The 144,179-nt window shown below is 48.2% G+C and overlaps 1 long non-coding RNA gene across 1 annotated transcript; it reads right to left on the bottom strand.

Moving 5' to 3' along the window:
* Window positions 1-37,861: 37,861 nt before the first annotated feature.
* On the bottom strand, window positions 37,862-125,364 carry LOC138481735 (uncharacterized). Its single transcript, XR_011274368.1, has 3 exons — window positions 125,321-125,364; window positions 38,793-38,908; window positions 37,862-38,258 (listed from the first exon to the last, which is right to left on the bottom strand). It is a non-coding gene; the product is annotated as an uncharacterized lncRNA (long non-coding RNA).
* Between the last annotated feature and the right edge of the window lie 18,815 nt (window positions 125,365-144,179).

Here is a 144,179-nt window from a genome sequence, read left to right as displayed (position 1 = left end):
ACGCTCTGCTGCCTTCCAGTCTCCGCCCTTGCCCTGCCGGGCTCTCTACATTGCAGCGGATCTCGCTCTGCTGATTCCCAGCCTCAGCCCTTGTCCTCTGGGCTCCCTGCCCGGCAGCCTGCCTCATTCCGGCTGCCTTCAGCCCTTGTCCTCTGGACCTCCCTACTTCTCCCATTGCTGTTATAGCCTTTTCTGGGTCCCAGATTCATCAACAGGATTCGTGGGCTAGCTGACATTCAAGAGGTGTATCTCGTCCTCGTGAGTACAGTTCTTAAGTTCCCTTATGTAATACCATCAAGAGTGTTAGTACACAGATCCTGTCATTGCTGGCCCTCCACGTGGGTTTAGCGCTGTCAGTACCTGTAACAGCAATTGGGGGTAAGGTGCTTGCCGACTTTCCTCGCGGTCAGGTGCTTACCCCACATCCCTTTTCATATATTGGTTTTGATGTCACACTCTATTTGCACTCCTGGGTTCTAGCATACCTGAGTCGTTGTTCCTGGGTGCACATTTCCCTTGCCATATTTGCTGCCTTTGTACTCGCCTGACTAATCCTGACAGTATGACCAGCCCAAAATTCCCATTGAATATGGCAAGTTTAAGAAAGAAAGGCAGCAAGGCCTCTAACAAGTTTGTACAGAAAGCTTCCCCTACATTTACCTGTGACAATCAAATCACTAGTCCTGACTCCAATGAACTCCTTGTCACGAATGGGCATTTACGTGCAAAGTATTTTTCCCATAGGATGGCACATCCTACATGGCCTGCTCCTAGTTCTATCTTTGGTTTTGATCCCGATTCTATGTCAGCACAAGCCTTAGCCGCAGAAAACAACACACTGTTAGACTTATTATACGAGAGTACCTCTGTTGTTGAACCCCATGATTCCAGTTGTGCTTCACCTCAGATAGAACAGTTTCATGAGACCAACATAAAGAATGGAGGGATTTCTTGCATAACTTCTGTTTTCTACCCTCAGTCTAACGCATACTCTGTTGCACAGGTACAGACTGTAGTCCCTAATGCCAAGAGGTCTAAAGTCAATAGTTTGTTTAAGGGAAACACAGACCAAGTTGGAAAGACAAACTATAAATCACAGAACCTGCAAGCAGTAGAGGACAATGTACAATCGATGCATATTCAGATTGCTAGTGCAGGATCCAGTCCTGATGCCACTATGCTTCCCCCTGTGCCTACTGATAGTGATGTACAGTTAATGCAGGGCATGCTAAGAGCTAAACTTGAGGAGTTAAGACAAAAACTCATTTCTGCACAAGAGGAAAATAAAACCTTACACTCTTTACTGAATACACCTCAGACTTTATCTGTTGATGTGGAGGAAGTGAACACTGTTCAGCCCCTGAGTGTAGAGACTTTGGTAAACCATGATATTTGTCGATATGTTAGATCTATTGGGAGTGAAGGTCTTTCGTCTAGCACAGCGCTTAATCTAGGCACGGGTTCTAACAATTGTTCTGCTGTTTATCAGGGATTGCAGTTAGCCGAAGAGTTACAAGCCACTCCTTTACCAAAAATACCCTGTGTAGCAGTTTTTCATAATTCTGAGCTAGCACACATACAAGCCTCTGATTCCCAAACACAATCCACAATGGTGGCATACACAGATTCAGTCACTACCCTAGGCTTGGGCCCTGCTCTTGATACAGCTGCTGAGATGAAGTAGATGTTAAAGCTGATGTGGAAAACAACGTTACCTCTGGGTTCACTCTTCCTTCTGCCAATTCTGATCAATACGAACAGTCAGAGACAGTACAGATTTCATGTTCTGATGAACTCATTCCACAGGATACAGAACCAAAAGACCAGCAGGCGATTCCTGAACTGTTGATTGTTAATCTGCCTCTTTCAGAAGCTAAGACAGAGGAATGGACAATTGACGAAATCCTGATTAACAGAGACTTTACTATGGTGATTCCACTGGTTGATTTTGACTTCCACAAAGAAAGAGACTCTGTGTCACCCACTAAAGAAAAGGACTGCAAGGGTACGGTTCAGTCCTTGGTTACTGGAGCCAAGGAGTCTAATGCCCTAAAGGTGCCCTCCATTCCTGAGCCACTAATGTGTCTATCAACTTCTGAGACTTCTGTGTGTCCTCCTACAACCATTGACTCTTCTATAATTCAATCCACAGCCCTGCCGTCATCTTTGGCACACCTGTCTTCAACCAATGAACCGCAGCCATGTCTGCCATTTACTCAAGAGCCAGTCCCAAAGACCTGGACATGTTTGTATCCAGCAACCGAGATTGCTCCAGCTTGCATGCCTTCAGCCTCAAGGTTTCCCCTGACCTGCCTGTCTTCAGCTACAGTGACTCATCCTGCAGATCATCCTTCAGCTTTAGAGCCTCCGGTAGTCCATCAAAAGAGCATGTCTTCAGTCCCGGAGTATACTGAGTATTTGCCTTCAGTTCATGAGACACCTGTATCCTGCATAGCCTCGCTGCCAATATCAGAGGCATATCTGTCTACATCAAAAGATTCGGCTGTGTTTTCTTCTGCGCCAGCGATTCCTCCTGAATCCCTACCATTTACAGTCGATGAACGTCTAGCCTGCCTTTCTTTTGCTTCAGGAGGAGCACCAGAATGCCTGCCTTTTCCACAAGACGATTCTTCCAACTGCTTCATTTTAGCATCAGTGCCTCCTAAAGATGCAGCATCAGAGTTTGAGACTTTTGCCAGCTCCCGCTTCAGAGTCATCAAGCTGGACCAAGTGGTGAGTCAGAACCACTCACTTGGGTGTGCACAAGGGGTGGTGCAGACCGGCGTATTACCTACAGAACTTGTGCAACAGAATTCCGCCAAGAAGCACCAGTTGGGTGCTAGTAGCCAAAGGAAGGGAATGACTGCTGCAGTTCAAGATGTGTCTGTTATTGCTCCTTCTGCGAGTGTGCCTGAAATACCAAGTACTGTGTCTATCACTCCTATCAGTATGCCAAACGTCCCTGCTGTTGTATCCAACGTGCAACAAGGTGGCTACACGACTGTCACCAGGAGTACCAGCCTCGTACAACCCATGGGACTTCCAGGCATCCAAGGCGTAGAATATGTGCAGTCAAACCTTAATCATTTTCAACCACAAGCCTTTTCCCAGATGGATGACAGAAAAAGATCTGAACCTCTACCTCAGCCGCCACCTTCTCTAATGGCTGAACATGAACATTTCCTGAAGCCAGCAACTTCCTCACCTCCCGCATGTCCGCTCTCGGCGGAAAGGCTAACAGAACTTCTACCATCGTCTAAGGCAAGTTGCACCAGCCTGCCTCCCTCCTCAAAGACTTACAAGGGTCCAATCCCAGTGACTGAGCTTCCTGGACCTTCCAACTCTGCTCCAGGTCCTGCAAGTTCTTCATGCCTTTCTTCGAACCATGAGTCTCTTCCTCACCAGAAGTCACCGTTTCCATCAGTATCACCTCCAAAGACAACACACTCCTATCATGGAAGCCCATCTGCCTTTGCCCACATGCCACCATTTCCATCAGTGCCACCTCCAAAGAAAAAGCACTCCCATCATGGAAAGAAGAAGTCTCGTACGGGTGGCGGGCACCCGAAGAGGGCCGTAGGAGGGGGTATACTGTCACGACTCGCTCCCTTCGCTCCCGTTCCCGCCACTTGGGGGCATGTTTTGGGGCTTATTCCTTGCTGGACATTTCCTCCGAACCTAATGCCACAGTGCTGTAATGAATTGGGAGCGCTAAATCCCTATTTTCCAAACTACTTCCCTTCCGGATCCATTCCAGGTTTTTGGCAGCCAGCATGCTTCTTTAACCAAATGACTGTGCTTCCCAGAATGCCTGGCCCACTGCTCCACCTCCACCCTTGCAGGACAAGGTTGGGTGGAGGAGAGGCAACACCTGTGGCTGCAGGTGCAGCAGTCAGCACACCTGAGGCGTGTGCTCGTTAAACAGCTTTAAAAGCCTCAGTCTCACTTCAGTCCAGCGCTGGTCATCGTTTGCAGTGTTCCTGTTTTTGACTAGTCCCTGGTCCCTGGTTCCTTGCCTTTGTACCTACTTCCTTGTTCCTGTTTTCTTGTTTCCTCCGCCCTGAATTTCGGATTCATGCGCTAATTGATTTCTGCTCCCTTGATTTCCCTTTTTGTCTTCCCCTGTTTGCAGGCAGCAATTCTCAGTGCTTTCCCCTTTTAGATGCAGCCCAGTTTGTCTGTGTTCTATATTTCTTTGACTCTGTCCTTTGCTGCTGTTACCCATTTGCCTTAGCCTTTCTCTTAGTTTAGTTTCCTGTCTTTTCCTTGGAGGGGTAGGGAGAAGTTTGCATAGGTTATTTCGTTTTTTTCCCTGCTCCTGATCCTTACTTTCTAGAGGATCCATTCCATGTTTTCCATTTCACTTCTGCATCCATTTCCCATTTGATCATTAGGTGTGGTGTGCGGTGGTAGCTAGCTCCTGTGTGAATGCTTATGTTTTCCCCACTAATTTGTAATCCCTATTCCAACTTAGGTATTTAGTTTTCTGCAGCGGATCACGCTCTGCTGCCTTCCAGTCTCCGCCCTTGCCCTGCCGGGCTCTCCACATTGCAGCGGATCTCACTCTGCTGCCTTCCAGCCTCCGCCCTTGCCCTGCGGGCTCTCCACATAGCAGCGGATCACGCTCTGCTGCCTTCCAGTCTCCGCCCTTGCCCTGCCGGGCTCTCTACATTGCAGCGGATCTCGCTCTGCTGATTCCCAGCCTCAGCCCTTGTCCTCTGGGCTCCCTGCCCGGCAGCCTGCCTCATTCCGGCTGCCTTCAGCCCTTGTCCTCTGGACCTCCCTACTTCTCCCATTGCTGTTATAGCCTTTTCTGGGTCCCAGATTCATCAACAGGATTCGTGGGCTAGCTGACATTCAAGAGGTGTATCTCGTCCTCGTGAGTACAGTTCTTAAGTTCCCTTATGTAATACCATCAAGAGTGTTAGTACACAGATCCTGTCATTGCTGGCCCTCCACGTGGGTTTAGCGCTGTCAGTACCTGTAACAGCAATTGGGGGTAAGGTGCTTGCCGACTTTCCTCGCGGTCAGGTGCTTACCCCACATCCCTTTTCATATATTGGTTTTGATGTCACACTCTATTTGCACTCCTGGGTTCTAGCATACCTGAGTCGTTGTTCCTGGGTGCACATTTCCCTTGCCATATTTGCTGCCTTTGTACTCGCCTGACTAATCCTGACAGAACCTGACATCACGGATCAGTCTCAGGTCCAACTTGGGTACTTTCTCTCCACTTGTGGTGTCCCCCAGAGCTCTATCCTCGCACCATGGCTTTTCTCTATCTACTTGGCCCCTTAGGCCCACCTAATTTCCACCTTCTCTTCTAACTTCCAATGTTATGCGGATGACACACAGCTCTCTTTCAGGCTTCCCTCAGCTGCCTCTCCTTCCTTGCTCATTCCTGACTGTCTATCCATAATTCAGAAATGGTGTGCCTCCAATGATCTCTGCCGCAACGCCAGTAAGACTGTGATTCTGTTAATTGGGACCCCTGCTCCTGCTTTCCCTCTCACACTCTGGCTGCCCTCCCTTGGGCCCTCTTCCCTCGCCCTCCTCAGAGGCAAAAAACCTCGGGGTCACCTTCAACTCTCCTTCTCTCCTCACATCACAGACCTTGCCAAAAAGGCCCGCTTCCATCTGCACCTCCTCAGAGGTATTCTACCTTTTCTCAACTTCCCCCAGAAGATCTCTGTCTCCAGAGCTCTAGTTCTCTCCAGGCTGGAATACTGCAACAGCCTCTTGCTCCATCTGCCTAACTCTACTCTTTGCCCCCTTCAACTAATCCAGAACAGGACTGCAAGACTTATCCTTGGCCACAAGGCTCAAGTCCAGGTACTGCATCTCTCCAGCCCTGAAATCTCTGTAGTGGCTCCTGGTGGCTGCAAGGGTTAAGCTCAAGATCGTCCACAAGGCTTTCTGGGGAGGGGGCCTGAATGATACCCAACTCCCACTGCCTAAATACCTTCCTTCTAGGGCCCTTCGCTCAGCTACCTCGAACTCGCTGATGGTCAGACATTTCTCCAAGCTGAGAGTGGGGGTAGATATCTTTCCTCTGCAGGTGCCTCCCCCTGGAAGGGCCTCCATGCCTTTCTCAAACTTGAGCTGGACCACCTGAAGTTCCGGAACCTGCTCAAGACCTTCCTGTTCCTCTTTGCCTTCTCTCTCCCCCTTCCTTGCTATCCTTCCTGCTTGACTCCCCAGACTGGTTGCCGGGTACCCTCCGACTCTCTCAGGGTACCAGGCCTCTCCATAGCCAGTCCTTCTGCACTGCTTCCTGGCCTACTGCGCACTTAGGGGCTGTAACTGTAACTCCTACTGCCCCCTGCCTTCCTTACACTTACCCAGAGTTGTGCTGCCCAGGCTGCCCTTACTCAGAGCCATGGTGCCCTGACTACACTTTTACCTTCCCTCTCCCCTGCACCTCGCCTCTCCCTTTCCCCGTGCACTTTTGTAATTGCACTTGCACGATCCAAATGACACAAGGCCTAGTAGGTTTGTTGTCCTATCTTCCCTTTGTCCCCCCTTCCTTGTCTTGTGGCCTAGAAACACTTGTGTAGAGGTGCGTTATAAATGCCAAATTATATCATATCATGTCATATAGCTAGTTTCTGATAACACAAAAGAAGTCACAACATTTCTTCCTGAAAACTGCCCAAAACATGTTTTTTTCTACATATGCCCCTTTACGTAGTCAAATGGGTCAGAACATCTTGTTTAACACCCTCTTTAATTATAGTTTGCCAATCAAATATAATTATACACACTCCTTTATAGTTTAATTTCCCAAAATGTCCAAAATATTAAAAAAACAATACATCTATATTTTTTAAATATACAGGTTCCAGCAAAGGACCATTTGAGCAGTACGGCTCAGTAATGCCTTTAATAGGAGGGGTCTGAACCTGACTCATAGAACAGGAAATTGCTTTTCCTATCTCTTTTGAGAACCCAGTAAATGTTGAACACATAGTATAAGCCAAGGCTTAGAGATGTAGGTTTCTTCCTCTCCCTTGTGTAGCTGCTGCCATGTGCTGGTACAGCTGAAATCATTCCTGTCTCTATTATTATGAATCGGCCTCCCCATGACTACTGGATGTTGAGCAGGTCACAGCTTTCAATGGAAAGGTTGGTTTTGATTTGGAAACTGTAGCCAACATTGCCTCTACACGCTGGGTAAGTTTACGTTTAAGCTTTCGTTCCAACATGAATATAAAATAGTAAACCTAAATATTAATGTTTTGTCAGCAGTGTTCCTCAGATTAAAAGCATAACCTGACGTGACTCGCCTAGTCATCTACATGCCACTCAACATGCACATTCTTGCTGTGCAAAAGTGTATTTATTTGTTAGATTTCTTTCTCCCGCCTGAGTCTCAGGAGGATAGCTCAGGGGCAACGTTTTCGCATGGAAGCAAGACGACAAGGAACACCACAGGTTCAATCCCCGGGTCCTCGCTTAGAAACCTCTGGGTATTAAGCGCGTTATAAATAACATATCATATCATATCTGGACTGAACGCGGACGCAAGAGAGAGCGTCTGTGCACCTTACTGCATGCTCCCGCATGCTCCCTGTGGGGCAACCACTAGGAACATAAACAATTAAAAAAAGGTGCGTTCAGAATGCACCAAGCACAAGCAAAAATAATAACGAGTTTATAATTCTCCCCAAGATAATGAAACAAAGCTTTTAACTCAGGCAGCCATAGCAGCAGGGGTCTGGAGGGGGAGAAGGATTTTATAAGAATGGCAGGATGGCCACTCCTGGATGTAGTCAAGGGAATTATGGGACTTGTACTTGTTGTGACAGTAAATGGTGAGTTCAAATTTCTGATTAGCATCATCATCAAATAGGTTTATTTGGATAAAATCCATTATACAGATTAAAATAGAAGTAGAATTCCCACATAAAACAGTTCATGCGTTAAAACGATGACATCATATGGTTAAAATTATACACTAACTAAAACATTCCTATTCATACAATAGACTGGAGCAATCTCAAACAATGTTTCCTGGCACTCCATGCCCTCCTTAAATCATTTTAAAATGCCCAAGCAACAGGAACTGCCTCTGCCTGCAATAAGAAGGTTAGTGCCGACCCACATTGAGTGAATTTCTCTCTACCCCATTTTGGAAGAATCGCTTGCTTTCCCAGTTCCACATACTGCGGGCAAAGCAGTACAAAATGCACAAGACTTTCAACTGCCACGTTACAACAAGGGCATTCTGGGTCCTGCACACAGTCGTGCCAATTTGTTGAATTGGCTCTTAGCAGCAAGAGATCAGAGCAGGCTTTTGTGGCAACCCAACAATCTATTGGATTGTTACTATGGGGCTCATTACAAGTCCGGGGGTAACCCGTCGGAGTTACCGGCGGGGTTGCCGCCGAACTCTAACACTGTTTCTGTGCCTGAGATCCCAGTGCCACCGGGACATTAAAAGTCCTGGCAGCCCGGGATATCAGGCGGAGGAAAGTGTAAGTCCCCAATCCCATGGAGTCCCATAGAGCTCCATGGGAAAGGGGAACACGGAAGCACTGGCACCGTTAGTAATGGTGCTGGTGCTTCCATGACAACTGTGCCTACTGGGGGCGGAGTGCCCAGCAGGTCAGACTGGCCATGCGCAACGGGACCCGCAGGCACAGTTGTAGTCTGCCGGTCCGGAAAGGGTGCCAGTATATTGCTACCAGCACCCTTATTTCCGGACCGGCAGACTTATAAGGAGGCCCTATGAGTAAAATAGGGTTGCATAGAGTTTACCTTGCTCACTATAGCATGTTTACGGTTCGAAGCCAAAGAAAGCTCCATGGTTTCTCCTTGCTCCCTGCTTAAAGTACCAACATTCCTTGTCAGGGCGTTCCTTTACCTCTGGCTCAGCAAATTGCTTTGTTGGTAGAGGCTAGGGGCATCAAGCCGGGTCACACATAAATAAATTAATTTCAACCAGGGTATCTTTCTCCAAACATCACTACACGTCAGGGCTTGGATAATTTCTTGTTTAGTTTATTATTTGATAATGCGCTCAAAACCCTGGAGTAGCCGGGCGCAGCGGTAACAAGAATACTTAAGCTTGGTTACATACAGTGAATGCATTACATGTTATTACAGTCTTTACAGTACAAGTATACGAGCTGAGTACATCAGATCACACTAGTCTATAGTACAAGTTTCAAGGTAGTCCAGGTTTCAAATTATTTACATGCAGAAATCCAGTGTCTAGTGCCAGGGAACAATTTGGTAGGTGTCTTTAGACCGGAGCCAAGTTTTCACTTTACATCTGAATCTAGAGTAGGGCTGATCATCTCTTAGTGCAGAAGGGAGTGTGTTCCAGGCACAGGCAGCTCTAACCGGGAAACTAGCACCGCCCGATTTTGTGAGTCTGAATCTGGGGGTCTCTAGCAGAAGATGGTTAGAGGCTCTGGTGTGGTGGCTGGTAGATTTTCTGGTCAGTCTAGCCGAGATATATGGTAGCGCGGTATTGTTCAGTCCTTTGTAGGTGATAGAGAGCGTCTTGAGGAGTATTCTGTCACAAATTTTTAGCCAGTGGTGGTCTTTCCTGATGGCCCTCATTACAACTCAGGTGGTAAGGGGTTTACGGCGCCGTAAACAGCGCCGACCCTTACCGCCTGAGTACGAGGTCCCTTAGCGCCATGGCGGATTTAACACCTGCTTTTAGCAGGTGTTAAAATCCATGGCGCTAAGGGACCATGGAGTTAATTACGCCACCGTAATTTACGGTGGCGTAATTAACGCCTTCCCCACTCCCATTATGCCCTATGGGGCAAAAATGGGAATGGGGAAGGGTAAATGGGGATTGGGGACTTACCGCCCCGCCAAGGTCGGAATGGGGCGGTAAGTCCGCCAACCACCATGGCGTAAACGTAGTTTACGCCATGGTGGCAAAGTCACGGCCCAGGCGGTAACTTACCGCCTGGGTCGTAATGAGGCCCATTATATATATGCTCTCTTCGGGGTATGTCCAAGGCAGCTCTAAGAGCATTGTTCTGTAGTATTTGCATTTTGTTTATGATGGTTTTATTGGCGCCTGCATATAGGACGTTGCAATAATCTAATTTAGACATTATTAAGGCGTTGGCTAGCATGATACAGTTAGTTTTGGAGAGTTAGGGTCTACAGGCCCTGATTAATTTGCAGGTGTAGGCTATGGATGAGGCCAGAGAGTTGACTTGTTTTTTGAGAGAAAGTGTGGAATCAAGGTAGAAACCTAGTGTTTTTACCTCGGTTACCACCTGGATTATATTGCCATCTATATTAAAGGCTGTGTCGTTTTTTGAGGTTGGAGTCGGAGCCCAGGATCAGTATCTCTGTTTTGTCGTCATTCAGGCAGAGGCCGTGGGAGGCCATCCATGCCTGAATGAGAAGGTAAATCTTGTTCACTAGAGCTGAGCCTGCGACAAAGTTGCCAGATAGTGGTATGAGGATCTGCGTGTCATCTGCGTAATTTGTATTAGTTACCCCCAATCTGTCAAGTTTGTCGAAGAGTGGTTTAGTGAAGATATTGTACATTGTGGGAGAGACACATGAACCTTGTGGAACGCCACAGGTGATATGTATTGGGTCCGCTGAAGCTAAGGGGGGGAACACTCTCATTGTACCGTTGGCTAGGAAGGATTGTACCCAGGCTATAGCTTCCCTTGAGAAATGGGCGGCAGACACTAGATGCTTACATAACACTGCATGGTCAACCAGGTCGAAGGCCGCCGATAAATGGAGGAGGAGCATAGCTGTTTTACCTTTATCCTTTAACTCGTCAATTTGTGTCTTAAGGTCAATTAAGGCTGTTTCAGTACCATGTTGTGGTCTGAATCCAGATTGCCGTGATCCTAGTAGTTGGTTTGTCTCGAGGTAGTTTTGGATCTGGAGGTAGGCTACTCTGTCAATGATTTTAAGAAGGAACGGGACCGTAGTAATGGGCCTATAGTTAGTGGGGATAGCTGGGTCAAGGGTCTGCTTTTTGAGGAGAGGCAGTACCCATGATTCTTTGAGGTTGGAGGGCAGAGTGCTTGATCTAAAGGAGGCATTGATTAGCTTAGAGATGAAGGGTGCTAAATCTCTAGCTGCGTCTTTAATTACTTGTGCTGGGCAACTGTCGCCCTGGCAGTTCGATGGTTTCAGAGATAAAATAACCTTTTCAGTTTCCAGTATGGAAATATTGGTAAAACTAAAAGGGTTGCAGCTGCTTGGTACATCTGTACTTAGTGTGTCTGTCAGAGGGGTAGTCTGAGTTCCTGTGGAGCTCAGGGTAGCCTTTTTCTTTGCAATTTTGGACTGAAGAGTTAGTATTTTGTTTGCTAATGCATTCTGGATGCTAGCGCACCATTGTTTGTCCTTGGGGGACATTGTCCCTGGGAGCTATTGGGTTTTCCAATTCCCGGACGATGGAGAAGAGTTCTTTAGAATTAGAGCTGGCTTTGCTAATTCTCTAATTAAACATATTTTTTTTAGTTTGGATTATTTCTTTCTTGTATTTGTTAGCAAAGTTGGTGAGTAGGGTTTTATTCTCTACTGATGGTGAGTGCCTCCAGATAGCTTGGAGTTTACGTTTTTGGATTCGTAGTTCTTTGAGGTGGGGGGTGAACCAAAAATTAAGGTGTGCTTCTTGTTTACTTTTACATACTTTGATAGGGGCAATGATATCCAGGGCTTTAGACATGGAGATGTTAAATGTATCAACTAATGTATTAGGGTCAGAGTTGTTGGTGCTAGCAGTGAGAGCTAGTAGGAGGAGGGGGGAGTAGTTTTTCAGCAGTGATTTCTTTTTTTGCTTCTAGTTGGCAGAGGTGGTGCTATTTCACGAGTAACTACTTTAGGGGGTTCTATGATAGATGAGAAACAGATGAGATGGTGGTCGGTCCAGGTTTGAGGTGTAATATTAGAGATAGTGGTGGCGCAGTTCAGATTGGCTATCCAATCTAGTGTGCATCCTTTTGTATGTGTTGGAGCTAGTACTTTTTGGGTAAGGCCATGTTCGACTAAGATTAATTGGATAGATTGTGCTTGTTTGTCCTCAACATCGTTAAATCCCAGGATAAAGTCACCTAGTAATAGGAGTTGGGTGGAGTCTTTGATGTTATTGGTGAGGAGGCTGGAAAGGTCTTCCTCAAAATTCCCTAAAGGGCCAGGTGGTCTGTACACCAGGAAAATAGTTAGTGTGCTATTGTTACAAATGGGTAGTTTAGCTGAGAGAAGTTCACAAGATGTGATAGTTGGAGGTGGGGTGAGTCTTAGTGCTAACTTGGTTTTGGCGATAATGGCCAGACCGCCGCCTCTAGTGTTAGGTCGGTCGACTCTGATTATATTGTAATTGGCCGTCATAAGGGCGGGACCAGCAGTATCATGGAGCCAGGTCTCGGAGATAGCTAGAAAGTCTAGATTATCCATGGTAAGTATGTCAGCAATTTCCGTGTTGTGTGCTATGAGGGATCTCGCATTGATGAGAGCTCCTGATAGGGTGGGAGTTGTATTTCTTTCTTGAGTGGGTTTTGGTTTGGGGTGTTTGGACCTCTTTTGATCATGAGGAGGGTAATTCTGCGTTTTTGGGGGTTTAGCAGCAGCTGTATCAGATGGGTTAGTGGTAGTTAGGGTGGGCGTGAGGATTGATAGTCTTGTTCTGTTGTTTTTAAGATCATAGAGTCTTGGCAGCCTAGCTCTTAGTCGCATATTTCTCTCCTGCTGTTTGCAAGGTGTAGAGATAGTGTGGGCCATTGTTATGATAATTATTGGCGTAGCCCAGAGTAGGGAGTAGAGTGTGTATATAAAGTGGTTCTTAGTGATGTGCATGTTAAGTTGTTCTGTGGTCACTACTGTAATATATAGGGAGGGACTGTGTGAGTACTGATTATAGTAGCTAAGGGGCAATGAGGGGGCACCTAGATTTGAAAATCCCCACAATAGCTAAAAATGCATACATGCCACAAAGGGGCACCTAAATTGGACAATCCCCACAATAGCTAAAAATGCATACATGCCACAAAGGGGCACCTAGATTTGACAATCCCCACAATAGCTAAAAATACATACATGCCACAAAGGGGCACCTAGATTTGACAATCCCCACAATAGCTAAAAATGCATACATGCCACGAAGGGGCACCGAGATTTGACAATCCCAACAACAGCTAAAAATGCATACATGCCACAAAGGGACACCTAGATTTGACAATCCCCACAATAGCTAAAAATGCATACATGCCACAAAGGGGCACCTAGATTTGACAATCCCCACAATAGCTAAAAATGTATACATGCCACAAATGGGCACCTAGATTTGGCACACCCTATAATGCCTTTATCAGCCTCAGGCTGTGTGATGGTATTAGTACCGTTGGCCTGCGAGGACAGTAGCATAATAGGAGGCGCTGCAGCCGTACATTAGATAAAGGGACTTTGGTTGAGGGCCTGCGTGCGCTCAGTTTGGCTCACAGTATCTCAGTACAAGGCAGTTTGCATGTTACAAATGCTCTCGGGTTGGACCAAATACTCAACTCATGTAATAAAGGAGCCTGATGCCAGATGCTTTGCTCCCAGCTCGAGGCCGAGCACGGCAGACCCAATAGCTTCATAAAAAACATGTTTTCTAAAGTTTGTAATGAGGAAACATTTTCGTACCCCCAAAGCGAGGTCCCATAGTTGGTTGCTGCCCTTGTTTGTGCATTGTAAACCTTCATTATCAACTCAAGCGGTTTGCCTTGACACAATTGCATAAAACGATGTACCGCCCCAGACCCCCTAAGCCTGGCTCAGTCTGTTTCTTTGTTTGTTAATGTGAGCAGCTCCCCTCCAATCTAATGCAAACCAGGCTCCCAGATAGTCAAACACTTTTGCCCGTGGGATTACACTGGAACCCGCACAGAGACATTGCACAGGGCCACAGAGCTGCGTTGCTGAACAAACACTTTACCTGACTCTAAGATGGTGGCTTTAAAGCCCTGGTCACTGCCATGCCAACGATGCTTAAGGCTAACTACCTGGGCATGGGCTCATTAGGGGAATCAAGAACTCTACAACACTACACTACACTACAACAAACCAGTAATTGTGTTAGACTGGGTTACTAACCCAAAGGCAGGAAGAATACAGAAGGAGCCAGCAGAGGAGAGAACGAATGAATAAGAAAAAGCTGGAAGCCTGCTCAGGACTACATCTCAGATCAGATACTGCTGAGGGCTATATCTCAGACACTGGCTGAGACAAGATCCAGACGAAGTAAGAATGCCACAAGCTTGCAGAGGGCTGGACCTCAGAGCCTGTCAGGAGCCTGAGAAACAGCAACCTGAAGAATCCTTGACCCAAGGAGACAAGGATATGTATGCCTGTCTATTATGGGTACATTACTGGATGCCTATGGCATACTCTCTGAGGAGGTCCAGCGGAGGAGTCAGGCATATATTAAATAGAACCAGAGATAGGAATGTAGACTTTGGCATTCCATAGTTGATCAGGACCCTGAATGATTGTGGCTTCATTCGGGAAAAAGTGAAACCATACAGAAATGCTTGGACAACAGATGACAGATGAAAGAGGAGGGTCTCACCGTCGATGGCATTGAAGGCTGCTGACAAGTCGAACACGACCAAGAGAACTCCTCCTCCCTCATTCACCCTCTCCAACACATTCTGACAGAGACCTATCAAAGCAGTCGGTGTGCTGTGTCTAATATGAAATCCTGATGTCACGGGAAAAGGCAGTAATGGGAATCCAGAAAGGACTCTAGGTGAACCAGGTCTTTCTTTAGTACCTTCTACCTTTTCTTTTCAAATTGCTTGAAAGAGATGTTAACCCCCAGGGTTCCTTTGTTGGTCCCCTCATGTTCTATCACTACACTATCCGCCTCTATTTCTTGATCATGTCCTTGGGCACTTCTAAGCTGGGCACTCCCAGCTCTTTGGTGGCTTCTCCTGCTTTTCTGGCTGAGTCAGCTCTTTTTTCTAACTTCCTCTCTGCTGAGTGCTCTTGCACTCACTTCTCCTTAATCCGTCTAAATCCGACATAATTTCTTTCCCTACTCCCTCCCTGTATTCATGGCAGCCCCCTCCTTTATTTTTTCTTCCCCTTCTTCCTTCCCCTTTACTTCCTCTTCCCACAACATTGGGACATTTTCAGTCCTTCTGTTTCCTCCTCATCAAACATTTCTACTCTTACCCATCACTTGTCATGTTTCATTTTTTAACATCATCCAACGTTTTTTTCTTTAAAAGTCTCTTTGCCCCCTAAATGCTTATCCCCACTTTCTTCTTTTCCTATGTCCGATGTTGCGTATCCCTGCTTTTTTGCTCTTCTATTCATGCTCCTGCTTCCTTTCCATCCTCATTTAACTCTGCTGTCTCTATTTCATGTTCTAGCAACCACCTCACTCACACGTCTCCCCTGCTCTGGCCTCCCATTACTGGCTTACCGTTTCTGTTTGTCTCCAGTTCCACTATTAAGGGATCATTTTCAAATGGGTAGTCCCATGTTCCTGCTTATTGGTTTTCTTGCATCTCTCTTTACATCCCTAATTGGTCACTTAGTTACCCCTCTCAGTTTCTCCTTTCTGTTCCTTGCTCTTTTTGCTCACAATCCTGTTTGACTTCTCTTTCTTACCTCCCAAATTGTGGAATTCCCTTCCTGTGACTCTCTGTGCTTCATCTTCCTTCCCACTTCTCCCACATGTCCAAACAACTCTACCACCCTCCCTTTGCCGCCATCCTAGGGAAGCTTATCATATTGATTTGTACTGCCTTGTTATTGCTACTGCCCTGTTTCCATGTTCAGGGCTTTGGCGAAAGCACTCTATAATACAATTAAATGAAATATCACGGTGAATTATGCATGAAATGTCAGTGTTTCTTACTTCTCTGTGCATGATATAAGAAGTTGGAGGAGAGATTGTATGTTAACAAATAAAAATTGATTTGGGTTGAGTTTAGGGTGTTTAAGGGAAATGCCAAAGATCCCCAAGAAGCCACATGCATGGTAACCTAATCCTGATCCGCAGCCAGGTGTTGCCGCATCCACACAACAAGGGTTACACTTGGCTCCTTTTAACAAAGACCTAACCTTTTTAGTCGCACTCTCTACAACATCCATCGATCCACTTCCACCTCTTCCCATCGCATCCATGTTGGATGCCTGTACATAAACAATTCCCCGATCTTAAATCCCTCTTCCTTGTCTAGAAATCTGTCCTCGAATTGCGCTCCTCTGTGGCTGCCTCCATCTCCTACTACTCTCCTGCATGCACTCTATGCTCTCAGGCACTGCTTAACCTATCGGAACCTGTCCACAAAGCCCTGCCAATTGCTTTGCTCCTTTTTATTCTTGGTGTTCTTCCACTTGAAAACACTGTCCTCACAAATAAAACACAATTCCACAGGACAGCACTTTAAATTAACTATCAAAATCACCTCTTCTTCCCCTACTCTTATGTAACAGCAACCCTCCACCCACTGACCCCTTCTCTTTCACTGATATATCAGTACTGCATACATCGTTGTGACTGGCAGAAGGCGCTCCATGAAACACTGATGAAGAAGATATATCACTCTAAATATTGCACATAGCTGTAAATAATGCTTAACAAAATATCTATTGGCCTGTAATGCCCAAAGTCAGGGGCAGACTGGCAAGGGGAGCAAAGGGGCAATTGCCCCCCAGGCTGACTGGGCTGTTGCCCCATGGTGTGTATACTAGCACTATCCCTGAGAAGAACACCCTGCCCCTATAGGGATAGGGAGTGCTGGTTGCTGTCAGTGTAGTACCTGCTTGAGCAACGCCACAGCTGGAAGGAGTCCTACAAGTATGCGTCTCTGACTCCACTACCTGTATACAATTATCAGCAGGGAGACCGCATGAATATAAAGAATGAAGAAAAGTTCCCCCTAATTCAAAAGGAAGAACATGAATTTGGAGTTTGACGTCGGAAATGGACTGCTCCTCCTTACTTGAAGGAATATACGATTGACAACACGTAATTCAAATAAAGGTCATGAAGAAGATGACGATACCCCTGATGTCATCAAAACCGGTCGACCACACTAGAATTTGATATCCCAGAAGGGAATCGGGGATACCAGATAAGGAATTTAATATCGGCTTGTCGGAAATCCGACTTTGAAATTGTGGACACTCTCCAGATGTATCTGGTTCTTCTTAAATTGAATACAGAACCAATGCAGCACTGGGACACTACTTGTTACCAGACCACATAAAAACTGATCTCATAAGATAGATCTTATAACAATAAGTATACAATCCTTTTTTTTATTTTTACTTGTTTTTAGTTTGTTGAACCACACTATACCAACTGACCTATACAGACTGAACACACTTCTGTGGGGGTGAATTAAAAAAACGGTACTTGGCCGTAAAGAAATGCTTCCCCCTCGAAATGTTCATGAAGCAATAAGTCTGGCTCGACCATTGCTGTTGTGTTTCTTAACCTTGTTGGAAGATCTCACATTGTAGAGATAGGGATAGACCTTCTCTGCCTTTCCTTTCCGTTGGCAGCGCACTAGCTCTGACCTAGGGACAGCATGACCCTATAGGGATAGGCTGTACTTCTCAGGGATAGTGCTAGTATACGCACGAAAGGTACATTTTTTAATAACTTCCAACCATCTGCTCTATAACTGTTCTTGTGTGATAACGAGTACTGAATATTTAACAGTAGGGCTACACAGCTTTTATGTTCTGGCATCGGGCCCAAATAAGTTCCCTGTTTGTTTTTGGACTGTTGCCCCATGGGCTAGAGAAACAATATGTACATTTTTTTTTTTTTAAAAGACGAAATCTAGCCTGCACAAAGGTACAGAGTGCTGCAAAGCCTGCTCAGATTATATTTACATGGGGCAAGGCATTCGTCTTGATTTCAGAAATGTTCTAGAGGTGCCTATGCGGCCTCCACTCATGGGCATCCACAATGAGTGAGAGGGAGAGCAGTCTAGGATGCAGGGGCATGTTTATGCCACACAGTGGCAATGAATGCATTGAAATAACAGATTCTGTGACCCTGGAGGGTAATGTTGGCACCACTCCTCCCTATACACCATTGGTCTGTTACAATCCACAGCAGCTTAACATGACTCCTACTTGCCAAAGAAGTAGGGGTCCATATCTTATTAGATACTGTCCTCGCTTGGATTCTGTATGAATCCTTCCCCTATGTTCTGGTGAATTTCTTGATCACCAGTGTGTTCATACAAAAAGAGTTTTAATAGCACCCTGAATAGCACCCATGGATGTTACTTATAGTGGTTATAGAAATGGCTGTTGGACCGTGTGTCATACTTATTTTTGGAAACAGTTGAAAAACACACATAGAAAGGTGTAATATTAAATTATTAATTATTAGAAGACTACAAACTAGGTGGGGAGGGGGCCATTCAGAGTTGGGCAGATATTTTAATGCAGCTGACGAAAGTTACCAACTCCACAGATGGTATTTCGGAAAATCCACCTTACTCAAAGTTTACCACCTGCAGAGGCAGTATTTCTGGAAAACCTCCAGTGCTGTTGCAGAAACACCACCTCTGATGGTGGTAATTTATTTATTTATTGGTCATTTATTAGGCGCTTATAAAATTAGCAAAACTGTTTCAAAGCGCCCACAGGGCGACAGGGTGGGGACAGGGGAAGGTAAACAATGAATTACAAGAATAAATAATTGAGTTAATACTATAAAAACAAATAATGAGACTAACGGGCTGGGGAGACAAACCTTCTATGCCTTGTGAGTGTTTAGCAGCAGCAGACCCCTCTCCTATCACTTGCGGAGTCCCGCAGGGCTCATGCGTCTCCCCCACACTATATAACATCTTCACCAAACCCCTGTTCGACGATCTGGACCATCTGGGTGTCACCTACACTAACTATGCTGATGACACTCAGATTCTCCTCCCACTTTCAGGGGATCACAGTAAGGACACAGAGTTGGTGAATAGGGTATATCTCATCATTCAGGCATGGATGGCATCTCATGGTCTATGCCTGAATGATGACAAGACAGAGCTCATCATCTTAGGTACCCCTGCTAATATCAAGAAACTAGGCCTTGAATATGCCGAATTCAACATAGATGGCAATCTCATCAGAGTATCCAGGGAAGTAAAAACCCTTGGCTTTTATCTGGATGCCACTATGTCATTTACTAAACAGGTCAACTCACTAGCATCTACCACTGCGTACACGTGCAAATTAATAAGGGCAGGCAGACCATTCCTATCCAATGACAGCTGCCTGATCCTGGCAAGAGCACTCATACTATCTAGGCTTGATTATTGTAATGCCCTCTGTAGCGGTGCTAACAAAGCCATTATCCACAGGCTTCAAATCTTACAAAACAATGCCTTGAGAGCTGCCCTCGGCATTAATAAGAGAGATCATATCTCAACCACCAGACGCCAACAGAAATGGCTCTCCACAGACAACAAAATTAAACTAAAGTTGGCCTCCCTAACCCATAAAGCCCTCAACAATGCCGCCCCCAGTTATCTGATGGACAAGGTAAAGAGAAAGTCCTCCATCCGACAAACAAGAACTACCAATTCCAACCGTCTGATAATTCCCAGATTCAAACTCTCCACCATTGGTGGGAACAGTTTCCCGGTGAAAGCTGCCACGCTCTGGAATTCTCTGCCACACAACCTAAGAGCTGACCAACCATATTTGCACTTTAGAAGACACCTCATCAGTCACCTTAACTCCAATAACCCTTGTATTTAGCTGCACTTTCTACACCTATGTTTAGATAGTGATACTTTTGTTTGTGATTCTGCCCCCGCCTCTAACAGCCCTGCACACATCTGTACACTTACCTCCTGTATAGATATTGACTTTTTATGTTTGAAGATTTGTATACCTCTTATTCCTGTAATCCTGAATATTTTTTCAGGATTACCCGCCTCTAACAGCCCTGTACATATCTGTATATTTACCCCTGCATAGATATTGACTTTGTATGCATGAAGATTTGTATATTTCTTATTCCTGTAATTCTGATTATTTTTATTACTACTTCAAAGTGTATATTTCTGCAACATTGTAAGCTTCGAATTATCTTTTGCCTGCGCCCTGTTGCCCCTGGGTAAGGTGCGCCATACAAATAAATAAACAAACAAACAAACAAACAAACAAGTGCAGGGGCAAGGGGGGTAAGGGATAGGTGATGTTGTGCTAAGGAGAAGTGCTCGGGGTGAAGTGCTAGAAAGGAAGAACATAAGTGCAACCTCCCGTGGGGAGGGAGAGCCAAGTAAGTGCAGTGAATAGGCAGTGGCTGGGATGAGAGATGTGGAAGAGTCAGGGCCCCAAGGGTAAATAAGGGCCCTGCACATCATTCACACTACTGTGTGATTAGCAAGGGAGAGAGGAGGAGAAGGAAGAGGTAAATAGAAACGTCTTAAGGCTTTTCCGGAACTTAAGGAGCTCCTGCTCAAGCCGCAGAGGAAGAGGGAGGCTGTTCCAAAGGAGGGAGCCCACGGAGGAAAGTGATCACCCACCCACTCTCTGTTTAGCAAACTGCTTCACGCGAAGGGAGCTGGTACCAGAGGAATGCAGGAGTTTAGAAGGGGAGTATTTAGTCGGGAATTGTTGAAGATAGAGTGGACCCCAGCCCCAGAAAGCCTTGTAGATGATACAGAGGGATTTAAATTGAATCTGTGCTGAGACCGGGAGTCAGTGAAGCCTTTGTAGGGCAGGAGAGATGTGGTCCCTGAGCTTGAAGCCAAGGATAAGTCTTCCTGCCCTATTCTGGGTCAGCTGGAGGGGTCGCAGGGTGGACCCTGGAAGATTAAGGAGAAGGCTATTGCGATAGTCTTGCCTGGAGAGAACTAGAGCACAGATAACGTTGAGTCTCTGGGGGAAGGTGAGGAAGGGTAGAGCACCTTTGAGAAGGAAGAGTTGAAAGTATTGACAATGTCCTGAATACGGAGGATGAATGAGAGGGAGGAATTGAAGATGACTCTGAGATTTTTGGCTGCTGAGGAAGGGGGGGGGGCATAGAGGTAGGCCAGAGTGAGAGGAAGAAATAGGGCGCAGGGGACCCAATAGGGATAATCTCAGTTTTGCTGGCATTGAGGCAGAGGACATTAGCAGTGCACCAGGCCTGAATGGCAAAGAGGCAGTCAGGGGTGAAGGAAGGTGCAAGGGCATCAGTAGGAAGTTTGAAGAAGAGTTGTGTGTCGTCAGCGTAACACTGGAAGTTGGGGGAGAAGGAGGAAATGAGACGTGCCAGTAGAGAAAGTTAAATGTTAAAGAGCCAGGGCGACATCCCTGGGGGATGCTACAGGTGGAGGAGGAAGGAGTTGAGCCACTCCAGTGCCCGATCCGAGATATCTAGGGTATCATGGAGCTTTTTTTATGAGGATGGAATGGTTCACTGTGTCAAAGCCTAAGAGAGATCAGGCAGGATGAAGACAGCAGGTGAGTTGGAGTCAAGGGATGTGAACAGTTCTTCACGGGTTTTCAGAAGAGCAGTTTCCGTGCCTCTAGGTGCTCGGAATCCAGACTGGTGGTTGTAGAGACGCGAACAAGTTCGGTATGAGAGTTGAGTTGAGGGAGGGCCAGCTTCTCGAGCAATTCCGCCAGGAAGGGGGTGACGGAAATGGGGCAGTAGTTGGCTGGGCTGGAAGGGCTGCAGAGGGTTTTATAAGGAGGGGTGCACAAGGGAGTGTTTGAGGGAGGATGGAAAAGAACCAGTAGCAAAGGAATAGTTGCATACATCAGCAAGAGCAGGGGTGAGAGTGGAGATGTTGTCCTTGATGGTTCTGGAAGAACATGGGGCAACCTGTTTGGAAGAGACCTTCATGGAGTTGACAACTCTGGTGACTTCTTCAGGGGAGACAGAAGCGAAGGAGGAGAAGGAGGAAGGAGGAGGATGGGTGGTAAGGAGGGACACAGGGGAGAGGGTTGAGATAGAAGAGTGCGTGACAAGGCTGTTGAGTATGTCTTGGGTTTTGGAAATGAAGTGAGAGGTGAGTGAATTGCATAGGGCCTGTGAAGGAGTAGGGGCAGAAGATATTGCGTATGGGTTGGCAAGTTCCCTGCAGATTTTGAATAGTTCAGGCGTGTTGGTGGAAGCATTGGACACTTGTGCCTGAATGTGGACTCTTTTGTTGGCATGGATGGAGAGTCTGTAGTGTCTCTGGGACAGGCGGCAGGCCAGTTTGTCAGAGGGTGCACCTGAGGTATGCCACTTCCTTTCTGCAGCCCTGCACATACGTTTTTGGTCTGCAACTTCGGAGTCGTACCAGGTGTTACACTTGGAGGCAGGTTTCAAGCGGATGCTCATGACTGGGGCAAGAATGTCAAGAGTGTTGGTAATGGACAGATAGAGGTTGTTGAGGGCAGAATCAGTGGTAGAGTCTGTATTGGGTGAAAGTGGAAGAGAAAGCAGTGCTGATACTCGTTTTATCGGACGGATATTAGTGAACGAGGTTGGCAGAGCTTTATGAGGTGTTGTCACAGGGCCATAGGGACCCAGATGAGTAGACAGGAGAGAGTGCTCAGACCAGGAGAGAGGGGTGCCCAAGGGAGAAGAGAGAGCAAGGTTTGAATGGATGTTGTACGTTTTTTGAATACAGTGTTTGATTCACTGTTGTTATATGTTGTTACACGTTGGCCCTTTTTTTTATAAATGGACCATTGACGTCCTTGTTTTTTAGTATGCACCAAAAATAAAATTGATTATATTTTTTATAACACTGGTTCCTGCGCATATCTTGTGATATATGTTTCCACACAAGATCTTTACTTACAGTTGCCTCATATCAGTCTAAATCTCCAAACCTACATGTTGACATCAGTAGGTAGCTTGCTTTGGGGACTTCTTCTTTTGCCCTTAGTTGGGGAAAGACCAGCTTCTCCAAGAGTTTTCCCAAGGAATGGGGGATAGATGTGGGGTGGTAGTTGGCTGAACAAGACAAGTCTGCAGAAGGTTTTTTCAGGAGGGGCCGCACAAGGGAGTGCTTGAGGGAGGAGGGGAAAGATCCAGTACAAAAAGAGTGGTTGCAGATATCAGCAAGTGCAGGGGCAAGAGAGTCAATACTATACTTATTGGTTCTGGAGGAGCAGGGGGAACCCTGTTTGGAGGAGACCTTCATGGAGCGGACAACTCTAGTGACCTCATCAGGTGTGATCGGAGGGAAGGAGGAGAGAAAGGCAGAGGGTCTGAGGGGGGCTGTAGCTGGCAGTGGGGTAGGAGAAGGGGAGAGGGAAGCAAGGGTGCTCAGGATGTCCTTCATTTTTGTAGTGAAGTGAGTGGCCAGTGCGTTGCAGAGGGCCTGGGAGAGGTGAGAAGGGGGGAGGAGATGACTGTGAAAGGGTTTGCTAGCTCCCTGCAGAATTTAAAGACTTCAGCTGTATTGTTGGATGCACCAGAGATACAAGCCTGGATGTGGGCTCTTTTGTTGGTGCGGATGGAAAGTCTGTATTGCTTTGGAGCAGGCGGCAGGCCAGTTTGTCAGAGGGTGAACCTGCGTTATGCCACTTCCATTCCGCAGCTCTGCACTTGCGTTTCAAAGCTGCAAGTTCGGAGTCGTACAGGTATTACGCTTGGAGGCATGTTTCAGGCGGATCCTCATGACTGGGGCAAGAGTGTTGAGGGTATTGGTAATGGCAAGATGAAGGTTGCTGAGAGCTGTCAGAGTAAATAGTGGGGGGAGAATAGGGGATGAAGGTAGATGGGAAGGCAGCAGCTGACACTCATTTCAATGGACGGATGTTGACAGGGCTGGTGGAGGAGCGGTCAGGGGACCGAGAATACCCAGTTGAGAGGAGAGGAAAGAATGGTCTGACCAGGAGAGTGGGGTGGTCAGTGGGGAGGAGAGTGAAAGACCAGTGTGGATGAGGGCATCAAGAGTGTGTCCAGCCGAGGGGGTAGGACCAGAAGGGAGGATGGAGAGGGAGAGCGAGGTGCAAAGGTCACAGCAGAGGGTGGATGCCGTGATTGAGAAGTCAAGGTGGATGTTGAAATCGCCCATAAGAATGAGTTTAGAAGTGGTTGCGAGGAGAGAGGAGGAGCAATCCACCCATTCAGAGAGGAACAGGGTGGTAGAGCCGGGAGGACTGTAGATAGTGACTATTGTCAGAGAGGAGGAAAGAGAGATGACCAGCTTGCAAATCAAGCTTGCAAAGGAAGAGTTGGTGCTGGGTGGGTATGAGTGAAGAAGGGTACCACTTGGGGAAAATCAGAGCAACTCCACCACTAGCACAGTTAGGGCGAGGCTTGGAGATGATCTTATAGCCATCAGGGAGAAGGGAGTCAAAAGCAGTGACTGAGCTGGCTTTCAACCACGTCTCAGTAAGTGCAAGGATATCGAGGTCAATGTCTTCAAGAAGGAGGCAGATGTTGGCAGAGTGTTTGATGGCTGAACAGGCATTAACAATGGCTAGATGCAAGAGGTCTCCACCTTTGAAGGTTTTCCATCGAGGGGTACAGTGGTGTGGTACACCATTCAGAGGAGGGGGGACAGAGAGAGTGGAGGAAGGAGTAGCAGGTATGGGAAGGAAGTTGATGAGGAACACCAGGAACCGGTCAAAGAGAAGGAGGTTGAGTTGAGGACCCTGAACCAAGATAGTGGCCGTGTGATAGACATTAATGATGCACCTGGATGATGTGAAGCCTGCCAAGAGGACTTCCCATTTTGTGCCACCATGAATGTGTAAGGAGAGAGTGGGGAGATGAGATGAAGAGTCCATACATCTGTGGCGGGGACCGAGAAGAGGATAGCAATGAAGACCTGTCTGGAAGTTGCAAAGTTGCGTTGACCTAAGTGTCTGCATTCGGTAGGCCAGGGTTCGTGGTCAGGATGTCATTTTTATGCTTTTTGCATCCGGACTATGTGAGAGAGGGGGGATAGGGGCTAGTGTAGCAGTTAGAGAAGATAGGGGAGATGGTCAGTGCCATAGCGGCGGCAGTGGACAGTTGAAGGAAAGAGGAGTGTCGGCACAGCACAGTTCTAGGACAGAATCACCAGGTGGCCTAGTAGTTGTAAAAGGACACATAATGGAATGCAAAAAGGGGTGCAAAAGATGTTTAAAAACACAAACCATGATTCAATTTCTCAAAAGGGACACAAATTGAATGCAAAAGGGATGCAAAAGATGTTACAAACACACATCAGGATTTGAATTTCCAAAAGGGACACAAATGCAATGCAAAATGGGCACAATAGATGTTCAAAACACACACACGGATTCCAATTTCCAAAAGGGACACATATGCAATTCAAAAGGGGTGCAAATGATGTTAAAAAACACACACCAGGATTTGAATGTCCAAAATGGACATAAAAGGGGTGCAAAAGATGTTAGAAACACACGAAAGGATTCACATTTCCAAAAGGGGACACCAATGCAATGCAAAAGGGGAGCAAAAGATGTTAAAAACACACACCAGGATTCAAATGTCCAAAAGGGACACAAATGCAATGCAAAAGAGGTGCAAAAGATGTTAAAAACACACACCAGGATTCTCATTTCCAAAAGGGACCCACATGCAATAAAACAAGAAGTAAAGTAGGTAAGGCAAGGAATGCAGAGTGATATAGGCAGAGATTGGTTCAAAGTTGTTAGTGGAGGAGTTAGTGTCAATCTTCAGCCATCATTCACTGGAAGATCTGCAACGTGCGTGGAGGTGCAGGGACCCAAGTTCGTGGGGTAGCAGGCTGCACACCAGGAGGCTGCTCCATGCTGTGATGATAGGTTAAAGATGTGGACCCTGTGAACACTCCTAGGCCTGGACAGGTACAGACAGGGGGCCTTACTGTGGGCCTTGCTTTCGGCCGGCCCGCTGCCCTCCGGTTTCATAATAGGTGGATGAAATAAGTATGGCCCAATCAGGGGTAGGCTGCACAATAAGCAGTAGCACTCCGGTGCTCACAATGTGGCGGCCATGATGGCCTGGCTGTACTGTAAAGAACAAAGCCCAGCTGGGCCCAGCAATGGAGATATGAGCACATGAGGAGCGTTGCCACAGCCTGCTCAGTGCTTTCTGAATGATCAGGTAAAGTGGAATACAGACATGAAAGAAATGAAGAAACAAATATATAATCAAAGTATGAGCTGATCTAAATGAGCGCTGCTTCAGCAGTAGACAACTCCATCAGGGCTTACCGGCAGGGTAGTTGTTATGAGCCTCCAGAGTGTTCATGATGGTGCCAGGCTGTCACAGAGCTGCGGCTGCCTCTGCAGCGTGGGATGGCTTTGCATTCTTTGATGTTAGACTCTACCAAAAGAGAGGTACTCTTCTTCTCTGCCAAAAGCTCTTTCTCATCTCTTACTCTGCCTATCCAGTTCCCAGCTTAAACCATCCCCTACTCTTCTTCAAATAGAAACCTCTGTGTCACCTATGACCCTTTTCATACCTTCTCTACTTTCATCTCCAAAACTGGAACAGCAACTCGCCTCAACCTCCTAAATGTTAGGAAAATCAGGCACCTCCTTCCTTTCAACACTGCCAGGATCTTTTAATTACTATTGTCTTCTCTAAACTGGAATACTGTGTCAGCATCCTCTCTAGTCTCCCCAACTATGCTTTCTGTCCTCTAGACAAGATCGATAACTTTGTTACCAGGACTTTCTTTAAACTCCCTCACTTCACACCTACTTCCTCATACCGTCACCAGGCTGGATGGTTGATGTTGCAAAACAGGGCCAGATTTAAATATCTTCTCCTGGTTCACAAATCTAGCCACACTAAGGCACCACTGTATCTATCCTCCTCTATCCAACTCTATAAGCCTTCTTGTATTCTCTGTTCTGCCTCCTCCACTACCCTTGTGGCTCCTCACCATCCCTGTACTTCCTCTTGCTTCCGCTCTTTCTCTCTTCTTGCTCCACTTGCATCGAATTCTCTGTCCCCGGACCTCCTCGCCTCTTAGTTACCCTCTTAACCTACCTCTCATCTGCCTGCCAGCTAACATGTTTCCCTGGCCTCTAACATGCCTCCATCTCTCACTTCCTCTATTCTAGCACTTCACCCATCATGGTCACATCCCAAACTCAGCTGGCCATACCGCCTACCTGCACTTAAAAATGTTCAATGTTGGTTGTCCTTAATCTATGTATGTCCACTTATGTATTGTCCCAGGTGACTGTTCCATGTACTCCCCTCCACAACCTGGTCAGAATGTCCCTCAAACTCACCCCATTATAAGAAGCTCTCGGCTTCCCGTCAAATCTGATTTATTATCTATTGTACATTCTTGTGTGATCAAAAGAGCATTGTTCCTCCTGTATATATAAATAAATAAATGTCAAATAAATGTCAAATAAATGTAGCTGACCATACAAGATGGATTGCCATACAGATGGATTGCCCTATATGCCCTATATGCCGAATCTTCTTTACCTTGAAAAATGTACCTTGTTCATTGGTGTCACAATGCTAAGACTGCTGGACATTCAGGTCACCAGAAAACTCTTGACCTCCTAAAGAGATGGTGCTGGTGGCCATCTATGATGAGGGATGTCCTCGACTATCTCCGGAACTGTGCAGTGTGCATGCAGTGTAAAAGAGACCAACAGAAAACAGCAGGTCTGCTGCAAAGCATGCCAATCCCATATAAACCTGGTTTATGTTAACAATGGACTTTACAGTCAAGCTTCCTGACTGTTATGTGTACAACACCATATTGGTCATCGTAGATTCTTTTACTAAGATGGGCAGGTTTAGTCCCTGTCTGGACTATCTTCAGCACCAGTCCTGGCATTTATGTTTTTTCAGAACATCTTGTGCCAATACGGCCTTCCTGCGGTTGCAGTCACAATCGATGCTCTGAGTTTACGTCCCGTTTTTGGCATGTCCTTACCCAGCTAGTCGGTATTGATACCCGCTACTCATCTCCCTACCACACTGAAACGGATTGGGCAGACGGAACGCGCCAATCAGGCTCTTGAACAATTCCTCCGGTGCATGTGTTTGCAAAATCAGGAAACCTTTGTTTCTCTACTGGGATTTTCTGAGTTTGCACTACAATAATTCCATGCATACAGCAACGGGTTGTTTGCCTTTCTATGCCCTGTACTGCAAACTCCCTCAAACAGTTTCTCAACTGATCTGTCTACTTCAACTCCAGCAGCTAACAATTGCATACAACATCTACCACATGTTCAAGCAGCACTCAAAGACCATCTCCAAGTGCTCAGAAAATAACCCTACACTATGCCAATCAAAACTGGTGACCTGCTCCTTCATATATGATAGGAGACAAGGGCCCTCATTACATGTCAGGCGTTAAGGGTTTAACGGCGCCATTGGCGCAGTTAACCCTTAACGCCTGATTCACATTTTAACGCCTGCTTTTTGCAGGCGTTAAAGTCCAAGGCGCTAAGCGACCGTAATTTACGGTGCCGTAATTAGCGCCTTCCCCATCCCCATTATGCCCTATGGGGCAAAAATGGGAATGGGGAAGGGCAAATGGTGAATGGGGAATTACCGCCCCACTCACCTTGGAATGGGGCGGTAATTCCGCCATCCACCATGGCGGAATCCGGCATGGACCATGGTGCTAATAGCACCATGGTCCACCGCCTGACTTGTAATGAGGGCCAAGGTGTGGCTGGAAGCCAAGCACTTGACCTCTCCTGGGTAGCAAGAAGCTCATGCCTAAGTACGTAGGCCCTTATTGCATAACCTAAATAATAAATCGTGTTGCGGTTGGCTCCAGCTTCCTTCTGCCTAGCGTATTCACTTGACTTTCCACATTTCTCTTCTAAAGCCTTTATCTTCACTGACACGTCTTGCTTCCACCTTTGGTACATTTGCAACATGTGTATGAATATGAGGCCATATGACATCCTTGACTGGCTAGGGGTGTCTTGCAGTAACTCATCGATTGGAAGAGTTACAGTCTGGAAGACAGGACTTGGGAACCCGTTCACCACGTGCATGCAACCCATTTGGTGGCTCGTTTCCATCACCAACATCCCAACATGTGGAACTAGTGCCTTGCGTGGGGACATGTCACAGCACTGCAGTGAACGCAGAGACTGGCCTAGTGGTTCTGTGACCCCCTCCGCAGGGAAAACTACAATTCCCAGTGCACCAACGGTAGCGTTGCAATGCGGGAACACATCCTGTTAAGTGATGACGAGTACAGCCTGTAACATCACAGTACTTCTCAAACTCTCAACGGAGTGAATCTGCCTTTCTGTCTGTCTGTTCCTTCTGTTTTTGCTTGTCCCTGGACATGTGCTTTGGTCGTTTAGATTACCTCGTAGGTTACTTTGGTGCTGACCCTCTTCTGGAACTTGGACTTGACTCTGGTATGCTGTTTGGATTTTGATGCCTTTAGTGTTTTGGAACTTTGGATTTTCTCAGGTGACTTTTCGTTTCTCCATACCCAGCTTTTGTGGATAACTTTGGTTTGAACTTCCTTTTTTGGAGCCTTGGACATTTCCTTGGGGATTGCGTTTTGTCAGATTTATCCCTTTACTGCATTTAGTTCATACTCGTGCCGTCGTGTTAGGGCCCTTTCCCTTTTTGTTTTTTCCTTTTTTTCTTTCCCTAATGTTTGGCAGCGGGTTCTCTGGCCTATGGACTAGTACACAATCCCTGAATGCTGGTTGTTTGCATGTTCAGGAAAGGAATATTGTTTGGGATAGAGGTGGGGTGTTTCCTGTCCCTCGGAAATTCTGTATTCATTGGTGTGTTTTCATTTTCTTTGCAGCTCCAGTAAAATTGCCTTCAGGCTTTCTTGCCTTTCCATTTTACCACACTCCACAGGCGGTTCACCTTACCCTGTGTGGTGCAGTCAGGAGGGAGTTATGTTACTCTCCAAGAGCCCTTCGTATGACACATACCTGGAGGAGCAATGTCGTAAGCTGATGAACTAGCAGGAAGATGCTGAAAATAGATCCTGCCACAATAATATTCATGTAAGAGGGATTCCAATGGTTATTGAACATGAAGAACTGGAGTCATTCATGAAAGATCTATTTGTATAGATCTTACAAACACCAGGTGAGGGTTGTCCCTAAATAAAGGACACTGCCCTTATTATCGTGACAGAGGTTTGATACCTGTTGATTTCACCAGGGTTCCTTTTTTTAAGCTTACGGTAGAGATTCTGGAGAAACTCGTTAAGACAATACAAGTTAAGTTCAGAGGCACAGCACTCCACTTTCTACCAAGACCTCACAAGAAAGTGAGTAACGGCATCTTTTAAAGGCAAAGGGACACAGGGGATTCGTGGACTGTAAGCCTGTTTTAAGGAGTCCAATTAGAGGGGACAGGAAGGAGATAGGAGTACAGTTTGTACAGTTCTTCTTCATCTCAGTGGCTGAGGGCAGCAGAAAGATCAACCTCTGCCAAAAGAGGTAGGTATATTACCTCTTCATTATGTCATGGACTGCAAGCCTGATTTAAGTCCAATCCTCACCCCTGAGACAAGTGCCCTTTGCCTTCAGAAGTCATACCCAGAGTGCCTTGTTCTGCAGGAAGTGAAGGGAACAGGAATGAGATAAAAGCCCACAGAAATAACGAATAACGATAGAGTAGCCCTTCTCCCAACTGACCGGAGTCCCATGGTTGTTCTAGCTCCAACCAGTTCTCAGACTGTGACTTCAAATCATCTGTTGTGCAACCCTCTACTATGGGTCAACACGACATATACCTAGCTCTTTGATGCCAGGTTATACCTTGTCACTGGCTAGGAGATCTCAGGCCTGGCAGGAGGGGGGTTACCTTCCCGCCTAAAGAGGCAAAAGAGACATGCATCCTGCCCTTTTGTCTCACTCACTGAAGTGTAGACAGGCAACAGCCTGGAATCCACATGGTAGTACCCAAACTGAACGTTTCCAATTGATCATATGGTAAATCTGGCCGAATTTGGCCAGGACCATTCGATGGTTTGGAAACTATCAGATTGGGTAATCACTAGGTTACAGGGGTGTCCCCCGCTGCCCATGTTTGGTAGTGATCGCCTTTGAGGTTAGCAGGGATATCCTCCGCCTCCGGAGGTTTGGAGGCATGGAATTTAGAAAAAAAGCGAACCCTGCAGTGTCGGATGTGACCTGTGTAGGAGGGATGGATCCAAAGCCACAGGGTCAGAAGATGAGCCGACAGAAAAAAGGTAAGTAGAGGGTGGGTGGGGGTTAAGTTTGGCCGGATTTGGCCATGGAAAAATTGTCTTCGCAGCTGAATTGACCACGGTTAATTCGGCCGCAAACAATTGTGCCATGGCCAAATCATATACATCCATCCACACAGCCGCCCAGAGTTGTGTGAACTCCAAGGTTTCACACTTGCAAGCTATGAATCAGATGTGGCTTTAAGAATTATGTAAACCTTCAGCCACCGTAACCCTGATTCTGGTATGGTTTATGTTTAAAGATTAAACTGCCATCAGGATGAGGGTTCATCATCATTTTGTAATTTTTGAACAGAGGTGCATATCTTAAATGCAGCCCCTGCGCTGCAGTACCTGTCAGATTGGGCAACTGGGATCTTTCGACCTTCTATTTGCCACTGGAGAGCCAGAGCTGCAGATCAATAGACTGATGCATCAGGGCACGTGTCACAATGCTTTTGGCACATAGTTTGGTGAAGATAGGTCTGGTAAGCAGACCACCCTTTCTGAGATTTAGCCGCCTCATTTTATGTATTAATAAAATCAAAAAAGCTACGGCTTCTACATCCTTGCCAGATGACAATTCATCACCACCCCTACAGTCAAAAAGGTGGTCACCCTTCTCAGGGGCTGGCTCATCCATTCTAGTGAATATATCTACTGAGGCCATCTGCATTGGAGTGCTGCACCTCAGGCTTGTGTTGGATGTCCGTGTCCAATCCCTTAAGGGATATCGCCTGACGCAATAACTTGGGATTCTCTGATTGCATGGTCATAAGCCACCTAAGAGTCTGTGGTCTGTTTTGACAATGAATTGAGACCCAAATATGTAGCGTTTTAGCTAATGTACGGGCCAAACTACCACAAATGCCTTTTTTTGTGGCTCACTTGCGCTTTTACTTGGTCAGGCACCTACTCAGATATGCGCAAGGCTCCTCTCCCCCCTCAGAGTTCAGTTGTGCTAGCACTGCACCAATTTCAAATTAACAGGCATCTATCTGAATGATGCATTCCTGCCCATAATCCGGGATTCTTAGTACTGGGGCCTTGCACAGAACATCCTTTAAACTCGGGAAGGATGTCTAAAAGGCAGAGGTCGAGCAGGCTTTCTTTGGCTACTTTCTAGAAGGGACATCCTTAAGCGGTAGGGCAAGTGTCAAATACCCCTTGATGAAAGGCCTCTTGTAACCCATAAGGCCCCAAAAGGCTCTCATTTGAGTCTGGGTAGAGTGTTTATCCCTATCCATCACTGCCTGGACTTTGGCCTGGAATGATTGTTTCTTATTGCACCCCACATGGTGTCCTAGGCACCCCACTTGCTATCTGGCACTTGGAGGCCTTGATAGGCAAGCCAGACTTCTGCGTGACTTAAAGCACCCGTTTCAGATGGGATAGATGGTCCTCCTAGGTGTGACTGAACACAGCAATGTTATCTAAGTAGATGATGCTGTCATCCTCTAGGCCTGGCTGTACCTTGTTTACCATTCTGTGAAAAATGGCAGTGGCATCTTGTAATCAAAAGGAAATAACAGTGAACTGAGAGTGCCCTTCTGGAGTGGAGAATGCTGACCTCTTCTTTTCCTGGTTAGTTAGGCCAACCTGCCAGTACCTTGCTGTGTGGTCACAGGTACTCATGAACTTGGCAGTGCCTCATCTGTTAATTAATTCTTCAGCCCTAAGAATGAGGAGTGCATCTTGGTGAAAGAATTGAGCCCTCTGTAGTCTACACCGGAGCAGAAGTCTGTTTTACCGCTATTGAACTTTTTAGGGACCAGGACCACTAAGACAGCCTATGGGCTGTGGGATGGCTCAATTACCTCTAAGAGCAACATCTTGGAGACTTATGCCTGGATAGTGTCCTTGACCTTAGCAGACATCCAGTCAATCGTATTCATCACTGTCTCCTTCACAGTCTGATCATCAGCGACCAGAGCCATCACAAAGTCATCCTGGCTGTAATGGATCTTCAGCTGGTTGACATGGAAGACCCGATGCATCTGCCTCAGAGCCTTGGTATCAACTTCACTGATGATAGGCTTCACTGATTCCATGATCCAGACCATTTAGCCTGGCAAATACTCAGTAATGGTGGCCTTCTGGTCATGCCAGTTCTGCATTAGCTCCTAAATGACCTTCAGATTTTTGGTACCCTGCTCCCCGTACTTAGCCATTTTGGATCTCAGGCCAAGTACATTGTCCACTATGTCTTGGGAGGAGTTTATGGATTTCCCTCCCATCCTTGCTGCACCAGCCTTAGGGAACCCCTAACAGGGTGGCCAAACAGGGGGTAAAAGCAACTGAACCCTACACTGCTTGGTGGTATGTCCTCAGCGAACGGAAGGCATGTCAGGAGAATATTCCCACAAAAAGGATCAGGGATACGCTGGTCCAACCTGGGGTATCCCTGTGACTTAGTACATATTTATTTCATCTTTTTAGAATTCAGTATGTACTGTATACTGCATTCTAAAAATATGAAATAAATATGTACTGAGTTTTCTCATTATACTTTGTAGAGATTTGAGTTGTCATATCAAGGAATGTATTACTGCAGTAGGTACTGCATACTGCATTCTAAAAAGATGATATACATATGTATGAAGTTTGTTCATTAAACTTTGTAGAGAATTGATTTGTCATATCAAGGAATGTATTACTACACCTCAAATATTATGAGTGTTTAGGTACTTAATAACTGTGAGCAGCAGGTTGGACTAAGGATTTGTTTGCCTGTCTGCTCCAGACACTCTGATTTACCTTTTGTAAAGAATAGATTTACTTATTGAAAATGTTTACAATAAACTAAATGCACAAATAAAAATAAAAAATAAAAATGTGAATACAACAGATTTATGTTTTGGTAGTGCCCACCTTCATCCTTTCTTCTATCTCAGGAGAATATCCTACTTTCTCTTTAGGAGCTCATCCAAGACTCCTATCATACTCTTTAGAGTCATGTTGGACCACTCAACAAGCCCATTTGTCTGTGAATGAAAGGATGTGGAGAACTTGTAGGTTACCCACCTTCATCCTACATAGCCTTCATACATGCAGATATGAAGTGAAATCCCTTGTCAGAAATACCTTCTTCAGGGAATCCCATACAAGAGAATATTTCTATTCGAGCCTTGCCCACAACTGGGGGTTTGAATCTCCTAACGGGTACAGCCTCTGGGTACCAGGTGGTGTGGTTTACAAAATGTGGTCTGATGATCCAAAGGACCCACAATGTCCATGGCTATTCTCTGAGAAGGCCTCCCAACCGCTAGTAGTGGAATTAAGTGGGCACTTGTGGCTCTGCTAAATTGAGCAGATGCTTTACAAGTATGACAAGACCCAATAAACTCATATATTTGTAGTCCCATATGGGCCATAAAAATGGGCAGACACCCTTTCCACTGTCTTGGTTACTCCTAAGTGGCCCGCTAATGGAAGGTCTTGAGCCAATTCCAGTAGGAGCCTCCTGTGGCATTGGGGAACTGCCTACCTCAGGTTGGCGCCTTCGTCAAATTCTTGGGATCATTGTACAGGAGACAATTCTCCCCGTACAACCTGAACAGCCCAGTGACGTTCCCCTGTGCCAGTTCCTCATTCTGTTGATGCAGTTCAGCCAGGGTCGGGCAGTTATGCTGTGCTTGTCAAAAGTCAGCCTGACTGGGTCCTCCATCTACTGACAAGTCACTCAGTTGTGGTAGGCCCTTGAGGTCTGAACCCACTGTGTCCTCCATCCCAGGTTGTGGGTCTATGCATGTAGGCCACACTGAGATCACTAAGTCTGGTGTCAACACAATAGTCACCGGAGTGGCTAGTAGGCACCCTTCAGCAGGAGCAGATGCCTCTGTTGGCTCTGAATCTGGATGGGGCAGCACCAGTCTCTTATCATCTCAAGCGGGAATGCCAATGCGCCCATGGCCATGCGGGTTGTCCTTGTGCTGCTTGATCTAGTTACTGTAGCAATAATTTACTCTTCGGGAGGTCATTCTCTAACAGACAGTCCACCGAAATTGCATCCTTGACACCAAATCAGAAATTAGAAGGTTCACCTCTCCAACTGAACTTCTCAACAACCAGTGGACATTGGGTAAAGCCATCAAGCCACCTAACTCATTTGTCAGTAATGATCTGGTCCTCTTGCACCCACCTTTGTCAGGGAGCAGTGATACTCATAGCAGTATCACAAAGTGCTGGGGATTTGTTCTTATTTATAAATGCATGATCCAAGAATATCTTAGTATTAGCAGGAACCATGGCCTATGTAGTAGACCCAAAACCTTTGTCACTCAGTGATGGTAGGTTACATTCACCCAACCTTTGGCCAGTGAAAATGTGTCACCCATGATGCCCGCATGAGTGTAGCACTAACTATAGCCAGCTTAGGTCTTGCCAGGCAGGATCTATCTTCCTATGTTTCCATTCTCCACACACAAGGCAGCCTTGTGGGCTTGGGCATGTGGCTGTCCCACTGCTAGTGGCACCAACACTTCTCCTTTCTGTGAGAGTAGATGGTATATGTGTCTGGAATTCAACCTCAATTTTGTAGGGACCTTTCTTAGCATGTTAGCGGGTGGACCTTTATTCTTACCCTCCTATGGTTTGCTTTTATAGTGTGCCGTTTCATCTGGGTTAGATTTAAGTACATGAACCTTCTTTTGCACTTGAGTGTTCATAAACCTGTTGGTCTCCTTAGCAAGCTCTCTAGTATATGTGATACTTGTGTCCACTAAATGCTTGTGTTATTCCATTTCACAATTTTTAAAGATATTCTCACATGCAACCAAATTATACATGCTCTCAAAAGTCTCATTGGCATTGCCTGTGACCCATCCACTCAGTTGTTTCAAGGACTGATGGGCAAATGCCCCAAAGGTTTGACTCCCCTACTTGGTGAGCTTTCTAAAGCTCTGGGGGTATTGTTCTGGGATTTTGCATAACGTCCTGAGGATGTCGTCCTTCATTTTGGTATAAGTGAATTATTATATCAGTTCCAGCCGTTGTTAGATGGTTCATATGAGCTGCATCCCACAACTCCTCTTCCACCTCCTGGAGGCGGAAAGCTAGTTCCAGTGTTTCGAACCAGTCAAAAATATCATTCACCACCTCCCATGGTTGATCCTTTGGGATGTGGCGCCTAGGATTTGCTTGGGAGCCACCACTGGATACAGTTCCCTCCCCACTAGAAGCTTTCCTGGTCTCTCTCTGGGTCTCAGCACCACAAAATCCCTCTGCATCTGATTTGCTAGTACTTCGTCAGTATTCTGCTTCATTCTGCTAGAACGGCAGCTTCACTCTTCTTTTTCTCAGCCAGGGCCACCCCCTTTCCTCTTGGAGGTACTTTGTATCAGTTAGGACATCCCCAATGAGACTTGCCCAGGACCTAATGGAGGCTTGGCACCTGGCCGAAGCTTGGGACCTAACAGATGTGTGTAACTTGCTGGATACTTGGGACCTCTGTGATACCATACTACTCGCTTTCTGGGAGGAATGTTGGGAAGCACTATAGTCGCTCTCGTCTCTAATTCTTGCCCCCATCCCAGCTGCAGAGAAAGGGCAGCTGGGCTGGGGGCATCAGCTTGCTACTGACCCCCTGGGAACTCTTCACCCTGTAGCTTCTTCAAAAGGTTGGAGGCTCCTGAGAAATGTGGCCTTCTAAATCTTATTGCCATTAGGGAGTTCCCTCTCTTGATAGAGATCACACAAGAGGCTTGCTTTCAAGGTCTGCACAGCACGCATGTTGAGTTCCGTGATAGTCAAAATACCTGCTAGTGTTTCAAACGTCAACTGCACAAACTTTATTTTTTAAGACTTAGCTATATGCACCGTCTATCTCACATTTCAACTGCTGCCACAATTGTGACAAAATGACTTCTACCCTGCAGGAGTACAAGGATGAGTAGTGGCTAGACCGCCTACTCATCCCACACGCTTCTACAACCCATCAGTGATCCCACTCATAAAGGTAAAACCGACACAGCTAAGAGATATACCTCCCTCGCCTTTTGTGTTAAAGTGGGCGGAGGGAAGACAATACTCTGAGAAGTTGTATACATGTGATCCAGTAGGAACCCAAACAGCAAAGTAACCCAGTTCCAAAATAAAAGAACGTCCCATTAAAGTTCTGTAAAATTATAAATCCTTTACTAAATAAATCAATTGTACAAATAACTATTAAAAACACGATAAAACCCCAGCCCTGCCAAAGAAGACAGAGAAATGTATAACAAGAATGTAGATGCACTCTGGATACTTTGTTCAGGGGAGAAGGCAATACATGCAACAGAGTGAGTAGAGGGTGACTGCAGTTGGAGGCAGATCTACTGAAGGCTTTGTGTATCGTGTTCTTGGGAGGAACATGTTTACTAGTGTTGGCGTACTATGGAGTGCATATTGGATTGCAACACTGGTACCTTTAAACTCTACTGACCTGCGCGTTACGCCGCAGAGTGTGTCTGCAGTTGGAGGCAGATTCACTGAAGGCTTTGTGTATCGTGTTCTTGAGAGGAACATGTTTACTAGTGTTGGCGTACTATGGAGTGCATATTGGATTGCAACACTGGTACCTTTAAACTCTACTGACCTGCGCGTTACGCCGCAGAGTGTGTCTGCAGTTGGAGGCAGATTCACTGAAGGCTTTGTGTATCGTGTTCTTGAGAGGAACATGTTTACTAGTGTTGGCGTACTATGGAGTGCATATTGGATTGCAACACTGGTACCTTTAAACTCTACTGACCTGCGCGTTACGCCGCAGAGTGTGTCTGCAGTTGGAGGCAGATTCACTGAAGGCTTTGTGTGCCATATTCTTGGGAGGAATGTTTTTATTATTGTTGGCATACTACGGAGTGCATACAGTTAGAAGGATTTAATTGTGTAACAGCAGATGGTAAGAACAGCCTTCATTCAAAGCATCATTTATAAGTTCAAGATGTACAATTCACACAGCAAATCAGTGTCTGAAGACTAGCTATGTCTGCTCCATCCGGGAGCAGTAGCGTGCATATAGATTACCCGGAGGACTCTGTGTTTTTATTATATATTGGAACTGATTGAGACCCCTGTCCAGCTACATAGTGCTCAATCACAGCCTGAACAGTCATTAGTTTCTGCAGTCTTCCCATCGTAAGCAGTCCCACTGGAAGCTTCCTTGGGGATCCTGGACTGTGCCTTAACGCGACATTAAAGGGGAAATCAGCAAAACTAGAGGAGACAAAAAAAAAAGTCATTTGAATTAAAAGATGATCACAGATTTTGTCCAGAAAGCAGAGACAAGCACGGACGTCCAACATAGATCTGATGGAAAGTCAGTGGCGCAACAAGAAAGCAATTTCATTGACAATGTCAGTTTACATGATCTGGTTTGTCAAACTAACAACGACCAAGTTCACACAGGAAAGTCATCAGATCCTGAAGACTGAATGAACACAAAACACTGTCTTTTCTAAGAAAACACAGTGATTGTGAGGAAATGGCTTCCCTCTCCACTGTGAGAACTGTATCGTCAAGGAATTTACATCACACATCGAGGGAGCTAGATAATAATATCAAGCTGTCCCCTCCATCTAAATCAGCTTTGAACATGGCTTTAAATTAGTTTGTTTCACTTTACTATAACATAAAAATGTAACTGAATTCACATATGTTAATACTTAGTGACACAAAAATAAGGCTGAAAATTATGGATTCGGTCCTAAAGGCCGGTCTGCTGACTGACAACAATGGAACTATGGATACCTTGAAAGTGTTATTTGGGCCGCTGACCATTGGAGATCCTCCTGTGCAGGAACACGATGGAAAGGAAGTGTCAGCCCCCATGCCACTTCAGGAACAGAGCAAGGATCCCGCTCCTCCTACAAGAAAAGTAACAAAGAAGTCAAGGCATGGAAAAAAATAAGAACAAACAAAAAGAGTTCGACAACATTTGTAAGAAATATTCACATTACGGAAGAGGCAGCCTCGAAAGCTAAAGCCTTTGCCAACCCGATTGTAACACAAAGGACTAATGGTGACTTAACAGCGATAACGTATGGTATTTGTAAGAGTGTTGAGGGGCAACTGAACACACATTTATGGAGCAGGTAGATTCTCCCTCAAAGTCGCAAACAAAAGCACTAGTGGTAATATGGGGATGCTTACCCCTGATCCTGGACAAAGTTTCTCAAATTCAAGTGATTTGGGAGCAGAAGGGAGATATAGCGGCAAATAGTTCCACTACTATCCATTTTAGGAGCAGCATTAAAAGGAACATTATTGATTCCAAGATGGCCACTGCCCTGTAAAGTCGCAGAACCTGGGCACTTCGCTCAGGGCCAAATACTTAAAGGTGAAACAAGTGTCTTTTCGTGGCAGAGGAGCTCCATGCTGCCCTAGAAAAGCAGCGGGGTCAACACGAACACTACGACATCTTCGCCAGCACCCATAAAGTACCCGAACGCAGCGGGCAAAATGAAAGTGAAAGGAGCGGCCCGGGAAAGCCCAGAACAGCAGACCAGGCAGAAGCAGAGGACCGGGAGAGTGCTGCCTGCCGCTGAAACAGAGGCCAACGCAGCACCGACGAGCCCAACGGATAACACACTGCGAGCTGGTAACCCGGAGACGAAGAGGATGCCTTGGCACCCCCTGCCTATGGAGCCCAGACACCGAGAAGGAGATAGCGGGCGGACCGGTGCAGGCCAGACGGAGCAGCAACACTGCATAGGTAGGAAGAGCCACTCCCCCTGCCCCAGCAGAAGAACCCGCTGTCCCTGGAAATTGAAAGGGGGCACACTGAGAGCCCAGCCCGGCCCCCCCACCCGCTCCCAGAGCGAAGCACGAAGCCCCAGAGGGTCACCCCCTACACACTGGAAATGAAGTGGAGAGCCTGCTGAGCACTGGGGGAGGGCTCAGAAACCTTGGGCCTGGGCCAACACCCCAGTCCAGGCAATTATTTACAAAGCCAATGGAACGCCCGCCAAATATAAAGCCAGACTAAAAATAAACCGCACACTCCGACCCGGGGAACCTGGCCGCAGCTAACTGGGTACGTGCTGGGAGACAGCCACCCCAGCCACATACTAGGCTCACAAATACAACCACCGTGGTACCCTCACACACTCTGGCAGTGTGCTGACATAGCTCAGACATAGCGAAAGAAAAGAGTTCAGTTAGAGCCCCAAAATGTCCCTGGAGTGTGAGGGGCCGGGGAACACTGCAACAGTAAAGAGTCTGTGGCCCCATATCACCGGACCTGCCCAAAGAGCACAGCCTATGGGCCGAGTTCACAACCCTGACCTGTCCTATGCCAAAGCACCAGGAAAGCCAAGTTGTAGGCATACGCAAGATAGCCCCCATCTCAGCATTGGGCTCTCACGATCTTGGCTCATACCCTGCTGAGCAATAGAAGGCGGTAATCACAGGCAAAACCTCTCAGGGGCTACCTAGGTCAACCCACCACCCGCTGGGACCGTATCCATGTCACAGATGCCAGGGAACAAACTCAAAAACACGCAGCTGAGACCCAAGCCCACTACTAAAGCACAAGCAGGCCAATTAGAGCACTGCTGGAGGCAACTCCGGTCAGAAGCACAGCAAAAGGAAGAAACTACAGTGCTATGCAAACACAACCCCAGCCACTAATATGGCCCTCAACAAAGAAGAACTAGAGGAATGCCTGAAGAGCATGGAATGCAGGATGATGCACTCCCTTCTAACACAACTGAGCACTATAAGAGAAGACCTCAGGTCCTCCCTACAAGAGGTGAAGAAAGACATTACAGAATTGAGGAACAGAGTGTACACCACAGAGACGGGCCTCTCGGAGTTAGCAGAAGAGGCAAAACAAAACAGCACCCTCCTAGACCAAAGTGCAAGAGCGACACACAACTTGGAATTTCAGGCCGAGGACCTGGAAAATAGGTCCCGTAGATCGAACATCAGGGTCAAAGGACTGGGGGAAACTATTGAAGATAAGGACCTGAGAGACACAATGCAGCATTACTTCAGCAGCCTTCTCTCAGGCACACAACCGGAGGAAGTGCTCATCGACAGGGTGCACAGAATTGGACCGAAGAAAAGAGACCCCGCAGCAAAACCAAGAGACATACTGGCAATGACCTCCTACGTAATGAAAGAGGAGATCCTACGTGCAGCGAGGAAACAACAGATAGTCACTGTCAACGGAACACAGATCCAACTATTTCAGGATTTAGCTCTCTCCACTCTCCACAAGAGGAGACCGATGCAACCAGTTTCAAAGGTGCTCATAGAGAAACAAATAACCTACAGATGGGTGTACCCCTTCGGGCTGACATTTCTCTAGGACGACAAACAACAACGCATCTCCATATGCGAGCAAGGCATCGACCTGCTACAGATTGAGGAGGAAGAACAGACGCAGCCGGACAGGGGAGAGACCCTTTCCCAGAGAGCGGAAGGAACGAAGCAATGGGAATGGTCGACCGTACCCAAAAGAAGGCAAGGCCGAGAAAACTCCCTGAAGGGTCCCAGACCGAAGTAAAACCTACAAAAACACAGTCAGTAAGGCAAGAACTGAATGGGGCTAATATTGTAAGATCTTTAGGAAAGACCAAGACCTAACACGAGCGCCCTGAGCGGGGCGGGGTGAGACGGACATACTGGAATCGAACTACAGGACAAATACAAGTGCTGGTAGGGAAACACATGGGACCCAATGATCTGGTAGAAATCTGGAGGAGGCGTTACAACACCTCTGTCCAACGAGAATGGGAGGGAGAAGGGAAGGGGCGAGGGAGGGAGTTGGGGACATTGTGGTTCAAGCCAAAGGGAAAGTTTCATGGTATGCTTTGCGTAATGCAAAGAAATATAACATCCATGCCGAAAGGAGCCATACAGTACTCTCACAGGATAGGGGACATAAGCGGGAGAGATGGCTGATCTGAATGTTATAACCTTGTATGTACAAGGTCTCAATTCCCCAGTGAAGAGATGCTCCATCCTAACCTGGCTAACATACCTCCAAACATCAATAGCCTTCTTATAGGAAACTCATTTACTCCTGATAGACGAAAAAGGTTGGCCCACAAAGCCTTCCCCAAACAATACTTCGCCTCAGGGGGGAACCAGACCAAAGGAGTGGCCATCCTGATAGGCGCCAATGTACCATTTAAGAAACAGCTCATACACAGGGACGAGGGGGGCAGATATCTGCTCTTCAAAGGCACGCTAGCAAACCAAGCATACACCCTCATTGCGATTTATGCCCCAAACGAAAGACAGGACATATACCTGGAAGAAATCTTGCAGAAACTGGGGAAATGGTGCGAGGGCCAAATAGTGATCGGAGCTGACTTTAATTGTGTGATGGACCCGGCCCTCGACAAGACACTCCCACCAACAACTGCAGACGGTAGGAATAGACAGGCACTGGGAAAGCTATTTAGCGAGCTGGGGGTGATAGAAACCTGGAGATTCTTTCATGAGCAAGACAGAGAATTTACCCACTATTCGGCAGCCTACAGGGGATATTCGAGAATCGACATGATTTTAGTCTCGGCCACATGGATCCCTCAAATAGACAAAGTACAAATTGAGACCAAATATCTCTCCGATCACACGCCAGTCGTGGTGCGAATGGTTCTGTAGAAACACACAACCCCAACACGTAAATGCTGGATGCTGAATGAGATGATACTAAAAGACATCACACTCAGGGCAGCCATGGAGGAAACACTAAATAACTACTTCCAAGAGAATGACAAAGGGAAAACAGACTGGGGAGTAATCTGGGATGCGGGGAAAGCGGTCATCAGGGGGGAGTTCATATCACAAGCGTCAGCATACATGCGAGAAAGAGAGCTCATAAGAAAGAAACTTGAGGCAGAAGTGCAAGAAGCTGAAGCACGACATAAGGATAGGCAAATACGGAAAATGCTAAGAACCTTTCGCAAAATAAGAGCCCAACTCGAGGCCCATGTAGCAGACCAGACGGCAAACTCCTTACTACGCGCCAAACAGACCTATTACACCCAGGGGGGGGAAAGCCAACAGATTCTTTGCAGCTAAACTTCCGGAAACAAAGGGCTTGCAACCACATAGTCAGGCTCAGAAATACAAAAGGGGAACTACGCATCACAGAAAAAGACAAACTAGACATAATGGGAAAATTCCATCAAGACCTTCTGCAAAAGGAGGACCTCCCCTTACACACACACATGCACTATGATATGATATGATATTTACACTACCCCAGATCTCTGAGGAGGACAACCTCACCCTGCAAGCCCCTATAACAGCCCAATAAATAAATGATACCATAAGGCACCTACCCCCAAACAAGACCCCGGGACCGGATGCTATTATAAGACGTTCCGGAACCAACTGCTTGGACCATTGACCAAACTCTTTAATCACATCAGGGAGCAGTGGCGTTGCTAGGGGAGGGCCTGGGGGGGCCGCCCCCCCCTGTGAAACCATGTGCTCCCCCTTGTGCCCCCCTGCCTAAGACCAGCAGTGACCATGTTCTCCCCTTACATTTGTCTGTGCCCCCCCCTACTTTTGTCTTTGGTCCCCTCTCTGCCCCTCCTAAATTTGATTCCTGGCGGCGCCACTGTCAGAGAGCACGGGGCGGTCACACCAGATATGGGGAGATCGATCACGATCCTAATACTTAAGCCAGGCAAGGACACCACAGACTGCTCTAGCTACCGCCCAATCTCACTATTGAATAGCGATGCCAAACTATACACCAAAATTCTGGCAAACATGCTTATGAAAGTGTTGCCTAAAATAATCCATGAAGACCAAGCGGGTTTCATAATGGGGCGAGACACGCAGGACAATGTTAGGCGAACGATAGACGTTATTGAAATAGGAATCAGAACAGGGCAAAAATTCTCCATAGCGGCCTTAGATGCACGCTGCGCCTTCGATAGCCTGGACTGAGCATACCTGAAATTAGTTCTGGAAAAATTTGAATGCGACCCCATTTTCATCAAGATGATTCTTGCGAATTTCCAACTCCCTTCCACGACCTTTGCAATCAATAGGGAAACCACAGCGAAAATAGAGAGGCACATGACAGGGATGCCCCCTATCTCCTCTAATTTTTGAGATGGCGATGGAACCGATAGCAGAACTTATTAGGCAGGACCCAGAACTGATTGGGGTTTCTGGGGGGGGGGTTGACGACACATAATATAGCACTATATGCTGATGACATATTACTATTCCTTGGCGACAGCACTAGTTCTCTCCCCAAAGTGATGGGAACGCTGTAGGCCTTTGCAAGAGTATCCGGCTTCACGATAAACTTCACTAAATCCAAGGCCTGAACATCACAGAAGACGCAAGGGAGATTACACCACTGAAAGAAAGATACCCCCTAATCTGGGAAACCGAAACAATAGAATATCTGGGGATACACCTAACAAAAGATTACAAGACCCTCTACAATGCAAATATAACCCCCCTTTGGAAACAACTAAAGGAAGACTTGCGCAACTGGGATGCACAAGAACTGTCCTGGTTTGCGCGTATTCCCCCAATCAAGATGACATTACTACCCTGCCTTCTATACGTGGTGAGCTCCCTTCCAGTATAGATTCCCCCCAAAATGATCAAGTCACTACAAAAGGAGATAACATCCTTCGTGTGGCATGGGAAAATGCCCAGGATACAGAAGAACATATTGACAAGACCACCCATTATGGGAGGTATGTGGGTCCCCGATATTGGCAGATATATATTGGCTGTGCAAGTGGCACCCATGATGAAGTGGATGGGAAGAGAGGTACTGAAAGGGAGGGCGGGAATCAAGCAAGGAATAACTAGTATCCCCGTGGATACGCTACATGCACTCCGAACACGAGTGAGGGGTGCAGAGGGGCACTTAAGGGAAACCACCTGAGCATCGCTGAAGGGCTGGGAGAAAGCGCTCCACAAACGCCACATTACACCGGGCCTCGGTCCATTCACCCCAATGGCACATAATCAAGAATGTACCCCTGGGATGAGAAGCAGATTCTGGGACAGTTGGGGGCAAGCACAGACACTCCCTCTCAGGGATTTCTACCAAGCAGGAAACCCCCTCACATTCGAGGAATGCAAACAGACATTCGGAGTGGGAGCGAACGACCGTTATACGTATATACAAATCAGACACTGGATATCCCAGAAAGAGGTCAAGCAAGCGGCCTCCAGATCTCTGATCGGTCTGGAACTGACCCTGCAGGAGGGAGGAACGAGAGGAGCATTATCCAGAATATACAAATTATTAGACAATGCTCAAATGGGGGACCAACGCGCATATAAAGACAATTGGGAGAAAGATCTGGGCACCCCCATTACAGAAGAGGAATGGGGACAAATCTGGAGGAGGGCGCAAAAGACATCCAGAAGCACTGCAGTCAAAGAAACCGCTTACAAACTATGCGACAGGTGGTATCTGACTCCACACAGGCTGCACAAAAATGAACCCCTCCTACGCCCCCACCTGCTGCAGACAATGCGGGGAAAGAGTAGATCTATATCACATGTGGCGGGAATGCCCCAAAGCGAAGATATTCTGGGAAGAGGTCTTGGGACACATAAAAGATATCACAGGGAAACAACTCCCCCTTTCGCCGAAAGTGGTGCTGCTGGGGACCGTGGTAGAAGGAACCTATGCAGCAACAGGGAATACTGCCTCGCTCATCACCCAACTACTAATGGTTGCAAGGATGACTCTAGCTCAGGGGTGGAAAAACGCGTAAGACCCCATAACAGCATTCTGGTGGGTTAAGATCTGGAACGTACTGGCAATGGAAAAGGTGGGGACACTAAAAGAAGGCACATATCAGAAATTCTTGCCGATATGGGAACCATTCAAGGAGTTTGTTAAGGACAGGGAAGCTCAACACTTCAGACCAACCTTATTTAAATCAATCGTAACATGAGAGCACCAGAAGCGAAAAGGAAAACAAGAGCCCACTCAAGACAAATTTATACCGTGAGATGGAATATTTCATGACCACTGCAAACTTGAAGAACACAGACACTGAACCATGCCGTGGGGCATAGCGTGGGAAAGGGTGGGGGGAGGAGGGGAATACAGAGTTGGAGACGGTTAGACTCTAAAATGACATGGCTCTTCCGGAAGCATGGCTTCGGATTATAGAAGTAACTAACCAGGGAAAAGGATCTCAACACAAGATTGCATAATTTGTTGAAGTTACCATGAAAGTTGATGTGTAGTAGCTGTATCTGTAACTTGAAAATAAAACAAAGTTATGGAAAAAAAAGGAACATTATTTTAACAAAAAGAAAATAAGACGGGTCTGCGGGTTTGCACGATCGAAACCCAAGCATAGAGTAATGAGAAGCCATCTCTTGTAGGAGTGGTAACAAAAGGAACATGAACTCAACAAAAAGAAACTCAGGCGGGTCTTTTGGTCTGTACTACGGAAGCTCAAACATTGACCAATGAGAAGTCATTACATACTGACACAGTTAGCTTGCAGGGTCCTTCTATTCGGAATGGTTGCCCTCATAGTTCCCAGAGTCTATCAAATCATGCAAAACATAGGGCGGGTCTGGGAATATCTCTACCAGCACAAACACAGCCCAATGACCTGTTCTTGGGTGAATAACCCCTGGGAGAGACTCTACCAAGTCTTTAACTCACTGTCCCTTTCACAGAGAAGAAATGTCCCTGCATATCAGTCTTTGTCCTGCCCAGGGGCAGTCCAGCACCGAAATGCTAGGCAATTCTCCTCTGAACAAGAGTACCAACAGCAACCCCATACACGTGTTTCAGCCTTGTTGGGAATCATCAGTGAGGTGAAGCTGTGCCTCTCTAAGAACAGTGAGCAAGGACTCCACGCCTGGATCGCCTGGTAACTTAGGGTGAGACCCTAAGTTAATTTATGCAAAACAAAGGGGAGTCTGGGAATCTCTCTACCAGCACGAACACAGCCCAATGACCTGTTTTTGGGTGAATAACCCCTGGGAGAGACTCTACCAAGTCTTTAGCTCACTGTGCCTTTCACAGAGAAGAAATTTCCCCGCATATCAGTCTTTTTTTCCTGCGCAGGGGCAGTCCAGCACCGAAATACTAGGCAATTCTCCTCTGAACAAGAGTACCAACAGCAACACGTGTTTCAGTCTTGTTGTTTGTTTGTTTGTTTTATTATTTATAATGCGCGACATACCCTCGGGTAACAGTTACAGGTATATGCGAAGCTTAGTTAGAACAGAATAAGTATTTACATGCAAGAAGTACATACATATTTACATATTTACATACAGGAACTAAATACAAAGTATATACAGACATGACCTATTTGCAGGTGGCTGGTATAGAAGCAAGGGTGCATCAATGCATGCAACTTGCTTACGAGGGTAGCATGATCAGGTATATGTGATCGTAGGGTGAAATGAGCAGATAAACAGCTAGGTGCAGGGTAGTAGTGGCTTCTGGCAGTGAGTCCTGTCTATTTACTGTGTTGCTGACCATTCGCTTTCAGCCACAAGATGGAATTGGTCCTGAAGTTTTGGTAGGGTAGGTCAGATCTCAGTGTCGGAGGCAAGGAGTTCCATAGTTTAGCTGCTTTCACCGGGAAGTTGTTGCCACCAATTGTAGAGCGATTAAACTTAGGAATGGACAGGCAATCTTTATAGGCAGTTCTAGAGGGTCTCACAGAGATCTGTCTGTGGAATCTCTCGAACAGGTATGTAGGTGCAGCGTTGTTGAGGGATTTGTGGGTCAGCGACAGAGTTTTGAGGAGGATTTTATCGTTGGTTGGAAGCCAGTTGTTCTGTCGGCTAATCTCGGAGATGTGGTCTCTTCTGGACATGTCCAATGCCGCTCTAAGCGCATTATTTTGCAGAATTTGGATTTTTCTAGTAGTGGCTTTAGTTGACCCCAGATAAAGCGCATTGCAATAATCCAGGCGAGACAAGATAAGGGCTCTGGCTAGGGTGATACAACTAGTGCCAGAGAGGAAAGGCTTTGCTGTACGGATAAGTTTACATGTGTAGGCCATGGAGGACGCTAACGAGTTAGCTTGTTTGGCAAATGTGAGGTTTGAATCGAGATAGACGCCTAGAATTTTTACCTCGTGTCCAGCTTTGATAGTGTTGCCATCAATTATAAAAGAGGAGTAGTCAGGTCCTAGTTTTTTTAGACTGGAAGTGGTGCCCAGGATGATGAGTTCCATTTTATCATCATTCAGGCATAGACCATGTGTAGCCATCCATGCCTGGTTGATGATGTACACTCTGTTCACCAAGGCCAAATCTCTTTCGTAATCCCCAGAAAGCGGGAGGATCTGGGCATCATCTGCATAGTTAGTGTAGGTATGGGCATCATCAGTGAGGTGAAGCTGTGCCTCTCTAAGAACAGTGAGCAAGGGGTCCATGTCTGGATCGCCCTGGTAACTTAGTGTGAGACCCTATGTTAATTTATGCAAAACAAAGGGGGGTCTGGAAATCTCTCTACCAGCACGAATACAGCCCAATGACCTGTTCTTGGGTGAATAACCCCTGGGAGAGACTCTACCAAGTCTTCACCCAAGAATGGGTCATTGGGCTGTGTTCGTGCTGGTAGAGAGATTCCCAGACCCCCCCTTGTTTTGCATAAATTAACTTTGGAACAGGTCATTGGGCTGTGTTCGTGCTGGTAGAGAGATTCCCAGCCACCCCCCCCCTTGTATATCAAATCATGATCGCAGCTTTACCTTATACAAGGACTCTGTACAACACCTTCTATTGGAATTTTTGCTAGAGACAGACCAAAAGATAGTGTTAAATCGTTCAAACCTATTGCCATTGGTCCATGAAATAGCGCACCTACGATTACTAACCTCCCGTGATATAGACAGTGTCTACTTTTTTTAATGAAGTGCACACTGATATAGTGAAGCTGACAATCACCTCAAATGTTGTTATGAATATGCTGCTAGTTGAAGTAGGCACAATACGCCTAATGGGCTATATGACCTGTCTTATTATGATAACTCACTAGCTCAAAAATGGGATTTGAACACAATACAGTGCACCAATCTAGCAGGTGCTATAATGGTGAATTCATACAAATTAAACTCATGGGGAGGGGGCAATTCCTCAGGACGATTAGTAAATTAATAGGGGTCCCAAATCAATTAACTGCTATTCAAGATGATTGGACAGGGTTACCGAGAAATTTGGCCAACGGTTTAAGAAAGTTAGATTGTGTAGACACAGGCCTTTAGCTTAATGCCCATCAGGAAAACGTGAGAGGATTCAACAGCTTATTACATAGCAATGAAGTGGCACACATTCTTAACTCTCATACTGTGCTTTTCTTTTACAGGAAACATGGTTGAGGCCCCCATCGATCCTAGACGGATACATTAATATACATCAGGATGCTGTATTATTTAAGGGAGGTAGGCAATCTCATTATAGCTATAAAATCAAATGTTGTAGCAAAACATGAAATTTGCGCTAACACATATCATGGGCTGTTAGATTTAAGATATACTGTAAGGGAAATGTTAATTATATTCCAATATTTCTTTATTAATTTATATTAGAACCCAGCCCTTTTTAAAATTGAGTTATTATTAATACATTGGGCCTCACTATAAGGTTGGCGGAATGGGTTTACCGGCACCGGTAAAGGTGCCGGTAAACCCGTTCCGCCCTATTACGAGGTCTCCTCGCGGGACCCGCAATGGGCGCCTGGAAAAACCAGGCGTCCTTACCGGGTCCTGCGAGGGGACCAGGGAGCTAACAATGGGCCCGTCATTAACGGGCCCGTTGTTAGCTCCATCCCCATTGCCATTGAGCCCTATGGGGGCTCGAATAAGAATGGGGATGGACCCGGTCCGGGTTTCTCGGCCGGGGAATTACCGGGTCCGCCAAGGTTGTGATGGCCCGGTAATTCCTCATTCGAGGAACCCGGGCCCGGATTGCGGTATGGAGGCAATCATGCCGCTAAAAGCGGCATGGTTACCTCCAACCTTCTAATGAGGCCCATTTCATTGAAATAATGATGACTTATATATATATGGAAAATAATAATGGCCACCATCTTATTATAGGTGGTGACTTCAACTCCAATTGTACGACTAATGGGACTCAAGAAAATGTCTTCCTTCCTAGCCCTACTAGTGATGAATATGGAAGGATTTGGAGAAATATTTTCTGAGAGTAGAATTTACAAGTAGCCAACTGTAACATTAAATGGGAATTTCCCTGTCAGGCATACTTAGAAAAAAGGAGCTACTTCATAATGTATAGATTATTTAGAACTGTCATCTGATTTGTTTTTAAAGATGTGTGGTATTGCAGTACTGGAGAGCAAAGTTAGTGATCATAACATAATAAGCGCCAGCTTCAATTTAGGGATAACACCTGAAATGGCTACACAATTGGATCATTTGATAATCAATCCTAGTGGAAATTCGATTGCTAAGAGAGTCTTCGATGCAAGAGCATTTGTCGATTGACTGCAGCAAACCTATGAAAATCCTACTATTGAGTCAAAATTGTCTTTGATCACGACAGAGGGCTTTGTAAAATGTATTATTGAGTGCAATGGTGTAGGGATAAAAGCTGCAAGCTATTGCAGACAAAAGATATATAATTTTGATGTTATAGTGCAGGAAGGAAAAGCACTCTTAAGGCGGAGTCTGCAGCAATTGTGAAAGCAAATCCTCTCTGGAGAGGAGTGTTTCAGGAAAGATCGTCAATTGTGGCAAGCCTACAAAAACTAGCACAGAGCTTATCACCACCGTCTAAAACAGAAAGATAGCGAACATATGCTACAGATTATTACTGCCAAAAACTACTGCAACTTTTGGGATGTTAGTAAAGATCTATCATTGAGCAACTCTGACTCAAAATATGTTTGGAAATCACATTTCTCAACCCTTTACCGCTCATCAGAAAAGAGTGGTATATACCACTGACAGATGTGGCGTGGTGCTTAAAAATCGAAACAGCAAATAGACAGCTTGATTGGAAAACTATCCAACGCCAGAGCCCAAGGGCCAAATGGTCTTTGTAATTTCCTCTTTAAGACAGATCCAACTTTGAGGGCTAGAGTACTGACATTACTATTTGATAACATCATAGAAACCAAATGGACCTTGAGCACATGGAAATGCTCAATAATTGTCTCCATCCATAAGAAGGATGATCGTTTAAATCACTTACACTACCGGCCAATTGCTCTCATTCATGCCAAGAGTACGACGTTTGCATTGTTTGTCCTACACGAATTGGAAGTATGGGCTTATGAAATGGGTCTATTAACTAAATATCAAATAGGTTTTTGAAAAGGGATGGGAACTTTATTGAATGGTTTCATCCTGAATTGTCTACAGGAAATGGATTGGGGGAAGGGAGTTCACCGATTTACGTTGCATCCATTGACTTCTCCCAGGCATTTGATACAGTAAATCAGGCTCGGCTTTGGTCAAAATTGAAACTCTAGCATATTCCTCATCATCTACTGGCTATATTAGTTCACTTCCATAAGCGTACTTATTTACAAGTAAGATTAAACAGGCTGGGTAGCTTAGTGGATACATTCAAAGTACGAATAGGCCTCCATCCGGGGTGTGTCCTTGTGCCCTGCCTGTTCAAATTATATCTTGTTGATCTGGGAGATGCACAGTAGCTTTCATAACACCTACACTTCAAAAACATCCTATATTATTGATGACATATGCAGACGATGCGGTCCTCCTAGACCATACTCAACGAGGTTTACAATACTTGATAGATGCCATTAAGAGCTACGCCTAAACTAATACCCAATAAAGCTACCATTTTATGCTTAACAACCAGCCATAAGAGAGCATCTAGATACAGCTGGAAACTGGGCAATGCACCGATAGCTCCATCTAAACAGATAAGCTGTTTGGGATTTAGTCTGGTTGCGACTCCGTCTCAAACTCGGTGGATCTCTAGACTAAAAGATAAGGCCAAGCAGCTAATTGCCCAGATGAAGAGGATCAACTCTAGATTCTGTTGATTTACATTAAATCCTTTAATTGAATTTCATAAAAGTAAAGTGATTCTTTCTCTGTTATATGGGCAGGAGCTTTTTCATGTTTCTAATGGCATTGATTGGAGCATCATAGAATCCATAGTATGGAAGAAAAATGTTAAACCTGCACAATTCGCATCGTTGCCTTACGACACGAATTAGGCTTGGCTTCTATGAAGGCGTGGATTGAGTGGAAGGTGTTGTCTTTTTATAAAAACATTATGACACCAGCTCCTAATTCCTTGTACATGGACATAAACATGATTTTGGAGAATTCAGCCACAGGCCCCCTTAAAAGCTTCTTAAACCGAGCTGAGATTATTCTCGAGAACATGAAGCAATGGATACTAAACTTAGTAAGAGTAAGGCTGGTATCATGCTATCTAACAAAACTATAGTTGGAACTGATCCCAATATGACCAATCCTATACCCAAGTGTTGGAAATCCAAAGAGCTTTTTTCTTTTAAACCTATATGTGAAGCCAAACTCATGCTGATCATTGAGAAACTTAAGCCGTCAAACTGTAAGGGGGACATCTGCCGTTCACTAGCTATTAAAGCATGCTCCACTGCTCTGATTAACATTCTTTGTAGATTCATGAATGTGTCTTTTAGAGACTGTTCTGTGCCAGCCTGCATCAAGCAATTGTGGGTCACACCGCTCCTAAAGAAGCCTAATCTGTCACCTAGTGACCCGCTAAACTATAGACCTATCTCTAATTCCCTGCTTCTGCTGAAGATTCTGGACAGGGTGGCGTATACACAAATACCCGCCCACCTGAGAACCGCTGAGAATCTTGAACCAGAGACAATCCGGTTTTAGAGAAAAGCATGGCACCGAGACAGCCCTGCTAGATTGAAAATACAGACTCCTCCAGCATATGGACCAGGGAAACATTAGCATGCTGATGCTGCTGAATCTGTCTGCCGCCTTCGACCTGGTGGACCATGCAGCTCTGGTCGCCAGGTTGGAGGAAGTAGCGGGCTTCACGCCCAGTGCAGCTCGATGGGTCAAATCATTCCTTGGGGGACGTCACTGGAGAGTGAGCAGTGACTTAACGGATGCCACTCCTATAGAGCTGGCACAAGGAGTACCTCATGAAGCTTGTCTCTCCCCTATCTTCTATAACATTTCTACTGTGCCTTTTCTGAACTTTTTGATCTCAACAGCATTGATTTTACTAACTACGCCAATGACACCCAATGTGTCATCTCACTCACTGGTGTCTTCGCTGAAGATGAAGCTAACATCAATAGAATTTACTGTCTTATTCAAAGCTGGATAGGTACTAACCTCCCCTCGCTCAACACGAGCAAGACAGAGTTGATGCTTGTAGGAACAGAAAGGAAGATTCGTAAGCTGGAGGGACAGTATATCCAACTCTCGATTGGTGGCTGTATTATTGAAACTAAAAAGAAGGACAAACCTTTAGGGGTCTATTTGGACCGTAGTTTGAATATGAAGGCACAGTTCTGCAGTCTTGTGGCCTCCACTGCCTACTATATAAAATGTCTGTCTCATGCCCGACCTTTCCTAGCTAGGACAAGCAGGGAAGCCTTAGCGTGTGCACTAATCATTCAAGAATGGACAACTGTAACAGCCTCCTGATTGGTTTACCCAACTGCCAGATTAATAGACTCCAATTGATGCAGAATAATGCAGTCAGAGTTGTTGTGGACCGGAATAGAAGGGACCATATCTCGGACGCAAGAAGAGAGTCACATTGGCTTCCAATCAAGGAGAGAATTCGTTTTCGGTTAATGGCAATCACCTTTAACTGTTTAAAAAATGCTGGCCCAATATATCTTAAGGATGATCTGGTTCCTAAAACCAGTACATATAACTTGAGATCTAACGACTGCTCCCTTCTTAAGATTCCCGTCTGTCGGTTGACAAAGCCCAAAAATTGAGCCTTCTTTTCGGCATCTCCAACATTTTGGAATGGACTCCTCATCAACCTGAGAGAAGAATCTTCTATCAGGGTGTTCAGAAAGGGACTGAAGACCCTTCCGTTTAACTAATTAGCACTTCCTAGTCGCCGGATTCATCCGACATAGTGCTTTGTCAGTGTATAGGCCATCTGCTGTCTTTGTTGTATATGTTTAGCACCCTTAAGCCCCCGGGTCAGTGGCTGCGCTATATAAATTATAAATAAATAAATAAAAAATAACATTGATCAGCCGATAGAAACATTGTGCGAAAATCAAACAAACATAAAAAAGCACTTTTTCAAAACGATTGTTGCAAAACAATTACACAAATGAGAAAGTGAAAAATCCATACTAGTTTCTCAATAGTAGATAAGCCGTTGGGAGAACGCCCACAATGCTTTTATATTTGAGGGGGCAATTTCTTCACTTCAAATTAAATCTACTTCCTACTGGACAAATATAATACATACAAAATCACACTAACTCCTTGCCAGAAATGTGCACATTTTGCATCAAAGAAAACTGTAATCAGACTCTAAGGCACATTTTAGCTGATTGTACTGCTTTGCATGACCCTCGAGTGCATGCTTTTGGAAGATTCGTATCTAATCAAAAGTGGTTAATAACTCAAGATCTTTGGCTAAAGATGACGAATGGAAGTTACACTTTTTTAACAATGGCTGTTTTAAAATTCGTGGGGCAGCTCAATTTTATTATAATATGAAAATCATGATTGGAATGTTATCTCTTTTTATCTAGTTGTGTACTTATATTATCTATTTTGAATGTATAATGTATCAACTAACTACATTTGTTGTCAATTTTAATCAATTCCCTTGTATCGCAAATGTGTACGGTTATTGATTTAACCAATTCACAAGAAAGAAAATAAATAAATAAATTCTACAGTGGTTCAAAAAGGATATGTTATTTATTTTAATTATTTATTGTGTATTTATAAAGCACCTGTACAACCAATGGTGTTTCAAGGCGCCACAAGACAAAAAGGGAGGGGGGCAGGGAAGAAAACAATAAACGGTCCCACTAGGCCTTGTGTCATTCGGATCGTGCAAGTGCAGTAACAAGAAGTGCAGGGGGAGGAGAAATGCAGGTAGGGGGGAAGGGATAATGCTAGGGTAGGAGGGAAGTGCAGGGGAGAGTGGAGGAATAAAAATGCCGGGTGGGGTGAATAGGGAGAGAGGGCCCCTGGGGCTGGGCTCGTGTTAAGGGGAGGCCAAGTGGGCAAGTTCCAGGGGATGCAGGGGATGCAGGGAATGAAAACCACATTTTAAGTGTGAGGGGGTATAGGTGGACCAGGCTCAGTAGGGATGCACAACCCACCAGGCTAGTCAGGCAAAGGGGGCCCAGAAGGGGAAGTGCAGGTTTAGGGGGGACGGTAGGGGGTCAGGGTCTCCGGAGTGCTGGGATAGACTGGGTGAGGAGGACTTGGAGCACTGTAGGACTCAGAAGGAACCATGCAGTCAGTCAATGCAGCAGAGGGGGCATTAGAAGGGGCGGAAGGAGCGAAGGAAGAAGAGAAAAGGAGGGTCTTGAGAAGCTACTGGAACTTAAGGGGACCAGCTTGTTCAATGGAATACACAGACCCCTCGTGGGTCCTCCCATTCGACAACTGGAACTCTCACACCAGATATCACCAACTTGTAAATAGCACGGACGCCCTTTTTGGGCTTGTGCTTTCTCCTTCAGTTTTGGGACTGATCCAGTTTCAGCCCTTGGGATCCTGCGACTTATTTAGCAACCAGGAACCCACGGCTAACATGAAGTACACTTCGCACCTACAATCCTACAAACATTGAGGATTGTCCTAACACAGCACCGAACTGCTAATGCAGCAGCAGGTAAGCTGTACATCGATACACTATTCAATGTATCATCGTGGCACCACTAGGCCATTATTTATTAATTCCTAAAATATTGAACCACACCCCGAGATCCTAAAAGCCTCTATCTCACCCACAGATTTCACGGACAGCACCACATTAGGTGTCAATCCTGATGAAGGCCAACACCCAGACAGGCTACAAATCCAGCCCAAAATGGCCGAAACACACCTGTGTCGATCTCCTGTGACACAACTGCAAAAAACTCCCCTTTGTGTATGTTCTGTAGTTTTTGTTGTGTACACTTTGTGTTAATTATACCCTGGACTATTCTCCGTCCCGGGTGCACCTCACTTCAACTGTAGGTCCGTCCTACTATCATTTGCAACTGTGCCTTTATGTGGATTGGTTACCTCTACACTATAGAGGTTAATATTCATTTGATATTTCCACTGTATTTAATCACTACCTGTCCGTTTTGTCAACTTACTTTCGTGCTTATTGAAAGTTCTGTAAAATAACTGTGAAATTGAAAAGATTCTGTGTGTTTGAAATAAATGTATATGTTCAGAATCACACAACCGCTTATAGGATCTCCCATCCTGATTATATTTTCTATTTTATGTGTACCTACCTTGGTATATCAGCACCCCGCCAGGCGGCCTAAATATTTTTCTTGATTTAGCACAACCCGTGGTTGTAGGGCTATTTAATTGATCACTCAGAAGTATATATTAGATCCCAATACCCCCGCACTAGCATGGACAAAGTCAACATTGTGTCCTATACGGACAAATATTTCCGGAAACTGATGGGCACGACATCCGCCATAGGATCCGAAGGCGGTGCAATCGCACAAGGCGCAAATAAAGATGAACTAGACACCATCCATCAAAAGAGAAAAAAACGTATACGCACAGAGATGCATGGAACATTCATGCTTGAATACCTGAAGGCCGGGATCATACCAGAAGGGCTACAAGTGAAAAACATTCCCGGGTGTTCACTGACAATCCCAAGTTTAAAACAAATTTAAACGGCGTCGCCAACAAATGCAGCCGCGATTGGATTATCCTGATCATTGACACCGCGCAGGAAGAATGCAAAAAACAAGGAGAAGATCTGGCCACACTAGAGAAGAAATTCATTGAGGACACTACTATCATCGATGCAAAAAAGAAACTAGAAAAACTAGAAGAAGAAATAGCCAAATTTGAACAACTCACCATAGAGCGCAAGGTACAGAAATTCAGGAAGGACCTCACAAGTTACGCTGAAGAGAGGACATACCCTTACCTTAAGGACACTCATTACAGCGACCTTCAGCAACAGCAACAAACAAACTATAACAGACGCAACCGCTTTGTAAATTTTTCTCAAAGCTCAAGATCCTCAAGTGGCAGCTCGCCCGGTTCACCCAGCGGCGGCAGGAGCACTGGGCCACCACCCCAACATCCTTTTTTTCCCAGGGGAGGACAACGGGGCAGACCGAAAAGACGCCCACAACAGCAGGGCCAATACATGAGGACGTGCCAAAGGTACTCCAATCAGCCCTAGCATCCATCCCTATTTTTAATCTATCATCAAGAACACTAAACCAAGCAGAACAGTCCCTCCTAGAAAGAGGACTATCATTTGTACCTGCTATCAAGGCAGATCCTTTCAAGATAGAGGCCGAACTGAGGAAATTCTTCTGCACTCTGAGACTGAAATACTTTTTCGAGGTTTATCTTCCAGAAAAACAAGACAGTGACAACATCATCGGCCCACAACCAGATAAACCAGCAGACAACATGACGGGCCTAAAACCCGAATCCAGCTTTATTCCTCCCCCCCACACCCTCCCCGGGGAGTTTGATACTTTCGAAAAAATAGTCATGAAAACCATCACCAGCGGTTTGACACAAAAAAACTTTTACCAAGACGATCTAAACAGGGAAGAAAGGCAATCCTTCGGGAACCTTAACCAGGACAAAACCATAACCATTAAACCAGAAGATAAGGGCGGTGGCATCGTGGTCATGGACATCGAAGACTACAACAAAGAGTGCCAACGCCTTCTAGACGATGACACATCACACAAGAAGCCCAATCGAGACCCTACACCACGTTTACAAGAAGAAATCAGCAGTCTCACTAAGCACGCCGAAGAAGAAGGATGGATCTGCACTGATGAACGTATCTTCTTGAACAAAGCACACCCCAGGACTCCAGCATTCTACATTTTGCCTAAAATACATAAACATGCCACCAAACCACCAGGACGACCAATTGTGTCCGCATGTGACTCTCTCCTTGAACCCTTGTCTTTGTATACCGACTACTTCATGAAACCATTCGTTGGCAAGATGGCATTCTACACCAAGGACAGCACAGAAACCATGAAGGTTTTGGACACTGTGCATCTAACCACGGACTCAATCCTCGTCACAATGGACATCGAGGCGCTATACACCTCCATCCCCCAACTAGAAGGTCTACAAGCACTTGCCACCTGCCTCGAGAGAAGGACAGATACGACAACCACTCCAACAAACTTCATCCTCGAGTGCATTCGCATCGCCATGGGAGAAAACTTTTTTCTGTTTGGACAACAGATGTACCAACAAATCAAAAGCGTCAGCATGGTGGCGACCTTCGCCCCGGATGTAGCCAACCTCTATATGGCCCAGTATGAGGAGGACAACGTCTATCACAACAACAATCCCTACAGGACACACATCAAAGTCTGGCATCGATATATCGACGACGTACTCCTGATCTGGCAAGGAAGTAAGGATGCACTACTGGAACTTCACCGCTGGCTCAATCTACAAAACACTCACATCAAGTTCACTATAGATTGGGATTTTCAAGCCATCAATTTCCTCGATTTGCATATTTATCGATCCGGAGACCAGCTGAAAACCGAACTCTTCAGGAAATCGACCGACGGGAACAGTCTGCTTCATTTCTCGAGCTACCATCCCCAAGGGTTAAAATACAATCTCCCCTACGGACAATTTCTCTGAATCCGCAGGAATTGCACAGACAAGGAAAAATTCGAACTACATGCAAAACAACTGCAGGTGCGTCTAGGACAAAGGGGCTACCCAAACAAATCCATCAGGATGGCCAAGAAGAGAGCGGCGAACACCGACCGCGCCATCTGTTTGACTACCAAAAACAAAGATCCCATCGACAGGACCGTCTGTGTCACTACGTACAACCCAGTGAGCAATCTAATCAAGACCACAAGCAATAAACACTGGCATTTCATAAAGAATGAAGGCAGCCTAGCAAAAAAAAAACCTTGTTCGCATTCAGAAAAAACAAAAACCTCAAAGACACTTTGGTTCACACCTTTTTGGAACCAACCAAAACATCAGCCACCTTGTGGAATCTCCCACCAGTGAAGGGACATTACAGTTGCGGCCGATGCGTCGCTTGCCGCTATACTACCAACAGCAAAACCTTCACTCATTAAGACTTCACTTGGAACATGAACAATCACACCAATTGGTATACATCGGAAAAACCATCAGACCAGTGAAACAGAGGATCAATGAACATAGATCCTGCATCAAAAATCAAGTACAAGACAAGCCCTTGGTTGAACACTTCAGAAAAAAAGGCCATACACACGAACAATTTACCTGGACTGTTTTGCAACAAATACAGCCACAACGACACAGAGGCGACATCAACTTAGCCCTCATAAAACTGGAGCAGAAATGGGTGCACAGACTCGACTCAGTCCGCAGCGGCCTCAACATCACTGTGGAGTGGAAACACTTTTGGGAGTAGCCTTTAGCCACCATACACTGTTCTACCCCGGATCACAGCCTGAATCCACCCATTTACCTTGGGGCTAACCAATCATGCATCTAGGTGCCCTCCTTACCTTTGGGTTTGTCACATGGGGTACCCATCACCTAACTAGAGCAATGCCTCGTCTGTTTACACATATATGTTCACCCGTAGAGGACACCATCAGACCAGTACATGAAGGTCACTAATATGTCTTCTGTACATTATATCGGACACCACACATAACACTCTGTATCTAGGCAAATGAGTGGCTCTCTTTTTGCCATAGAGCTTGGGTTCGTCCATTAATACTGCGGGGTTACATGTCCAAACAATCCAGACAGTGGTAGATTCGCCTATGAATGTCTCAGCTTACACAAATGATTTTACCCACAACATGAGCGGCACCAGACCACGTGCAGTGTTCTGCCCACACCACATCCTATTGTGCAATCCTTATCTGTACCACCCGAATGTAGACTGCAATTTCTAACAAATGCAATGTGAATGTACTATGTTCCGAGCAAGATGTAAGAACTGACATTTCATTGAGATGTGTCCTGTGTTCTACATGATAGACTTCCACACAACTTCTATGCGCGTTTTGATGGCAACGCATCAGAAATGACAGTTCCGCACCATCATCCTGTTCGGATCTGGAACTTCTTTTCACACAGGACCACACATCCCATGTATCATCCGGCCCTTTGTTGTTCGTGGCTCTTTAGGCGGTTAGTTGTACTTGCACTCTCCGCTCCCTGTGAATTGGCAGACCTCCACACCCCACGTGGTCCTTTGATAAATGACATTTCCGCACCATCATCCTGTTCCAAACACGGGACCACACACCCCATGATTCATCGGGCCCATTGTAGTTCGTGCCTCTTTAGGCGGCGAGTTTCACTTTCAATACCCTCTCCCCGTGGATTGGCTGACCTCCACAGCCTACGTGGACCTTTGGGGATTGGCTTAGGCACACACACCTTGGCCACCCCCATTGGCCGCCCATTACCAGTTTTCGTGCTTTTAGCCAGAGTTCAGAAACCGATCCCCACAGCAACCATTCCGAGCTGTGGACTCCATGGTAACAGGCGTACCATTCTACTCGCTGTAAGTCTCTTTGCAAATGAACCAAGGCCCTCACGTCTCTCCCCGTAGCAGCACTTTCTGCAATAGCACAGCTGGGGACATAGCCACAAAGCCACCATTAATTATTTCCTTGCTAAAACGCACGTTGTATGCGGACACGCACTCATACAATAGATGCTGGCAATTCATGGGCTCTACCACGTGTATAATAGAGTTTAGTAGACCTGGCTCACTTGTCATCACTAGCCTGTTATCAATAGCCACAATCAAGCAAAACCGCACGATGTGTGCGAACACACACAGAATTCATAGACTCCATCACGTGTTAAATAGAGTTTGTAGACCTGGTTCACCCGATGTTAACCACTGGGGTAAACCAGTGCCAGCCGTTTTTTAACACCCATGGCACCTAGCAACTACTCTCTCCTGGCAACCACTGATCTCTTGCACAACTGAGACTAGTCCACAGTGTGGCTCTCACTAGACCTGCCACCTTGAGCACGTGCAATCCACAGAGATGTTTTTCTCCACGTACTTCACATTAGGTCATGACCACCTTGACCACCACGAGCACCCACCTTTGGGTCTGCTTGTTCAGTGGAATACACAGACCCCTCGTGGGTCCTCCCATTCAACAACTGGAACTCTCACACCAGATATCACCAACTTGTAAATAGCACTGACGCCCTTTTTGGGCTTGTGCTTTCTCCTTCAGTTTTGGGACCGATCCAGGCTCAGTTCCAGCCCTTGGGATCCGCGACTTATTTAGCAACCAAGAACCCACGGCTAACATGAAGTGCACTTCGCACCTACAATCCAACAAACTGAGGATTGTCCTAACACAGCACCGAACTGCTAATGCAGCAGCAGGTAAGCTGTACATCGATACACTATTCAATGTATCATCGTGGCACCACTAGGCCATTATTTATTAATTCCTAAAATATTGAACCAAACCCTGAGATCCTAAAAGCCTCTATCTCACCCACAGATTTCATGGACAGCACCACATTAGGTGTCAATCCTGATGAAGGCCAACACCCAGACAGGCTACAAATCCAGCGCAAGATGGCCGAAACACAGCTGTGTCGATCTCCTGTGACACAACTGCAAAAAACTCCCCTTTGTGTATGTTCTGTAGTTTTTGTTGTGTACACCTTGTGTTAATTATACCCTGGACTATTCTCCGTCCCGGGTGCACCTCACTTCAACTGTAGGTCCGTCCTACTATCATTTGCAACTGTGCCTTTATGTGGATTTGTTACCTCTACACTATAGAGGTTGATATTCATTTGATATTTCCACTGTATTTAATCACTACCTGTCCGTTTTGTGAACTTACTTTCGTGCTTATCGAACGTTCTGTAAAATAACTGTGAAATTGAAAAGATTATGTGTGTTTGAAATAAATGTATATGTTCAGACTCACACAACCGCTTATAGGATCTCCCATCCTGATTATTTTTTCTATTTTATGTGTCTCTACCTGGGTATATCAGGACCCCGCCAGGCGCCCTAAATATTTTTCTCTATTTTTATTTTTGTTGACGTATACACTACATAAAATACTAACAGAGAGGGGAGGCTGGGGGCATGCGGGAAAGGACAGGAAGGAAGTGGACAGGGTGGAGGGGGTGCATGGGAACCCCCATTAAAAGTAAATAAAAACAAGAATAAAATGCAAACAAATTAAGGTCGACCAAATTCACCACTTTCAAATTTGTGCTGATGAGGCAAGGCAGAACCCCACTCTGCTCGCTCCGTACTGAAAACGTAGGACTTGATCCCTCAACTACTGCTTCTAGTTGGCGGGCACCAGGGAAACCCTTTACCTAAGGGTTTGATCTTCATTACAAGATCTGGAAAATTAGCGACAGGTTGGAGGTATGCAGGGCTTTAAGTGGGGCGGGGCCTGTCGGGGCTGGGCCGCAGCAGTCTCCAAAATCTTGTTTTAAGGCGGGGCCCTGCCGGGGCCCCCTAATCTCCTGTGGCAGCACCGGCCACTACACAAAAAGGCTTTTTTTCTATAGGCTGAAGGTCTCACTCATGTGCGACAGCTTCATGCTTCAGATAAAAATGCCTTTCAGCCATAATGGTGGCGCTGCTCCTGCGAGGCATCCATTTAAGCAATAGATGCCCGTGGGCCGGTGCCACCATTATGGAGAAGACGTGAGGCCGCTGGAAGCAGAGGCCTTGTTTCCTAAATCCTGAAGCTCCTGCGGATTCGCGGGAGTTCATTATTCATGAAAATGGCCTCTGCTTCCAGCAGCCTCAACCTTTCAGCCTTAATGGTGACGCTGCCCCTCCCCAGCTGGCGAGGGCCAGGGCCACCATTAAGGCGGAATAGGCGAGGCGCTATCCCCTGCCAGGGTGCTGATCTCGTCAGAAGGCTGCCTGGCAGGGGTGCCAGTAGCCCATTGAGCCAGGGCTGGTTAAGGGGGCGTGGCCTAACGGGCCAGAAGGTGACCCCCCGCGGTTAGGCCACGCCCCCTTGAAGAGTCCCAGCTCATTTTGTAGTGCCACTTAAGGCACTGGAGGTAAGGGATGGGGTGAGGCAGACAGACTGTTCTTATATGTATTGTCTCGGGAAGGCCTGGTCTTGAAAGCAGGCAAAATATGTGATTTGCATTTATGTAACATATTTTATTGTTTTTTAAACAACAAACTGCAATGAACACAAACAGTTACGATGTGGGAATGAACACTGTTGAAGAGGCAGCAGGTTGTGGCACACACACACCGTTTTAAATGGAATGCGCTTTGGAAGTTGTTTTGAGTTGGGGTGGAAAGGAAGGACACCATAACTGAAAATAAGCAGCCATGTCGGCCATCATGTACGTGTATGGCAGCTGGCATTACAACGAAGCCCAATGGATCCCGCCTGGTGTTTTCTGGAGGGAGTAAGAGAAGAATGAACTTTACACATTCTGTCACCAAACTCCTTGCAGAAAATGCCATTAAAATATTAGAGAACGTCATTTAGAGAAGAAACGCTAGTTTCCACCTGTAAAATAGGTTTCAGGCATTTTAACACGCAAAACAAAACGAGCCCCACAGAATCAAAGCCAGAGTACAAAACTCTTTCAGACCAATAACTTTTGAGAATTGTCACTTAAAGATCAAACGCATACTACATACGATATGTGAACGGGTAACTTGTCTCCGGGAATATTCTGCCTCCAGCTTTTGCTGCACAAATGCAGAAAGCAGAGCACAAGAACATGCACACACGTACATGCTAGTAATTCTATCTGTGCAGAAGTTATTTACATCTCAAGTGAAAGCCAGAGCAACTGTTCTACTTGGAACCACGCAGAGCCGTTTGCAGCATTGGGCCATTAAAATGCAGCGAGGAGACCGAGAGATGTCTGAGACATTACAAGAACAGGGGGCGAGGGGGTCTGCGGGCTCCGTCGCCCCTTCTCAGCACATCATTCAAACTTGATCCGGTGACCAATTACCTTTGTTACCGAAGTCATCAATCATGACTATCTCGGCCAGGTACCTCCTCGGTGTCCGGCAACGTGCTCGCCTTGGAAGCAAGACGACACAGAGCAACACAGGCCTCGCCTCCCTGCCCCCCCGGCCAACGGCCCCCGCCCCAAACACTTACCTGTGCGCACGGTTGCACGACCCACTCGTGGGGCTCGTTTTTCAACTGCAACGCTGTCACCAATGCCAGCAGCCCCCAATCCGTGTCAGAGACGAGTAGCAGTGCTGTAGTGCACTTCTGTGTGCGCGCGCATGGCCTGGAGGAGGGCACGTGCACCCGTGGGCCTGGCTGACGCCAGCAGCACCGGCGCCACCCAGGAAGTCAAAGCAACACATGTTGCAAATTGGCCTACCAATTGCTGCGCTGCCTGAGGGACGAGGCTGCCACTCGCTGCAGTGTGGCTACGATTGTAAGTTAACAACACATTAAAATGATGCAATTAGGCAGTTTTAGGCTGCCTAATGATGCATCATTTTAATGTGTTGTTTATTTACGTTCGTATTCCTTTGGCTGTTGCGTGCGACCTGGCCCAGTGGCTTTGCAATGTCTTTGCACTGGCTTGAGGCTCAGGCGAGCGCCCCGTAGAGGCTGACCGACGTCAGGCAGCCGCCTGAGCTGCCTGATGCAAAGACCGGCCCTGGTCATTACTGCATTGGGGATCCCCTAAAACGTATCAAAGTATTGCCTAAGTCTTTTCAGACAATCTGCTGGGTTCTCACCCTTATTGAATGTTTTCTTGAGGCAGAGCTCAACAATAGTACAGAGTAACCTGCCAATTAACAGGGTAATTCATGGAAATTCACACAAAAGTGGCGCAGGCGGCTGGTGCACAGTGTTCCCGTGCGATAGACTGCGCCAGCCACGTGCGATAAAATCCATTTCAGCACACAGCGTATTCATGGATTTTAGCCTCCAAAACCAGCCATGGCGCAGAGTGGCGCAGCGACCCTGCAGCAGCGCCAGTTATGCCCCCAAGAACGCCCTCGCGCAAGGAAAAGGGATCAAAATCCCCAATCCAGCGCAAAGGTCTGCGCCAACCCAATACCAGTTTACCAGACTGCCAAACAGCAAACGCCAAGCCGGTAACGTGTATTACGGGTTTTGCGGTAACTTCCACACAGGAAAGGGCCTGTGCGAGCGGGGTACGTGTATAACTGGGGTTTGCGGGAAGTTTCACACGCGATTGGCCTGGGTATGTGTATTCCAGGGGTGCGCGGGAAGTCTCACGCGCGAAAGGGCTGGGTACGTGTATTTCATGGGTGCGCGGGATGTTTCACACGCAAATGGGCTGGGTATGTGTATTCCATGGGTGCGCGGGAAGTTACACATGCGAATGGGCTGGGTACGTGTATTTCAGGGGTACGCGGGAAGTTTCACACGCGAATGGGCTGGGTACGTGTATTTCAGGGGTTCGCAGGAAGTTTCACACGCGAATGGGCTGGGTACGTGTATTACAGGGGTGCACGGGAAGTCTCACACGCGAATGGGCTGGGTACGTGTATTTCAGGGGTGCGCGGGAAGTTTCACACGCGATTGGCCTGGTTACGTGTATTTCAGGGGTGCGCGGGAAGTTTCACACGCGATTGGCCTGGGTATGTGTATTTCAGGGGTGCGCGGGAAGTTTCACACGCGAATGGGCTGGGTACGTGTATTTCAGGGGTGCGAGGGAAGTTTCATACGCGAATGGGCTGGGTACGTGTATTACAGTGGTGCGCGGGAAGTCTCACACGCGAATGGGCTGGGTACGTGTATTTCAGGGATGCGCAGGAAGTTTCACACGCGATTGGCCTGGTTACGTGTATTTCAGGGGTGCGCGGGAAGTTTCACACGTGATTGGCCTGGGTACGTGTATTTCAGGGGTGCGCGGGAAGTCTCACACGCAAATGGGCTGGGAACGTGTATTTCAGGGGTGCGCGGGAAGTTTCACACGCGATTGGCCTGGTTACGTGTATTTCAGGGGTGCGTGGGAAGTTTCACACGCGATTGGCCTGGGTACGTGTATTTCAGGGGTGCGCGGGAAGTTTCACACGCGAATGGGCTGGGTACGTGTATTTCAGGGGTGCGCAGGAAGTTTCACACGCAAATGGGCTGGGTACGTCTATTACAGGGGTGCGCGGGTAGTCTCACACGCGAATGGATTGGGTACGTGTATTTCAGGGGTGCGCGGGAAGTTTCACACGCGATTGGCCTGGGTATGTGTATTTCAGTGGTGCGCGGGATGTTTCATACGCGAATGGGCTGGGTACGTGTATTTCAGGGGTGCGCAGGAAGTTTCACATGCAAATGGGTTGGGTACGTGTATTTCAGGGGTGCGCGGGAAGTCTCACATGGGAATGGGCTGGGTACGTGTATTTCAGGGGTGCGCGGGAATTTTCACACGCGATTGGCCTGGGTACGTGTATTTCAGGGGTGTGCGCGAAGTTTCATACGCGATTGGCCGGGGTATGTGTATTTCAGGGGTGCACGGGAAGTTTCACACGCGAATGGTCTGGGTACGTGTATTTCAGGGGTGCGCGGGAAGTTTCACACGCAATTGGCCTGGTTACGTGTATTTCAGGGGTGCGCGGGGAGTTTCACACGCGATTGGCCTGGGTACGTGTATTTCAGGGGTGCGCGGGAAGTTTCACACGTGAATGGGCTGGGTACGTGTATTTCAGGGGTGCGCGGGAAGTTTCACACGTGAATGGGCTGGGTATGTGTACTTCAGGGGTGCGTGGGAAGTCTCACACACGAATGGGCTGGGTACGTGTATTTCAGGGGTGCGCAGGAAGTTTCACACGCGATTGGCCTGGGTACGTGTATTTCAGGGGTGCGCTGGAAGTTTCACATGCGATTGGCCTGGGTACGTGTATTACGGGGGTGCCGGGGAGTCCTACACGTGAATTGGCAGTGTGGGTCCTCCCAGGTGTTCCCTCTACACCCTCCACGGCCCCTGCAGGCAGCCCACACCACAGGGGACTACCCTGCACCCCTGGTCATGTCCCGCAGGCAGCCCATCCACCATGGGCATGCCCCCCAGCAAAGCCACATGTCACCTTGCACTACTGGTCACCAACTCATGTCCCCCTGCACCCCCACCCCCCAGCAGTGCGGGGCACCTGCCAGCAGGCCCCCACTCATGTCCCCCTGCACCCCCAACCCCCAGCAGTGCATGGCACCTGCCAGCAGGCCCCCACTCATGTCCCCCTGCACCCCCACCCCCCAGCAGTGCGGGGCACCTGCCAGCAGGCCCCCACTCATGTCCCCCTGCACCCCCCCAGCAGTGCGGGGCATCTACCAGCAGGCCCCCGCTCATGTCCCCTTGCCCCCAGGTCATGACGATCCTAAATCATGGCCCTTATGCCCAGCCTACCCAGCACAAAGACCCAACCAAGTATTGCATCCACCCACATCGAAAAGGCAATTACATGATACAACCCCAATGGCAAGTATGTAAATGAACACCTGTCCGTCACACACACACAATGGGTGCAAGTGAATCTCAAAACACAAATCATAACATGCATGAAACCAATGAGATAATACTACAAATGGAAGTATTAAAAAACATATATTGAAGATAACATGAACGTAAATCAAATCAAACACACAACAATGGGAATAACAAAAGAATGGTCCATGTCCGGTAAATAATGAAAAACAAGAAATAATAAGCCAAAGAAATTCAAATAGGAATGGTGTCCAAAGTCACAGTCCAAATAATAAAATGCAAGGTTTAAAACAAAGTAAAAACCATTGCTCCATGGTGAACGCAAAAAAAATATAAAAAAGATGAATCCAATGTAGAACTATGAATCCAGGGTCCATGATCCCAACTCAATAAATGAAACCTACAAAATACTACTACCTAATAAAAATAACTATATACAAAAATGTGGTTCAGCGTTCAAGCGGTCCAAAATAAAGAAAAAACGAAAGGAAACCTAACACTAACTAATTAACTATTTACAAGGGCAGCGGGCAAGTCCAACGGCTCACTGGTTGATGTCCCGGGCCAGGGCATCATCGAACTCCTGCTCAATGTCCTGGAGGTGGTCCTCTTCCATGGCCCTGAGGGTTCGCAGGAATTATGACATCCGGATCTCCAGGTCCCTGCGAATGGCCTCGAGGCACTCGGCCCGCCTCAGGGCCCTCCGCATGGAGTTCTCTGCCCTGACCATCGTGAGGTATGCCTCTTCCGCCCGCTGCCGCTCCGCATCTATGGCATGGCCGCTGCCACATGGAAGACACTTCCCGTCCAGGGTCCTCCTGCCCTCCGGCCGATGCCTGCCCCTCCGATGATGAAGGCCCCGAGCCATCATGGCTCCCACCTTGTTGCTGCTGCTGCTGTGCCGCTGCCTGTGCCCTGGCTCTTGCTGCCTGCACATCCTCCTCCGGCTGGGGTGCAGTTGTTGATGTGGCCACCCCTGCTGGACGTACGACTCCCGACTGTGGCAGGGATGTCTCCTCCACCAGCCTGGCCGCAGGGTCAGAGGCAGCTCCACAGGGTACCCAGGTGATACATGGGTGGGAAGATGGCATGGAGGACGACTGGGGCATAGGGGGTTCAGTTGAGGGGGGGTCGGAACAAGGTCCAGAAAATGGAGGAATCCGGCCCTGGTGAGCTGGCCCAGTGGGTCAACGCGGTCAACGAGCCACGCGAGAAGACGTGCAGTTTCCTCATGAAAAGACTGCAGGTCAGCTTGCATGGCACGTTGACGCAACGCCACCCCACCTAGGACAGGCTCAACCCGGTGCCGGATAGCCACATCCACAGGGAGAGGAAGGCCAGTTGGTGTAAGCCAATCCCCTCCCTGGGAACGGGTCTGGATGTAGGCATCCCTGCTGGTGCAAGATGATGCAGTGACAGGATCAGGGACAGGATTGCACACAGGCACCTCTGCGGCGGCCTGTGCTGCCTCCTGTCCCTGCCCCTGCATTGAACCACTAGCACCAGTGGAATCCCCACCTCCAGACCCCGTCTCTGTCCCTTGCACGGCCTCCTTCTCCACCAAACCCCCCACCAACCTGGACGACTCCGTGCCATCTTCCTCCGTCAGACCCTGTGGGGTCTCAGCTGCCCCTTCTGCTGTCGAGGAGTCCAACTCTGACCTCCGCCTCTTGGAACTCCCCTCGGCAGCTGCAACCGGGGACGCGGCACCGGACTCCTCAATCCCCGACGAGATGACAACCTGGGAGGGGAGCCGGGCCTTGCATCTCCGGCTGGCGGTGCGATCCCTGCCGCTGTGCCCCACAGCACCCTCTCCGCCCTCTTCATCAGTTCACGCTGCAGACAAGGAGAGATAGGAGACAGGCATCAGGGCACTGTACAATGGACTCATACACACATGACAGTTGCACACGAGTGTCATTGTCAAACTTCAGACATGGCATCACAATCCCCGACACACATGTCATTTAAAGTCACACACATGAGCTATTCCACAGCCATATTGCAACAGCCAGCACCATCCATACACATACAACAGCATGAACAGCCGAAGGTGAGCCTGACATCACATTAAACACAAGGAGTGCACTAGACACCACACATGCCACCACACTCACATGCATGTGTACACCTCCTACGACTGTCACAGTGATGAGATTTGCACCCATGTGACATCTGGCAATCAGTCTTCTACACATCAGTGTCCCAGGCATCCATGTTGCATCACTGTTGCACCCTTGTCAAATACACACACATGCACACGGTGCAGACACATGCAGACACATGCAGCTGGAACCGACATCCATGTGTGACACCACAACCATCCCAACTAACATACACAGTCATCCAAACATGTGTGCCCACACATCAGCATTTTGCATGCAAGCTCACACACACATGCACCATCCATGTGTCACACATGAGAGGCCTTGCATGTGTCAGCCTCACGGCCCTGTACATACATGGCCCAACAAAAACACATGTGCAACCTGCACACTACTGGCACACCACCACACGCATAGCATACAATCAGTATGCATGTACACTTACCGCTCGACTCCAGACGGGTCTGCCTCCCAAGGAGCTGGACGTGGAGCGCTGGGGATATGCGTTCCAGGTCTCTCATCTGATCTTCCGACAGGTGGCCCCGGCGCCCCTTAGCATCCGCTGCCTTCAAGAGGCGCCGGGCCTTGCTGAGGGTCCTGAACCTGAAGTCCTCCCAGCGCTTCTTGACATGATGGAATAGGCAGACTGCCACCCCCTCCGCGTTGACGGCAGTCACGATGTCCGTCCAGATCCGGGTCTCTCCTTCCTTGTCGGCGCGAGAACTTCCGTAGAGGGCATCATACTGCCCCAGGACTTGCTCCACCAGGACACCAACTTCCGAGGCAGTGAAGCTGGTGGCCCTCTGCCTCTCTGGCTGGGGGTTGCCAGTGGTGCCAGATGGTGTAGTGCCCGACATGGCAACCCCAGAGGCAGGAGTGGGTGGGCAACTGTGGAGCGAGATGGTACTCCAGTCGGGAGTCTTCGGTTCCAGCAGGGGTGGTCACAGCAACTGCACCCCTGGCTGATGTGCAGGCAGCAAATAGCAGGGCACGTGGGCAGCAGGCAGGCAGGCAGCAGCAGATGGCACGTGGGAGCGTGCTCGGGGCTCTGGGGGGCAGTAATTCGGCCTTCTGGGCAGGAGCGTGGTCTTCCGTGTGCTTACGCGTGGCCAGCTTGATACGGAGTGATTTGGCACGTGAAAATCTTGCACGTCAGCGTGTAATTCGAGGAAAGGCCCTTAGCGCGTAAGCACGTCAGCACGCATACGCGATTTCATTGGACCAAAGGCCCTTAGCGCGTAAGCGCGTCTGTGACGTGCGTGCGCAGGCGTTTCCCTGTACCCGGGTGCATGTTACACGTCCAAGAACTGCACGTCCGAGTGTCAGCTCGTGTAATCGGAGGATAGGGCTTTAGCGCGTATACGCGGAATTGACGTGGGACGTGTGGGCCGGTTCAAAAGGCACGTGTAGGACGTCATTTCCTTGTACGTGCTTTTCGTGGAGAGCGAGTGGGTGAATTCTGTACTTCTTGTCGGTTCACACGCGATTTACTTCACAGCGTTTCTAGTTCGTACTCCCTGTTACCTCTGACAGCTTTTTTCTGATTTTCTGTTGGGCCTGTTTCCTCAAACAGCGTTCACTTCTTCTTTTGTCCTGTCTCCTCAGACAGTGTACAATTCTTCTTTTGGCGGGGGTGTTGCCAACGCGCACACGCGCGTATTTTTCATGCTCATTTTCCAGGCAGACGGTGAGTCACGCACATATTTACCAACTGTGCTTGCCCCGTGTGTCGCGTACCCCTTCAGAGGTCATTGTGGGCTGCGTGTAAAACGCGTACGTTCATTTTTGTGTTTCTGGGTGCCACAGCGTAGTGCGGGTTCATTTTTCCATGCACGTGGTCTACGAGGGGTTGCATGCACGTTATATTCTGTTTTTGGGGTGCCTGTGCGTTGCGTGACCCGTCATCTTTCCCCAGGGGTCACATAGAGCCTTGCTAGAGCACTAGGGTATGAATTCCATCTAGTACCCTACCCCTTTGACACCCAATTGCCCAGGACAATAGTTTACTTCAACTCCCATACGCACAACATCAGTGCCATGGTTGGGAGGCGACCAAGTGGTAAGGGTGGCAAAGGTGGCCGAGCCGCAAGAGGTGGCCGTGGTGGGCGCGGTAGGGGGCGAGGCCGGGATTTGCAGGGTCCCCCTAGCCCCCCATGTGTGGAGGACCAGTCAGGGACACCCATGCCCCCCCAAGCCCTCCATAGTTGAGGGAAACGTGGCTGACACCATCTCTGATCAGCCCTTGTTGGACCGGCCCATTGTGGCACCTGACCTGGCAGAGGGTGACTCCCAGGCTGACTTCCAGGTCGCCAAGTCTAGGCCACGTGTGGCGGTGCAAGTTGGTGTCACCAGGCCACTTGGATCAGGGGCAGCTATGTCATCTGCTGCCCCGAGTAGGCAGGGTGGGGAGACTGCAGGGGCAGCTGCAGCTCCATCCACCCCAGCTCCGACTCTCCCAGCCAGGGCAGTGTTGGTCCCAGTCCATCTTGCTAACGTTCCCCCTGACTACGTAACACTTCAGCCAATGCCTGCACCAAGTCCCATGCTCAGTGTGCATTCCCACACTCCAACTACCCAGTCCACCGGTGCTCCTGCCCCTAGTGGCCAGAGCGGCGTAGGCCACTCAGGATCCCCACCACCTTCCAAAAAAAAGAGGAAGAGTGCTCGTCCACTACAGGCTGATACCCCAGACACGGCTATGCAGTCCGGCACGCAAAGGAAGCCTAGCTTCAATGATGCCGAACGCGATGCACTTGTGCAGTATGTGTCCGCACACGACAGCGAAATGTTGATCACTTCAGGGTGCAAGATCACACCTGCCCGACGTCAGGCACACTGGCAGATCGTCGCGGACATCATAAGTGCCCTTGGATGAGTGAGGCGCACAGCTGGTGAGTGATACAAGCGCTGGAATGACCTTAAGCGCAGGGCAAAGAAAAAGCTGGCCTCAAGTCATGCCGCTACTCTGGTGACTGGAGGTGGGTCTCCACAAGAGGACATTGAACTTACTGTACATGAGTCTGTTGCTGGGACCTACGTCACAGAGGAACAGATCCAAGGTGTGGGAGATCTGCCAGATTACGAGGCATTGTCCGGTGAGTGCACATGCATGTGTGTGTGATCCATGTGTATGTTGTGTGTGTGAGGGGTTCTGATTGAGTGCCAGGTGAGGGTGTGTGTGCCTGAGTGGTTTGGGTCATCCATGTGCTTCATCCAAAACATTCTGCGCCCCTGGATTTGGGTACGCGGGATCATTTTTCTATGCACGTGGTCTACGAGGAGTTGCATGCACGTTATATTCTGTTTTTGGGGTGCCTGTGCGTTGCGTGACCCGTCATCTTTCCCCAGGGGTCACATAGAGCCTTGCTAGAGCACTAGGGTATGAATTCCATCTAGTACCCCACCCCTTTGACACCCAATTGCCCAGGACAATAGTTTACTTCAACTCCCATACGCACAACATCAGTGCCATGGTTGGGAGGCGACCAAGTGGTAAGGGTGGCAAAGGTGGCCGAGCCTCAAGAGGTGGCCGTGGTGGGCGCGGTAGGGGGCGAGGCCGGGATTTGCAGGGTACCCCTAGCCCCCCATGTGTGGAGGACCAGTCAGGGACACCCATGCCCCCCCAAGCCCTCCATAGTTGAGGGAAACGTGGCTGACACCATCTCTGATCAGCCCTTGTTGGACCGGCCCATTGTGGCACCTGACCTGGCAGAGGGTGACTCCCAGGCTGACTTCCAGGTCGCCAAGTCTAGGCCACGTGTGGCGGTGCAAGTTGGTGTCACCAGGCCACTTGGATCAGGGGCAGCTATGTCATCTGCTGCCCCGAGTAGGCAGGGTGGGGAGACTGCAGGGGCAGCTGCAGCTCCATCTACCCCAGCTCCGACTCTCCCAGCCAGGGCAGTGTTGGTCCCAGTCCATCTTGCTAACGTTCCCCCTGACTACGTAACACTTCAGCCAATGCCTGCACCAAGTCCCATGCTCAGTGTGCATTCCCACACTCCAACTACCCAGTCCACCGGTGCTCCTGCCCCTAGTGGCCAGAGCGGCGTAGGCCACTCAGGATCCCCACCACCTTCCAAAAAAAAGAGGAAGAGTGCTCGTCCACTACAGGCTGATACCCCAGACACGGCTATGCAGTCCGGCACGCAAAGGAAGCCTAGCTTCAATGATGCCGAACGCGATGCACTTGTGCAGTATGTGTCCGCACACGACAGCGAAATGTTGATCACTTCAGGGTGCAAGGTCACACCTGCCCGACGTCAGGCACACTGGCAGACCGTCGCGGACATCATAAGTGCCCTTGGATGAGTGAGGCGCACAGCTGGTGAGTGATACAAGCGCTGGAATGACCTTAAGCGCAGGGCAAAGAAAAAGCTGGCCTCAAGTCATGCCGCTACTCTGGTGACTGGAGGTGGGTCTCCACAAGAGGACATTGAACTTACTGTACATGAGTCTGTTGCTGGGACCTACGTCACAGAGGAACAGATCCAAGGTGTGGGAGATCTGCCAGATTACGAGGCATTGTCCGGTGAGTGCACATGCATGTGTGTGTGATCCATGTGTATGTTGTGTGTGTGAGGGGTTCTGATTGAGTGCCAGGTGAGGGTGTGTGTGCCTGAGTGGTTTGGGTCATCCATGTGCTTCATCCAAAACATTCTGCGCCCCTGGATTTGGGTATTACAGTATCCCTTCTGCCCACAGTAGACTTTTTGTGCAATATCACGCCAGTTGCCCTTGAAGTGGCATCTTGCAACAACATTGTTCTGTATTTCTCATTGTTCATTCAGGCTGATTGTTTCAATCCCCCCACTTTCACTACACATATCTGAGCCCTATTGTCAAACGTTATGTGACATGCCTATAGTACATGCCATCTGTGTGATGGCATGGTCATGTATGTGGATTGGACATGCCACTCACAGGCCAATGTGTGATGGCTCTGCTAGCCAGCATGCAGCTAATGTGTTGCTCTTCCATCTTGGTGTCATCAGTGTCTGACATTTTCCTCCCCTTCAAACTCAGTGACATTGCATGCATGGGAGGGTTATAGTCATGTGGGACATGTGTCAATCAAGTACTGGTTCTGTACCTCGTGAGGCCTAATTGTGTGCCATGGTGCTAATGCCTGTTTCCATTTTTTGTCTTTCATGTTTCTGCAGGGAATGACGCACTTGATGCTGTTGAGGGTGAGGAGATGGTGCAGACCCAGCAGGGATCTCAGGCATGACCGGGCACCAGTGGGGGACGGGGTGTGGCGGTGGGTGAGAACCCACTCTTGCTGCAGACCGTTCTCTCCAGTGGTGTCTCTGGGTGCACCTCACCAGACCTCTTTTCGGGTGTTGATTCGGATGATGAGACCTATGTGGCTTCGCAGGTAGGTGTTTCTGGGAGGGATTCTGTTTTGTCCGACCCACCTGCACCAGGGGTACAGCCCACTATGGGGATGTCAGTGTTGGTAGGTCCGCCTTTGGTGGTTACGGATGCAGGGCCACACTCCGCAACATCTGATCCTGTTCCTGGGCCAGCAGATCAGAGGGGGAATGCAGTCCTGCAGCCTCAGGCAGTGCCGACACAGCAAGGCACAGTTCGCCTTGCCCCAAACCGGTGTGGTGCCCGCCAACGCAATACCGCATGGGAGAGATCCATATACGGTATGGCAAACCAACAGGCACCCCCCCTAAACCCCACATGGCCATTTTTGATTTTTGATTTTTGGATTTTGGTTTTTGATTTTTGCTTTTTTGTTACAGTGTGTTGCCTTGTGTGGCTCCCGTGGGCATCCACTGTATTGCGGCTGGGCACATGCAGGCTTGTCCTGAGTTTGGGTTAGATGCTTGGGTTCGTGAGACACACACCCCTCCTGCTTCCGGTTACCATGGGCTTGCAAAGGGTGTGCCCAAGTGACAGTAACTTACACAGTGACGTTGGACTCCCATGACATGTGTGGGGTGTCTGTAGTCAATACTGTGTATACATTCCTAGTGCATATTAGTGTAGTATTGTACACTGCATGGTGTATTGATGTGTGCTTGTGCATCCATGTCTCCCTCCTAATTTGCAGGTTCATTCCACATGTCTTCACAAGGCCGTCTACTTTGGAGATGGAGTTCATGTTGTAAGCAGTGCACTTTTGCGTGGCACCAACACTGTACAGTTGGGGGTGGTCGATGTGCTAGCATCACCAGGTTGTAAGTCTACGTATCCTTTAACTTAGTACTGTCATGTGAATGCTATGTTTAGGGTGGCTAGCTGCATTGTATTGTGGTAAGTCTTTGGTCATGTGTGTTGTCAGTTCTACATTAATAGGAGCACATTGTGTGTGGCCATTTTCCCATCGGGACACTGTACTTTGTGACACTTGTGTCATGTTTTGGGGATTCCTTTGTTTGCTCTCACATAGCATGACATGCCATGGTGTGTTGGGCGCGGTGCTGGGGAGGTGTTGGGTGACATGGCACTGTTGTCATGTTGTATCTTGCAAGGGGGTAATGATTTTAGCAGCATAGAAGTGTGTCTTTTGATGACACAGCATTGGTGGTGTTTGTGTAGGTAGGGATGCACACAATGGAACACTACCAGGTGAATAATCTCAGGCTGGTATGGTTGTGACAGTTGACTGTCAGTTGAATCATCATCATTGATAGTCAGCTGGTATGTGCCAGGGCTGTGTGCACTCCACAGGCGTGTGATTTTAGGTGAAGTAATTAGCTACCAGCTGCGTACGGGCTCCCTCACCCCGTTCCCTTTTCCCCTCCCATGCACAGCGGGCGTGCATGTGGTTGGGGATGTGGGGGCACCACCATGTCCACTGGCAGGCCCCTGCGTGTTGCAACGTTGTGCAGGACACATGCTGCCACTATGATCCTGCACACTACTGGGGGAGCGTATAGCAGCTGCCCACCAGAGCGGTCAAGGGAGCGAAAGCGTCACTTGAGCACTCCGAATGTGCGCTCCACTATGCCCCGGGTTGCAATATGGGCTCTGTTGTATCTTACCTGGGGTGGCGTGGTGGGGTTCCGAATTGGCGTCATCATGTGGGTGCTCAGAAGGTAGGCACTGTCCCCTGGGGAGGTGGTGATGGGCATCATTAGTGGGGTTGTGACATTACTCAGTATCTGACATGCATGCATGTGCTGTGGCATTTATACTCACCAACCAGCCATGTATCGCCATGCCGACCAGCTTCTAGGTCCCGGTTTAGGGTTGACATTCTGTAAATGAAACTGTCGTGGGTGGACCCTGGATAGTTGGCATATACTGAGGTGATGATTCCCTTGGCATCACATACTACCTGCACGTTGATGGAATACCAGTGCTTGCGGTTTCTATAGATGTGCTCAGTTGCCCTGGGGGGATGTAGAGCCACATGGGTGCAGTCAATGGCACCTAGCACTCTGGGGAAGTGTGCCACCCCGTAAAAATCCTGGACGACAGCCTGCCTTTCTGCAGGTGTTCTGGGCAGGTATATGTGCCTGCGTACTGATGGGTGTGCAGTCATGATGGCCAAGACCTGGTGTAGGCAGCATGACTGCGTGGCCTGTGACACCCCCCCCCCACTATGGCACTTGTCCGCTGAAATGATCCAGTGGCCAAGAAGTGCAGTACATTAAGGACCTTCACCAGGGGGCTCAGTGCTTGGAAGCAGAGGGTGGGTGATGTGAGGTCATCCTCCCACTCACTGACCAGGTCGAGTATTATGTGAGGTGGAAACCTATACCTCCCATACACGTGGTCATCAGGCATCCCAAAAAGGCTGGTTCTGGGTGTAAAAATTCTGGCCCTGGCTATCCTCCTCCTCCTCCTGCGGTATCCCACGGCCACTGCTGCTAGGAACGGTATATTCATCCTGGCGTCTGAGCTTGTTTGTTGTTTGCGTGCACTTTTATGCTGCGCGGGTCGACGTATGCCTTCTTCCTGCTTGCATACGTGTTTCCGGATTAGCGTGAGTTTTTTTGCGTGTGCGTGTGGGCGTTCCGTGAATTTGCTTCCTGTACTTCCACGCCCACCACAGTAATACACGTACCCCGCTCGGCCAGGCCCAATCGCGTGAGAAACTTCCCGCGAGCCCCTGAAGTACACGTACCCCGCTCGCCCGGGCCCAATCGCGTGCGAAACTTCCCGCGAGCCCCTGAAGTACATGTACCCCGCCCGGCCAGCCCCAATCACGTGTGAAACTTCCCGCGAGCCCCTAAAGTACACGTACCCCACTCGCCCAGGCCCAATCGCGTGTGAGACTTCCCACGAGCACCCAAAATACACGCTATTTTTGACACAGCGGGTGTCCGTGTTTGTTGCGTACCCCTTTGCACGTCATTTGTCCTAGAGGGCCACAGTATGGGACATTCATCGAGCTGTATATACGTCTTTTCGTTAGCGCACATTTTTTTAATGCGCAGGGACGCTACCGCCTGCCTTCATGTGGCGGACATGTGTTGATGTACATAGTTGACTTTTGGTTTGTGTCGTGGGATCGCCATTTCACTGCTGGGGGGTGGGTGTGCAAGGGGACATGAGTGGGGGCCTGCTGGCAGGTGCCCCGCACTGGTGGGGGGTGGGTGTGCAGGGGGACATGAGTGGGGGCCTGCTGGCAGGTGCCCCGCACTGGTGGGGGGTGGGGGTGCAGGGGGACATGAGTGGGACATGAGTGGGGGCCTGCTGGCAGGTGCCCCGCACTGCTGGGGGGTGGGGGTGCAAGGGGACATGAGTGGGGGCCTGCTGGCAGGTGCCCCGCACTGCTGGGGGTGGGTGTGCAGGGGGACATGAGTGGGACATGAGTGGGGGCCTGCTGGCAGGTGCCCCGCACTGCTGGGGGGTGGGGGTGCAGGGGGACATGAGTGGGACATGAGTGGGGGCCTGCTGGCAGGTGCCCCTCACTGCTGGGGGGTGGGGGTGCAGGGGGACATGAGTGGGACATGAGTGGGGGCCTGCTGGCAGGTGCCCCGCACTGGTGTGGGGTGGGTGTGCAAGGGGACATGAGTGGGGGCCTGCTGGCAGGTGCACCACACTGGTGGGGGTTAGGGGTGCAGGGGGACATGAGTGGGACATGAGTGGGGGCCTGCTGGCAGGTGCCCGCACTGCTGGGGGGTGGGGGTGCAGGGGGACATGAGTGGGACATGAGTGGGGGCCTGCTGGCAGGTGCCCCGCACTGGTGGGGGGTGGGTGTGCAAGGGGACATGAGTGGGGGCCTGCTGGCAGGTGCCCCGCACTGCTGGGGGGTGGGGGTGCAAGGGGACATGAGTGGGGTCCTGCTGGCTGGTGTCCCGCACTGCTGGGGAGTGGGGGTGCAGGGGGACATGAGTGGGACATGAGTGGGGGCTTGCTGGCAGGTGCCCCGCACTGGTGTGGGGTGGGTGTGCAAGGGGACATGAGTGGGGGCCTGCTGGCAGGTGCACCACACTGGTGGGGGTTGGGGGTGCAGGGGGACATGAGTGGGACATGAGTGGGGGCCTGCTGGCAGGTGCACCACACTGGTGGGGGTTGGGGGTGCAGGGGGACATGAGTGGGACATGAGTGGGGGCCTGCTGGCAGGTGCACCACACTGGTGGGGGTTGGGGGTGCAGGGGGACATGAGTGGGACATGAGTGGGGGCCTGCTGGCAGGTGCACCACACTGGTGGGGGTTGGGGGTGCAGGGGGACATGAGTGGGACATGAGTGGGGGCCTGCTGGCAGGTGCCCCGCACTGCTGGGGGGTGGGGGTGCAGGGGGACATGAGTGAGACATGAGTGGGGGCCTGCTGGCAGGTGCCCCGCACTGGTGTGGGGTGGGTGTGCAAGGGGACATGAGTGGGGGCCTGCTGGCAGGTGCACCACACTGGTGGGGGTTAGGGGTGCAGGGGGACATGAGTGGGACATGAGTGGGGGCCTGCTGGCAGGTGCCCGCACTGCTGGGGGGTGGGGGTGCAGGGGGACATGAGTGGGACATGAGTGGGGGCCTGCTGGCAGGTGCCCCGCACTGGTGGGGGGTGGGTGTGCAAGGGGACATGAGTGGGGGCCTGCTGGCAGGTGCCCCGCACTGCTGGGGGGTGGGGGTGCAAGGGGACATGAGTGGGGTCCTGCTGGCTGGTGCCCCGCACTGCTGGGGAGTGGGGGTGCAGGGGGACATGAGTGGGACATGAGTGGGGGCTTGCTGGCAGGTGCCCCGCACTGGTGTGGGGTGGGTGTGCAAGGGGACATGAGTGGGGGCCTGCTGGCAGGTGCACCACACTGGTGGGGGTTGGGGGTGCAGGGGGACATGAGTGGGACATGAGTGGGGGCCTGCTGGCAGGTGCCCCGCACTGCTGGGGGGTGGGGGTGCAGGGGGACATGAGTGAGACATGAGTGGGGGCCTGCTGGCAGGTGCCCCGCACTGGTGGGGGGTGGGTGTGCAAGGGGACATGAGTGGGGGCCTGCTGGCAGGTGCCCCACACTGGTGGGGGTGGGGGTGCAAGGGGACATGAGTGGGACATGAGTGGGGTCCCGCTGGCAGGTGCCCCGCACTGCTGGGGGGTGGGGGTGAGAGGGGACATGAGTGGGGCCTGCTGGCAGGTACCCCGCACTGGTGGGGGGTGGGGGTGCAGGAGGACATGAGTGGGGGCCTACTGGCAGGTGTCCCGCACTGGTGGGGGGTGGGTGTGCAAGGGGACATGAGTGGGGGCCTGCTGGAAGGTGCCCCGCACTGCCGGGGGATGGGTGTGCAAGGGGACATGAGTGGGGGCCTGCTGGCAGGTGCCCCGCACTGGTGGGGGGTGGGTGTGCAAGGGGACATGAGTGGGGGCCTGCTGGCAGGTGCCCCGCACTGGTGGGGGGTGGGGCTGCAGGGGGACATGAGTGGGACATGAGTGGGGGCCTGCTGGCAGGTGCACCGCACTGGTGGGGGGTGGGGGTGCAGGGGGACATGAGTGAGACATGAGTGGGGGCCTGCTGGCAGGTGCCCCGCACTGGTGGGGGGTGGGGGTGCAAGGGGACATGAGTGGGGGCCTGCTGGCAGGTGCCCCGCACTGGTGGGGCGTGGGGGTGCAGGGGGACATGAGTGGGACATGAGTGGGGGCCTGCTGACAGGTGCCCCGCCCTGGTGGGGGGTGGGTGTGCAAGGAGACATGAGTGGGGGCCTGCTGGCAGGTGCACCACACTGGTGGGGGTTGGGGGTGCAGGGGGACATGAGTGGGACATGAGTGGGGGCCTGCTGGCAGGTTCCCCGCACTGCTGGGGGGTGGGGGTGCAGGGGGACATGAGTGGGACATGAGTGGGGGCCTGCTGGCAGGTGCCCCGCACTGGTGGGGGGTGGGTGTGCAAGGGGACATAAGTGGGGGCCTGCTGGCAGGTGCCCCACATGGTGGGGGGTGGGGGTGCAAGGGGACATGAGTGGGACATGAGTGGGGGCCTGCTGGCAGGTGCCCCGCACTGCTGGGGGGTGGGGGTGCAAGGGGACATGAGTGGGGGCCTGCTGGCAGGTACCCCGCACTGGTGGGGGGTGGGGGTGCAGGGGGACAGGAGTGGGGGCCTGCTGGCAGGTGCCCCGCACTGGTGGGGGGTGGGTGTGCAAGGGGACATGAGTGGGGGCCTGCAGGCAGGTGCCCCACACTGCTGGGGGGTGGGTGTGCAAGGGGACATGAGTGGGGGCCTGCTGGTAGGTGCCCTGCACTGGTGGGGGGTGGGTGTGCAAGGGGACATGAGTGGGGGCCTGCTGGCAGGTGCACCGCACTGGTGGGGGGTGGGGGTGCAGGGGGACATGAGTGGGACATGAGTGGGGGCCTGCTGGCAGGTGTCCCGCACTGGTGGGGGGTGGGGGTGCAGGGGGACATGAGTGGGACATGAGTGGAGGCCTGCTGGCAGGTGCCCCGCACTGGTGGGGGGTGGGTGTGCAAGGGGACATGAGTGGGGGCCTGCTGGCAGGTGCCCCGCACTGGTGGGGGGTGGGTGTGCAAGGAGACATGAGTGGGGGCCTGCTGGCAGGTGCCCCGCACTGCTGGGGGGTGGGGGTGCATGGGGTCATGCGTTGGTGATCAGTAGTAGTAGTGGTGCAAGCTGACATGTGGCTTGCCTGGGGGGCATGCCAATGGTGGATGGGCTGCCTGCGGAACATGAAGTCCCGTGTGGTGTGGGCTGCCTGCAGGGGCCGTGGAGGGTGTAGAGGGAACACCTGGGAGGACCCACACTGCCAATTCACATGTAGGACTCCCCTGCACCCCAGATATACACGTACCCCACTCGCACAGGGCCTGTCGCGTGTGATAATTCCCGCGCACCCCCGAAATACACGTTCCCTGCTCGACCAAGGCCAATCGCGTGTGAAACTTCACGCGAACCCCAGGAATACACGCACCCCACTCGCGAACCGCTGGAATACACGCATCCCGCTCCCCCAGTCACGATCGCGTGTGGAACTTCACACGCACCCCTGAAATACACGTACCCCGCTCCCCCATGCCCGATCGCGGGTGAAACTTCACGCGCACACACGAAATACACGCACAAGCTAATTTTTCACACAGCGGGTGTCGCTGTTTGTCGCGTACACCTTTGCACGTCATTTGTCCTAGGGGGCCACAATATGGGACATTCATCAGAGCTGTTTATTCGTGCTTTTTGTTAGCGCACATTTTGGCGCACATTTTTTTCCTACGCAGGGACGCTACCGCCTGCCTTCCTGTGGCGGACGGGTTGGGGTCAGTGCGCGTCTTTGCCCGTGCGCTGGTTTGCCCTATTCGATTCCATGAATACATGTTGTAGGCGAGCGTGTGGGCGTTCCGCGCACTTGCCTCCTTTACTTCCCCTGTGACGCCCACATTTTCACGAGTTGTTCCCCATTCCGAGTGTTTCGCCCCGTGTTCCGCCTATTTTTGTTATGTGCGCCACGCTATGTGCGCTTTCGCTGTGGCCTTGGCGCACGCCGTTAGATGACCTGTGCGCCGGCGTGTGCCGCGCACTTTTTCAGCGCACATCCCTGATTTTACTCATGCACAGACTTCCATGAATAGATGTGCGATGGTTTCCCTGCGATATTCGCACTTGCACTGCGATTTTCGCTCTTTCACTGCGAATCGCACGTTTTCGCACGCTTGCGCCGGAATTTTCGGTGCACATTGATTCCATGAATCGGCCTGTAACTCTCTTCAAGCGTCTCTAGGGGTTTTTTGTAATGGCCAATGACTTCTTTAATTCAATAAAGTGAATGTGTCTGGAGGAATGGTGGCTCTTAGCAACTGATTGAGATCAGCACATCATGCATTATAGCAAACTATAATAACTTGCGACTTCTCTTGAAACTTAACAGGATCTAACATGTATTATTTATTTACTACACTTTGGCTTAGTAAAACCTTTTGCACAAGACATAAAATACATTTTAATTTCATACAATTCAATTATAGCTTTACAGGATCATATAACTGTTTCCTATTTCATACAATCCATTTTAAAAATAATATTTAAAATGGTCAAAGCTGCAATACAAAGAGATAATGTGTGAGAGTTTAAAATACAGTGCCAAAAATTCATAAGGAATATGTCTAAAAAAGAAATGCTGGATACACAGGTTGGAGATTCACCCTGATTTATATATTTTTTGTTACATACAATGTTCAGGCTAGAGGACAGTTTCGGCCCCACACACCAGAAATAGATTACATTGGGCCTCATTATATTGTTGCCGGTATGCTAGCCGGCACTCTTGTTTCTGGACTAGCAAACTACAAGTCTGCCTGCCAGAGCCGCTGTGCCCGACAGGTCGGACCCTGCTGGGCACAGCGGCCACGGTAGGCAGACTTGTCACGGGAGGACCAGCACCCTTGTCCCCACTCCCACAGAGTCCGATAGGACTCTATGGGAATGGGGATTAACAAATGTACTAGCGCCTGACTTCCCAGCTGCCGGACTTGTAATAGCACGGCGGTACCGGGAAGTCAGGTGCTGGTAAATTATTACGTGTCCAACGGCAACCCGTCGGTAGCACCAGCAGGGTTACCGACGGACCCGTAATGAGGCCCATTATCTGAAATTGAATACAAGAGGTGTGCACCTGATTTGTTCAATTAAAAGAATCCCTGCTCGGTTTAACATGCGTCTTTCACATTTAGCTGCACCCTCAGCACCTCCAGGAGAACTGCAAAGTTTGCCACACAATGCATAACAGTTATGTTTGTAGGTAACCGTTACATGAATGATGAACATATACATCAATAAAACACACAATTACATTTCATTATTGATTTTCTTTCATATCAAATCAAGACGAGTTATTACAATGATACATAATATATTTCACGCATTGTAGAAAGCTTAGTGCAGAAACATGTGTGCTTCACCTACGGTCAATCTAAAAAAATTAAAAAGGCAAGCAAAATTTGGTGCTGATATTGGTAATCCCAATAGGGATCTTACAATCCTTTTTTCTTCTTTTTGTAGCAGACTAACATCTCCATATACCCAAATTGCAGCACCATATTTAATAGCACCTATGATGCAGGCATTGCATACTTTTCCCACAATACAGAGTGGCTGTTGCTTGTGATTTTTCATGAATCTATGGAGACCACTTATCAGTTGTCTCATTATGGGGGCCTGTTTTTGCATGTGGGCCTGCCCGTTAAACCTTTCATTAAAACAGACCCAGAGATAACCAAAGTGAGACACCATATTTTGGGGAATTTACATGTTCTTTTCTTTCCAAGGCACACCATTACAGCAGATTTAGTAGTGATTAAGTTAAGGTCCAGGCTACTCATGAAGCTCTCAGGTTTGTTTACCAGGGTCTGCAATGCTCTCGGGGTCTGTGCAATAAGGACGGTATCATCTGTATAAATTAATGCAGGAAATGGCATGTTGCCTATTTGCGGTACGTCAGCATTACAGTGTAGTAGGAATTCCAACAATATATCAATATACAGTGAGAATAAGGGTGCCAGCACGCACCCCTGTCTAACCCCAGATTTGATTGGGAACCAAGAAGTACAATGGACCTCGCTGCCCGAGCGGATACACGCCTCGTTTACCTTGTGAAGGGCTTACAAGGCATCCAGTATGGCTACCGGACAGTCATAGGACCTGAGCGCCTCCCACAGTTTGTCCCTATTTACTTTGTCGAAGGCAGTGCATAGGTACATGAATTGCAGGTATATGGGTTCCTGTTTTATGTGTAGTGAGTGGGCAACTACTAGGTATAGATTCAGACATTGTTCCATTGTTCCCAGCTTGGGCCTAAAGCCCAGCTGGATTGGTGATAGGATGTCCTCTGGTATAACCAACTCTTCCAGATTGGAAAGCAAACATTTCCCGAACATTTTAAAACTTGTATTCAGAAGGGATATAGGCTGGTATGATTGTGGGGAACTCCTACAGCCTTTTTTGTATATTGGTACAATTATGCTCTTTGCCATTCATGTGGTATTTCGTGCTTATGATTGCATTGAACAAAATTGTTAGCGCGGGACCCCATAATTCATCACTATCCTGATATTCAGTCGGGATGCCATCACTGCCTGGCCACGTCTTTTTTTGGCAGTTTGGATTGCTTTCATCACATCACCAATGGAAAAAAAAGTTTGAATTGATTCTCGTCCCACACTACTCTGGTTATCCCTCAAGGCTGATGTCTCACATATTGTCCCATCCTGTACTCGGTCGACCTTACTAGAATGGTCTACCCATTGCTGATCTTGGATCCCACACTCCAGGCCTGTTTTTTTCCCATTGTTGACCATTTACTTCCCTCCAGAATTCTCGGGAATCGTTATTTTTACTTGCCATTTCCAATCTTTCCCATGCTTGATTATCTAGTTCTAGTTTACGCCTTTTTATATGTTTTTTGCATCCTGCCTTTGCATTTTTAAGTAGGTTCAGTAATTTCACCTTGACCTTTCTACAGTCTTTACCGTGCCAGCCCACCTTGACCTCCCCTTTTCTTTTGTCCCCACAGTCTCCCATGCATCCCACCTCAATATTCCCTATCAGAGACGTAAATGATTGTACTATGAAGACTGTGTTGGTATTTACATTCAGCAGAGTATCAAATAGGGACATATTCATCAGGACTATTTTTTCCCCAGTGAGGCTTTTGTTGCTTCATTCCACCTCAACCTTTTGATGGTCGTTCCTTCACAAGCTATTTCTCTGAAGTGGTCAACATGGTTACCTCTCCCCACTGGGCCTAACCAGTAAAGGGTATCTCCAGTGCATAATGATCGCTATAGAGATTACCTCTTACACAGAAATCCTTCACTAGTCCCCAGGTGTTAGTTGAGACCATAAAGTAATCTATGGATGATTTCCCTCTCGTTCTTCTAAAGGTGTAGGCACCCGGGATATCCCCCTTGAAGCGGCCATTTGTTGATCTCAATCCCACCTCCATCATCCATTGCCAGAATTGCTGCCCTGCACCACACATCCTTGTGTCCAACATTTCTGGCAGGGTGACACCCAGGGCTTCTTCTTCCTTTGCGTCATACAGGCCTTCCAAAATTGGATAGCTTTGAAAGGGCAAATAAATTTGCTTGTGGTAATATGGTCATAGCGTTCTCTCTTCGCCTTCTGCAGGCCACCATGGAGCCCGGCCTCTTGTAAAAGTATGATTCTTCCTACAGTGGGACACCGCTCCTGTTTTGGTGTAGGAAGACAAATCCTTTTTTTTAGCACCCTGTGTTACCGCTTTGGCAACCCGGGGTGCTAATGGCCGTCATCCCCCATTGCATTGTTATCTGCCCTCATTTCATTTGGGCCGATAACTTGGGCTGGCAGCCCGTTATCACCGTTCCAGTCCCCGGAATGAGGGATGAATGCCACATTATTTCCATTAGCATAACACAAAATGCTAATGCAAATCTTGGAAAATCTTATTGATTCTATGTACTTTACTGAGAAATGTAAAGTAGGTGGAGTCTATAAGATTTGTTTTTTAGTTATTTTTTAATTGTGAAAGGTGGTTCCCAAAGGAACCTTTTTTTGTCATTTTTTGAATTTATTAATTTTTTGCAGGAGAGGTTAGAACCTAAGGTGGGGAGGGACATGAAGGAAGAGGCACCAAGCACTAATATGGAGAGGCAGGTGGACAGGGGAAGATGTTGCACATCTAAGGTAGGGGGCAGTGTTTCTCATGTGCCTTGATTACGGCTTCAAAAGCACTTCGAAATTGCTCCCCCCTGCAGAGTGGTGTGTTGCAGCATATATGGAGGACTGTTGTGTTCGAAAGATATGGATCAACAGCCTCTTTTATTGCTTGCAAGGTAGATGGTGGGATTTTGTCTCCCACAGAAGTAGGCTGTGTGGTTACAGTATTGCTTGAAGAAGATGAGGTGTAAGAGGACAGCCCACTACTTGCTAAGAAAGGAACAGCCTTTCTGAGAGCATTGCAGTAGTTGGATTGGGTGTGGCGGTGCATGGAGGTGGTCCCGTAGCAGTCCTGTCCAGATAGTCTGCGATTGTGTACAAAGTTGCACTCAGTGCATTTCACTTTGGTAGCTTTAGCCTTTGGTACATTGCCAACAGTGGTAAAGAACTGCCACACCCATGATTCTCTATTGTTGATGGAGGTAAGCACTCTACCTTATCTTCTTGGTCCTCTTCATCATCTTTGGAAGTACTGCGCTTTTTTGTTGTGTAGGTCCTCCAGCTGGTGGTGGTGGTGGCTTTTAGGGAGGAGGGATGGTAATAGCTGATGCCATTGTTAAGATAAATAGCAGTTTTGCTAATATTCTTCCAAGTATGTGCTCTGTACTAGATTGTTAATGGATAATGAGGAAGAATAGGCGTAGGAGCTGTGCAAGGGGAACATTTTGAGCTTGAAAGTTCCTAGATCAGTAGAAAATGCAGGTCCGAACTGTCCGCGAAGCACAGACTCGGTTGCGAAGTGCGGACGCATTCGCAAACACGTCATCCTGGCGTGCGCGTGCATGTTGTCACATGACACTGCCACTGATGACATCACATATGTGGGCTAATTATTTTTGTTTACTGACATAACTGGGCCAGGTGGTTTTGTTCACTGACAGTCAGAATATAAAAATTCAAAAGGTGGTATATATTTATTTATTTATTTTATTTTTTTACATTTGTAAAGCGCACTGCAGCCCTGAGGCATAGAGGCGCTGATAAGTGGTGCTTAAGAAGGCTTGATTAAGGGTTACAAAAAAGCCACCCCAGAGGAGATCTTAGAGTATACAAGCAGAGTTACAGATACATAGGTCCAAGGTAGCGAAACAGAGAACAGGCACATTAATTGAAGAGACTAGTCTTGATGGCCTTGCGAAAGGCTGTGTGAGAGTCGAGTCGTCTGATGTGCGGTGGAAGGGAATTCCAGAGGGTGGATGCCATGGTGGGAAAGCTTGTGCCACCAGCACGTACTCGGCGGGTTTTTGGCACAGTTAGTAAATTGGAGTAGGCCACTCTGGAGGGCCTGGAAGCAAAAGGTTTAGAAAATCTCTGGGCGAGATATATGGGGGCCAGATCGTGAAGACATTTGTGCGTGAGGGCAAGGGTTTTGAACAGGATTCTTTCCTTGACTGGGAGCCAATGGACCTGACGCCTGAGGTCAGAGATGTGGTCCCTGCGTGATAGTCCAGTGGCGGCCCTTAGGGCATTGTTTTGGACTAGTTGGAGTTTCGCTAGGTTTTTTCCAGACGTACCTATTAGAAGGGCGTTGCAGTAGTCCACTCTTGAGCCAATGATTGCCCTGGCGATAGTTAGGCAATTCTGTTGGGAGAGGTACGGTCTGATTGCGTTGAGCAGTTTGGAGTAGTAGGCTGAGGAGGATGCAATGGCATTGACCTGCCTGTTCATGTTCAGGTTCGAGTCCAGGTAGACACCCAAGGTCTTGACTGTTTGGGATACAGGGATATGAATGTTATCTATGGTGAAGGAGTTGTATTGCTTGTCCAGCTTGCCCAGGGTGGACGGGGAGCCAATCAGCAGAAGCTCGGTTTTCTCGCTGTTGAGGCATAACCAGTTTTCTGCCATCCAGGATTGGATGGTGGTGTAAATGGAGTTGAGCGTGTTCAGGTCAGACAGGTAGTCCCCAGAGAGGGGGATGAGCACCTGAGTGTCATCAGCATAGTTAGTGTATGAGATGCCCAGGGCGTCTAGGATCTTGAACAGCGGCCTCGTGAAGAGGTTGTAGAGGGTAGGGGCGATGCATGATCCCTGAGGGACGCCACATTGGATGATGCTCGGGTCAGCGCAGGAGGAGTCGGAGAAGACCTTCATTGCTCTGTCCTGCAGGAAGGAGGTTATCCAGTTGCAGGCAGTCGGGGAGAAGTTGGCTGCGGTGGCAAGATGGTGGCATAGGGTCTTGTGATCCACCAAGTCGAATGCAGCTGATAGGTCCAAAAGGAGGAGTAGAGCAGGTTTGCCTGCATCTCTGAGGTCGTCCATCTGGTTTTTGAGGTCAAGAAGTGCAGTTTCGGTGCCATGTCTTGGCCTGAAGCCTGACTGCCGAAGACCAAGAAGATGGTTATCTTCGAGGAATTTTTGAACTTGCAGGTAAGCTGCTTTGTCCAAGATTTTTAGTAAAAATGGGACAGTGGTAATGGGTCTATAATTCCCTGGGACCGAAGGGTCTAAGGAGGGTTTTTTGATAAGCGGACGAACCCATGCTTCCTTGAGCTCAGCTGGAACATGGCCAGACTTGAATGAAGCATTAATGAAGGCAGTGATGAGGGGGACAAGGGCAGGGGCACAATCCTTGATCACCTGGGCTGGGCAGACATCCCCTTTACAATTGGAGGGCTTGATGGATCTAAGGAGGGCAGCGACTTCGGATTCAGTCATGTCCTTGAACTCAAACAGAGGGGCTTGGCAGGTGTCAGCTGGTGGAGCAGGGGAGCCAGTGTGTTTGGCTAGAAGGTTGTTGAGGGCTTTTTGGTGTGCAAGGATCTTGGAGTGTAGAGTGTCCAATTTATCCAGCATGGCGGATTGAATTTTGTTGCACCAGGCTTCATCTTTTAGGAGAGTAGAAGGGGGGGACGCAGGGGTCTCGAGCTCTCTAAAGATGGAGAAGATTTCTTTGGTCCCTGATTTGGCTTCTGAAATCCTAGTGTTGAAGGAAGACGCCTTAGCCTTGATTATGGAGATTTTGTATTCAGTGGATAGGGCCTTAAAAGCGGCTTTGGTGGTGTCATTGGGGTTATTCTTCCAGGCCGAGAGTGCAGCTCTTTTTTTTTGACGTAGCTGTGAGAGCTCCTGGGTGAACCAGGCATTGGTATGTTTGACCTTTTTTGCTTTTTTGAGGGTAAGAGGGGCTGCAGTGTCCACGGCCTTGGTGATGATCCTTTTGAAGTCTTTAGCAAGTATTGATGGATCATTAGAGAAGGGCGGAGAAAGTGCAGGTACGAGGAGATGTTTAGTAAGGTTCTCCTTTGTGAGCTGCCGAGAGCTTCTGGTGAGTGCGGCAGGGAGGGAAGTCGCTGGTCTAAGCGGCCCTTTTGAAGTGGAGATGTCAAATTTGATGCAGTGGTGGTCAGACCAAGGGATAGGGGAGATGTCTTTGACCTCAAGGGTGCAGTTGTGGTGGGCAACCCAATCTAGCGTCCGCCCTTTAGAGTGGGTAGGCCTGGAGATAGATTGGGAGAACCCAAGGTTGGAGAGCGCTTTATTGAGGGCAGTGGCGTGGGAGTCCTTAGAGTCATAGAGACCGAGGTTAAAGTCACCTAGGAGGATAACTTTAGATGAGCTTTTTAGATTGTCTGAGAGCGAGTGAATTAGAGCTTCATGGAAGTCAGTGCTCGGCCCAGGCGGACGGTAGACCGCATGGAAAGCAATGGTACAGGTGGCTGAGAGCTGGAGTTTGAGCAGAAGGTAATCAGAGCTCTGACCCAAGTCTGCTTGAATCCTTCTGAGTTGTAGATTCTCCTTGGCAATAACAGCCACCCCCCCACCTCTATGAGTGGAGCGATCTTGTCTATGGATGGAATACCCTTCCGGGATGGCAAGTGAGAGGGCAGGGCCAGATGTATCGTTAAGCCAGGTTTCACTAATGAAGAGTAGGTCAAGTTTATTAGAAGTGATAAGGTCGTGAATATCGAGAGGGTGCGCCGGCAGGGACCGTGCGTTAACTAGGGCACAGTATAGTGTGGTGTCCTTAGGTTGCACGGTGTGGTCGGTGGTGGCTGGAGTTGTCACAGTGCGAGTTGGTGGTACAGGGCCGGGGGCAGCATTAATACCAGGGGCAGCAGTCATGGAGATCGGCAACAAAGTACAAGGCGCAACAGTATTAGCAGGGGCAGCAGTCATATAAGCAGGCACCAAGGTACAGGGCGCAACACTTTTACCTGGGGCAGCAATCATAGAGACAGGCAACAAAGTACAAGGCGCAACAGTATTAGCAGGGGCAGCAGTCATATAAGCAGGCACCACGGTACATTGCGCAACACTTTTACCTGGGGCAGCAGCCCTAGAGACAGGCGCAGCAGTGTTGGCAGGGGCAGCAGGCCTCAATACTGGCAGAATATTGCATGACACTTTATTAGGAGCGGGGTCAAAGAATTGCTGGACGTGGTCAGGAGTGGTGCCACGGTTGTATGTGACATGAGAAGGGTCCAATAGGGTCCGCTTGGCTGACAGGGATGGGTGGTTCCAGGTGAGGAGGTGAGTCGGCACATATCTTGGTGTGAGCCGATGGCCAAGAGGCACCACACCGGAGTGCCGTTGGGAGCGTAGACGCAGGTTATGCTGCTGGATGGATGGAGGCAGGCGAGTAGCGTGGTTGGCCTTCCATAGAGATGAAGTGCGGGAGCAAGCCCATGCATCAGTGGCTGTAAAGGAGGGAGGGGCCTTGCAGGGTGCAGGAGCATGGCAATGGGGGATGACGCCACCGCGGTCCCTGTAAAAGCGGGACATCCTGGCCCCAAGGCGGGCTAATCTGGAGGCAACCCCAGGGGTGGAAGTGAGCGGGGGGTAGGCAGAAGTGCGTGACCTGAGCCGCAGGTTTCTGGTAGCGAGCGTGCAGGGTAGCATGGCATGCGGGTGGTGAGCCGGGTCATGACCCTTACCTTGATGGAAGGATCTGGAGGCTGCGGTCTGCGCGGTCGAGCAGCGGAGAGCCGCTGAGAGCGAGCTAGGCCTTTGCTCCTGGCCTTCGCTCTGCTGCGGCTTCGCCTGTCGGTGTCCCTCCAGCCCATATAACGCAGGGGTGGAGGGGCGGGCCTGGTAGGTGGGTCGGAGGCCATTGGCTGGCACATGTTGCCGGATGGTCGTCATGGCAACGGCCGTGGCGGCCATTTTCGAATTCTGTAGTCTTGGCTCCTCGTGGTTGGCGGTGGGGGCCGTGGGGGCCAAAGGCAGCTTCAGGAGTCCTGGGGTACCAGATGGCTTCAGTGAGGCGCGGGTGGGAAGAGAGCGGTGGGTGGCTTTGTCGGCGGCTGTTCTCGCGCGCTCCAGCGCTACGAGATGCAGGGCGGGGGATGCACGGCGTGTCAGCTGGTGCAAGTCCCCTCGCAGCGGAGCCGCTGAGAGCGAGCTAGGCCTTTGCTCCTGGCCTTCGCTCTGCTGCGGCTTCGCCTGTCGGTGTCCCTCCAGCCCATATAACGCAGGGGTGGAGGGGCGGGCCTGGTAGGTGGGTCGGAGGCCATTGGCTGGCACATGTTGCCGGATGGTCGTCATGGCAACGGCCGTGGCGGCCATTTTCGAATTCTGTAGTCTTGGCTCCTCGTGGTTGGCGGTGGGGGCCGTGGGGGCCAAAGGCAGCTTCAGGAGTCCTGGGGTACCAGATGGCTTCAGTGAGGCGCGGGTGGGAAGAGAGCGGTGGGTGGCTTTGTCGGCGGCTGTTCTCGCGCGCTCCAGCGCTACGAGATGCAGGGCGGGGGATGCACGGCGTGTCAGCTGGTGCAAGTCCCCTCGCATATCTAGACGCTAACCTTGTTGTATGTTCATAATGTACTTTCTTTAGGGTTTGGTCTCAGCTCATGGTGCACATGGTGAGCCTGGAGGCCACAACAGCATTGCCTTGACCCTAGGAGGAGCTGGAGCTCACCCCTCCACTGCAGGAGCAGTGCTCCGACCAGAGGTGCTCCGTTGTGCACCCGGATCGATGCCAGACTGCCAGCCTAATTTATGCAGCACCACGAAGTATGCCGCCCGCCATCAGTAATTAATTCCACATTTCAGTGGATTACCTCTATATTTGCAGGCTATTTGGGTGGCCCACTCATCCCCAGTTCCTGACGATTAGATTTGATTTTGCCACAATCTGTGAAAATCGCCATTCACATCCACGAGGCAGAAAGTCCCTCCAAAATGGCGGCCCATGTGTTTGTAATGCCTTCCTGTCTTCCCTGGCTGTGAACTGCAACACCAGGCCCCATCGCCCACTATCCCTATTTCAAAATCCAATGGTGAGCCGGCAGGCTCGAGCCGGCCCACACAAAGGCACCCAGACCAAGCACAATACCTCTCGTGAGCCTGTCTGGGGCCGTATGGGCTCTGGGCACGCGGCGCTGCCGCCACACCGGTAAATCCAATTTGCTTCCTTACCTAACCTATCGTACCCACGCTCGCCCCGACCCTGCCTTATCCGCCTAATGCTCAAATCCATTGCTGAACGTGTCGGACTGCCGCCACTTCCTAAACTGTTCACTCCCCAATGCAAGCGTCTGGATGACTGAGGCCCCGCAACCCGACGCCACGCACAACTCCTCTATAGACTCAGTACAAACACTCTTCAACGCTGCTGTCATCTAACCTTCGACTGCACGCTGCCAGCCACTAAACTCATAACGTGTGCCCAATGACTTCACGCATCTCTGCTTCAGCAAATGCCCTAATACTGGCACTATAAACTACCGTCTACGATCATCGTTATACTTATACACTGTGTCCATCTATATGCTAACTCTGCATCCAGATATCAGCGCACATGCTAAAATGAACCTTTGCTATCTGCCAACCTAGCCTTTGATGTAACTTATTCAACGCTGACCACGCTGCTCATCCTAACTGTGAACACCCGAGTTAACATTAAAACCTGCAGCCTCACATATGTTGCCCACTGTATGAATATTTGATCCTGCCCACTGCGTGCCCACTCTAACCTGCCTATTGTAAGTACCCAGCCACTGGTGACCCAGGTACCTCCCCATGCATTTCCTACTGTTGCTGTGTTAGCTGTGATTAGGCCCAGGCGCCCCCCCATACATTGCCTACCGTTGTTGTGTTAACTGTGATTAGGCCCAGGTGCCCCCCCATACATTGCCTACCGTTGTTGTGTTAACTGTGATTAGGCCCAGGCGCCCCCCCCCATGCATTGCCTACTGTTGCTGTGTTAGCTGTGATTAGGCCCAGGTGCCTTTCCATGCATTGCTTACTGTTGCTGTGTTAGCTGTGATTAGGCCCAGGTGCCCCTCCATGCATTGCCTACTGTTGCTGTGTTAGCTGTGATTAGGCCCAGGTGCCCCTCCATGCATTGCCTACTGTTGCTGTGTTAGCTGTGATTAGGCCCAGGTGCCCCCCCATGCACTGCCTATTGTTGCTGTTTTCTCATTGCTAACCCTACATACACGCCATTATGCTGGTCCAGAATTTTACCTCTGCCTATATTTACCTTGCAGTATGTCTCACCCTTAAACTGTCAGCATTACTGGGACCACTACCACACCCCTACTGTTACCCCACACGTCCACCTCTTTTTCTCCTGTGCCTCACAACATATACCTAACATGGCCCCCACCCCACACGAGCTATGCCTCTATGGCACCTCAGGCTGCACACAGCAGCAACACCCTACGTCGGCCACTATGGTGGACCGTCCTGCCAACCCTTACCTCAACTCACCGTCCCTCTGGCTCGAACACTTTGCCATGAAGCCCACTCCTAATCAACCTTGCTCTGTGTCCGCAAGAAATCTTAGATTGGGAGCTAGACTCTCCCATTCTTCCTACCGTCCCACCAACACCTACCTGCCAACCAAACCATCTTGCACCAGGCCCACAGCCTTTGCCCACCCCCACCCACCCCCACCCATACTGGACATTACACCCGACGCGAGTACCTTACCACACAGCCCCACTATTGGTCTTAAGGCTGCCCTGATCAACACCAGGTCACTTACGGCTCATGCACTCGACATGGCTGACCTTATAACCACCCACGACCTGAACTTTAAAGCCATTACGGAAACCTGGCTCCACGCTGCTTCAGGACCTCTGCTATCATTAGCAATCCCCGAAGGCTACACGATCATTAGATGTGACCGTAACACAGACCAAACTAAAGGAGGCGGTGTCGCCATCATCCACAAAACTTCAATTAACCTCTGCATCACCACCCCTTGCCTAATTACCTCAGCAGAGGTACTCACAGCCAAACTAGCCATTACCCCCAACCGGACCATCACACTCCACATCATATATAGACCGCCTGGCCCACTATAATCGTTTGCTGAGGACCTCTCCCACATCCTCACTGACAACACTGAGTCTAAGTCTCAAATCATAGTGTTAGGTGATTTCAATCTAGGCTACCTAGACCCCAACAACGCCTCCGTCCAGGTCATCAACAACCTGCTACTTAACCCAGACTTCACACAACAGATCACTCTGCCTACCCATTCCAAGGGCAGGACCCTCGATTGGATAGCTAACTTAAACTGTGACACAAATATCGAATCCATTCAACCATGCGCAGGGACCGACCACTATCATATCACCTTCAGCATCCCCGCTAAAATCATCCATCCCACGGCCAATATAGCGCCCGCCACCACCACTAGAAATAAGCGTAATATAACTTGCGCTAAACTACTCCCACTTATCCTCCCTGCTCTCAATGATATCTCATCCTCATGCTCTGACCCCACTGTCTTGGTTGACTTGTACAATCAAACAATGCTTAAAGCGCTTGATCTTATCGCGCCCTCCAAACTAAGAAAACCCAAACCTCGGGCCTACCTCAACTCCTGGTTCACGCCACAGCTGAGAACCTTACGCAAGGAAAAAAGGACCCTTGAAGCACGATGGAAAAGCAATCCAACGGAAGCCAACAAAGCTAGTGTCGCCTTAGCTATTCTTAATTACAAAGAAGCCATACTCACGGCAAAAAGAGAGACGTGCAATAAACGCATTGAACTCGCCCAATCTAACACCAATGAGCTATTTAGAATCCTGAAAGAGCTAGAATCCCCTGCCACTTCCCCCGATACTTGTTCCAAAGACAGCACCTGGTGTACTTACATCCAAAAAGCCCTCCTTGGAAAAATCGTCACCCTCCAAACCAAAATCAATGTGAAAATAATTAGTTTGCAGCCCAGCCTGCAACACAAACCACCCCAGGCTAACATCAACCCTAACACCGAATCCTTGAAACCTTTCAGCTTCACAGCTCTTTCCATCACTGAAGAAGAACACATTATCAATAACCTTAAACCTACCAATTGTCAGGGGGACCCCTGCCCTGCTACCATCATTAAGGAAGCCGCTCATAACTTAGAGCCCTTCATCACCACACTCATTAACTCCTCCTTCAGCACTGGGGTTGTCCCTGACAACCTCAAGGATGCCTGGGTCATCCCTCTCCTGAAAAAACCTACCTTGGACACCAGCATACCCACTAACTACCGACCGATCACTACGGTCCCTTTCCTCTTAAAAATTCTTGATCGTGCTGCATACCTACAGATCCAAGATTACCTAGAAACTAATAATCTTCTGGGTCTGAGGCAGTCTGGTTTCCGCCCGCGATACAGCACTGAAACAGCTCTACTTGACCTTAAAACCCAGATTGAAGACCTCAAAGATAAGGGAAAACTGGCCATCCTACTCCTCTTAGATCACTCTGTGGCCTTCGATTTGGTAAATCACCAAATCCTATGCCGTCACCTAAAAACTGCCGCCCACTTCTCGGACAAAGCGACAGCCTGGATCACCTCATTCCTGGATAATAGATCGATGCGAGTCTTCTCCCCTACCGCCACCGCAGAACCTTCCCCAGTCACTTGCGGAGTGCCTCAAGGATCCTGTGTATCCCCGACACTCTACAATGTATTTACAAAACCTCTATTCGACATTTTGGCTCTTCTGGGTGTTACGTATACCAACTACGCTGATGACACCCAGATACTTATCCCCATCACAGGTGACCAGAAAACCGACTCACTCGCCATCAACGCCATTTATCAAGTTATCCAGGCCTGGATGGCTCAGCACGAACTGTGCTTAAATGACGACAAGACGGAGCTCATCATCCTTGGCTCCCACCAAAGATTTAACAAACTTGACCCCTCGTTTAAAGCCTTCACCATTGATGGCAACATCATCAAAGTGGCCAAGGACACAAAAACACATCGACTCCACTCTCTCCCTATCCAGACAAACCAACGCAGTATCATCATCGGCTTCATACACTTGCAAGCTCATCACAGCTTGCCGCCCCTTCCTCTCACCAGCCAACTGTACCACACTAGCCAGGACCTTGGTCCTATCCAAAGTTGATTATTGCAATGATCTCTATCTAGGGACTAACCAATGCAATATGAATACACTTCAATTCATCCAAAATAACGCCATCAGAGCGGCGCTCAATATTCCTAGGAACCTCCACATTTCTGACTCCAGACGAAGCCTTCGCTGGCTCTCAGTCTCCCAAAGAGTCTCCCTCAAAGCACTTGCTCTCACACACAAAAGCCTTGCCAATCAAGCCCCTAGCTACATAGCCAGTAGATTTGCTCTACACACCACTGCGAGACCTCTCAGAAGTGCCCAAACCAACTGTCTCTCTGTCCCACGCTTCAACTTGCAAAGATCTGGTGGACGCAGCTTCCCAGTCCTAGCATCCAAACTGTGAAACTCGCTACCTAATCCACTTAGAGCAGAAACTTCGTTCCCGGCCTTCAAGCGCAAAGCTTCAGCCTGGTTGTCTGCCCAGGACTCGCCATGACTCCTATCTCACAACGTCCAGGGTCTCTTCAACTGCGTCACTGACTCACTGCCATTACCTGCTCTTTCCCATTATATATTCCCTGTATAAATGGTTCTTTATGTATGTCTCATTCAACTGTCTTATTTTACAATGCCTGTAATTACATGCTGTATAATTTGTATATATGTATACTCTATTCTAATGCTTTATTTTACCATGCCTGTAACTAAATGATGCGCCCGGTTGTCCTTGGGCCTGTTGCGCTATATAAATAAATAAAATGCAAATACATACATTGAGCAATAAGCACGCCTCAAACACACAATTTACATGAAGATAAACTTTAATGTTATGAACATTTTCTGGTGATGCTGTTTCTTTCTTCCTTACTTTAGTTTCCCGGTATATGCCTCTGATTTGTATGCATTGCGTGTCTTCATATGTATTGTTTGTACTAGCACAAGTGTGAAGTAAGTCTTGAATTGTTAGCTAGTTATTCCATGTTTAACATTACTCAAAACTCTGATACGGTAGCATTCATTATTTTACTATCCAAAATTACAAGATTATAAATATTGTACTTTACGGTGCATGCTCCAGCCATTGCCTATGTTTATGTATGATTATTAGGCTCCTGTATTAACAACAACACTCCAATATAATGTTTTGTTTAGATGAGTACATTCTTTAATAGATCAAGCAGTTCATGATCGGTCTCCCGATCCCCCCTGACATCTTGTTACCAACATTATAAACACAACGCCTTGTAGGGACCTTTTATCAAAATTAATTTCATATGTGATGTCATCAGCGATGTTGTCAATGACATTTGTGATGTCATCTTTGATGTCCTGGGTGTTAGTCTTAGCAGTGCACAGTGGTAGCGCGAGTAATGGTTGCTTAGCTTACCAGAACTGGCGAATTTCAAGGGTTTTTCAGTTTAGCTTGTAACCATAATGTCCCTTTAACGTGTTTTCATTGAATATGTATATGAGAAAGATTGGGAGAGAGAGAAAGAGAGAGAGAGAGAGAGAGAGATAGAGAGAGAGAGAGAGAGCGCGAGCGCGAGAGAGAAATAAATACATTTAATCACTAGATGAACCATGCATAATTCATGATTCTATGGATTCATTTATATTTTATATAATACACATTCTACCGCCTGTAGATAATCACTGCACAGTATACTTTACTAAACTCCTGTTATTGATTGCTTAGTGTTTTTACATTGTTTGCTTGTGTGCACCGAAAAAGATAATGTAGACTGCTTTTTATATGTTCCGAACTAAGGAAAGATCCAAAGCATGGAATTTCACAGCAGCAGTACAGGTTATGCAGCAGACAAGAGAAAAATGCCAAGTCAGATAAGTGAATGTTTTTGAGTGCCTGTTATCTTGGGGGTCATGAAGAATCCGACTCATTGCTCTACAGCATCGCCCTTCTGGACACCTGGGTCTCCACAAAGCATTTGTAAAAGCTATTCTAATGTGAGACGGGTTATTGCTGTCTCAGGCTTGGTATATCAGTCGTGTTCGCTGTAATTCTCTGATATTAGAAACCTGCCAGCTATGTTCAACAAAGCTAAGAAAAATGCCACTGTAACCTTGGATGATTGCAGGCAAATCCCTGTTTGGTTTTCCAAAACCCATGTCTAGCTTTGTTATTCTTTTCTTTTTAGGCCAGGAAATGAACAGCAAACTGGGCTGTTTCTTAAAACGCCACTGCCCGAAATAGAAAAGCTTGAAAGCATAGGGTGCTACATACATTCCGCGAAACCGAACATGCAAAGAAGGAGCTCTCTGAGTAGGTGGAGAGCCTTCTCTGGGAAAGCCACGAATCCACCACATACACTCCAGGTTGGCACAACATGTGTTCTGTAAAAGATTAGTCATACATTTAGAAAAATACTGTTCCCTCTGATCAAAGTACGAGAGCATTCGGATTGGAAATAGTACATCCATGCTTACAATGAATATAATCACATATGTGTAACTCTCACTCGAGGTCAACCGAGGAGTATCGTCAGCAAAGACATAGGCAAGGGGAACTAATTGCCTGAAAGCATAGGGAGTTACACACATTATGTAACATAGAAAAAAAGAGGCTTTGTGTGCCTGGTCTATCTGAAATGAAACAGATCAAAAGAAATTCAGTATATTTTGCCTTAAGCTCAAAGATGGCAAAAAGTGAGATAGCCAAGGGCTGTCGGCAAATGGGTGGGGAAGAGAAATACCCCCAAACAATTCTAACAAAGAAACTAAGGGCCTCATTACACGGATGGCGGTGGACCAAGGTGCTATTAGCACCTTGGTCCTTGCCGGTAAAATACTGTCACCGCCTTGGTGGAAAGGGGAATTACCGCCCTATTCCAAGGTTGGTGGGCGGTAATTCCCCCTTCCCCCATTGCTCTTCCCCATTCCCATTTTTGCCCCATAGGGCTCTATGGGAATGGGGAAGGCGCTAATTACGGTGCCGCAAATTGCGGTACCGTAATTAGCTCCCTGGTCCCTTTGCGGGTTGGTTTTTAACTCCTGCAAAAAGCAGGCGTTAAATTCCCCAACCCGCAAAGGGACCTCGTAGTAAGGCGGTAAGGGTTGGTACCGGTAAAATACCGGTACCGGTAAACCCTTACCGCCTACCGTGTAATGAGGCCCTAAGTCCCTCAATGACTGCGCATAATAAACACAGGGTCGACCAATACATATCCAGACGACATGGACATCAACACTCTATCCTCTTACTCCCCACCGCCACATGGTAAGAATACACCTTGACTACTTACCTTTGAAAGGCACTACATTGTCTGATTCAGTTTCCACAGACCGTGATTCAAACAATTGTTTGCATTTGTTTATTAAATGTACCTGTAGCATAGGGCTTTTAATAAATTAATTAATCTCGTATAATGCAGAACTAGGATTTGAACCTGTATTGTATGGGGGAAATGACCCAATGTTGCACTTTCTATGAATCCTGTGCAGATCCTAATGCAGTTCACCACATAATCCCAATGAGGGACTTAGTCTCATTTGCTGTCTTTGCATTCAGTCTTACGCTCACTCAACAGTGTTCTTTCCAGGCTGTTTTGAATTCTGTTACCGATGTTGACTCTGCCACTCCTGATTTAGGTAGGCCATGTCATGAAACAGTCATTCTGTAATTCTTTTGTGATATTCGGTACATGTATGCTCTGGGGCCAAAGGAAATGTGGGATATCAATTAGCTTGTCGCTCTCTGGTGTAGGAGAACATGTGATATCCTTGAGCTTATATTTTTCTGGACTAGACAGATGTGCTAATTGTTGGCTCATTGCTCTCTGCGGTTAAGGGAGCTTGTGTAATATCCTTTGCCCGCCACAAAACATGCACTTGCCACTAGCCATTTGCTAGTGATATTTTAGCCTTAGCTAGTAAGAAATGGTGTGCTGTGTGTATGTGGAGAATTGAGATGGCAAGTGACTTTTTGGATCTGGCTAGTTGCTTGCAACTTGGAATGTGTACCCCTGCATTGAACTACAGCACTGTGGCATTTGGGTAAATAGTGTACCATATATTTACTGTGCACGCCTCTGGCTCCTTTTGGCGTACAAGGGAGGTGAACTACTGTGCAAGCCTACATTTTGAATTGCTCCTCTACTCTTTTGCTCCTCTCATCAAAGTCCAGAGCGTTGCACCACGCACCCTTTTCAACCTAACTGGATACACCCCAACCTAGTCCTACCGTCACTGCACTGGATGTCTCTCCATGCTAATTCACACTCTCTGTTAATTCGTGCTGCTGAAATCTCAATCTATCCAGGGTTTTGCAGTCCAATTGCTCACTGAATGCATCTCCCTGTACTCTCTCTTGTACTCTCTGCTCCTCATCTCTTTACAACCTATCTGTCCCCAACTCCCTCCCCCTCTGTGCCTACTCCCGCTTTTATTCCTTTTCTCAACTTGCTCCACTCTACTGGAATGCACTTGCTCAGGCAATCAAAGTCATCTCTTCAGTGGAACTCCTCAAACTGAGGTTCAGCTCCACCTGCTAGCAATGGAAGGACTGCCAAACCCATGGCTCCCGCAATCTGTCCTCTGGACTACTAATTTGTAAATATGTAAATACTGGCCTCCGGCTCTCTCAATGTTCTTGGTTTATAGTCCTACTCGGTATCATACAAAAATGTCACCCTCATTTGTGCGCCCACACAGTCACTGTGACTTTGGAGGTGCACAAAATGAGGGTGACATTTACTGCGCCCAAGCATAGCAGGAGTTGAGGGGGTGTCCTCCGCTCATCCTGGGCGCAGTAATGGGGGTCGGGGTTGCGGGGGTGTCCCCCGCTTACCATTTCGGGAAGCGGGGGACACGTAAAAAAAAAAGAAAAAAAAAAGTACCCTGCGGCGTCAGCTCCAACCCACGTTAGTGGGAAGAGCTGACACTGCAAGGATCACAGAGTGCGGGCGGCACACGCAGAAAGGTTAGTGGGGTGGGGGGTTGGGAGGGGTAATGCAGGCCAGGGGAAACGGGCACAGTGATCCATATGATCACTGCGCCACGCCGTAACTGCCGTCGGCATTTTCTGCATCGCGGTTGCGAGTGGTGCACTGATCACATAGATCCGTCCTACTCTTATCCCTTTTACCACCCGGTATACATCATTCGATCCAACAGTGCTTTTATGTAAAGGCACCAACTCCAGCAGTGCCACTGCTCTGCATGTGCCTACTTTGTGAGCCATTTCTTTTTGAAACGACACCTTGTTCATCAATCAATAGAAAAAGATGATAGATGGGATGCGTGGAGGGACAAACAGCCGGTGGATGTTGGTTGACTTTCCCCCTGCCAGCTGATCTGCCATTGCCATGCCATCCTATGGACATTCCCACATCAAAATATGGGCTTGTATGGGGCTGTTAGTGTTATTTGTAAGCAGTCTTTTAAAGGGTGATGGCTTAATGACAGCTGTTAATCAGCTCCTGATTTATTAACAATGTCCTAGCCTAGAGGGCCTTTGGCCACTTGATTTATAAGTAATATGTGTGTCCTTGCTTATGTTACTTGAAGTCAATTCATGTTAAAAATCGAGCTACGACAAAGCTAACGGTTCGGGCTCTTTTCTAGCCTTTTAGGTGTGATGCAGCAAGAACCAAACAGGGAAAGGCTAATTGTGAAAGTCTTAATGTGACTGTCGGGAGTTAAGAAATGGAGGGGAACATTTGTACATGAAAGACCCACGCTACACTTTATTTTGCTACCCAGCATCTGATTTCTTTCATGACAATTAAAACAAGTCAAATGTATTCAAGCTCCATCTATCTCTTTATTTTTTTTAATCAGATTTCCTATTTCAGGCTTGAACAAGTACAGGCACATACACGTACGCACATACTCACTGAGTCGCCTCGCCCAGGCTTTGGGAATATCAGGCTTTTCACGGCCACAGACCATATTTACTTACTTTGTAATGCATTGGTGCATGCACCACTATCGTAAATCATTTCACACAACTGGTGCCTTAACCAGCTGGACTACATTACTGAGTTTCTTGACACTGTATTTGTTTTAGTGATCTAAAAGCATACACATCAGATTATTCTCTAGCAGGGCAACCAACCCCTGTTCAAAGGAGGATGGGGAAATAGAGTGAAGGGCGAAGAAGTGAGCCAGAAACCTGGCCATGCACATGGGAGCTTTGGAACTGTGTTGGGATGGAGGAGTAATTTCGCAGCACCACTTTTGCAAAGTACATTTGCTGTACACAATGACAGTCGTCCTGGCGCTGCTGTCAGCTGCGGGTGGCACATTCTTCGGGTATCGACGTCCACTCGCACTCACCAAAGGTTCAGGATCCAGTAAATCAGTGAAAGAGTTTATGCCACCCCACTGTGGAGATTTCTGGGATATGAATGCACGAAGCAGGTGGTGGTAGAAATGGATTTTAAATGCATTTGCTTGCTCTGCTCATGGCAGTTGAATAGGCTGCTATGTTTTAATGCTTTTAAAATGCTGTGCAGGTATGAACGCCTTTGTAAGTAACTGGATAGAATATGGAAAGTATGTTATACTTGACACGTCCACGGCAAGCAAAAAGAAAGGGATAGGCGGCATAGCACTGTCTACCGTGAGTAGCAGGTCGGGACACAAATCATGCAAAGGTGTGGACTTCTCTATGATCACAATCCAATGCTCCGTTTTTGTTTTACCTGCTCACCAGGGCTGGTCAGTACAGCTTAGCTTCCTTGTCTTGTTTTGTTTACTTCATTCAAGCAGCTCTTCGCTCATCCGCCTCCAGCTCCCTCCGGGTCAGTCGCTTCTCCAAGCAACGAGTTGGTGGGAGATCTCTTTCTTATTCTGGGGCCTCCCTCTGGAACAGCCTTGCTGCCTCTGTGAACCTTGAGGAGAACCTTCTCCGGTTCCGGAAGCACCTCAAGACCTTCCTCTTTGCTTCTGCTTTCTCTCCTCCTCTCCCCTGCTGATCTCCTGACTGAAATTGAATCTGCACTGGTTACCTAACTACCCTCTGATCTCAGGCCCAGGTCCCCTCCCTGCCAGTTGCACACCTGCACTTCCCCTCTGGCAACACTTGCACTCAGGGACTGTTTTCTGTATCCCTACAGCCCCCTACCAGCACTTGACACCTGATATATGCACTTACCTTTGCACTTGCCACCTGCTGGCCGCACTTTTAATTTATTGTATTTATTGTCTATATTTATTTACTGTTATCCTATGTACTGCACTGAGCCCCCTTTCACCCACACTTTTCCCTTCCCCCATCCCCTGCACTTGCGCGATCTCGATGTCACCTAGCCTAGTAAGATCGTTGTCTCTGTCTTTCCCCTGTTCCTCCTCCCTTGCCTCGTCGCGCCTTGATACACTTGTGTATAGGCGCGTTATATATGCCATATCATATTATATCATATCAAGGCGGAAAAGTTTTAGAGAGAAAGCATCTATTTTGTGAACGTATTATAGCCGCTCCTTTTACCAAACCAGCTCTATTTTTGTGCACAAATGAAAGAATGTGGCGTCGTTAATATTTGAAAAATTCCGAATGAGTGTGTGTGCCTAAAATGGACTCCCTTTAGGCTACCAGACGGAGAGGGCACGTGGAAAGCTGCTCACTGCAGGGTAGATCATGTGGCAAATGTTTCAGGCACCTCCTGTAGATCTTGCAGGAAGTGTCCAGCTTGTCTGAACCCGCCTGAAACAGTTAAATGGACGAACCATTTTGATTAGTTCAATGTTTTTTAAATGGACACGCTGTACCAATAAGTCGCATAAGTTGTATGTTCCTGGGCATATGGTAGGAGCAACTGTCAAATGTTAAATCAGCCTGTTGGGGATTCAAACTTGCAATGTTGTGACTCTCCTCGCATCAGAGACCAACACTTTACTTGTGCAGCTATTCACCAAATATCAAAAACCAGATGCTCCCTAACGCCCCTCTCAAGTACTGCATAACTGATGACGTATTACACTTGTCTCCTGTAGTAGCATGATCTGGGCCAACCCTGGGAAAGCTGGTCAGTCTGGGCCTCCTACTCTTCCACATGAAACAGCAAATTTGCAATTCCTTGTTGTCAGTGGGTTTGCCCGTGCACTTCCTAAGCTGCCTAAATCCTTCTTTTCATGGTATGGTCACGCCACACCAGTAGAGCTGATCTCCTTCCTGGAGGCGTTCGCTTACCTTCTCTTCTCACCACTACATGGGCCTGCAGTGGGGGTGGAAACTGCTTAAACCAAAGGCTAGAGATTCATTGAAAAAGGGTCAGACCGCCCGTCACACAAGCTAATGACGCACCGGTAATAACACATACTCAAAATATGCACACATTAGGGTCATCAAACATGTGGAAGACAACCCAGGGTTGGTTTACAACTGAAAGATCTCAAGCAAAAAGACTTTGGGCCTCATTACAAGTTTGGCGGTGTGGGAAAAATGTGGCAGTAATTCCATTACCGCCACTTTTCCCACACAGCCAAACTACAAGATTGCCGGTGGGGTTGCCCGATTTACTTCCAGCCAAGAGCTGGAGATAAATCGGGAACCCCACAATCAAAAAAACGCCATTATGACCGGCACTGGTATTATCGGTGCCGGTAATGCAACTTCCCCATGGAGTCCGTCCTGTCGGTAATTCCAGCATTACCATTTGGTGGTGTCGCGCCGGACTACAGGCGATTTACCACCAAACCTGTAAAGAGGGCATTTGCACCCCAAAAACTCAGTTTTACTTCTCAAGACCTTATTTTGAATTTTATGGTAGGGAGTATTTTAAATACTGCCTACCAAATTTTACAGTAATGGGTGTTTACTGCATGTGGTATTCCTATGAATACAACATGCCGTAAATACCAGGTGATTTTAAAGTCAACTACCTGATGAAAATGACTCAAATGTTTATCTATAGTCAAAGGTTGGGGGACACATTTGAAGAAATGGCCCTTCTATACCCCTTTACAAAGTCATGCAGCGAAGGGTCAATAACGAGCCTTCTCTGCATTAGCAGCAGATCCGCAACGGAACAGAATGCATTTCCATCCTCAAAACAAAGGTGGAAATGGATACAAAATATATTTTGAAAATACTGCGCGCAGATGGATGCGCAGTAACAGTCATATCTGCACTAGCAGGCGCTGAATGTCACATGGCCTAGTGGGACCGTTGTTAGTTTCTTTTTACTCAGTGTCTATTTTCCAATGTATATCTACTCTCTTGTTCCTTCCCTTTTGCCTTGTGGCGCTTTGATACACTTTCATTATAAGTGCCTTATAAATATCCAATAAATACATGTATTTCATGCGATAATGGCAGGTCATAATTCACCAAATTTATGAGGCTCACAATATTCAGAAGTCTCACACGTGGCCGCGTTTAAGCTATCCGAGCTGTCTAAGCCTACCCCAGCTCTACCCCGGGGACAGTGGCAATCTTTTACAAATTTGGGGGCATGAAAAAATTACTATTTTGCCACAAAACTGGACATTTCAATCAAAATGGAGATACACAGCTGCTAAACGTACAGAACGCCCTAGCTGACAGGCTTATCGCGCCTCTTGACCACGTACTAGCTCCGGCTTGCGAGTTACTTCATTAAAGAGGTGTGTGTCTTGCGGATGCTGTTTCTCTTGGTATCAGTGTCAGGAATTGACGCTGATCTTCCCCTCAGCCTAAATAACCCGAGTGGCATTCAGGCACACTGAACTGCACGCCTTTTTGGCGGCATTCTCTGCCACATTGTACACTTACAAAGGTTGATGTTTTTTGGTCCTGACCTCAAAATCGTGCATGGAATTTCTTGCACAGTGCAAAGTGACTTTTCACTGGTTCAACATGACTTTGCACTTCCAACACCCTGATTCATGGAACAGTGCAAAGTGTCTTTTTGCTGTAAGTGACTCAGAGTGGAGCAGTGCAAAGTGTTGGCCCTTCAGGCCCCCCGAAGCAATCTCCTCAGCGCCCTTGAAATGCAAAGATCTACTCTTTTGAGCCGTGGAAATCGCACTGTTCGCGTACCCATAATTCTATTTTTTAGGCCATGCCATTTCTGGAAAGGAACCCGCTGGTGGCACGCCATCTCCCTCTGGCCCTGATAATGTACTACTGATGTGAAATTCTCAGATCTCGCAAGTAAGTTGCCGATTCATCTGCGTATACTGCCGGGGAACCGATATTACCTGCCTTGCCTGGATCTCTCCTCTCAGGTCCCACTCAGGCGCGAGCCAAAACGCAATTCATCCACATCACAAATGATGACTTGCTTTTGCGCTCAGCGCCCTACTTTTATTGTAGGGAAGCAATCATTTCTCAGACTTCCAGTGGGGCTGCAATTAGAGCAGACTGTTTCTTGCTTTGGTTCTGAGAGCGCATAATTGGGAGATGGATGTTCTTCAAAGTCCACGTGCCTCCATTTTGTGAGCTTGTGGGCAGTTCAGATTACCTTTCTCATCCACGCTAAATAACCCCACCCTGTTGGGTTAAAATCAACGTGTTACCTTTAACCCGAGGAAGCTACTTTACAAGTATTTGTTTACTGTATTCGGTATTACATGCCTTGGCAAAAATATCACATTTGTACACAAAAATCCACAAAACATCAGGAAAAAAACCATCAGAAAAAATTCATTGTTACAGGATCCATTAAAAAAAAAAAACAGATGACTACAAAGATAAAAGAAAATATAACCTCAATATATCCCTGGACCATTATTACTCAACCTTATAGCATTAAAAAAATTAAAAAGGGCAAAAACAACACGATTCGAGTGACAACATTGTCGATACGACTGTAAAACGTCATAATCAATAAAATCAGACATATAGATAACATGTGTCAAATAAATCAGCTGCTTAAAATGCACCATTGGGCATTTAACCGCAATGTGCTTTAATGACAACACTTTCAGCTTCATTACAAAATCTACATCTTATGAGGTCTTTAGAAACTATTCCCCGTCTTCTTCGCGCCTTGGGAGAATATTTAAGCAGAACCTCATAAACATTTGACAAAATCTTACCATTCTGGAATAAGTTTAAAGAAGATGGAAGTGCCCCAGTGCTTTTATGCTCATACCTAATATGTTCAAGGGAGCTATACTTATGCATTGATTCAATCATTTCACTCCAATCTGCGATAAACAATGCATTGTTTAATGAGCATTACATTCGAAGGTATCTCCTGCTGGGCAAAGCCCAATTTCTCCACTATTTTTATACAAACACCCTCAAATGATAACAGAATGTCATTCGATTCTTTTTCATAAGGTATCCCATGACCTGATAAAGAGAATTTTTAGGAGGGTCTAAGAACTTCCACATCAGAGTTATATATTTCCAATGCAGCCTAGATGAGAGAGTAGTCAAGCCCACCTCATATCGAATAAAAGACACTGGTACACAATTAGGGAGGTTAAGGGCTTTCCTGCAGACTATGGCCTTGAAAAGTTCTAATTTCTCCCCAACCTAGATCTGGATGCATTATAGCTAAGCCATATAAGAGTTTGGGGACCACTTTCCCGACAGAAAAAAGCACCAGAGGTTTTATTGAAAATGTACTATATTTCCTGTTTATCAATCACATCTTTGCACAAAGGCGCTCTGAATTGTTTTTTTAAAAGGTCCATAATCTTCCCCTTTGCAGGTTTATTAAAAATCGAGATCCCTAAATAAATACATTTAAAACTTTCTGAAACTTGAAGATTTTGTTTATCTAAAAACCAAGAATAATTTAAAGTTTTCGTAAAACTCGTAAAATTCATAATCTTCGTTTTCTCTGGGTTGATAGCCAAACACAATTCTTAGAATAGGAGGCAACAGCGGAGATCAATCTCTGTAAACCCAACTGCGTCCAGTCAAAAAGCATAATATCACCCACATATGCCATCCAATAAAACCTAAACCATGCAAATGTATGGGAAACGAAGGTAACTAAAGATAACTTCTTCTCCAAGTCGGATAAATACAAATTAAAAAGGCAGGGGGCTAAAATGCATCCCTGCCGTAGCCCATTGTCAGTATACATTTTTTTTGACAAGCGTCCTTCATTACTGAACCTAACCTGGATGTTAGCATCGGTATGTGGAAGGATTAACAGATTTAGTAATCCATCCAGTATCCCTCAGTTTGACAATTTAAGCCAAAGTAAATTTCTATTAACAGAATCGAAGGCAGCTGAGAGATCCATGGAGGCGAGAAAAACAGGATTGTACTTTCACGCCCAGGCAGTCTCTTGAAGAAGTCTAATTATAAAACCATTCATTAAGGTCCCTTGGTGTTTACGAAAATCCACCTCTGATTTTTTGAATCTTCTCACACCACATTAACAGACCATGACTCAAGATGACTTAAGAAGTTGGCAGCAAATATTCTTTGATCTGAATCCATGATCGTTAAGTGTCTGTAGTTAGATGGGTTGTTATGCTCACCTTTTTTTATAACTTGGTAGAAGGTGTGATGTATGCCATGATTCTGTTATAATGCCCAACTTGGTGACCTGTGCAAAAATGACTACTAAGATACCAGCCCATAATTCAGTGGCGGCCTTAAACATTTAATTATTCAACCTATTCGGACCGGAGGCCGTAGTCGGGCTAGCCCTTCCAATTATTTCCTTTACTAATTCATAAGTTATAAAATCACTAGGTAATGTTATGGCCTCATTGCCTCCATGGCCATCTTGTATATAGACTTGAGGTAGTCAATCCAAAGGCTCTCTACAATGGAATTCAACTGGATCATGGCCTGACAGTTCTCCAAACCTTTCACAATCTGCCAAAAGCCAGAGGAGGAGTTTTGCTGATTTAGCAATTATAACATAACATCCCTGTCATTTTGCAACATGATGCACCAATGACTAATCAACCAGCCCTCTATCCCTGTTTCACAGCATTTATCTCTGAAAGTTTACATGAGTATTATATGCCAAGAGAAAAACACAGTGAATTGGGGAGTGAATGAATGTATGCATTCATTTCTTATACATTATGCAATTTAACAAGGGATGAATGTGCTTGATGATTGTGCATATCATAGATTGCAATACTGCTGACTACAACAGAAATTAGATTGTGTGCATATATTGTTAAAATAAAGCGTACAAGGACACCTTGCTGGGCAGAGGGGGTGGGAGGTGGCCTTGAGAAGCAGAACATAAGCCTTTTATAGAGAACAGGGCAGAGCAGAAGAGTGAGGGAATTTGCAGAATGCAGAATTGCAGAGAAGGAGCATGTTGGAGGCAAGAAGGTTGAAGAAGAGGCGGCTGGTTTGGCGGAAGCTGAAGAGGAGCATATCCAGAGGATGGGCAACAGAGAGGGAAGGAGGTTTGGAGGAGAGGGAATGAGATGAACTGGACAGTAGAAGGAGGTTGGGAACATGAGAGGAAGGTGGCAGTGAAGGACAGTTGAGCAATCGGGAGGTGGTGATACAGCAAGAGAGGTGGTGAGAGAACGGAAGAAAGAGGGAAAAAAACAGGATGAGACACTTATTCATCAGGAGTTGGTTGTGAGAGAACAGGAGGAGGAGAGGCATCAAGGAAGGTGGAAAGAAAACAGGAGGAGAGAAAAAAGGAGGAGGTGGTAATATGACAGGAGGAGGTGGTGGGAGAACAGGAGGTCAATGTTTCAGACCAGAGGACAGTCCGGGGGTAAAGAGGGAGAGTGGCCAGAGAGACTGAGGGACTTGGGAAGGCTGAGACAACTCGGGAAGGTGTTCTAAGAATGTCACACACCTGGTGGACTAGAGTGGGGTCTGAAAGGAGGCATGAGTACATGGCAGAGTAACAAGTAGACCATAGGAGTGCAGATTAGAAGAAGGTGTAGTGTTGGGGTGTGCGTGGGAACACAGAAAGGCTCCCTAGGAACAAGGTTGCCACTGAGCAACAATAAGAGTAGCTAGAAAAGGTACTGTTCTGAATAAACACAATTAAACCCTACATTTGAGTCCATGCATCTGATTGATTCCCACTCAGCTTGTGACATATGGTGTCAGAAGTGAGATCAATGGGATCTGCTGCAGGCATTCCACAACACCTTCCATTTAAGATGTTTCGAGTCACCAAGCACCCTATGCTCCCTTCCAAGGCCATCCCTGTGCTAGCCGGGTTCAACTTATACAGTGTGTACATCTCAGCAGACAGTAGAGCCTTTGTCTCCTTTGGGATCAGGGCCCTTCTTCTCCACGGTAACTAGGAGGATTACAGCAAAATCCAGCTTGTCTGTGAAGTATGGTCTGGACTTAGCGGCCAATGTAATAGATGAGGATTGCCAGTTGATTTATTTATTTCATTTGTGATGCGCACATACAACCCGGAGGCATTGAGGCGCTGTTGCATGTACATGTCAAGAAAAAAGTGGTCATACGATTGTAGTTTAGGACAAAGATAAGGTAGCCTAGGTTACAGTTGAATTTGTAGCTAGTAGTGAAATTACATGCTTCAGGCATTATTAATCACCCAGAAGACTGGCATAGGGATGGTTACAGATCTAGCCAAATCCAGGAATGATATAAGGATGCCTAGGCGCAATTACAGTTGTAGAGCAAATTACATGAATGAAAGGCATTACCAATTAGCAACAGGGGTAACATGGGTACGGTTACAGGTGTAGCACATGGTCATAAATTGAGAGACAATACCACGTATGTTAGAAGTATATATATGGAGAAATGGCGATCCTCTTAGACGAGTTGGGGCAATGAGTCGGTGGTGTTGCGAGTTTAGGCGAACAGCTGAGTTTTTAGAGTTTCCGAAAGATCCAGTAGGATTTCTCAGCTCTCAGGGTGGGTGGGAGGTTGTTCCAGAGTTTATCTGCTAGGTAGGGGAAACTTGATCCTCCAGGTTTACATCTCTTGACTTTGGGAATGACCAGTCGATCCATGTAGGGAGTCTTGGTGGGTCTTGTAGTGTGATTTGGTGAATCTTTGGATGAGGTATTGGGGCGCTGTATTGGAGAAGCACTTGTGGGTAATGAAAAGTGTTTTAAATGAAATACGCTCTTTGATGGGGAGCCAGTGTGCTTCTCCTCTAGTTTTGGAGATAGGTGTAAAGACTTGAATGTCGTGTAGGCAGAAGAGTCCTCTGTCCCCAAATGCCACACAGAGAGAACTCAAAGTCACTCTCTGTGCGACCGTTGAGGCCACAGGTGGAGATGGCCAACTCCGGAACCGCAAACCTCTGGGACCCCAATCCGTTGTAAGAAAATACTGATTAAGTACCAAGCAAATGACAGTAAATGACAGTACCAAATAATGTGAAAAGGTCTTACTAGAGGGATCAGGAGAAAGGTAATGAACCTATGAGGCAGGGGTCCGGGACTCACGTGGGCAGATAGACAGTAGTCCCAAAAATGGCGTGAGCACCACCTGATGACAAGAACGTGATTTGATACTGTGAAGCTTGAAGCAAGAAGTTCCAAGGAAGGCCAGATGCAAAAAGGGGATTCCGTTTTGCAGTCCAATGACCAGTCCAAGTTCGATGCACAGGATGATCCAAAGTAACAAAGCCAGAAAGATAATCCAAGTAAAGTCCAAGTAAACAGGCCGAGCTCAAAAATCCAGAAAAGTCAAGAAATCCAAAGGAACACGTAACGCCAAACAGGTTGCAAAGAACAGCTGTGAAGCAACGAGTCCACGGAAAGCCGCGTTTAAATACTCGCGGTTCTGGCATTACTTCCCGTCACATGACATGCTGCCGCATCACGTGATTGGTTTTCCGGGTCACGTGAGTATACAGTGCTGGTCACGCGACGCGGAAGCATAGTAGCGTTCCGCCGGTAAACTAGGCGCCAAGGAAGCTGCCAATGCAAGAAAGGGCGCAACCTGGAGAGCGTTCTGTTGCGGCTGACGTGTGCAAGTGCACGCAAGTCATCAGGGGGCCCACGTGAGTGCCGAGATGTGAAGGGGAAATTAGATGGGACAGAGGGAGTGGGGTGAGCTATAGTGATTCTAGAGTTTTGGGCATGGTGAGCACAGGCAGGAGTGGCAGTATTGTCAGGTGTGTGTACAAGAGTGTGTGTGACAGAGCCCCCACCCCAAAGGCCCACAAACTCGTGGGCAGGAAGGATGATCCCTGTGAAAGCAAGCCACCAAGCGAGGAGCATGGACATCAAAAGCAGGGACCCAAGAGCGCTCCTCTGGACCATATCCAACCCAATCCACCAGGTACTGCAAGCGTCCCCGGCAGATGCGAGAGTCCAAAATGCCAGAGATCTCGTAGACATCCAGGGCCGACAGGGACACCGGGGCAGCAGGGACGCGAAGATGGGAAGGATCCGAACAAGGCTTGAGGAGGGAGATGTGGAACACAGGGTGAATCCTCCAGGAGCTCTGGAGTACAAGACGGTAAGTAACAGGGTTGATCACCCGAGACACTACATAAGGACCCACAAAACGGGGCAAGAGCTTCCTGCAACCCACCAACCGCAAATGACGAGTAGAGAGCCAAACACGAGAACCCACCGAAAGAACAGGTGCCACCATACGCTTCTTGTCTGCCTGGGATTTCATGGATGCTTGGGCCTCACGGAGGTGTGCCGAGGTACGGGCGTGAATATCAGACATATCCCTGACACAAGCAGTAGCAGCCGTATTGGATGAGGCCGCGAGGTCAGGTAGAAGCACAACACAGGGATGCTGGCCATACAAGACATAAAAGGGGGAGAAACCAGTGGAGGCATGAACCGCATTGTTGTAAGCGAATTCAGCGTGACGGGGGGAATGCAACCAGGTGGATTGTTGTTGAAGTATCAGACACCGTAGGTACTGTTCCAAAGTCTGATTGACCTTTTCGGTCTGACCGTCAGTCTCTGGATGATAGGCAGAGGAATACCGGACATCGATACCCAACAGCTTCGTCAAGGCTCGTCAGAAGCGTGAGGTAAACTGAGAACCCCTGTCCGACACCAAGACAGAAGGTAGACCAAATAGGCAAAACACAGAGTCAAAGAACATTTTGGCCATGGTAGGGGAAGAAGGAATACCTTTACAGGGGATGAATCGTGCCATCTTGGAAAAGGAGTCTACTACCACCCATATGTTATCAAAACCTTGCACTCGTGGGAGATCTGTAATAAAGTCCATGGACAAGGTATGCCAAGGCTTAGAGGGTACCGGTAGAGGAAGCAACAAACCCAGAGGACGTCGCCTAAGGGGCTTACATTGAGTACATATGGAGCACGTGTTGACGTAGGAGTCCACGTCCCTTTTCATGCCCGACCACCAACACCAACCCTGCAAGAGGGCTAACGTGCGTTGTTGACCTGGGTGACCGTTCACAGGGGTGTCATGTGACCACTCAAGAGCCATATTCCGAGTGTCTGCAGTGGGCAGAAACAATCGATTCAAGACAAAGGGAAGGCCATCATGAATGACCGGATTCCACTCTGACAACTCGTTAGGATGAAGCGATAGCCAATTCATTACTGCATCCAACAAGGGCATTGATGGTGTGCACAGACAAACTACCTTGGTGTGGTCTAATAGCGTGTCAGGCTACACACGCAAAGAAATTCCCTCAGGGGAACGTGACAGGGCTTTGGCCTTCCCATGAGCCGACCCAGAGCGATGACGTATCTGGAAGTCAAATGCTGCAAAGAATAGATGCCACCTCACTTGTCTACTATTGAGACATTTTAAGGAAGCTAGATCCTGCAGATTCTGGTGATCCGTGAAGACCGTGACCTGATGCTTGGCACCCAAGAGATGATGCCGCCAAACACGAAAGCATCCATGACCGCCAGTAGTTTCTTTTCGGTCACTGTATAATGTGTTTCAGGGATGGTGAACTTGCGGGAGTGGAAAGCGACCGGGTGCAAGCGGCCTGAGGAGCGACAAGTCTGTGAAAGGACTGCACCTAAAGCAAAAGAAGAGGCATCTGCCTCAACAATAAAAGGGAGATCTGGATCAGGATGCTGAAGGACAGGAGCCATAGTGAACGCAGTCTTCAATGTTTCGAATGCGTTTTGGTGTGTATCTGTCCACAAAAAGTGTGTATGAGGGCTGGTCAGGGCAGTGAGAGGAGACACAATGGACGAGAAGCCCGAAATGAAATGTCTACAGAAATTCGCGAATCCCAAGAATGATTGTAGTGCCTTTAAATTCGCAGGGACGGGCCAGTCTAAAACAGCTTTCACCTTAGAATGATCCATGGACAAGCCAGCAGGGGTGATGCAGAACCCAAGAAAATCCACACTGCTGACATGAAATTGGCATTTCTCTGGTTCGGTGTACAAAGAGTGTTTCTGTAATCGTGAAAGTACTTCACGGACATGACGTACATGCTCAACTGGGGACTGGGAAAAGATTAGACTGTCATCAAGATATGCCACCACAAACACATCCAAGATATCACTTAGGATGTCATTCATGAACCTTTGGAACATGGCAGGGGCATTGCACAGACCGAACGGCATGACTGTATATTCAAATAAGCCATACCGGGTACAGAAAGCGGTCTTCCACTCAACGCCGGAACGGACACGGACCAAATTGTAGGCCCCACGTAGATCCAACTTGGTGGAAATGGTAGCATGTGCAAGGTGGTCAAGTAAAGGTGTAATGAGGGGAATGGGATACCGGTTCTTTCTTGTAATAGCATTAAGTCGTCGGTAATCCACACATGGGCGTAAATAACCCTCTTTTTTAGGGACAAAGAATATGGGACTCGCTGCAGGTGAGATGGAAGGTCGTATGTGTCCCAATTTCAGGGCCTTTTGGATATAGTCTTTTAGAGCTAACTCCTCTGACGGTGAGAGGGAATAGATCCGTCCTGTAGGAATCGTGGTGTCAGGGAGTAGATCGATGGGGCAGTCGTATGGGCGATGTGGTGGTAGGACCTCAGAAGACATTATTTCATTCGCGGGTTGCCCCACACTAAGGTGATAATCCCTCCTACCAAGTGGGAATATAATATCTATTTCATCAAAAGAAGGGACGTATACATACTTATTGACATGAACTGTTATCTTCAAAACTCTGGAAACACTGACACATACAACCACTCAACAAATGTGGGCTGTATGAAACCTAAACAATGGCATATATCAAAAAACAAGGAAATGTATCCTTAAAATTTCATCTTTTAATTCATTTGTAAAAAAGCACAAATATCAAAAACATTAGTACATTTATACCATATAAAAAATATACACATATTTAAAAGTAGTCATTCCACCATATAAAGTCAAGTTGTACAAACACTCAAAAACATATGCAGTAGCAACTTAATTCCTCTTGCTTCCTACTGTATATAAACAATTAGCCCAACTTATATAAGTTTCTGTCCTTGATGTTGCTATTAACTGGACATTCTTCAGGGGCAGAAGAATTTTTGTTTTGTGCTTCCTGTAGACTTATTCTCTATGTTCCTGGTTCCTATAGCTGAAGATACATACAAACATAAAACATATTACTACATGGGCATAATCGGTTAATTCATTAAACCTAGCCAACCTAATCACCAATAGGATGCATCAAGAATACAATATATCATATACTAATGCTTCTTACTTGTAACAGTAAATGTTGTTCAAGTTTATATGACAATTATACATTTGTCCTTCACTTTCACAATGGTTTTCGAGGAACAGCCAAATTGCTCACCAGATTCTCTGATATCATTATAGACTAATTCATACCTTCTCAAACATAGTATAATCATCAATCTCACTCGTAATATATGAAATAAAACGGGGGTGAAAAAATCATCCAGAGTAAGATCTCACCTCTGTCCCAGTACAAGTTTTTATCTCTCTTGGCAAAGGTTTTGTAAATTCTTTTAGGCCCGTCACAGGACAATGCATTTACCATGTGGGTTAAGCATAAAATCTAGTAAGAGCGGAAAAAACTCTATAAGTTTGTAAAGTGATGAGACGAAAAAAGACTTACATAAAAGACTTTCAAAGAAATGGAAAACGGGTAGATCCACAACCATAACAAAAGTCAAATTTATTACCTTCGTATCATTGGTTTTTCAGATATTATTATCTAAGATCTTATGGTATTTAAAATACGCTTCCAATCCCTGGTTTGTTGATCACTTAATGGGAGGGATGGCGTGTCACCTAAAACGATAAACACAGAAAATACCCCTCAATATTTACAATAATGGATTGTCTATGGAGGCTGAACTTATCCGCCCTTTCAAAATCCCTGGCTTACCTCTAAACAAGAGCTTTCTCTAGCAAATCTGCAGTCTGTTGTTCTGTATTACTGACTCGCCTGTGATGCGATCCTTATCAAGCCCGTTGTGCGTTGCAATCATGCGCAGGCCGATGACGTCATCACGTACAACGTAACGCGATGACGTCACGGGGAAATCGCGCCATTTCCTAGGTGATCCGCTGTGTATTTACTAACCTTTGTTCTAGTTCTAAGTAGGGCATAAGGTAAGAGGATTACTTGCACGGCCACCCAGTTTTCTTTAACATCGTACTAAGGCAGATTGTAAAAGCCTATATTTCGGACCTATAACAAAAATGTAACTACTCCATAGGACCACCCTAAAATGATAGATCTATATATAACTCAGAGGACCTCAGAAGAACCACGATCAAACAGATTTGCAAAATCTTGGTATTCGGGGGGAATGCTCGTAGCTACTAACCCCACTATGTGTTCTGAGGATGACTCTTGCGAGTCAGACACAGTTAACTGAGCAATTGCATGAGCTGGGTTGTCACTGCTAGTGTCTGTGGGTAGGCAGAAATTTTGACAAATTTCTGATTCGAAATGAACCAAATTCTAACTTCCAGTCAATGAGTGGGTTATGTTCTTGGAGCCAAGGAATTCCCAATATGAGACCAAACTGGGGCATGGCAATGAGGTCAAAACTTATAGTTTCTTTGTGTGTGGATTGGATTGTCATTAACATGGGTGCCGTTTGTTGTTTAATCGTGCCAGACACCAGAGAGGTACCATCCACTGCCTGTACGGGTTCTGGTCTAGTCTTGGTCAAAAGAGGTAGATTTAAAGAGTTAGCCAAGGCAATGTCAATGTAGTTACCTGTTGCCCCTGAGTCTATTATAATGGTGACAGGATGTGTAATAGTAGATGTGGGTGAAGTGTGGTCTGTACTTGTACAGGCCTAATGCGGCCAAAAGCAGGAATCGGGTTCGGGGTATGGTGAGAATAGCTCGAATCCAGTCCCCGGTTCTAAGATCGAGCTGTCCGAAAACCCTGAGTCTTGGTCTTTGGACGCCATGGGCACTCCTTCACAAAATGACCAACAAGACCACAATAGTAACAAGCATTATCCACCCTCCTACGTTCTCTTTCCAGAGGGGAAATCGGGTTTCTAATTCCCCTTATTTGCATGGGTTCTGATGAGGTGTCAGATGCAGGATGTGATGTAGGGATGGTGACTGAGTGAGAGAACCCAGCCTCTGCTCTTCTTTCAGATCTTCGTGCATCTACCTGGAGGACGAGGTCAACCAAATCATGGAATGCAGTAGGTAGTGAAGGGACCACTGACAAGGCGTCTTTCATGGGATTACTGAGACCTCTATAGAATACCACCGCCTTCTTGCTTTCGGGCCAGGATGTTTCAGCGGACAGTTGGTTAAACCGAGTTATATACTCAATAAGGGAACCCTTACCCTGATTCAAATCCAGGAGCTCCAAGTCTCTCGACTGGACTTTATGTCTGGTGTCAAAAACCCTGGACATTTCCGTAACAAGAAGGTCAAAATCATAGAGGGTGGGGCTACCACTTTCCAAAAGAGGGTTGGCCCATGCAGCAGCAGTACCTGCTAGATGAGAAAGGACGAATGCCGCCTTGGTAGTGGAATCTGGAAAGGCAAGGGGTCGACACAAAAAATGCAACTTGCACTGATTTAGAAAGGTTCTAAATTTCCTGGGATCTCCATGGTATCTTTCAGGAGCGGCTAAAGGGAACGGGGAAGGTAATACAACAGGGACAGGATTTTGGGGCACTGGAGCTGGAGGTGGCGTGGGATTGGGAGACAGAGGGCGTATCCCCAAATTCCGTGTCTGGAGGCAATGGGTGTCTAATACTTTGCATGTGGTCAAGCCGCTGGTGGATGATAGTATTAGCAGCAGCCATGTCTTCCCGTAGTACTGTGATGGCTTGGACTATAGCGGACATGGGATCTTCAGCGTTTCCCTCCATTGCCTATACGACAATATGGCTTCACAGTATGTTAAGACTTGAATGTCGTGTAGGCAGAAAGTCCTGTGTCCCCAAATGCCACACAGAGAGAACTCAAAGTCACTCCCTGTGCGACCGTTGAGGCCACAGGTGGAGATGGTCAACTCCGGAACCGCGAACCTCTGGGATCCCAATCCGCTGCAAGAAAATACTGATTAAGTCCCAAGCAAATGACAGTAAATGACAGTACCAAATAATGTGAAAAGGTCTTACCAGAGGGATCAGGAGAAAGGTAATGAACCTATGAGGTAGGGGTCCGGGACTCATGTGGGCAGATAGACAGTAGTCCCAAAAATGGCGTGAGCACCACCTGATGACAAGAACGTGATTTGATACTGTGAAGCTTGAAGCAAGAAGTTCCAAGGAAGGCCAGATGCAAAAAGGGAAATCCGTTTTGCAGTCCAATGAACAGTCCAAGTTCGATGAACAGGATGATCCAAAGTAACAAAGCCAGCAAGATAATCCAAGCGAAGTCCAAGTAAACAGGCCAAGGTCAAAAATCCAGAAAAGTCAAGAAATCCAAAGGAACACGTAACGCCAAACAGGTTGCAAAGAACAGCTGTGAAGCAACGAGTCCACGGAAAGCCGCATTTAAATACTCGCGGTTCTGGCATTACTTCCCATCACATGATGTGCTGCCGCATCACGTGATTGCTTTTCCGGGTCACATGAGTATACAGTGCTGGTCAGGCGATGCGGACGCATAGTAGCGTTTCGCCGGTAACCAAGGCGCCAAGGAAGCTGCCAATGCAAGAAAGGACGCAACCTGGAGAGCGTTCTGTTGCGGCTGAGGCGTGCAAGTGCACGCGAGTCATCAGGGGGCCCACGTGAGTGCCGAGATGTGAAGGGGAAATGAGATGGGACAGAGGGAGCGGGGCGAGCTATAGTGATTCTAGAGTTTTGGGCATGGTGAGCACGGGCAGGAGTGGCAGTATTGTCAGGTGTGTGTACAAGAGTGTGTGTGACAATAGGTTATTTTTTCGGGATGTGGAGGGCAGCTATCAAGGCACTGTTTTGGACCACTTGCAATTTCTGGATATTTCCAGAGGAGGTGCCTATGAATAGGACTTTGCAGTAGTCAATCTTGGAGCCGATGATAGAGCGGGCGATTGTGAGGCAGTTATTTTTAGTGAGGAAAGGTCTGGCTGCGTTGAGGACCTTAGTGGCATTGGCCGCTGACAAGGCAAGGCACTTACTTGTCTAGACATAGTGAGTCAAACGTTGAGGAAGACTCCAAGTGTTTTTACAGAGATAGAGACCGGAATGTTGCAATTGTCAATCTTGAAGGCAGTGTAGCTATTGTTAAGAGATTTAAGGGCATTTGGTGAACCGACAATTAGTGTTTCTGTCTTGTCGCTGTTAAGGCATAAGTGATTAGCTGCCATCCAAGCCTGTATAATAGAGTAGATGTTGTTAAGCATGGCAGAATCGTCAGAGTAGTTACCTGAGAGTGGGATCAGGATTTGAGTATCTTCGGCATAGTTGGTGTAGGATATGCCGAGGGAGTCTAGGATGTTAAAGAGAGGCATGGTAAAGATGTTATACAGGGTAGGGGCGATGCATTACAGTTGAGGAACGCCACAGGAGATGGGTGAGTGCGAAGCATTGGCTGTATCAGAGAAGATCCTCCTGAGCCTGCCTTTCAGGAAGGAAGAATTCCAGGCAGTGGCTAGTGGAGAGAAGTTGGCGTATGTGGTGAGGTGGTTGCAGCAGAGGTGTAGGCAGGGAAGGGCCTGAGAGGCAACGCCCACCCAAAATCGGTAAATGCCTACTCAGCAGCACTGTGTGGGTATTTACAGATATTTTTGTCAGTGCAGTGGGCCCAACTACATTAGCATCAGGCCCCATTTGCTAGACAATCCTGGCTATGCCTCTGGGTGGCAGAGGATTTGGTGTTTTACCAAGTTGAAAGCTGCAGAAAGGTCTAGCAGGAGGAGCAGGGTGGTGTTTCCTTCATCCCTGTTCTCATCTAGCTTATTCTTTAGGTCTAGAAGGGCAGAATCTGTCCTGTGGCCAGGGCAAATGCTGGATTGATGCATACCTAGTATTTTGTTGTCCTCCAGGAATTGCTAAACTTGCAGGTAGGCTGTGCGGCCTAGGATTTTTAGTATGAAGGAGATAGTGGTAATTGGCCTGTAGTTGGATGGAACAGCTGGGTCAATGTAGATTTATTTAGGAGTGGGAGGACCCATGCTTCTTTTAAGCTGGCTGGAACAGTGCCTTTAGCAAAGGGTACGTTTATGAAGGCCGTGATGACGGGGCAAGCACGTCAGCGCAGTCTTTGATGAGTGAGGCAGGACAGTTGTCGCCCTTGCATTTGGATGGTTTCAGGTTATTGATTAACTTTAAGACTTCAGTTTCAGAGAGGTCTCTGAAGAAGAACTGGGTGGTGGGAGATAAGGGGGAGGGGAGCATCTATCTGTTGCTAGTAGTTGTAGGGCGTTGGGAGAAGGATGCTTGTTGAGAGAGGATTTTTGTGTTCAGTGTATCGATTTTACCTAGCAGCGCTGCCTGGATGTGTGAGCACCAACTTATGTCTTTGGGGATGGAGGTGGAAAGCTGGGATGGAGATTCAAGTTCTCTGAAGATGGTGAACATTTCTTTCACATTGGAGTTAGCGTTGCTAATTCTAAAGTTGAAAGAGTTTGACTTGGCTGTGATAGTGGCAGATTTGTAGAGTCTTGATATATTGTTGAATTCCTTTTTTAGGTAGTCAGTGGGATCCTTTAACCAAGTAAGCTGGGCCTGTTGTTTCTGTGAATGCAGTTCCAGAAGGTCAGAGGTAAACCATGAGTTAGATTGCCTGACTGCTTTGGATTTATGTGGGGCTAGTGATGCTATCGTGTTCACTGCGCTAGTCAGGACGGCAGTAAAAGGGTCCACTAATGAGTTTGGGTCGTAATCGCAAGGGGGCTATAAGCCTGGGGTGTTGAGAAGTGGCAGAATGTTGTCTCTGGTGAGCTTACATAAGCTTCGTCTAACAGCTGGTGGGAGAGGATTCGGTGAGGATTTGGGCTTAGATGGCTGAGGGATGGAGAAGTGTCATGATTCCTGCCCCTCATGTCCCCAGCCCTCCAAGATGTCAGGCTGGAGCCAGGCCACGATCACCTACATGGCCCTCAAGGGCCTCTCCATCCCTCCAGAGACCCACTTGGAGTCAGACTTGGTGCCTGTGGCACCAGACTCACTCACTCCCATAGGATAACATTGGGGATTGGACTTGCAGTGCTTTGATGGGGACAAGATGGATGCCCCCACATATTTCGGTTCCCAGACTGCATGTGCAGTCTAGTCTTTTGGGTGTGGTTCAGGCCAGAGACACCTGGGATACCCAGAGACTATTTAAGCCACGCCCAGGCTGAGAAACATGCTTTGTGTTTTCTGCACCTGCAACGTGACACTCACCGTGTTCGGATCGGTCTCCAGTAGGCCTGCATCTATCTTCTGCGCTCAGCTCCTGCAAGAACAAGAACAGCGTTAGGAACAGCCTTACCTTGCAGCGCTTCTGCCCATCATTCATCACTTCTTCTGTTCTGCAGGCATCTTCGGCGGTGTCATTCCCATCCCGGCACGCCCCTTCCTAAGGAAAAGGGAAAAGAACTGACAAAAGGCATTAGTAAGCATTCAGCAATTCTTCACTTATTTTTAAGGACTGTACAAGCTTCAAACGCTTACTTGAATCCCAGCCGCTCTGGGGGAACTCTGTCTCCGGAACTTCTCATCCATCTGCAAGAGGGAAAAGACACTCCAGGTTAGCGTGGAAACATCTAGAGGCGCTGCATACCGCGCTTACTCACCGCATTTCTTCTTCATAACTGGCATCCACGCTGAAAACGTTGCGGCACCTAAAAGACACAGAAAAAGAACTCAGTTCAATACAAATACGAAAGGGTCGGATCGTGCATTGCGCTCTCACTCACCTTCAGCGCTACACATCTCAGCAGCACGTTGCTATCCCCGGACACCGGCATCATCTAAGGAAGGAAAGGAACGAAGTTAGAGAACTGTTCAAAAGACTCATTATACTTACCTGTCGGACTCTTGCCAGTGAAGTAACTAGGCAGCAACGAGCCTGCATCATTCAACGCGCCCCTGCACTGAAAGCAGGACGGAGAGCACACTTTCCAAGAAAACAAGGTGAGCTGTGGATCGAAGGGAAGGGTTAGACCCCTGGCAAGAAGGGGTTCAAGCACACAGAAACAATAGGGAGTTAAACTCTACCAATCCTGTGTTTCAGGCCCAGTCTCCAGTCGAATAGACTCCAGGGAAGGGTTCGAGGATGTAAGAGGTCAGAACAGGCTGAGTGACGTCCCTGTGGATACCAGGTGAGCGTGGTCGGACCAGGCACAGGGTGTGTTAGTGCTGGTCGAGACGTTGCAATTGTGGTTGGCAATCCAATCTAGAGTGCATCCTTTGCTGTGAGTGGGGTTTGTGATGCGCTGATAGAAGCTTAGATTGTTGAGGGAATTGGAAAGGGAGCTTGCTTGGGGATCATTTTGGTAATGAAGACCTAGATTAAGATGTCCAAGTAGGATGATTCTGGAGCAGGCTTTTAGATTATCCTGGAGAATGTGAAGCAGGTTTGTCTTGAAGCCTAAAATCGATCCGGGGGGGTGGGTGAGGGTGTTAAATGAGGTGAAGGGTGATGGTGCAGGTGGGTGAGGTTGAGAGATTAAGTGAGAGCAGGTTGTTTGTGCCCTCGATAGAGGTGTTGCATTGTGTGAAGGGCAGGGATTCTCTGGCTATCAAAGCACCCACCACCTCTGAGGGTCAGTCTGTCATTCCGGAAGATGAAGTACCCAGATGGTGTTGATAAGGAAAGGGCTGAACCACTTGCTTTGTGCAGCTAAGTCTCAGTGATGGCTAAGGCATCTAGGTTATGATTGGTGATATGGTCGTTGATATCGAGTGCATGGGCCTTCAGTGAGTGGGCGTTGATTAGGGCACAGGACAGGAGGGGCTCATTAGGAGTGGTGGGGGTAAGTGTGCCCAGGGAAATGTCCTGCATGGTGGATGCTTTAGGAAGGCATAACGATGGTTGTTGGTATCTTTGTGGATGTTTGTAAATCTGGCACTCATGTGGGGTGTTATCGTTTTTCCTGGTGGTGTTAGGGATATTATGATGGATGATGGTTTGTGAGTGGTTGGAGTGATTGGTCCCGTGAAGGGGTGAGGGGGAGGGGGTATGTTGAAGGTTGGCCTTCAGGGATGTGATGGAGGAGTGAGGGCAGCCTGCAGTATTTTGTTGAGGATGCCAGTCCATTGGCGTTAGTGTCGTGTTGAGGGCAGGGCCTTTGCATCTTGTGGTTACGTGTGCTGGACGTCCGATGCTAGAGTGTGAGTTGGGAGCAGCAGGCGGTGCTGTGAGAGCACTTGTGTGCATGTGGCTTAGCATCTGGTGTGGTTCAGCAGTATGCGGGCAGGGTAAGCAAATGTGAGAGAGCAGGCGAAGTGTGCGGTTCCTTATTTTCAGGCTCTGAGGTGCAGTCTTTTTACGCAATACTGGGGAAGCCCGAATGTAATCTCCAATTTCTAGAAGTTGTGCTGCTGGCTTTCATGGTCATGGGTGCAGGTATCAGCCAATGGGGGCTTTGCATAGACTGAGGATGAGTACTGTGTTAAGACAAAAGGACTGTGATAGGCTTCCTTTGCATGGAGTAGTGTGGCAATTTATGTGTGTGCTTGGCGTGGCTTGCAATTGATTGCAAGTGTGATTCAAGAAGGAGTCTCAGCTCTTTGATGGGTAAGCTGTGCGCTGTTGGTAGAAGAGAGGCATCAGAGGTAGGGGTACTGGATGAAACTGTGCACGAGATGCTGTGTACTCCAGAGGGCTTGTGCTGTGGTGTGTGTGCATGCTCAGAAGTCACGGATTGCGGGTGATATAGTTCCCCGAGTAGGAATGGTAAGGTGGGTTGGTCTGCTAAAATCGTGGCTTGGAAGGAGGGATGAGGCTACCTGTGTGAGATGCGAGGCATGCTGGTTGTAGCGAGTCCGTGCGGCAGTCGCTGTCGAAATTGGTAGTGTGAGCAAGCTAGTGGGGGATTGTAGCACAGCTGGAGTGCTCCGTGTGGGGAGGTGGCAATGTCCGGGTATATTTGGTCGCAGAAACGGGCTTGGCTGAGGCACCATGATCGCTAAATGACAATAAATGCATACCATTTTTGATGGACTGTCGTACCGGCAGCAGTTTCATGGCAGTCGTAAGACTTGATAATGGCAGCGCCATGCGAAGACCACGCAGGCGCGTGTGCCAGGTATTGTGGGTTATGTAGTTCATTGACCGGGGCTGGTGAACCTAGAAGAGAGGAAGAACTGTAGCAATGGCTGGTGATCGCTGTTGTTTGGGCGGTGAGGTGTGCAGCGCTGGAGTCTCGGCCATGGCATGTGCGAGAGCTCAGGAATATTTTGTGACTGCTAAGGTCGGACGAGCAGGGAAGCGTGAGGAGTACTGTAGCATGAGTGCTGGGTGCAGCGGGTACATTCTCCCCACAGGGTTGAGCTAAGCTCAAAGAACATGTGTGTTCGGAGGTGAATGTGGCTGGTTGTAGGAATGTGCTTGCTGGGGGTAACGGGATCACAAGATTGCAATGAACGTGCACTTTTTTGGCAACATTATCAACCTTACGGACTGGCATACCTCCTACAACCTTCTGGCAATTAGTAGAATATGTAACCCTAGCGCAGTTGGCAAACTTACACGAACGAATGTAATGCGGTATACATAGCAAAGGCAGATGGAGATTACAGAGTACTGACTGTAGTATAGAGCGATGTGCGGCTATCACTGGTAACCTTTGCAACAATATTAGTGGCTGAGGTGGCACAGAAGTATCTGGAGCTACAGACCTTACATTATTGTGCGTTTGCAGTGCCATCTGTTCAAAAGGCAGTCTTTGATGGGTGTAGAATCTTCTCTAGGAATCCAATTTTTGCGTAGCATGCGTAATAGTGCGGTCTGAGACTGGCGGAGACTGCAGTTAGGGGCCTTGAATATTTGCCTTCAGTGGGGGGCGGCTTCGCCTGCAGGCGCAGGGGTTTGGCTGCTTCATGCTGGTCCACCAGCCAATCATGGTGCTGCAGGCCTAGGGCAGTTTGGGAGCCTGCTATTCAGCGCGGCAAGGATCTTGGATGTTTGTTGGATGCCTCAGAATTCTGTGTTTCTTGCTGGGCAGATGGGATTGCAGGTCTCCCTGTAAGGAAGGTATTGTCAAAGGCCTTCTCTTCAATCACTGGAGGAAACTATATGCAATCCAGGGTGAAGGCCCTGGAGCTCAACTAGCCGGTGAAATGTACTTCCAATCTGAGGTACAGGCAGTGATAGAATTGGAAAAAAAGGAGAGCAGAGAGAAGGGGTTTGGATTCTCCCACCTAAAGTCTGCACCCAGTTGAATGCTACGGTTCACCAATCCCCTCAACATGTGTCCGGAGTTTTCTCTGGCCCAGCAGAATGACTAATCACACAGCTCTGCTTTCGAGCAGACAATCTCAATAGAGGAGGGAGGAGTCAAAATGGCCCATTTTTTGTAGAGAAACAGAGTCTCCTTTATAGCACCAAAAATAAATTTAAAGGGAATAGGAAGGATTTGTTACCAACCCTTAGTCCTTTCTCCCTTCATGAAAGCAGTATTTGACCTTGTCCAGCAGAATCCTCGACTCTGACATCGCTGCGCCCTCACCGATCCTTACGAGGAACAGCCTCCTCAGGCTATGCACTCGGCTCACTGCGTGCGTCCTAAACCACGCTTCTCAATCACTCCGCCCACTGCAAACCCACAGACCAGGCCCCATGCAACCCGAAATCCCCAATTCGGCCATCGCCTCACCCCTTCTGATTCTCACGAGAAATAGGTGCCTCAGATTCTGCACCAAGCTCATCCCACGCATCCCTCTCTACACTCCCCAGCCATTGTGAATTCAGCAAACGCACAGACCCGCCAGTCCTATCCGCAAAGCCACCAACTGCGTGCTAATCAGCTCAAGATCAGTCCCACCACACGCAGCTAAAAATCCTTGATCTTATAACCGCCAACAACCTCAACCTGCTTGTAATCATTAAAACCTGGCTCCATTCTGCTGCAGGCCCAACCCTCTCCATTGCCACCCCCCCTGGCTTTGCCATCCTAAAATGTGACAGATCCTCTAAAACAGGAGGCGGCGTCGCCCTCATCTTTAAAAACACTCTCACCATTAGAGTTACGCAAACCAATGTCATCCCTAACTGCGAATCCCTACTCGCCAAGATCTTCATGTCTCCAACCAATTTTATCACCGTCCCCCTTATAGACCGACTACCTGGCCCCAGCCTACCTTCGAAGATAATTTAATTCAAAGCATCTTCACATCCATCAAAACCAACTCAAAAGTCGTAATCCTTGGGGACCTCAACCTAGGCCTCAACGACCCACCAGACTCATTGGCCCTCAGTGTAGCCACGGTACTTAACCATGCTGGCTTCACACAATGCTCTCTCAAGCCCACACATGACTAAGGCCACAACCTGAACTGGTTAAGCGACTTTAATTGTAACATCCCACCCCTGTTACGCCCCACTGCCCATGGTTGGACCATCACACTATTGCCTTCAGAATCCCACACTCAGAACGCCCCAGACCAGCTCACCATGCTAAACCTAAATGTATGGCCCAGTGCACAAAAACCCTCAACCCTACCAACCTTGCACCGCTACTTGCCACCCTAGTGCACCCCCCACCCTCAGTAACAGACCCAGCAGCACTGGTTGACCTCTACAAACAATCTATTGTACAAGCAGTCAACACGCTTGCTCCTCTCAAACTCAGAAAAGCCAAACCCTCACTAAAAAAACACTTAGTGCACTCTTGAACTCTTTGAAGTCCATGCCAAAAAGCGCCGCCGAGCTAGCTTGGAAAAAAACCTCCCCTGCCTACAAAGCCCTCTTCTCCTTCCTTGCCAAAAACTACAGAAGGGAAATCCATGCTACCAAAGCCAACAGCTACAATTCTAGAATCAGTAATGCCTCATCCAACTCCCGGGAAGTTCTCACAATTCTCTGGGAGATAGAGACCCCTTCCTCCCCAGCCAGACCGTAGACTGTACCTGGTGCGAAAAAATCCAAGACGCCCTCACTGCAAAGGTGAATTCCCTCAAAGAAAAAATCTGCGAGAAGCAACTTCCTATGCTAACCAAAACCACCATCGCCCACAGCACCCAGCCCCTTACCAATCCACACCAGCGCCCCGTTCAACTTCCACCCTGTCTCAGACATGGATGTCACCAAGATCATGAAGAGCCTCAAACCGTAACGCAGCAAACGTGGCACTTGCCCAGCTCCAATTATCAAAGACTGTGCTGAGTCACTCATTCCCTTCTTCACAGCCATAATCAACGCATCCTTCTCCACCAACTGAGTGCCAACTTCCTTGAAGGAAGCATGGGTCCTACCGCTCCTCAAGAAGCCCTCCCTCGACCCCTCGATTCTGATAAAATTGTCATGATGCCTACCCCCAGGGAACCAGACCAGGTCCAGCAACCCCGGAAGCAGGCATCAAGTTGTTTTGAGCAAGCCCAAAAGCCCCTGTTAGGGGCTGTTTGGGTGCAGTCCTGGCACCTATGGCGCCAGGCTCATATGGAGAGTCATAGAGTAGAACTTACCTGATGCAGACCATGCTGCAAGCTTACCTGGTGCAGACCATGCTGCAGAGCTCCAAGCCAAATGAGGCTTGGAAGGGACTATTTTACCTAGGGACTATTTTTTTTACTCGGGTGGGGCTGGGGAAGAATACTTACCTGGGGCTACTTTGGAGGCTATTTAAACCACGCCCGAAGAGCAGCACATGCTTTGCGTTATTCTGCATCCAGCAGCGTAACGCTCACCGTGTCTGCAAGCCTGCATCCAGTCTTCAGCCACGCCTGCCTCGAGTCTGCAGCTCCTAGAAAAAGGGAGGAACAGAAGGAGAAAGGTTAGAATAAGAGCAAACCTTCGATCCTTACCTGGATTCTGGATCCACCGCACCTTCGAGCTGGAAGAAAGAAGCATTTACGCGCGCCGCCTCACCTGCTGCAGCGCTGCGCTGAACTCACCGGCCTTCGCAGCATCCTCATGATCCACCGCATCCTTCTGCACGTTCCGCCACATTCTGGCACCTAAGGGGAACACAAGAACAGCAAAGGTGAGCCAAGGAAATAAACAGAAGCAATAGTAACTATCCCCATAGACTTACCTGATTACCGCCGGGGGTACTATTCCTCTTCACGGGTCGGCGCAGTCTCCATTGCATCCTTGCCGCACAAGGTGAGAAAATGGGACAAATAAGGGGAACTCTTCTCACCGCAATAGACTTACCTAATTTTACCGCCGGAGGCATAATTCCTCGAACTTCATATTTCTCGCCACACCTGAATAAGGGAACAAGCAGCTTAGATTCAGGCCTTATTTTATTGAACTGTGTAGGATAAGCCAAATCCTTACCTGAACTTCATCAGCTACCACAAGGAACTCTTCGCTGGGGTCAAGCTGCAAACTGCAAGGAATCGGACAAGAGTGAAAGTCAGACATGTGAACTCTTACAAACTATATATTTTTCTGAGTCATTATTGTTCTGGAACTCACTGATTCCTTTGAGCCAGTGAAGCAACTGGTTATCAACGCGCCCTTCGCTCAATGCAGGATGGAGAGCTCAACTTTTCAAACCATCAGATGAGACTATAAGAGGGGACATCAAAGGTGATCTGTGGGGAGAACAGCGAGGGTGGGGGGAATTTACACTATACTCCAAGGGTGGTTAATTCCCTTTCTCCATTTGCAGAAGGAAATTCCTACGGGCCAAGCAAACGAAGCTAGGTGGGCCAGTCCAGTCCGTCATCTCGGCCCTATACGTCACATTGGTGGAGACCGCAGCTGTCCAGTTCAGATCGACGCCTCTGTGAGAGCCAGGTGAGCATAACAAAAATATCACCCAAATTACTACGGTATGCTACCTCTTGAAGATCCTGGATCGTGTTGCCTATGTCCAGGTTCAACAGTATCTTGAGGAAAACAACAACTTGGGCACTCGCCAATCAGGATTCCGCCCCAAACACGGAACCGAAACTGCCCTACTTGATTTGAAAATACAAATTGATGCCATTAAAGACACTGGCAAACCTGCCCTCCTGATGATGCTAGACCTCTCTGCAGCATTCAATTTGTTAGACTACCAAATCCTCTGCTCTCAACTTGCCACAACAGCTAACTTCTCTCCATCAACCATCAATTGGGTCAGGTCCTTCCTAGCTGACAGATCCTCACGTGTCTTCATCAATGACTTCTCCACTGTACCTACTCTGGTCCCCCATGGTTCCTACCTCTCCCCCACCCTCTACACATTTATACAAAACCCCTCTTCGACCATCTTAACCTACTAGGCATATCATACACTAACTACACTGATGACACACAGCTCCTTATCCTCCTCTCCGAATCATACGCCCAGGAAATAGCCACCATAAACTGTGCATACGAGGTCATACAAAATTGGATGACTTCTCGCATACTCTGCCTCGATGCCAACAAAACCGAAATCCTTATCGTCGGCTCAAACTCCACAATTCACCACATTGACCCAGCATACAAGGAGTATATAATCAATGGTAACTGTATCACCACCTCTGCTGCTGCCAAAACTCTTGGCGTCTACCTGGAGGCCAATCTCAGCCTCTCACGTCAAGTGAACTCGATCGACTCTGCGGCGGCTTACACAGTCAAACTGCTTCATGCCAGCAGGCCTTTCTCTCCACTCCGAACTGCCTAACAATTGCAAGAGCTGTAACAGGAGCCAAGCTCGACTACTGTAACGCCCTATTTACCGGCACCTCTGAACGCAACTTGAACAAACTCCAGACGATTCAGAACAATGCTCTCCAAGCGGTCATTGGCCTCTCGAATCGGACCATATCTCTGAAGCCAGGAGAGCTGCACACTCGTTACCCATCCGGGAAAGGATTATGTTTAAAACATTGTCCCTGGTCCATCGATGTCTCTCCAACACTGCTCGACCTACTTCTCACACTGCGTGGAAACATGCACCGCTGCCCATCCTCTTAGATCATCTAACTCTCACTTCCTGAAGACCCCCAAATTCTACCGCCTCTCAGTAGGGGGCAAGAGCTTCCCAGTCGTGGCTGCCAAACTCTGGAATAATCTTCCACCAGCACTCAGAAAGGAACAGGCCTACTGGACCTTCCGCAGAAACTTAAAGACTTGGTTGTTCAACTAACTGTGTTCCTCCTAAGACTATTCCATCCCACTGCTGCATCTCCCCACACCCCTTTCTTCCTTTGTTTTTACCTGCATGCAACTTGTAACTTTGCACCTTAATATAACTAGCTTCTAGATACCCAAGGGTTTTGTGCGCTGTAACAAATGCAAAAATAAATAAATGGCCCCTCGTTCCACTCTGCTTTCTAGCAGACAATCTCAATATAAGAGGGACAGTGTCAAACTGGCCCATATTTTGTAGAGAAATTGGGTCTCTTTTATAGGGTAGGAAAACACTTGAAATGGATTGGAGAAGATTTGTTACTATTAGTCCTCCTTCAGAAAAAAGTTATTTGACCTTGCCCAGCTCCAATATAAAAGCCGGACATCAGGGGGGACCAAACCTCACGATAATGTGCTGAACAGGTTCTTTGAACATAGAATCTATCAAGAGGCTATGTGAGAAGTGCCTTATGTTCCAGAAGACCTAACGGGTTGATGTGGGGAACACTCTCCTACAGCCAAGCCATGTTACATTTGTCCCCTTGTCTTGTGTAGCGATTAACATCAGGGGATCCCTGTTATGGTATGTAGTTCTGTCTTATATGTCTGCTGGCCATCTGGTCCCTGATAGAATGTTACTGAGTGAGTGAGTGAGTGAGTGAGTGAGTGAGTGAGTGAGTGAGTACAGCCTGATTGAATGTTGATGTGAGATTGTCTGTGAACGTTCTGTGTGTGTCAGTTGGGTGAAAGCTGAGTGATGTGAGGATGACTAGTGAGTCGTCCAAAGTATGTCTCCTTTACCTGCCCAATCTTGTCCTTATGTAAATACCCCAAGAGTAACAGGTGTTTGTATATATTGTACATATGTATGAATAAAGCTACCCCTGGAAACCATCTATTGGCTCCACAGGTGGACTGTGTTAGAGTGTCTGTTCAGGGTATCTTAACAAGCCCACGTCCTCCACAACAACCCCTTAGTCGGGAATCATTATTTCCTTGTATTCAAGAATAACTCCTGCACCCTAAAGCCTTTCCATTAAGTAACATCACTACAGAACAGATAATAAAACATCTTGTTCCTTGCTTTTCATGCATGGGTTTTCCTCATGTGACCCGGACTAATCAGGAATCCATATTTATGTCCAAAATTATAACAGAGTTGATGACCCCCCCTAAACATTGGTACCCTCTGCATCTCCATATACAGACTCCAGATGGATAGCTTGATTGAGCAGTTTAATCAGACATTGAGAAACCACCTTTGAAAACTGGTAAACGAAGATGCCAAAATCTGCGATGATCTCGTACCTTTGGCCTGGTTTGCTGTCAAATAAAATGCTATAGGCTTTGACAGGATTCTCACTATTTGAAGTCATATATACAAGAGAACCTCAGGAAGCTTTGCATATACTTAAAGAAGAGGGAAAAGTCAGGGACAAATGTGATAAAAACACCACCCAATTCAGGCAGACCATCAGATAACAAGGACCTCATACGAGACTTGGTTCACTAACATCTACAAGCAAGCCAACACAAACAGAAGAGGCTATATGATCGACAGGCCCACCTAAGAAAAGTTCAAGGTGGGAGACCAAATGCTGTTATACCTGCATGCCTCTGAAAACAAGATCTTGCTGTGCTGGCATGCCCATTATTAAATCCTCAACGTCCTAAGGGATCTCAATTACAGGGTACAAAAAGAGGACAGGTGGAAGAAGTCTCAAGTTTATCATGTTAGCTGTCTCAAACAATTAAAAGACTCCAGCAAGTCAACAATGGATAGCGCAAGATCTAGTCTGAGGCAGAGTGGACCAACAACTTGTGAAAGATGATTCTGGACTCATTCAAGATGGTCTAAGCCAAAGTTCTCCAAGACAACATGGCCCACTTCACTGATGCATTTGTGGGTGAATCGGGAAGGGTGAAATGGTTCATACACCAGATTGAAACACCACTGGGAAAACCTGTGCAGATTCAACATTATCGCCTACCACAATCCTAATGACAAGTGGTCTTGGCTCTAGAAGGGCTAATAAGGGATTTAGGTTTCATCAGGACATCCCAGAGTCTTCCCTGATAGTCTTGGTAGCAACGCCTGACAGGTCCTGGATATTCTGCATCCATTTTTGAAAGGTAAACCAAATCTCAAGGTTCTTTGCTTATCCAATGCGACAAGTGGTCAGAATGGTGAAGAAGAGAGGACCCTTCAACTACAGCTCTACCCTCAACCTAACCAATAAATACTGGAAAATCCCTTTGACCCTGGAGGACTTAAAGAAGATGGTCTTTTATATCCCTTCCAGCCTAAACAATTTCATAGTTTTACCTTGCAACCTCTGTGGGGCTCAGAATAGTTTTCAGCAAAAGAATGACGACATTCTACAGTCCCAACAGGAATTTACTGGGGTTTACGTGAGTGATATTGTGACACATAGCAAGACATGGTCCAAACATGTTTGTCACCTTTATCTTGTAACTCAAAGTGTCTGTAAGGCGGGATTAAAAGCAAACCCTGGCAAATGCCATCTTAACCTCACATCAATCAAATATTTGGGCTTCAAATTGAGAAAAGGAACAGCCCCACCCCAAATGGCCAAAACAGAGGCCACTAAGCTAGTCCTACTGCCTGAAAGGAAAAGAGTAGGTAATTCCTTCACACACCTTGTCAGATATAACTATAGGTTTATTTTCTACTTTTTGACCGTCACAAAACCACTTTTGGACCTTCCTAAAGGCCAAAAGCACAACAAGATAAGATGGCCACCAGCGACTGTGGAGGTCTTCAATCATCTCAAATGTTTGCCATCTGCCTCTCCTCATAATTCCAGACTTTAGCAAACCCTTCATTTTACAGACTGAACCTTCCAGGGTTGGTCTAAGGCATCCTCTCCCAAGAGTGTACCAGACATGGGAAACCCGTCGTTTATATCAGCCCAAGGCTTTTTCCCCAGTGAAAAAACAATGCTGTTCTACAACTAGCCTGTCAGACTTCAAACTGGCCTTTGAAGCTCTAAAATATTGTGTATATATATTCGTATCACAGACCAAACCCCACTGGCTAGCTCGGAGTAGAGTCACTGATGTGCTAGTTCTGTGGTGGTTCCTGGCTCTACAACCTATAATAGGTACACTGTGGTCCACCGATAGAGACACCTACAAACCAAAATTGACATTCTAAGCCGGCAGGCAATTGACAATCTAGGAGGGTGTCTGGAGGAAAGTGCATCAATTGTCGGGCACTGGAAAAGAGGTGCAGTGGACACTCAATGATAATGATAAGCGTATTTATATAGCACTTTAATCCAAAATCTTAAATACCCGAGGGAGTGACTGACCGAAAACCTGGCAAGGATTGCTAGGCAGGCGCCTCGACTTTGTAACTGTTGAACCCAGGAACTCTTCTTTCTTTTGATTTATAGCCTAAAGACCTGGAGAAATCTCCTGACATCATGTTCTCAGTTCTGTCCTTTTTGTGTTGTTCAAAATAAATTCCATTAAAGCCATACTTTTAAGTCCATTCGTCTCCTTCATTCCCTCTCGCATTATGACAGCAGGCACTGTGGAAAAGCGGGCAGTACTAGCACATGGGTTGCAGGGTAAGGTGGCAAAGGCATATCTAGGATTGTCTAAGAAGTGGGGCCTGAAGATAATGAAGTTGGACCACAGTAATGACATTAACCTCTGTAAATGCCCACAAAGGGCTGCTAAGTGGGCATTTACAGATTTAGGATGGGCCTTGCCCACTCAGGCCATACCCTGTCTACGCCTCTGTAAGGTGGTGGGTAGATAGCCCAGTGAGTGAGGTGAGCAAAGAAGGGCGTCCTCCTGGATCGATTTTCACTGTGTTCCCATTGCTCAGTAAAGATGCCAGTTTAGATGTAACTGCTATCAGGGTTTCTTCCCAAGCTGCTGGGTGACTGGACACGCCTCCTTTTCACGCCATTCTCATTCTTTTAGTTTATTAGCTTTATCATTTAATTATTTTTCTTTTTTTCTTTATTACATTTATTTGTTTTTCCTTGTAGCTGAGTATTCTCGGTGGTGGGTGCCTGCCCTCCTATGGTTGTCGGCGTCTCGTGCCCGGCCACTGGGTCTGCTTTTATTGTCCTACTTGCACGCATGGTGGTCGGCCAGTCTTTCTTCACTGAATCTGCCATGAATGCAGGGCTTGTCGACTACTGGTCTTGGGAAGCATTCGGCTTTGGCTGTATTAAGGTGGCTACTCAGCAGTATGGCTGCCTCGGCACCTTGCTTGTGTTCAAACTTTGTTTCACTTTATGATTTAAAGACATTCACGTTATTGTTTATTTCCTATTAAAGCTGCAGGTTTCCCGAGCTTGGCGGGTGACTGGACGCCTCCTTTTCCAGCCACACTCATTGTTTTAGTTTATTAGCTTTATTCTTTCATTATTTTTCTTTTATCTTTATTTAACTGATTTATTTGCTTTTCCTTGTAACCAAGTATTCTCAGTGGAGGGCCTGCTATGTGTTGTGTGGCCGCCCGTGCCTCGGGCAGGCCTGCATGCACTCCTGCGCACACTCACACAGGAACACACGGGACACGGTGTTGGCCGTTTCGCGCCCCGGCCGTAACTGCCGGCACGGGCGCACTTTATTTAACCGCGCATGCGCGTAGCCCGAACGAGGCTCGCGCATGCGCGCAACGTGACTCGCACGTCACATCCCTTTTTTTCTTTAACGAAAACACACACCCAACATATGTGGAAATAACAGTCCAAACTTGGAACACCCCCCCCCAACATTTTGTTACTCCCCTAGAAACAACTTCACACACCCCTGCTCAGTCTCCCGAGTCCAGGACATAGTCCTTGAGGTATGAGGGCGGTCGGCGACCCCTTCTCATCGGGTACCTAGACATCTCTGGCGCGGCTCCACGGAGGCCATCCTCAGCTGAACCAGGCTCCCTCTGGATGTCCTCCATTAGACCCTCCGGGGTTTCCTCGGAAACCCTGCTCTCGCTCGGCTCACTCGCATCCACTGACGTGTCGACTCGCTTAAAGAAGGACTTGTTGCGAGTGACCGTGCCACGGGCACAGGCTGCCGTCACCATGGTCCCTTTTACATGTGTGATTCTCCACGGGTGGAGTTCGTAGGGCAATGACAACTTGCCCTCGGGGTGGCGGTTACGGACCAGCACCGCATCTCGCACGCGTACCTCTTTGTCTTGTAGACCCCTTCTTTCACTTTCTCGCTGGTTCCGTGCCATGCGATCCTCTCTGACCTTTTCGTTGTCAATGACGCCTGGCCCGCGGCCCTCGATCTCCGGTATCATGCCTCTGGGGCAGCGTCCGAACAGCGCCTCATTGGGGGCTACTCCCGTGGACTGGTGTGGGGTGGTTCTGTACTCTCTTAAGAATTCCACTAGCTTCTTGGGAAGGTCCTCCCCTCCATGAGCGGAAATTCTTAGCACTTTGTTCAAAGTGCGCATTAACCTTTCGGCCTCCCCATTGGCGCGAGGCCACAGAGGGGATGCCCTCCGGTGGTGAATGCCTCTGTCTTTGAGGTATTGGGCAAAAATACTGCCTGTGAACGGGGGCCCATTGTCCGAGCATAATATTTCCGGGAACCCATGGGTCGCGAACATTTTGTCCAGGGCCCTAGTGGTGTATTCAGTCGCGGTGTGTTCCAACACCTCCACCTCCGGGTATCGCGACCATTGGTCCACGGCCACTAAAAAGTACATGCCCCGACCAGTCGATCCGAAATCCACGTGTACCGTTCCCCAGGGCTTCTCGCTTCGTTCCATCGACCTAATCGGTGGGGCCTTGTCCCCGGGAGCCGCGGCTTGACACGGCAGACATCTTCCCACAGAGCGCTCTAACATGCCCTCAAGGTCGGGGAACCATACCTTCGGATGGAGCCTCGCCTTGGTCTTGACGACCCCTTGGTGCCCGATGTGTGCTAACTCCAGGACGCGATTCCTCAAGGCTTGCGGAATCACAATCTGTCTCCGTCTCAGTAGCAGCCCATCATCCGAAATGGACAACTCATCCCTCACCTTCCAGAGCGCCTGAAGGTCCTTCTGGGCTTCTAGCTGCTGCCTGGAGTTGTCCCTTAGCACAGCTTTCCAGTCACCACTCCTCACCGCCGCCTTGATGATGTGGAACACCTCATCCTTGGATGACTCAGTTGCGATGGTGAGTCTCGATAGCGCCACTGGCAACGCCCCTTCCACGACGTGGCAGAGTAGTCCTTGGCATTCCGACACTTCCTCGTTCAGGTCCCCACTCCTCTTGTTGGGGTGGCGCGACAGATAGTCCGCCGGGTTGTTGGTGCCTGGCCTGTACACGAGCCTCACCCCATACTCCATCAGGGCCAGCATCCACCGCTCGATTCTGGGAGGCGGCTTAGACGATACTCCCGCCAGGATGGGCAGTAACGGCTTATGGTCAGTCACGACCACCACGGGCTTGCCCAGAATGTATAGCCGAAAGTGGCAACAGCCCCACAGAATGGCTAGAGCCTCTCTTTCAATTTGCGAGTAGCGCCTTTCAGTGTCAGAGAGCGCCTTGCTTGCATACGCGATGGGTCTCATTTCCCCTCTTTTGTCTGGCTGTAGTAGCACTGCACCAACACCCACGGGACTCGCATCTACAACCATTTCTGATTCAACTAATGGGTTGAAATACGCCATGGTGTCATCATCCGACAGGGCATTCTTGAGGTGCTGAAAGGCCTCTTGCTCCTCCCTCTCCCAAGTCCACACGACATCGTTCCGGGTCAACGCCCTGAGAGGTTCCGACAGGGAGGCCAACCCTCTGATGAAGCGCCCACAGTAATTGACCATCCCCAAGAAACTCCTCACCTCGGTAGGGGATTGGGGCACGTCTGCCTCAGGAATGTCCTTAATCTTTGCCGGATCCGGAGACACCCCGCTGGCATGGAAGATGAATCCGAAGAACCCGATCCTGTCCTTGAAAAATGCGCACTTTTTGCGATGTAAGGTGAGTCCCAAATCATCCAACCTCTTTAGCGTGCACTCCAGCCTCTTCATGTGTTCCGATTCAGATTCTGCGAACACTAGAATGTCATCACTCATGTTCAAAACACCTTTTAGGCCCGCCAGTGCCCCCCTGATGGTGTTCTGGAAGACTTCGGCAGCTGAGGAAATGCCGAAGCTCAGGCGCTTAAACTGGTACAGGCCTTCATGCGTCGTGAACGTCGTAATGAATATGGAGTCTGGGTGCAGTTCAAGCTGATGGTAGCCCGCTCGCAAGTCTAGCTTTGAGAATACTCTTGCGCCTTGCAGTTCGCCTATAATGTCATCCAGAGTGGGTGTGATGTGTCTCTCCCTCTTGATGGCGGCGTTGGGGAGCCGCATATCTACACATATACGTACAGCTCCAGGCTGCTTCAGCTTGGGGGCTACCACAATGGGTGAGACCCAGGGCGTAGGGCCTTCCACCCTCTCAATGATGTCCATCTGCACCAGCGACCGAAGCTCCTCTTCGACCTTTTCCCTGAGGTGGAACGGGATTCTACGATGCTTGAGCGCCGTAGGCCTGACGGTGTCATCTATGTGCAGCCATACCGGAGGAGCCTTCAGTTTCCCCACGCCTTCAAAAATGCCTGGGAACTTGCCCAGTAACTGCTCTATGTCGACTTGATAAACTTCCCATGCGAAATGCACCAGGTCGAGGGCCTCAAAAGCTGCACAACTGAGTAGAGAGTGAGGGCTCACATCTGTGACAAAGAAACGAGCTTTGATGGTCTTGCCTCCTCTGGACACCGGTGCGACGAAGACGCCCTTGATGGGGAGCGGTGTATCTCCTCCGAACGTGAATATTTTCGCCGTTGAAACGTCCAGCGCCGGTGGGCACGGTATGGACTGGTAGTGGTCGGACGCCAGTACACACACCGAGGCTCCCGTGTCTACCAGTACTTGTGTCGGCACCCCTTGACTGTCCACAACACACTTCGGTTGCCTCTTCTTCCTCGCCCCCATGGCCAAACTTGAAATGAAGAACACCTCCTCTTCCTCCTCTTCCTCTTCCTCTGCCAAGTTGAGCCTCTGCATTTCCTGCTCTAGTGCGGCAACGCTCCTCTGTTTCCTTGCACTTCCGCCGAACACCCTGGTGGGGCCCCTCTGCACGGTCACCGGGGCAGGAGCACGACACATCCGTGCATAATGACCAGGACAGTTGCATCTGCCGCATGTTCTCGACGTGGCCGGACACTCTTCGGAGTGAGGAAGGTCATATCCACAGTACTGGCACACAGATGACGCCCCTTGCACCGACCCCGTGTCCTGGCGCGTTTGGACCCACTTAGCCTTTGACGCCCCCTGTTTGCCAATTGCAAAAGCCTCCTCCACTTTACCCGGGCGCACTGCGGCATCCATTTTGGCAGCCCTTGACTCCGCCAGCTCATGCGTCCTGCCTCTGTCCAAAATTTGTTTTAGAGTCCAACCTGGCTCCCTCAAAACCTGCCTGCGTAACTTGCCAGAGCCACAGCCTTGGAGGACCTGATTTCGAACCATGGATTCCTCATTGTCCCACCGACAGGTTGTAGCCATTTGACGCAGGCGAGCGCAAAACTGGTGGAGTGACTCCTCTTCCCGCTGCTTTTCGCCGCAGAACAGGAATCTCTCGTAGTCCACATTGGATAACGGGATAAAGTAGTTCTCAAGAGCAGCTTTGACGGCGTCATAGGTTGTTACCTGTAGATTCAGGGACTCATAGATGCGTAATACGTCCATGCCCGCCGAGTGCAACAGGGTGGCTCTCTTTGCGTCGTCGTCGGTTTCCCCCATGGCAGTAAAGTACAGGTCTAATTTCTTGATCCACAACAGCCACCTCGGGCCTAGTTTGGAAGGGGGGCCTGTCATATCGATCTCTTGCATGGGAAGTAAGGCCCCTGTTGCCTCCTTACCACCACTCTCGCTGCCTCTTGTTCGCCGTCGCTCTCTGCCATGTTCACAGGTCACACAGGCACCTCGTGGTGGGTTTGAGGCCGCAAACCTGCCTTGGATGACTATTGGGCGTATCTTGAAACACTGCGCGGTCCTTGAACCTCCGAGTTGCCTGAATGTTGCACCAGCAGCCTCTGGGTGGTGGCGGCTAGTTGTGGTACAGTCCTCCTGTTTGGTGAAGACTGCAGGGTTTCCAAAAATTCGGTTGTAATAGGCTTTTCAGGTACACAGCAGCGCACGAGCACCTTTTCAGGCCGCTACTGCTGTCTACGAAGCATGAAAACACCTCCGTTGTGTTCGCGCCAGGTTCGTAACATACCGCGGTGCAGCATTGTGAAAATGAAAGCATTCACTCTGCGCCCCGCTGGCGTCCCATCCTCGTCGCCACGATGTTGTGTGGCCGCCCGTGTCTCGGGCAGGCCTGCATGCACTCCTGCGCACACTCACACGGGACACGGTGTTGGCCGTTTCGCGTCCCGGCCGTAACTGCCGGCACGGGCGCACTTTATTTAACTACGCATGCGCGTAGCCCGAACGAGGCTCGCGCATGCGTGCAACGTGACTCGCACGTCACACTATGGTTGTCGGGGTTTCGTGCTCAGCCAATGGGTCTGCTTGTGCTTTCCTACTAGTCTTTGTTTGCTGCCTCTGCCACAAATGCAGGGATTGGCTCCTGCAATACCATGAGTGTGCCTGTAAAAACCACTCACCTCAAGCGCAGCGGTCGAGCACAGCACGGGCGTGCCGTTCCTGTGCTGAAGTCCCGCCTAATTCCAGCTCCTCTGCGCTAGTCCGTGTCTCGCACTGGCCTTGGACCTCTGGACCGTCTCTGGTTCTGGAGCTGCCAGACTTTTTAACATTCCCTCGTGATGAACTGGTGCGCTTTGGCCCCATTGAGATGTTTTTTCCTTCTGGGTTTTCTTCCATTGAAGAGGGCGGCATGGTTTCATCTCAATGTTTCGATAATGCTTTCAGGTGTTTGATTTGTAATGCCCGCTCTCTAGTGACCCATTCATTAGAATGTTATGATCTTTTGCAGGAGTATATGCCGGCATTGTTTGGGTCATGTAAACTTGGCTCCATGACACCTCGGGCCCCCATGCCTCTCAGGCCTTGCTTGCTAATTATAGCATCCTTCGTTGCGACCGTGATTCTGCACAGCCTGGTTGGGGGTATTGCGTTGATCTATAAATCTCACATTGCAGCCAACCTTGGTCCTCTTAGTCCTAACATTTTGATGGAAGCCTGTCTGATTCGGCTTTCTGTCTCAGCCGCTGTTACCTGCCATGTTTTGATTATTTACCGTCCTCCATGCTATGATGCAGCTTTTTCTGACCCTTTTCTTGAATGTGTAGCTGAGCTACAATTTAAACATGCAACTTGAGTGATTGGTGATTTGAACTTGAGGATGAATGATAGTACTAATCCCATGACTACTCGGTTCTCCTCTGCCATGACGGATCAGCTTGTTTCTGAGCCGACACACCAGCATGGTAATATACTTTATCTGATTTTTCTCCTCCAGCACTCTTGCGACAGTCTTCTCGGCTCGTCCGGTTGATTGGTCCGATCAGTTTGTTGTTCCATTTTTAATTAATTTTAAGATTCATCTTGATCCCCTGGCAAGATCTAAAATATGGAGACGGAAATGGTGCTCTGTCTCAGGATCCAGTATTGCTGCCCAAATGAAAGATCACTGTGTCGCCTCTCAATCGATGGACTTTTTTTACATTAACACAGATTGTAACTTCTACAGTGGATAATTTGGCCCTTCTTAAATCCTCAACTTTGTGGCACTGCTGCTTTGAGCCATGATTTAATGAGGACCTGAGATCACTTCGGCTCACATGCAGGTAGGCAGAGCGAAATTTGAGGAGAACATACTGCCAGGCAGACTGATTGCCACTGCAGTGCGAGTCTGTCTACTATTGCAATGCTATTCAGGATGCTAAATGCTGCATGTATGCATCCAAGGTACAAACAACAGTCAATCAACCTAAGGAACTATTTAACTTGGCTCGTTCCCTCTCCTCTCCACCTGTTGCTTAGGCAGGGGTACTTCCTTCCCACCTTTTGTGTGACTCCCTGTTCTCTTTCCCTTTCCAAAAGATAGCGGACACCAAAGACACATTTTCCTCGTTTGGCCTGAGGTCTGGTGAAGAGCTTCCATACCTGGCATCTGCAGCATCAGGTGCGTCTGACGAGTTGTGGTCCTCCTTTCCTACGTTCCTGCTGGTTGATATAGTGGGGGTCGACAAACAAGATGAATTCTGCTTCTTCTTTATACACCATCCCGTTGGCAACCTTAAAAAGCATTATGCCACAAACTGCCCTATCGGTAATGCAGGTGGTGAACCATTATTGTCGTTCAGGGACTATTCTTGATCATCAAAAACACACCCTTGTGATCCATCTTCAAAGAAACCTTCACTTGATTCCTCTGTTCTTTCTAATTTTCGTCCTATCTCTCTATTTCTCTTCTTCATGAAATTACTTGAATTGTTGAGTTCCTTTCTCGAACGTTCTGACTTTTTTGACCTCCCACCCCCTGGTCGGGGCACAGAGAGTGTTTTAGTCTCTGTGACTGATGACCTTGCAAGGCTATCTGATCAGGGTGGGCGCACTGATACTTTTAGATATTTCAGCTGCGTTAAACACAGTCGATCACTTCATGCTGCTCTGTCGGCTGGCGAAAGCAGGGGTGTCAGGGCTGGTGTCGGGCTGTCTTGAATCCTTTCTGACGGGTCAAGTTCAGTCTCTTTCTCTTTCCACATTTCACTCTGCTCTGGTGACTCCTGTGGTGTTCCTCAGGGGTCTGCTTTGTCCCCCACGCTATTTAACATCTATATCCAGCTACTGGTCAAGCTTGTCCATGCCCCTAGTCTCTGTTGTTACTCGCATGCTGATGATACGCAAATCATTGTTCGGCTCGATCTTCACCAGCATGATGCTGCGTCTCTGCTGCAGAGTTGCCTGGAGGAGGTGGGAGGGTGAATGAGCAATAACTGTCTTAGGCTGAATGGGGGGACAAGAGGGAGGTTTTGGTGGTGGGTCCCCCTTCTGCTGCCTCTCTTTGGACTCCTGATTTCTGGACTGTCCCCCCTGGTCCATTTCCATGTCCTGTTCAGGTGGTGAAGGATCTTGGCATTAAACTATCAGTCTGACTTTCATTAGAAGCTCAGGTTTCAGCTGCTTGTCAGTCTGGACACTTTAAAGATTTTGCACATTATTTTTTTATCACTGTTCAGTTTCATGCCCTATGGTGCCCTTTCTTGTCTTGAGCTGTGCTGACTATTGCAACTCACTCTTTTTAGCCCAGCCTTAGTACCTGCTACAATTACTCCAAGTTCTACAAAATACTGCAGCGCGGGCTGTGATCCATGTCCCATTTGCGTCCAATATCGCTCCTATTCTCCGCCAATTTAATCGGCTTCCGATTGGTAAATGGGTTCCGTTTAAATCCCCGTGTCTTGTACACAGGGCTTTTTGTGATTGCAGCAGAAATTCCGTCCGTATGTTCCCTGTCGCTCTTTTCAATCCCGGGAGAATGCGGTTCTCCAGGTTCCTAGGGTTCGACTTTTTCATGTGGGTGGCCGCCCCATTCACTGCCTCGGTGGCTCCGGATCACAGAGAATCACCTGTCATTTCGGCAAACCCCAAAGACTTTTCTTTTTTAGGCTGGGGTTGTTTTGTTGGTTACTGTTCCCTAGACTAATAAATAATTTTATCATAACATAACAGGGCTTTGGGAGGATTTCCTCCTGCAAATTTTAGGAAACATGCAGTGTATTTGCTAATTTATATTATTCTTCAATTGCTCAATCTGATGTGAGATGTTATATATTATTGTCCTGATATTTTAATTA

Source organism: Ambystoma mexicanum, chromosome 5p (assembly GCF_040938575.1).
Source record: "Ambystoma mexicanum isolate Mex_15411 chromosome 5p, UKY_AmexF1_1, whole genome shotgun sequence".
Lineage (NCBI taxonomy): Eukaryota > Metazoa > Chordata > Amphibia > Caudata > Ambystomatidae > Ambystoma > Ambystoma mexicanum.
The sequence above is the reverse complement of the archived record's forward strand: the minus strand, read 5'-3'. Positions and strand labels throughout refer to the sequence as shown.